A 123,066-nucleotide genomic window follows, 5' to 3' on the forward strand; every position below is an offset into this window, starting at 1 on the left:
AAAAAAATGGATAATATATTCAAAAAGTATAGTGATTTTCTTATTGTTTATATTGATGATATACTAATATGTTCTAATAATAAAAAAGAACATAGGGATCATTTATTACAATTCATAAATGAATGCAAAAAGGAAGGAATAGTACTCTCTAAAAAGAAATCTATAATAAAGAAACAAGAAATAGATTTTTTTAGGATTATCAATAGATAGAAAAGGAATAAAATTACAAAGTCACATTTCTAAAAAGATAGAAAGCTTTCCAGATGAATTAAAATCCAAAGAACAAATACAAAAATTTTTAGGATGTTAAAACTATGCCGAAGGTTTTATTGAAAATCTCTCGAAGAAGAGACATAAGATACAAATCCTACTTAGAAAAACAAATACTAAAGGTTGGAATAAAGAACATACTGAAATTGTTAAATCATTAAAAGAAGAATGTAAAAATTTACCAAAATTAAGATTACCAGATGAAAAGGATAATCTAATTGTCAATACTGATGCCTCGGATAAATATTGGGCAGCTATATTAAAAACAGATTTAAATGAAATATGCAGATATTCAAGTGGAACTTTTAACCAAGCAGAAATAAATTATACTACCCATGAGAAAGAATTGTTAGCAATTATTAGAGGAATAAAAAAGTTTTCATTATTTCTTTTATCTAAAAAATTCATTGTTGAAACTGATAATTCTCAAGTTGCAGGTCTTATTAGAAATAAGTTACCTATGGAACCTCAATATAGAAGGTTACACAGATGGCAAGCATATTTATCATTCTACAATTTTGATATTGTTCATATTAAAGGAATAAATAATTATCTTGCAGATTTTTTGAGCAGGAACATCGAATTTGGAGATGGATAATATCAAAAATTTATTAATAGACGTCAACAGACGAATGAAGTTCCTCATGGAAGAATCTGAAGATATGAAAATTGGAATTGAGCAATCAGAAGAAATGGCAGAATCTATCCAACAAAATGTCAAATTGTTGGTGGAAATCTCTAATTCTCATTCCAAATATACCAAAGAATTGAATGACAGAATTGTTGATATTACTTCACAATTCGAGTCATTAGATACCAAACAGGAAATGCCAATTGATACAATCTCAAAAATACAAACAGGTACACAGCCAGGAAGCAGCAGTGGACCCAGCAATATCAAAAGAGACATATCAAGTCCCCGGAAGGTGACTATAAAAAATAGTGATGAGCATACAAGAGTTATAAGAATCAAAACTGATGAAGATGATGATACCCCTTTGTCATCAAAAGAAGAAGAATATAGATCATTGCCAAAATTGTTTATGAATTGGAAGAAAATGAATCTTATTTTATTTCATCAGGGGATCATGTTTATCCAAGATTAATAATTACCAAAGATGCAGACCCTTTCATGGTCAAAATGGCAGCAGATTATGGATTACTGGATTTGATCTATCCAGGAAAAGATTTAAAAGAAATTGAAAAATTTGATGATATATTCAGAGCAGAAGTTTCAAAATTTGCCCAAGGGAGATCGATATATATCAAATTTTATTCAATTAGTCCCGAAGTTGATGGAAGGATATATTATCCTGCTGAACATATCATTACAATTGGATATGTTGGCCGAGATTTCCAGATTGAAGTTGGCCGAAATAATAAACCATTGCCAAAAATCAATAGATCATGGATAAAATCCCGGAGAGTTTTGGGGATGAAAGTTCTTTACAACATTGCATAGAACTTATATGATAAAAAATTCAGATGCTTGTGCCAATATGAAGGATGAACCCTCCTTACAAATAATGGAAAAGAAAAATCTACAATTTTGAAGGAATATATCTTAAAATTTGATATTCATCAAATTAGTGGAAGTCCAACAACAATCCAAGAATCATGCAGATTGAGGGAGTGCCCCACATGTAGACAAAATTGAAGGATTGATAAATGGAAAAGGACCTACCACTACCAAAGCATCTAGCCAGCTGCAAATAAAGCCAAAGATGGAGAAGCAATAATAAAAAAGCATCTAGCCAGCTGCATATGGAGCCAAAGATGATAAGGCAATAATAGAAGAAAGGAGGTCCCTTTGATGAAAATTCAAAGAATGCATGTGAAAATGTAGACCCCAGGAGGAAAAGAATAGAGAGGCATGTGAGCCTTTTTTCCAAAATCTGATGTATGCAATGATATAATAGATCAATAATAGTGAGTTTGAATCATGTATAAATAGAGGTATTTGGGAAAGAATGGATCATCTCGAGTTAGAAACCATTCTCTTTCCTTAAGCTTTTTTCAAAACCAGTTTTTCTGGAAACCCCTTGTATACAATAAAAATCTTGTATAAATCATTATAAAAATAAAATCTCAATCTTTTGATATCAGAAAGATATAAGTTTCTAAACTTTCTATCCTATAGATTCTTGATAGATTGAAGAAGATAATCTCTTTCTTACTTTAACAAAGAGAGAATTTTCTTTACTTAAGATCTTTATTCTTAATTCTAAGAAAAGATACAGTGAGGGCAAGAAGCTGAAATAGCAGAATTCCCATTGAGGCAAGAGGCCGTTTAAGGGAGCAGTTTGCAGATTCAGAGCCTGAAGGTCACTCGGTTCTAAGAATACAGATTTAAGATCAAAAGTAAGGTAAAATTATTGTCTTTGTTAAATTTAGAAAGAATTCTTCTAATATCTTGAAAGAATCGTAGGAATTATTACTGTTCATGTTTGCAAAAAACTTATCTAAATATGTTATTATTTATAAAGTTTGCAAGGAATTATTTGAATAATGCCAGGTTATACAATTAAAGGATTAGATAATCTGTTAGATAGATTAATGGACAAAATAGAAAATATTTATTCTCAATTAGAGATTATGGATATATTATCGAAGGAATTTGATAATCTTAGTAAATTACATGACAATTATATTACAGATTATGCTAATTTATTAGATCAAAGGATGAAATTATATATTAAAACTCAAAATGAGAGAAATAGAGAAATTTAAAACTATCCCAATAAATTAAGGATATCTTGTACAATATATGATAAATTATTTCATTAAGGATATAATAGACATTTTATCAAAAATGAATAGTAACAAGTCATTTATAATAATGCCCCCTTAATATAAGATGAGTATCAACACTCTTTATTAACTCAAGTTTTTACATCTGTAAAAGATTATTGCCCCATTTGATACCTATTTTTTTCAAAATATATTTTTATCTCTCTCTTTTTCAATCACACATTTTTTATTAAAATAATATTACACGTAAATAAATTTTTTTTACTTATTTTTCAACTACACATTTTCTATCAATTTACCTTTCTAAAATACATTTTTACAATAAAATGGATATCAAACACTCCGTCTATATATTACAAGATCGTTGATGTAATAACCACCGGATAATAGTGATATGTTGCAACCAAGCGCATTTCTCTCACTGCTATTTCTATTGGCGGCGTCGGCGGCGGCGCACGGCGGAGACTACAACAGAGCAGACTTTCCGGCTGATTTTGTTTTCGGTTCTGGAACCTCCGCTTATCAAGTCGGTTTCACTGTTTTGGTTCGGATGATCCGAACTCTTCAATCTTCATCATTAGTTGGCTAATTAATAACGAAAGTGAATAAAAAATAGCATGATATTCGTCAACCTTTCTCCAAAATAACTTGAAGTTCGATAATTGTGATCCTAGCACGATTTAATATAAATGATAATTTTATTGAAAATTTTTGTTTCATTTTTAGAAAATCCTGTTTATTATTCAGGTATTTGTCTGGCTCTAAATGTTAATTCGATTCAAAGAATATGTTTGATTAAATTGTTTTTATGGTGTAGGAGAGACGAGAGAACAAGGCAATCAATTTTCGTTTCCTTTTTTTTTGTTCCTAAACTCGCAAAATTCTAAATCCTAACTCCACTCTTGAAACTTTGCACGAATGAACACAATCGATGAATACTAGTACGAGGGAGCAGCATTTGAGGATGGAAGGACTCCCAGCATTTGGGATACTTATGCTTATTCTGGTCTGTGCTTAAACTTATGCTCTTTATCTTTTAATCACATCTCATTTGTAGTGTTTTTTTCCTACTTTGCTCAAAATGAAGTATGACAATGTACTAAAACCTGTCTTTTAATTCAATCTAGTGATTAGACTTACACCATGATATTAATCATTTCTCCGTAATTCGCATAATGTCTTGCTATACTACAAAAACTTCAGGTCATAGCGGTGGAGCCACCGGAGATGTAGCATGTGACGGATATCACAAATACAAGGTGCATAAACAGTTGAGAAGTCTAATTTTGAGCTTAGTTTTTGTACCCCTTCACATTTTTTCGTTTCTCTTCTTTGACGTAAAAATTAGGTTCTGCAGTAATATGGAATTGTTCCTTTGGATATGGATTTGGGGATTGCAATATCTTTCTTACTTAATCAGATCAATGGATGTAGTTTAGTGACGCAAAATCTAGCATTCTTTAAGGGAATGCTCTGATCACTGGTTGTAGTTTAATGATGCAAAATCTAGTATTCTTCGAGGAAATGCACCCTTCCTATATATTTAGATTAATTTTGAGGCTTATAGTTAACTCTTCACTCTTTTTATTTTATTGTTTGGACATTGTTATGAACTAAAGGTTTCAATATTTTGCCTTTAATCACACAAACTCCAATCTTGTAGTCGTGGAAGAGTCTGAGAAAACTATGCGTGCTATATCTTTCAGGAAGATATCGGGCTAATGTTGGACATGCATTTGGAGGCCTTCAGATTGTCGATATCATGGTCAAGGCTTATTCCTAGTATGATCACCTGCATCATGCTATACAAGAAACCTGCATATTTTTCGTACTTTTAACTCACATCAATGATGTCTACTGTCTTTTCAGACGGAAGAGGACCTATCAACCCCAAGGGGCTAGAATACTACAATAATCTCATTGATGAACTTATAAGCCATGGTGACAACTGCACTTCCTATGAAATATATATTTTCACTTGTAAATAGCAAGTGAAGAAATTACTAGAACAAAAATGATATTCAATAGTCCATTAGAGATCTATCCATAGAGCTTCCATCAATATAATTTTGTAATCGTACAGGAATCCAACCGCATGTTACATTACATCATATGGATTTACCGCAGGCACTCGACGACGAGTATGGGGGATGGCTTAGTCTAAAAATTGTGTAAGTGTTTTATAACGTTATCATAATATATAAACATCTTGAACTAGTTTAGCTTAACCTATAGAACTTAGTGTGAAGAAACTTGTCTGCTTGTGACTGCAGGAAGGACTTTGTGGTGTACGCAGACACATGCTTTAGGGAATTCGGTGACAGAGTTTTGTACTGGACAACCATTAACGAGGCCAATATATTTTCTGTGGGAGGTTACGATGAAGGAAGCTCTCCCCCAGGACACTGTTCACTACCTGTCCAAAATAATTGTTCCAAGGGTAACTCCTCAATTGAGCCGTACATCGTGGGACATAATATCTTACTTGCACATTCAGCTGCTGTGAAACTGTACAAGAAGAAATACAAGGTATTTTTTTCTCTGTTCTTTTCTCTGTTGAAGATTTTTTATTAAAACCTACTTCTTCAAGGTTATGATATGTTTTAAATTTAATGCAGTCCACTCAAAATGGTTTCGTGGGATTTAACATCTATAGTTTTTGGTTTGTTCCTTATACAAATTCAACAGAAGATGTGATTGCAACTCAAAGAGCTAAAGATTTTTACATTGGTTGGTAAGTTGCAGAACTTGGTTAGATAAGTTTACTTTCTATTCATATTCAAGATAATTGCACCTGTCCACAATCTATTGCTCGGGTAGTAAGTTGGTCACCACTCACAACCTTTCTTTGTAGCTGTGTACTCCAAGTTCATGTTAAATAATCACTTACCCCCCTTACTTTTCCAACTTTATGGAGGTAGGTTTTGTTTACTTGTTCTAGTGCCAGATATTTAAAATGATGAAAATCAAACTGTTTCAATCATTCTGGATTATTTGTGCACCAAATCTATAAGGTTGGAGATCAAAATTCTCAATCTTAAAGGTTAAGGACCAAGTTTTTACAAGTTCTATAGACCAATCAAAATTCTCAATCTTAAAGGTCAAGGACCAAGTTTTTACAAGTTCTATAGACCAATAGTGCAATGTTCCTTCTTCTATGAATCCCCAGTGGTCTGACAATTAGCAAATTTAACATATGAAAACATTTTTCATTTGTAGTCTTGAAGTTAATTGTTCTAATAGCCACTGTACTTAGATTTATGTCTTTAATTGGTCACCGAAGTTTAAAATGTCGAGTTTTAATCTGAACTTAGGTTAATGTCTTTGATTGTTCACTAAAGTTTAAAATGTCAAGTTTTGGCCACCGAACTTTGAAAAATGTTGTACATTACTTACTATAAATTTGATATTTTCAAAGTTCAACATTTATACTAGTAAGTAATGTATTTATTCAAAGTTCAGTGGCCCAAACTTGATATTTTAAATTTTTGTGAGCAATTGAAGACGTGTATCGAAATTTAATACTCAAAACTCGACATTTCAAACTGCAGTGACCAATCAAAGACATGGACTCAAGTTCAGTGACCATTGGACAATTAATTCGTAGTCTTGCAAGGCATACCTATGTCTAATATTTGCTGCAGGTTAGTTGATCCCCTTATCTATGGAGACTATCCTGAGAGTGTAAAGAAAAATGTCGGGAAGAGACTTCCAGCCTTCACCAAATATGAGTCTGAGCAAATCAAGGGATCAATCGACTTTATAGGAGTGAACCACTATACAACATTATACATCAAGGACAATCCCGGCAACCTCCAAATCGATAACAGGGATTTTGATACTGACATAGCAATAGAGATTAAATGTGTGGCAACTATTTTTCACTACTCATTATTCTATTCCTCCCGTTCTTACAGTTCATTTGCTAAGTATTTTAGTTTTGCTTCAGTGATCAATCAGCATTCTTTCATTGAGATAACACTGTTCCATGGATAAAAGTACACTAACTTATCCTTTACTTGGGTCTGCAGATAGTCAGGGCAAAGAAATACCGGATCAGGTGAAATCTGAAATATAATTTCATGGTTTTGGTTTAATTTACTGGATATTCAAACACTTCTATTTGGTACAGTATCCAATTATGCCTCAGGGTCTTTATGGAGTGCTCGAGTATCTAAAACAAGCTTATGGCGATATACCAGTTTATGTCCATGAAAATGGTCTCTCTCTCTCTCTCTCTCTACATGTGTACACAAGAGCACACATTGTTTGCAGAGATAATATGCTCATTTCTATGTGGCGTTAATTTCTTTCTGTTTAAGATTGCTTCGGTGGTTATTCAGATTATGCTATTCCTTCATTTCTATGCGCTCATTTCTGTTCTTCCCTTGAGTGAGGGGTACAGTATCAAATCCGTAGAACTGCTAGAAAAATACAAAAGAAGGTAACCTCATAATTACCATAATAAAGCAGTCAACTCGAAGGACGCAGAGTAATGAGTGCTTTAACATTAGGGCACTTTTAATGCTTTACTTACTTTAGTATAATCCAACATACAAAACAAGCTATATTTAAAGTGTTCATTGATACAAAGGGGTTTCTTGTAGTTCTTTTATAAACCCTAATGAATGCTAAGGGGTCGAGGATCAACAACAACTACAATCGAAATCAAAACTATATACTTTTTTGGCAAGGAAATCTGCACAGGTTGTGATTTTTGCATTCTATCTTGCTTAAGTTTATATACTAGAGTTATGCTACTTTTTATCAGGGGCGGAGCTAGGATTAAACTTTAGGATGAGCTACTAGTATGAATTTTATAAGCATCGATAGTTAGAGAAAATTATATTTATTTAAAAGTAAACACATATCTAGTTATGTGAACATAGTGAATCTTAACCCTTAATATGTGTAAACTAATATAATACATTAACTTGAGGACGAAAATGTATATAAAAAACACATCCAGGTACTCAGATTTGATCTTAATGAGAACAAAATTGACCGAGTTGGTTGTAATTGAACTAATTCTTCTGACTCCGGCTTAATTCAATTGGTTTTTGAAGGGAAAAAAACCCACCTTTATACAACTCATTATAGATATTCTTCGAGGCTTAAAACTCAAAATTTTTAGTATAAATATCCTCCATAATTTAAATTCTAAAAGGTGGAAAAAAAAAATCAATAATCCAACAATTCAAAAATAATTGACAATCCAACTACAAATTCAACAATTCAACCTAATTAAACTAATACAACAATAAACAATGAGCTGACTCAGATTATGGAAAAGACCCAATGAGTACAATACATTGATATTATTTGAAACAGATCCCTTGAATTCCCACTAAAGAGCCAGCAACGTTAAAGCCATTCCCAGGCATTTCTTTTGGGCTGGGACAAGACTGGGCCTGCTTTTTGTTCAATGTAGTTTTTGTTATTTTAAATTGAGATGACAATTTTCTCAGAAAATTCATGTCTTGGATTGGTTTGACAGGCCAGGTGGCACGACGCAATGGAACACTTTATGACAAATCGCGGGTGGAATACATGCATGCTTACATCGGGAGCATGCTTGATGCTATAAGGTAAGCTTTTTTAGTTTCAACTCAGGTTCCTAAGGTACAGTAATTAAGAATTCATCTGAAATTTTTCCTAAATTTTTTATTTTCTAAACTTAAGGTTGAATGTCAAGACTTTAGCTTGGTTTTCAAAAGGATATTCTAAACATTGTTGTAAAATCAACACGCTCTTGTTTGCAAACAACTGCTCTGATCATTAGAGTGCTTGAAATTTTTATCATTGCTTTCAATTGGTACACGATAAAATGGGAAGTTGCCATAACAAGATGTAAACATGGTTGTTTGAAATCTTCTTTGTTTAATCCTTTAGTTACTGTGTCTTGCACGAGTAAAATATTAAAAACTTAAAGACAGTAGAGTAGGTAGTGAATTATCCACTACAGTTGCAATTTTCTAAGTTCAATTCCACCGTGATTTCTCTAAATTTATTGATATCACCATCATGGTATTCTTTTTATTTCTTTCTTTCTTTTATTTTCTGAATAAGATAATCTCCTTTTTTAGTTTCTTATTCTATTCTTATATTTCTTATGTTTTGATTTGCATATTGGATGGCTGAAGGAATGGATCAAACACGAGGGGATATTTCCAATGGACCTTCTTAGATTGTTTTGAGTTGTTGGGTGGCTATTGGCCATCGTTCGGTCTTTACTACGTTGATTTGGATGACAAAAATCTAACGAGATATCCCAAACTTTCTGCACATTGGTACTCAAATTTCTTGAAACGGAAAATCGCAAGCTCAAATGCAATTACTGAAGTTGGGTATAATACTATTGTTCCACGAACAAGTTAAGTTCTCATTTTTATTTCATCTACTAGAGGTCAAGCTTGATATCTCGCTCCTGCATTTGTACTTGTATCGTATCCTCTTTATTATGTAAAATGAAGACAATAAACACATCAAATGGAAGACGTATCATAGGTATGCACGTATGTCCATATATTGTATTTATAATCATACATTCGTACTAGGTGAGTACATGTTGGGCAATGCTATTCTCTTAAATCTCATAGTTTTTTCTCTAGTGACAAGGGTATAAATCTTCTTTCATCGAGCTCCAAATGTTATTCTCTTGCTTTTTTCTAATTCACCCATGATTTTAAAAGCATTTCAAAATTTAGTATTTAGAGACCTTTTGGCAAGCTCCTGCTTTTAAAACCTCCTCTACCTTGACAAAGCACTTCCAAAAAAAATAAAAATAAAAATAAAAATTAATAATAAAATAAATAAATTATCCAACTATGTTCAAAAGTAACTTCTTAAATCTAGAGGTATATTTGGACTTTTTAAAAGCCCGGTCAAATTGATCCTTAATAATATTGGTAACAGCGGGTGTCTGTATAGTTTCTATTAGACTAATTCACATAAAAGTAAGTCATTGCCGAAGGTCTAAAACATGATTTGTAGTCAACCCGATGATCCACACAAGTTGACTAGCACATTAAGGCAGTTATAAATTATCTTATGCATGAAGATTAATAAATGTAAGAACATATGCCAACTAGTTTATTAAATTCTACATCCAGTACGAGGAGGATAAAGAGACAATAATACTAGTATTTGAGTAAAAGGCAATTAGAATTTCAAACATCGACGAAAGGGGCAAAATTACAGGAGCTTGAACATGGATACAATTGAACTACAGTGTAGCTTTAATGCACCTACATTATTTATTCACTGAACGATAAGTAGATTAGTTCTTGATCTTCGGCTTCTTCACTATCATCACCGTGCAGTGAGCATGATGTGCACAATAGTCGCTTACACTGCCCAAGACAGCCCTGCAAGAACAATCACAGCAGCTTATCAACTGATTTTTTTAAAAAAAATTCTTATAGATGTTTTAAGAGTTGCTTTCTTTTCCGCTCTTCAAAGATGCATAAGTCCATGTAACGGACATTTTGTTGGGATACTTCGAGAAAAAGATTCATCATTTCCACGAAACGTGGAAAATACGAATATTTGTAAAATCTGACCATTTTACCGAACGCAACTGGATCAAATGACAGAGATATTGTATCAAAGTGGAGATTTGTTTTTTGCCAAGGAGAGGCACTTTTAAAGGTGCGCAACGTATTATAATTTCTTGGTTTTTTTTAACCGATTTATAAATAATTGATGGCGTGATTTCTTACCTCTTTATAGATGGATCCATGACTACCAACAACCAAAATAGAGGCGTGGTGCTTTTCCACGGCTTCACAGAGAACATTCCTTGCATCTCCTTCCATAACCTCCAATGTTACATCATTCACCTGTACAAACTCGGATGCTTAAAATGGATATGCAGGAATGCTGGCACCTGATTCTCCTTCTTCTAGAATAGCTTTCTAATAAAGCTATTTTAAGCCAGCTTCTTCTAAAAATTCTTCTAAACAGGTGAAACACTTCCAGAAAATTATACATACACGTTCAAAACCAACTTCTTACTCTAAAAAACAGTTTTCGACTTTTAAACTACCTTGCCAAATGGGCCACTAGAAGGAAAATTAAAAGCATGATAACTAACACTTTCCAACTTCTGAAAATTGCGGGAAAATGTTCATTTAGATGGCCTTCAACCCACTAAAATGGCCTAAAATTTAACAACTTGTACTTTACAAAAAGAGGGAAAGAGAAAGACAAAGGTGGTTTTGTGTCATGCCCCGAAATTGAGAGGGCAAAATGTATTTTTCGCTGTAAATTTAGATAGAGAAACTTTCAGTCTGACTGATTGATAATGGATGTGCAATGTTCTAACCAGAAAACAATATAATGTGTGTATATTTCAAAGTTCATACAGTAACAAATATATTGGAAAAACCTCTGCTTTTCTCATACTACACTGAACTCAAGTACGTGGTTCCACTCAAGAGTCGATCGATCAATCTCCAGTACCAAGATTTTGCTTAACTATATAAAACTATAAAGTTTTCTACTAGAATTGTAGATCAATAATGCCATGAATTAAATAAACCAAATCATATCATGGGGTTAATCGAACAATTGAACTGCATGTTCATCAAGATTTGTTTCAATCTCGCAAGATTAAATAGCATAATTGATGTTCAATTGTAAACGTATAAATAAATAATTCGTAATTCGATTACCGATTTGGCAGTGCAAATTTCCTTAGCGCGTTCCAAGACCCTAGCCGCAATCTTCTTCAAATCTATATCCACGTGCAGCAGCGCATCGGCGGCACCTAAAATTACAACCACCAAAAACACCTAGGCAACTCCATCCTGAATTACCTTATATAATCACCAACAATTCAAACTGAAATAATTATAATTAAGAATACCAGGGCCAGCTAGACCGATGGCGTATGACGCAGAAGGTTTAGCGTGCACGATCACTAGCTTGAACGGTGATTTCTCCGGTGATTTGGAAAAGAATTGTTCCAAAGTCCACTCCAAAGCATAGTAGCTGTGTTCACTGTCGTCTAGCCCCACCACCATCACCGATTTCTCCATTTATGCAATCAAACTGAGTATTATTTAGACAACAAATCAGATTCTACTGATTGTCAGATTTTCCAGTTGCTTTGATTTATAAATGTTGATGAGATTGCAACTGCTTTAATTGGAAACGCAAAACCATGTGCTGGAAGGATTTGGAAAACTCGGTCCTGTGAAAAGATTTCTAGAATTCGCACGAACTCCCGAAGAACGTGCAACGATTGGGCAAGTAAATGCGTATTAACTAAAATCGCAAAACTTCCTTTACGGAACAAATTCGATCCAGACACTTCTAAAGAAATAATTAATAACGCTACGTTACATTACTTAGCAGCATTCAACTCAAAAGAGATTTAAGTACTTGTTTGATCCCATTATTTTTAAAATGTATTTTTTTTTTCAACCACATATTTTTCAATAAAATAATATTATTAATAAATTCAAAAATTTTCTTTATTTTTAATTATACATTTTTTTATCAATATACTAATTTAAAATGTATTATTACAATAAAATTGGGGTCAGACATGCCCAAATTAGTGGGCATAAGTTCAGGGCGGAGCTCTAGTGAAGGTTGAACTTTTGGGCCAATTCGATTCACTTTTATATATGTGGAAGTTACACCCCCCACTTTAAAAATGTAGTATTCTAAAATCAGGTTGGATGTTTTATTATTCAAAAATCAGAAATTTTATTTTAATCAATATTTTTATAGAATAAATATTTTTACTAAATAGTTATACTACAATACACACACATCACAAACCCTAATTAATTCCCACTCTTCTATCTCTCTCTAAATTTATCCATTCTCTCTCTATACCAACTCATTGCCTCCCTCCATTCTCTCTCTGCACAACCCATTGCCTCCGACAATCTCGAATTCCTCAGCTTTCCATCGTCGTCCAACCCCATCACCCACCCTCTATTTATTTCACTCCGAAAGGAGCGAATCATTGGTGACTATATTTGCAAAGCAGGTCTACTACCAGAGCGTGCAAAGTGGTGTTTTATGTGGTGGTGGTGATGGTGTTTGTGTGGTTGCAGTATTGTGGAGGTGGCAAATTGCGAAGTAGATCTACGACCAGAGCGCACAAAGCGGTATTTTGTGGGGTGAGGGTGACGGTATTTGTAGTAAGAAAAAGTTTAAGTCTTATGTTATTAAAGTCTGAGTCGTATTACATTTATATTTATAGTAAAGTTTTCTATGTCGAAAGTGATGGAAAAGTCTATATGCAAGTTTGAAAATATTTTCAAGTGAAATGAAAAAGTTTACCTACTAATTAAGAAAAAATGATAAATCTTCTTACCAATTAATTAAGTGAGAGTGAAAAAAGTCTTTTAATCAATTACAAAATCTTCAAATTACGTGATCAAAATAGAAGTCTTCTAATCAGTTTCAAAAAGTCTATTAAGATAAGAAACTTTTTCCTCTTAGAAAGGAAATCTTGCTATTTTTATCTTTATTTTCTCTTATAATTTTTTTTTTTGCCTTTTCTTACAATTTTCAGGATTTTTTATCAAGAAACTCTGACACTAAGAGTGTGTTTGATTACATTTATTTTTTTATGGAAAATATCAATTTTCCACCCAAATTCCTACTTGAAGTGCTTGATTGCTATTTTTTTCCATGGAAAATATTTTCCAACTTTTAAAAATGTGCTTAATTTTTCTTGTTTTTAAGGAAAACATTTTCCTTGGATAGAGGTGGTTTTCATTTTCCACAAAACATGGAAAACATTTTCTTTTCTACGTGATATTTTCCATATCAATCAAACACACTCTAAGAGATAGAAAACTCAATGATTTGCTTCTTGATCTGTTAAGATGAGTCATCTGTATTTCTATCTAGAGCGAATAATATGTGGCTTTCTATAACAATTATTCTACCAATTTCTCTATTTTCTAAACAAAGATTAATAAACTCTTTAAAACTTTCTAATGAACAACAAAGCAAAGTAGATGATGTATAATTGTCTAATAGTATAAAATATTAGAACTAAAAAACAATATGTTTGTAATGGACTTATATTACTTTACCGTTCAACAAATCAATTTTTTCAGTTTAATTTTTTTATTATTTTTTTAAAACTCTCTCTTAACATTTTTCTTAACTTTCTAAGAAAAGCTTGAGACTATAATTAAAAAAAATTTCATCATGTTTAAAAGGATTATTTTTTTCTAGTGCCTCAAAATCAATGAAGACAAGATAGAGAGTCATTTGCATTTGGATAAAAGGATTTCATTTTTGTTAAAGAGAATTAAATTTCCATGAAGATGGCAGAAAGTGCAGAAGTTTGCTATATACACTAATGTCTCTATTGTTTTTGTCAATTTCACAGAGTACTTTTTGAATCCACGCAAATCCTTGGACATTTCAGCCCATTCCGTTGAAAGCTTAAGAAAATATATCCGGACTTTGGCCAGGAAATTGAGGCAACTATAGGGGTAAGACAATGCTATTACCCATATTTTTATTTATAAGTCCATCGGACGGTCATAATTCATAATGTCTCCACTTGAGTGTGATCGAGTGGCTTAAATTTTTAAATAAAATAACTCGAGACTTTCAATAGTAATTGGTGGAAAGAATGACAAACAAGAGATTACTAAATATTTGAGACATTAGTTAGAGATAAGGTATAAAATGGGTCGAACTAGACCAAATATGGGAGTGAGCTATTTGACCTAACAATTCTTTTAGTTGTTTATTAGATTTTTCTAAACCAAAAATCAAAATAAATTCGTGCACGCCACATCCTTCAAATAAGTTGACTCACTACACTTGAACCACTCATAACCTGAATCGTGTCTAACTTCTAGATTGCTCTATCTCAAACTACAACTCTATACTGAGATAAAATATATTTTTTCTTGTATCCAAACAATGCTATAAAGTATAAAAGAAGAGCCAAAAATAGTATAGAAAGGAGGCTGGGATTGCAGCTAGTAAGTAAAAATCAAAGAGTTATGGCCATCCATTGGAGATGAGGAATAAGAGGGAGTAAATAATCACACGTATTTACAAACAATAACTCATTGAAATCCCAATCCAAACACTATCGTCTGCACACAACCAAACAAAAATTCCACATCTCTTAAAAATGACAGAATCAATGGAAAATCAAAGCACGATTTTGCAGTCCAAGCTTGTGAAATTTGCGCTTTGGCATTTATATCCTATCCTATCCTATCCTATCCCTCAATTGATTCGAAAATTAAATTACAAATTTATAAGAAATTACCTTTTTCTTCAAGTCGTGACGTGCCGTGTAATTTGTCATACTTCCGTATTTCCAATTTTCTCAAAATTCAAGAAGTAGTGTTGTACGAAACCTTTACATTTTGCAAAAAACTTTTAAAATTTATATTGTTTACACTCAACAAGCAGATGGGGTGATTGCTCAAGTTTTTTTTGCCCCTTAACTCTAGTAAATTTCTTAACAAAGTAGGATAATCCTATTGTATTTCCTTGATAAAAAATAAAAAAGCTATACCTACGACATATTGACAAATTAAAAATCATTACCAAAACAATTGAAGTTTGCTAAATGAATAACCCAATAAAACTACATTCTTTATTAACACTTCCTGTAACATACAAAGTATCCATGAGAGCCATACATTCCTTTTTCTGCTTTCTTTATAATTATTTTTCTAGCAGAAAGTCAAATAAAAAACCTCAAAAAATCCAGGACTCTTGCTTCACTTACAGGGGGCATTTCACAGGGCTCGGTCAAGACACACACAAGGGAGGGGTCCGCACAATTTTTTTTTTATTAATGCAGGTCGGTCCCACCGACCTACCAGCTACAGTGAGAGGGCTATAAGCCCCCTGTAGAACAGTGCATTGTACACAGGGCATTGTTCAAAAATTAAGTCCACAAGTAAAACCATTCATGTCAATTAGTTAAAACATATTATTAATAAATTTGACGGACAAACCAAAACATTTTTCGTTGCTAAACCTTTACCAACTCACATGTCAAAAGAAAAAAACATTTTTAAAAATGAAAAATCTCTAATTAATTTATTTTTCCGACAAAAACATGAATTAATTTATTTTTCTACAAAAACATTAGGCCCTGTTCTCTTTACCGTTTTCGGGCCGTTTTCTGTTTTCGATTTTTCAAAACGGTGAAAACGTATTCTCTTTCCCGTTTTTGAAAACGAATTTTCGAAAACGAAAAAAAATTTGTGAAGAAAACACAAAACGACTTTTTTGTCATTTTGGGCGTTTTCAGTGTAAAACTTGAAAAAATTTAATTTTTCCCTAAAAAATGTCAAAGAAAAAAATGCCTTGAAAAGCCCAAACCTAAGCAACAGATCTCTTCTTCAGTCATCCCTCTCCTCTCTAAACCCAACCCCAAAGCCTTATCACAATCTCTCTTCCTATTTTTTTCCTTCTCAAACCTCTCTCCTTCTTCCCTTATCCGTAAACCCTCAAAACCGTTTATCTCAAATTATTCTTGGCCTTCAATTGCTCGTTTACTCCGTCAATGGATTCTAATGAGGCGACGGCTTTTCCCGTTTCAGCGACTTCCTCAGGTTCTTCTTCTTCTTCTTCTTCTTCTTCTTCTTCTTCTTCTTATATGCCTGATGATGAAAATTTACTGAAAACAAGTGTTGTGGATAGTGATGTTAAGGATGATAGTGAGAATAGGATTAAGGATAGTGTTTCTGATGAAGAGGACGAGGGGGGTTATGTTAGTGGGCAAGAGGAGTTTGAACCGGCGTCGGAGAAGGTGGTTTTGAGGGTGTTGGATGGGGAAACTGTAGGGAAGGGTGCAGAGGATAGGGGTTTTGATGATGCCACAGGAACTTCGATGGTAATGGTTGATGCTTTACCGATTTCTGGAGTTTCTGAGAATGATAATGGTTCAGTTGCTGTTGGTGATAGAGATACTGACGAGTTGAAGGTGATTGGGATTGAGGGTTTTGAGGAGAAGGGTGAAGTGCACGATTCTGAGTTAGATGAGGGAGCAAAAGAAAGTGGTGGTGAGTTTCCAGATAGTTACGAGAATAAGGAGTTCGAAAATGCTGAATTTAATGCAGAGAAGGTGGTGGAGGAGGAGGTTCAGATGGATAAAGATAAGGCTGAGGAGAATCGGAAGATTGAGTCTTTAACCATTGAAGCTCCAGCTACTGAACCAGTTGCAAAAGGGAATTCTTTAGAACGGGCAGAATCAGGTTTGGATGAAGCAGGTAGGGTGAAATTCACATCTGAAGGGGATTCTGTTGTTGATACCATTCATGTTGGTATCCCTGGGCTGGTGGTGTCTGCTTTTAGGGAGGTAGAACTTGACGTTGAAAAAGTGGAGGTTCCAGTTGATGAGAATGTGGAACCAGATTGTGCTTCTTTTCAGACTAGCCACGGAGTTGAAGAACCAAGTAATGTGGATTTCACATCTGAAGGAGATTCCATTGTTGATACCATTAAGGCTGACACCCCCATCTCCACTGTGCCCGGGGTGGTGGCGGTTGGGGAGATGGATGAAGAAATTGAAAGATTGAAAGTTCCAGTTGATGAAAATGCTGAAACAGTTTATAAAAGCTCCGAGTTCATGCCATTGGGAACTGGCAATAATGCTGCTGATGAAAAAGATGAAAAGATTGATGCAGGAGCTGTTGATTATGTGGCAAATGAAGTTCACATGGGTGTAACAGCGACTGATTCCCTTGCTAGTGACGGAGCTCACGATGTCGAGAATATTGTAAAGAAGTCAGAGAACGGGTTTAACATAGTAGATACTAATGGTGAATATGCCCATGTTAATGTTGCTGATCAATTAGAGGACGAGGTCCACGAGGAATCAGAATCGAAGCCATTCCTTGAGCCACGTGAAATTACCGAAGCTGAAGATGAAGGCCAATATCAAATGACTGAAGAAGTTGACCCTGAAGACTTGATCTCAGATGAGGCAACTGATGGTATGATATTTGGAAGTTCTAAGGCCGCCAAGCAGTTCATTGAGGAGCTGGAACGGGGATCAGGCGCTGACAGTTCGCTTGAGCACTCTCAAGGGATCGATGGTCAAATTGTCACAGACTCAGAAGAAGAAGCTGACACTGATGAAGAAGAAGGGGACGGTAAAGAGTTGTTTGATTCTGCTGCATTGGCAGCTCTTTTGAAAGCTGCAACAGGTGCTGATTCAGATGGTGGTAGTATCACCACAACCTCTCAAGATGGATCTAGGCTTTTCTCTGTTGAGCTTCCTGCTGGCTTGGGATCTTCACTCCGGTCTTTGCGGCCTTCCCCACAACCAAATCGCCCCAACCTTTTTACTCCTTCCACTTTTGCTGGGAGGGGAGAATCTGAGAACAACTTGAGTGAAGAAGAGAAAATGAAACTGGAGAAGTTACAGCAGATCATAGTGAAATTTTTGAGGCTTGTTCATAGATTAGGCCTTTCTCCAGAAGAACCTGTGGCAGCACAGGTTCTGTATCGGTTCACACTTCTTGCAGGAAGGCAGAATGGCCAAATTTTTGGTGTGGATGCTGCAAAGAGAATGGCAGTGCAGCTTGAAGCAGAAGGAAAAGATGATTTGGACTTCACTGTGAACATCTTGGTTCTTGGAAAATCAGGAGTGGGTAAAAGTGCTACCATAAATTCGATATTTGGAGAGGAGAAAGCACCAATTGATGCGTTCGAAACTGGGACGACTTCTGTGAAAGAGATTAGTGGATTTATTGATGGAGTTAAAATTGTGGTTTCTGACACACCTGGTCTAAATTCTTCTGTAATGGAGCAGGCTTACAACCGTAATATATTGTCTTCTGTAAAGAAGTTCACAAAGAAAAGCTCCCCAGATGTCGTCCTCTATGTGGATAGATTGGATGCTCAAACCAGAGATCTTAACGATCTACCACTACTGAGGACTGTTACTAGTTCTCTTGGACCCTCTACCTGGAGAAGTGCAATAGTCACCCTTACACATGGTGCCTCTGCACCTCCAGACGGTCCTTCTGGTACTCCTTTGAGTTACGAGGCTTTTGTTGCTCAAAGATCTCATATTGTCCAGCAGTCTATTGGGAATGCTGTTGGTGATCTACGTATGATGAGTCCAAGTCTCATGAATCCCGTTTCTCTTGTTGAAAACCACCCCTCTTGTCGGAAGAATAGGGATGGTCAGAAAATACTTCCCAATGGCCAGATTTGGAGATCTCAGTTATTGTTGTTATGCTACTCGATGAAGATATTATCAGAAGCAAATTCTCTCTCAAAACCTCAAGATCCATTTGACCACCGCAAGCTCTTTGGTTTTCGAGTTCGCTCACCGCCTCTTCCGTACATGTTGTCGTCGATGTTACAGTCTCGTGTACATCCAAAGCTTCCATCCGAGCAGGGTGGTGACAATGCTGATTCTGATATAGACTTGGATGATTTTTCGGATTCTGATCAAGAAGGAGAAGATGAATATGACCAGCTCCCTCCCTTTAAGCCTCTGAGGAAAGCTCAGATAGCTAAGCTCAGCAAAGAACAGAGGAAGGCATATTTTGAAGAGTATGACTATCGGGTGAAGCTACTTCAGAAGAAACAGTTTAAAGACGAAATCAGAAGAATGAAAGAATTTAGAAAACAAGGGAAGGTTCCCGCAACTGATTATGGTAATCCGGAGGAAGAGGCTGACGCTGGAGCTGCAGCTCCCGTGGCAGTTCCTCTACCAGACATGACCCTGCCGCCCTCATTTGATGGCGATAATCCTGCGTACAGATACAGATTCTTGGAGCCAACTTCTCAGTTTCTTGCAAGACCGGTTCTTGATTCCCATGGTTGGGACCATGATTGTGGCTATGATGGAGTTAACCTCGAACATGGCCTTGCTGTTGCAAACCGGTTCCCAGCTGTGTTTACAGTTCAAATCACGAAAGATAAGAAAGACTTTACCCTCAGTTTGGATTCCTCAGTTTCAGTTAAGCACGGAGAGTATATCTCGAGCATGGCAGGGTTTGATATTCAAAGTATAGGAAAGCAACTTGCATACATTGTCCGAGGTGAAACCAAATTCAAAAATTTGAAGAAGAACAAGGCAGCTGGTGGAATGTCTGTAACTTTTCTAGGTGAAAATGTGGTGCCTGGTGTGAAAATTGAGGATCAGATTACATTGGGAAAACAGTATATTTTGGTTGGTAGCTTTGGTGCTGTTCGTTCACCGAGCGATACTGCATATGGAGCCAACTTTGAATTGCAGCGAAAGGAGCTTGACTCTCCAATGGGCCAGGTTCAATCGACCCTCAGCATGTCTGTGATTAAATGGCGCGGGGAGTTGGCTCTCGGGTTCAACAGCCTGGCTCAGTTCTCAGTTGGGCGTAATTCTAAGGTTGCTGTCCGAGCTGGGATTAATAACAAGCTCAGTGGTCAGATCACGGTAAGGACAAGTAATTCGGAGAATCTCTCTCTTGCACTTGCTGCTATTATTCCGACGGCTATTTCCATTTACAGGAAGCTCTGGCCTGGTGTTGCCGACAAGTATTCAATCTACTAGTCCTCATTTCTTGCAGTATGGTTTTATATTACTCATGTTACATGACTATGCTTTTATTATTTTTTCTGCATTTCGAATAATTATTGTAGAATATCATTTATAATTGCTGCTCAAAACCTTTTATTTTTTTGGGGCGTGATAATGTACTTACAATGAGAAGTTAAAGAATTTTGTTGTCATTATTGTCATTTGGAATTTTATTGTATTAAAATGTAACAAAATTTGTGGTGCAGATATGGTTATTCAAGGTATTATCGTTATTTAGGTTCTTTGATAGAAATTGGAGAAGTTTACCAAGTTGTAACGGTGCAACATATAAACATATTGCCAAATATCACACAATTTCCATTGTAGTGTGAGGTGACGATCATTCGTCTCATCTTCCGTAAGTCCGTTTAGGACTTTTATTTTTGTTTTTACTTTTTATAGAAAAGTTTTTTTTGATAAAATTAATTTGATTTTTGTTTGAAATTTAATTTCTAAAAGAGCTTCGTATTCTGTAAATATATTTAGGGAAAATTGTTACAGAAGTTTCAAACCTTTGAAACATTAGTTGATTTTTTTCAAATATTTGATTTGTTGTAGTCGTCGCCTATAATATTTTCAAACGTTGCAGGTGAAGTTTTTTTGGATGGTTTTCATCGATAGATCCTTTAGTTGACCAAAAATTTAATTTTAACTACATTTTTAATATTTTAAAAAAGAGTAAATGAGTAAATTTTTATTTATCACATCAAATAATAATTAAATTAAAAAATAAGAAATAAAAAAAACACAACCTCCTGTCTTCTTCCTCTCACCTCACTCCCAAGTCAAACCCAAAGTCCACACCAATCACTGCCATCGCCATCACCTCCTTCACTTCCAAAACCCAAAATCTTCTCATTCTCTTCACTCTCATTCTCATGGCTACTTCAATCTCAGGACCCTATTCCTTGAGGTTGAATGCCGAAATTCTCACTCACAAAACCCTTCAAACAACCTCTTTTAGGACTCGATTTCAAAAGTTTACCAGAATCTGCCCTTTGCGAGTAGCGCGTGAGGTTCCCCCGAATACCATCTCAAGCACTAATCCCATCACCGATGTTGTACCGAAGTCAATCAAGAAGCCCAAGCTCGAAAAGGATCATCAGGAGCTATGGAAGAGATATGTCGACCGACTGTACCAGCACAAGGAGCTGGGCCTCTATTTGGATGTGAGCTGTGTGGAGTTCACGGACAAGTTCTTCCATAAAATGGAGCCTAGACTCCAGAAGGCGTTCAAGGACATGGAGGAATTGGGAGGGGGGAAGGGGGGGGGGGGGATAGCAAACCCGGACGAGGGCAAAATGGTGGGTCACTATTGGTTAAGGAACCTTAAGCTTGCTCCGAAAGCTTTCTTGAAGTTACAAATCGAGAATACGTTAGAGTAATTTGCCAATTCGTTGACCAAGTCATTAGAGGAAATGTTAGTTTTCCTTCTGAATCTATTGCCTTTTTCATTTCCGTTGATTCTATCTTTCTTCTAGTTGTTCACTTAGATTTGGACGGATCCCCACTCTTTTGTATAATTGAATTTAGGTGGCGGTGGTCGATGGTAGTGGTTGGTGTGGATTTTGGGTATGGGTTTCGGGGTGGGGGAAGAAGACTGGGGGTTGTTTTTTTTATTTTAATTATTTTTTAATGTGATAAATGGAAATGTACTTTCCCCTATTTTTTAAATATTAAAAATGTGGTTAAAATTAAATTTTTAATCAATTAATGGATTTGTGGATGAAAACCGTCCAAAAGCATTTCACTTGCAACGTTTAGAAAAGTTAGGAGTGATGTTTGCAATAAATCAAATGTTTGAAGAAAATTAGCTAATGTTTTAAATGTTTTGAGCTTCTGGTGCAATTTTCCCATATTTTTAGGGAAAGTCGTTCGGATAAGCATTTTCTAAAAACTCTTTTACCTATAAAAAAAATCCTTTTATAAAATTAGCCAAATAAATTCAAAAGCAACTTTTAAGTTTCAACAGTAGTTTTTAAATTTGAAAAGTATTTGTTTTTTCCTTTCTCTTTTTGAAAAAGGGCCCAAAGTAACATGGAACAACTTCAACATTACCGTAAGAAATATGCATTTTCAGTTTGAAACATGGCATATATTTCAAGAACAATGGGCAATAACAAACAGAAATCTAAGGTTTTGCTATTTATATGGTTGAGACCGATTCCTTTAGAGCCGTGCAATCTCTTGCTTCTACATTTTTTATTTTTATTTTTTCACTCAAACACATCTATATCATATGATAATGTTGCTTTACTCAGATAAATGAATTGTAGTCCATGTTGTCATGTACCCTTATGGGAATATGACCGCTCATGTTGTTGTGTTCCTAGCGCTTGACATGCCATTTAGAAGGATTGTATGTCCTACTTTTTTTATGACGTGATTTGTGATGATTTGAATTAGTGAATGTTGAAATTTTTTACTTGAGAAAAAAAATTCATCCTCCTTTTTGTTGTAACATAATTTCTATAATCATCTTAGCTAACTAGGTTACAACCCGATGCCATGTTGCTTGAAACAAATAGTACAATCGGACAAATCAGTCAGAGATTGGACGGGATCCTGCTCCATTTGACCGCTTTGGACAATAATTCATGCAAAAATTAATTCGATTTTACCTAAATATGCGTCAAGCCGCTTTGGACAATAATTCATGCAAAAATTAATTCGATTTTACCTAAATATGCGTCAAGCTATGAAGATTTTACCTAAACGTAACTCGATTTTACCTAAATCTGTTCCTGTACTTAAAATTCTCCGCCTAAGATTCGGAGGAAGGTGAAGTGAAATCATTTTTCTTTGAGAAAATTGAGAAACAGGGGAATCGAAATGGATGAGGATGGATTGAAAGCGGTTCTGAGGGAAGCATTTGGGGATTCATCCGATAGCGATTGCGAATTGGGTGGTTCAAGTGATGGATTCGAAAAGTCTCAACCGATTTTTGTGGAAAGCTATACATGGGAACCGATTACTGAAATCAGCGGCCTGTGGATTTGCAGAGACTTTTTATCGCCAGATCAACAATCCTCCTTGCTCTCTTCTATCGAAAAAGGTACTCCACTATTCGCTCACTTTTGTACTGGTAAGTTGAATTGGATAGTATTGGAGTAAATAGCGGATAGAGAGAGTTAAAATCTTGTTTATATTTAAGGGCATATCAACTAGATTTTAGCTTCTTTTTATTCTTTAATAATTAGGGTGTTATCTATCCTACGTTATCAGACATAGAATGATAGTTCAGTAAAATGGGAAAAAAAACCCAACAATTCTAACATGTTGATCGTTTTTTTGTAATATTTGTGGTTGCAGAAGGATGTTTTGCAGACGCCTCCCATAACCAGGTTTTTGCACCCAATCTCAATTCTTTTAGTTCTAAATGGTAGGTCTAAATTATGAATATAGGTTAAGTCTGGTATTGTTTATGTGCTGTAAATATCTCTCATAACTGTATGGATAATGTAATGGTAGAATTGGAACTGAGAAACGGATGCAAATCTTGATTCAAGATTGGAATTTGGAAAAACAAGTATTCTCAAAATAAGTTAATTTGTGGGTGAAATATAAGCTGTATCTGTGTTGGACCCTTAAATGATATCTCAAAATAATAAGCATTTCTCCTTCCAGGTGGAATACATTGATGATGTGTGGAGAAGATTGACCAGACATAGGACAGGACCACGAGCTGATAACGTTATTGTTAATAATAGTACTATATCATGTCGTGAGGTGACAAAGAACCTCCCTGAAAGTAATTTTCTCGTTTTGGTTTCAGGGTTCACCAGTTCTGTTACTGGAGGGTGGGGTGGGGTGGATTGGAATATCTTCAAATTAAGGGGTTAGTTTTAATCCCGTTAAACATAACGCTTGAGATGCTATACCTTTTTACCATATCCCGAGGCATTCAATCTGTTCATGAACTAATTGCCCTTCCATTTTAGAAACCAGGCTCATACAGTTAATGTTATCCCACTTCAGCAGTGGTATGGCCTGTAAATATCTCTGTTTGCATTTTCTTATTTGGTTTGAAATCAGCATTTGAAGATGTTTGCAAACACATTAATGGTAATGTAGGCATTTTGTTATCTTGTTCTTTTGCAGGCAATGAGGTTTGGAGATCTTCCTTCTTGGGCTGTCGAACTTTCCTACAACGTCCGTGAAAGTGTACTATCAAGTGGTTATGTTTCTGAATTGACATATGAAGAAGAAACAATCGATAAGGGTAAAGAAGCTTGTCTCTTTCCACCCAAGTTACTACAGAGGGAACCGCTTTTCAATCAACTTATAGTAAACGTTTATCAACCAGGTGAGGTGAGATATGATTCTTGAGCTATTTATGAGGTTTTATAACATACCAATGTTGAACATGTTTACACCCAGACACTTGCCCATAGCGTGTCCTGGAAGTGTTAAGTGAGTTTTGAAATATAAAAAACAGGGCACGCTACGTGACTGTGTCCGACACTTGTTCTGGACTATTCGAGGACTGGTGATGTCTAATACATGTCGGACACAAACATGTCACCCTGATAGAAATGTCGGTGCTTCATAGGCACAGTTCGATATTGGTTGGCTGCAATTTCTTGAAAATACATCATTTTCACGCTGGTTCTCATCTGGAAGAACTTATCCCCGTGAACTTATTATTACGTGCAGGGAATTGGTGCACATGTTGATCTTATGCGCTTTGAAGATGGAATTGCAGTAATCTCCCTGGAGTCATCCTGCGTGATGCATTTTAGTCGAGTTGAAAATGAAGTCGACTGTTTTGAAGAGACGGGCAAAGAACCAAAGATTCCTGTACTTCTAATCCCAGGATCCTTGGTCTTAATGTGGGGAGAGGCACGTTATATGTGGAAACACGAAATAAATCGAAAGCCTGGATTTCAAAATTGGCAGGGCCTCGAGATTGACCAGAAAAGGAGGACCTCTGTAACTTTGAGGAAGCTGGGTCAAATGTGATCCCACCCAATAGATTTTTTGTATTGCTAAGCAGAATTTTGAGGCATTACATTTTCGGCACATGAACATGTTTGGATAAGCTATAAGCTATTAAGTTTAAGTTTACTCATATGACCAGAAAAGGACCTCTCTGTGAGTTTTTAAAAGTATGATTTTTGAAGAAAAACAAAATATAGAAGTTTGTTGTCAATCAAATAGGATGTTTAGTTTGCCGAGTTTGAGTAATTTTAATCAATTGTTTTTTATTGTCAGTTACCAAAAAATGTCATCACCTTAATTAAGTTTTTTTTTTTTGAAATATTTAATTATAATATGAAATTAATTTGAGAATAAAGAAGATGTAGGAGTAATTCTGGATTTATTTATTTATTTTTTGTTATATACGAAAATTATGTTTCAACAAAACGTGCTAACAAAGGCTCATTTTTGAGAGACAATGGATTAGACCTCCTAGCATAAGATCCATCTCCAAATTCTTCGTACTTGGTCCATGTAATTGGGCTTCAAAAACAGCCCTTTCTTTCTATGTACTAATGGATGAAAATGACATTGCTAAATGGTATTTAGAGATCTATATTATATTGCTCGTGAAATATGTATTATGGGTGTATAAGCATGTTGAACATCGTATCCTAAAAGGTGAAGTACGATCATCCCTTCTTGAAGCAACATCACAAGAAATAAACAACTTGCGGAGGTGACTTTCAATAAAAGAATAATTTTTTCGAGTAATCTAATTGAAAAAATAGCTATCATAGACCAATTCTGAAATCACCAAAGTATAATGAGTACTTTTTGAGCCTTTTATTGCTAGTGAACATGAATTCTAGCTAGATATACTTGCTGCAAAAGTTGGTTACGAGAGTGAAGAAGGAGAGTACTTTTGCCCACGTTGTTGTTTGTGTTGAATTAGAGACATGAATATATTCTTGACTTCATTAAGAAAAGCAATCCACTTTCCTCTATAAAGTAATTCATACATTTCATATGCCATTGTTTTCCTTAGCTTACTATTCAAAAGGCTGCTTCCATTATGTGCATTGCACAAAGAAATATCCTTTAGCTTTTATCCATTTTTATTGTCTTGCGTAACGTGAACTTCACACTGTCTTTGAATTTAGATAGCTGAGAAAATTAGTTGTCAGTGAGGTTGTGTGATACCTATTTTTACTTTGTGTAATTAACTAGTTATGCCAATTATAACATGTGATGCAATTCACAACTTCGAAAGAATAATATTATTCATAGTCAACAATTATCGATAGTCATCTTATGTGACAAATTGTTATTTGAAGCATTATTGGATATAAAGCTAATGCCTCAAATAACAAGCGGTCATATGGAATGACTAAGAGCAATCGCTAAATATAAATAACATTACTCATTTCAAAAAGTGCTCTCTGCACTTGTCATATACTTCAAAAGGTCTTAAATTTGCATTGATATATATATATATATATATATATATGCGTTCACTCTTGACAAAGTGACTCAATAAGTTCAATTTAAATCCGTTGAATCTTTAGTTGCTCTCCTTTATTAGGGAAGCGATAAGTGACCATACGAATTCAACGTTAACGAGTGACATCTTTTGTTACTTAAGAGATACTCACCGGGTGGACTATACCTAACATGTCTCTTTAGTTTACTATGCTAATTAACTAGAACTCAACTTGATGAAGACTGTGGCTTATAAGCGAATCTAACATTGCTCGACATATAAAGTGACAATATATATTATTTATCAAAGTACAACCTTGTAATCATAGTGTGCTTTATCTGTTACGGATAATACGTACATATAGATACATACAAGTGCAAGGAGGTAATGGAGGACAAAATGATTTGAGGAAGGGCACGCGATTCCAATTAAGTGCATGGAAAAACAAGGGCACTGAAAAAAGGCATTTTTCTCTAATGCATTGTATATCAGAAATATCCATGGAAGGGAAAAAGATATTCCACTAGCAAAAATGTGTGTCGAAAATTGACAAAAATGGAGAATAGGTACCCTAGAGGAATACTATGTGTCTGTCACTATATCGACGCGGCAAGCACAAACCGATCATGCGAGTAAAAGGAGATGTTTTGATGATGAAAATTGAAGCTTGTTTCCCTTTCCTAGTTGGATGAGGTATAATTTGTTCCCTTGTCTCGAATTTCTTGGGTGGTAGAGCTTGTTTCTCATAATTTGCACAAACGTGGAAAAAGATTAGGTTAGTTGGTTCATATTTGTTAATATTGTATGAGACTTTAACGGTTTAAACATTTAGATGATGTAGTTAACATGACATTGGGTTCAGATGTTGCACCATTGTGCACTTACGAGAAGTTCACACTTGTAAGCAAAATTTTGAGTCCAAGTAATTTTTGATTCCTAATAGGATTCTCAATTCCAAAACAATCTATATAATTGAACAACTTAAGCTAGATAAAAGTTATGAATTTAAAACTTCAAGTTCCGACAATCACTAAAGTCAAGGGCGAACATGCTATGGGACATAGTGGGGCACTTGACCCACCAAAATTTCAAAATTTGTTTTTTTTTTAAGCTCCAAATTCAATTGGGTTGAGTTGTTTATGTGATTTGTTTCATAATCGTGTGAAGGATAATAGATGCAAAAAGTATTTGTTTAAATGAGAAAAAAATAATAGGAACCATTGAAGCACAATTAACCATTACATAGTAAATTATCTAGTACACGAGTTTTGAACTCAAAATTAGGAGCATCGAAATATTGCTTTTGTGAATTATATATTTTGCTTACCAAACTTTGATTATTAATAAGCAAGAGACTAACTTCTCCGTTCCTAAGCTAAGTCATCAACGTGGACTGAAGCTAAATTTCTTCTCATTATGCTCATTCAATGGAAACAACGTGAGGAAGAGCTTGAAGATCAGAAGGAGAAAGTGGCCAATAAAAATGTATTTATTGATTAGTTCTTAACTGATATCAACAAATTTAAAGTTCCAACCATTTAATTTAAAGTTCGAACACGAGTATGTTGCACAAGTATAGTTGAGAAAGGGCGACTCAGTGTGCTTTTCTAATGTGAACTTGACCGGGTTTATGTCGCACATGGATTACGTTTATTTATTTGTTTCATAGATGTCGAATGTTTCAATTTTTTCTCAACTTTTTTGCAAGTTTGATTGTGTCACCCAACTCAAAATATCTGCTTCTGCTACTAACTAAAGTTTCATATAAAACAAGTTTCAAAACAAAATTTAGATAGATCTAAATATGAGAGGGCAATGTCCCACATAGATTAAAGATAAAATAAATAACTAATACATGAGAGCTCGGTGCTACTATTTTTAATAAAGTTAACATTTGAAGTTAAAACTCCAAATCATAATATGATAATAGAGCCAAATGAGCTCAAATGACAAATATGGTTCGTCTCAAACTCAAATGACCATTTGGATTTCAAGATTATTATGCTCAAACGAGCCACCATCTTATGGAGCATGTTAAAGATGAAACAAGTATCCAAAGTATAAAGGCTCGATACTTTTATAAGATTTTTTAAGATTGAACTCCAAGTAACAAGTATAAATATAATATTAATAAATTGCTTTGCTCGTAATAGCTGAAATGAAGTATTTATCATAATGTTTTCGATGGGGAAAATATTTATGTGATAAATATCTTTCATTTCATGTAATTGGAAGCATTGGACACGCGATTACTTTAACAAATAGGAAAAAAAGGTACTATTCTGTGTAATCCAATACAATTTAATTAACATGCTTGTAAAGAATAATTAACTTTAGGCAATCCAATTCATTCTAATCCTATAATTTGGTGCAAGTTGTCGGCCAAAACCTATGGGGTTGTCATCAGAGAAAAGAAGTGCATTAAGTTTCTCTTTATGTATTACACGTCAGTCACATTGTTTTATCTCCAAGAAATAAATCTGGAACTGAGCCATAAAGAAGGATTTTATTCACTTTGTCTTTGTCTTTCTTCCTCTTTCATGTACTTGTTGAGATAAATTAATTACCAAATAAAAAATAAAATGATTCAATTGTCTTTTCTCACATTGTCCCAGTGTGGGAAGATTTTTTATTTTTTGTTAAAATAAAGAAATTGTGACTTTGGCTATGAGAGACAAAATCTGCTAATATAATATGTAGATTGTAATTTGAAGGTTTTTTCAAATCATAACTTATGCAATAATTGAAAATGAAAACTCGTTGGTAGAAACGTTTTTTAAGTGCAATGAAACTTGTAAAACATGCTATACAAACTACGAATAATTAGTCAAGATAAATGGTGGTATCGGATTCACTTGGTTTGTGAATCTCTTCTTCTTTTTCGATTTGCATCAAGAGCTACAATTTTTAGTATGTACTAAGTAGGAACATGTTCCTACAACGTGATTTTTACTAATAGGCATTATTTTTTGGAATAATAAAACTTTTTATTATAAATATTCTCGGCCTCAATACCAAGAAAGTTAATTTGTATCATTACCATCCATTGATGCAAATATACAACGATTTCGAAAATAAGTTGAAATTTGCTCACATGACACTTTTAGAGCAAGAGAATTTTGTCCACTATTTTTTGATTGGTAAATAATATTCATTTTTTTTTTTCAATTTTTTTGACAAACATACTCTTCTCACTTCGAGGGTATTACCAAATTCCCCTTCTTTCTTTTCGTGCGAATTTCAGATTATTTAAATATCTTCATCAAACTAAGAAAAGTAGGCATTTTCTTCAAACTGGGAAAGTAAATAGAGTTTTTTTTTGTCCATTTAAACACTTTAGCCTCCCTTTTATAAATGGTTTATAAATAAATTTATTAACAAAAATAATAATGAATCTCACGAAATTTGTGAATACTGATGAGTAGTATTTATGAAGATATAATTGAGATTGTTTGGATGATGGTGTAAAAGCCAAAAAAAAAAAAAAAAATTCTAATTAGAAAATTTTTCTATACCAAACACAATTAATAATACAACTTCAAATGTTTTGTATGGATTTTTGTAATTATCAATTTGAATCGGAAAAATATCGCTATGCGTCATAATCTAGATAGATATGAGACAAAAATGTGGAAAATAATAATATTTTATTGATAAAGAAAGAACAAAACAGGAAATAAACTTGCAGAAATATATTAATTACTAAAATGAGAAAGGATTTGCAAACCAAAGCCTGTGTAGATACATTTTCTTAAAATAGATTCTTCGCTTCGGTGTTTGAGGTCTCATTAAGCGTCTGTCTCACAAGATACAATGAAAAAATCAATAGTTATCGATGTTACACAATTGACATTACCACTAACACTGCTAAATAATTTACCATAAAATGAAGGAGTTTTAGAAGTTCGAAACCCACTTGGAAGAAAAAAATAAAGGTAAAATGTGGGCCTCCTAAGTGATCAATTTTTGTTCCGTTTGGTTTAACATTTGTGTGTGTGAGAACCTGAAGAGGGCTTTTATATTACGTATGATTGCACCCATCAACAGTGTATCTATATTTAAATTAGTCATTGCCTTGTTCATTTTTCAATGTGGGTCAAACTTCCCTTCAATACAAACATATTTCAATGGTCCATTTTGAACTCTAATTTTTCATTCACCCGATTATTATTTTTGTCAAATAAATATATGATTTCGATATTCTCATAAAAGAGAACATGAATCAACTTTGATCTTCTAAAATGAATGAACGGATCCCACTTAAAATTATGCCAAAAGAAGCAGCCCAACAAAGTCATTTTTTCCAACGGTAGATACGGGTAAAAATTAAACCAGAATGATGAAAAAAATTTGTATAAGTGATCTCAAAATTTTCGAAAACCATTATTTAGTTTTTTATTTTTTTTATTTTCTCTGTTTCTAAACTGTGAAGTGTGAGGCTGGAATCGATAATAAAAATTCTGTCACCAATCATATACAAATAGAGGCAACTATATGTATAGCTAGATTACATTCGCATGCCATGGCTCTTTATATATAGCCCTATTTGGTTCATAAACTATTCATACAGTTTCACCACGGGGGCACCCCAAGTTCAGAGGAGACTTTTTCCTTCAAGTTCAGTCAATTCCATTGGTTAAGTTATCTTTTATTGATCGGAGGTTAGATTATATGTCCCTTTGAGTCTTGTATTTCTTCTCTCATATTGATTAATAGTAAAATAAAAAAAAATAAAATGGAAAACTATTCGGACAACAAGTATCTTGTGTAAAAGAATAATTGTTTCTTTAACGTTACAGATCATATATGGACGGGAAGAAGTTGGAGTACAAAGGCGTGGAGGCATTGAAGGAGCTCGAGAAATTGACTACACAAGCCGAGGAAGTTCAAGAGGACATTTTGAAGAAAATCTTGGCACAAAATGAGGAGACAGATTATTTGAATAAATACATAGTTGGATCGAAAAATGTATCCCAATTCAAACGTTGTGTGCCTGTTATTACGTACAAGGATATTCGTCCTTACATAGTAAGAATTGCTAATGGCGAAGACTCCAGTTTAATTACTGGCCATCCCCTCACTGAGATGCTATGCAGGTCTCTCTCTATATCTATATTTATCTCTCGTGTGTATATAAGCTTGCATGTGTTTCTCTCTCTATATCTATGTTGTCACTGAGAGAGAGAGAGAATGCATGTGCTTTTTTTTTTTTTGGTTTTAAATATTTGTTTCTGTTCCCATATGCAGCTCAGGTACATCTGCAGGAGAGCCCAAATTGATGCCATCAATTGCCGAAGATCTTGATCGTCGTACCTTTCTTTATAATCTAATTATGCCAATAATTAACCAGTTAAGACAACATAGAAGACATTTTAACTAATTTTTCTTCTTTAATATCGTCAACTGGTATCTAATTCGATGTATCGAACATGCTATATGATTAGGTATGTACCAGGACTCGAGGAGGGCAAAGCCATGTTCCTCTACTTTGTCAAGGCCGAGATGTCGACTCCTTGTGGCTTACCAGCTCGTACCGTGCTTACTAGCTACTACAAGAGTCCACATTTTAAATGTCGTGCACACGATCCATTCAATGATTTCACTAGCCCGGATCAAGCCATTTTGTGTTATGATAGCAACCAAAGCATGTATTGCCAATTATTGGCTGGCCTAATCCATCGACAAAAGGTGTTAAGTCTAGGTGCAGTATTTGCCTCAGCTCTTCTTCGTGCCATCTCCTTCCTTGAACGCAATTGGCCTAATCTATGCCACGACATTAGGACGGGCAACCTTAATGCCACAATCAACGATCCCGGATGCAGATCCGCCATGTCTATCATGCTTTCATCTCCTGATCCGAATTTAGCTGATGAAATCGAGGAAATTTGCAGGTGCTCTTCATGGAAAGGGATAATTTGTCATCTCTGGCCTAATGCTAAGTACATTGAAGCAGTTGTCACGGGCTCCATGTCCCAATATATACCATCTCTAAAGTACTATAGTGATGAGAAATTGCCACTGGTTTGTACAATGTATGCCTCTTCCGAATGTTATTTTGGTGTCAATTTGAAACCCTTGTGCGATCCGTCCGAGGTTTCTTACACCATGCTGCCAAACATGGGATTCTTCGAATTCATACCTCTGGGGGACAATCGGACATTTGTAATGGACCTCAATGAAGATGAAGATGAAGATGTGCCTCAAAGTCAACTAGTTGACCTGGCACACGTCGAAGTCGGTCGCTATTACGAACTTGTCGTTACGACATTTTCTGGTGAGAATATTCTATATGATATCTATCATTTTCACAAATTACATTTCCAACAAAGAATGGACTAGAGATTATCTTCAACACTCCACTTTAATATATATACTTGGCATTCTTTTGATTTGAGTGATTCAGGTTTGTATAGATATCGCATTGGTGACGTGCTCCAAGTGACAGGATTTCACAATCGGACCCCACAATTTCGATTCATTTGTAGGAGAAACGTCCTTCTTAGCATCGACAATGACAAAACCAACGAAGAAGACCTACACAAGAGCATAAATGTTGCCAAGAAACTCCTTGACCCCTATAATGCACTGCTTTTTGAGTACACGAGTTATGCTGACACCTCGTCCGTGCCTGGACATTATGTGATTTATTGGGAAATAATTCACAGCACCTCCGTTGTGGACGAAGCAATTTCCATTGATGCCAAGGTTTTGCAAGAATGCTGCATTGCAATGGAAGAAGAACTCGACTACATCTACCGTCGATGCCGAACCAACGATAAGTCCATCGGCCCCCTCGAGATTCGGGTCGTGAAGCTGGGAACTTTTGATTCGTTGATGGATTTGTTCATCGCACAAGGGGCATCAATTAATCAATATAAAACTCCTAGGTGCATCAAATCTAAAGCTGCACTCAAGCTCTTGAATAATAATGTGAGTGCATGCTATTTTAGTCCTAGGGATCCTGCATGGATTGCTTGAATGTGGAACCTAAAACACAATCAATCCTCTTTAAAGTTTTTAATTTTCGATTTCTAACTCTCATTAGGAATCAAGACCTTTTGCCATGAAGGAAATAACAATTTTGAATTATCATTTATTTTCTGCAATATGACGGAGAAATGCACCAATTATATTCTTATTTAAAGAACCCTACGTAAAAATACTCAAAAAATAGGTGTAAATTTCAAGAGAAATTGACTGTCATTGAAAATATTAACCCTGTCAAACACTCTCCCCTTCCCCGGCCGACCCCCCTCAATGGGCTCTAATTGCGTTTTCTTATTTTAAATTTTTAATCAATTTAAAAATCATTTAATAATATATACAAATTATAGTACCAAATGCAATTTTAAGAGCTTAATAAAATAAATATATTTTCGAATAATAAACAAGATATATTATAATAGTGCTAAATGAAATATATTGAGAGTTTTAAATTTTTATTAATTAGTAAAAGATAGGAAAATGTTTAATTTACTTTTTAAAATATAAATAACTATTTATTCAATAGCATAATATATTATAGCCAAACCAAAGGTACAATACACTGTAGCCAAACAAAATGTATAATATATTATAGCCAACCAAAGTTACAATTTACAACAGCCAAACCAAATGGATTCTTATCTCACGTCGAAAGTTTACGACAAAGTCCTTTAAAATGTTCTCTATAAATTAATGGACCAATAATTGTGTAAGTAATTTTTTGGGTCTTCCAATCTATTGCCCTAAAAGTTGAAAAATTTATAATTATTAATTTTTGAGCTTTTCCATCCAATTGACCTAAAAGTCAAAAACTTTATATACAAAAATTAAAAAAAATAAATAAATATTAGTGATGTGCGTCAAGGAGAGCCTAGGCATGCCTTAAAATAGTCGATGCTTTTACTAATTGCTAAATTAGCACATAAATCCTAGCGACAACCAAGTGTTGCCAAGACGTAGCATTTAGAACACAGAATAATATTGATCAATCCTTATAAAATAATAATCTTTTTAAACGTGCTCTAATGGTTATATGAAAAAAATGATATCAATTTTCCTTGTTCAAGTTTGTACGTCATTGAATCTATTATCTACTGCGAGACAAGTCATCTCAATATTTTTTGGTGAATAAAATTAAATGCAACATGATATAGAACTTACAATTGATCTAGATAATCTTTTTAACAAAGCACATATTTTACTAAAACAAAATAGAAAGATTTTATTGATATTGATAATTGATACACCATCTAGCAAGGCATTCCCTTATTCCAGAGCAAGTTCTGACGTAAATTCAGCGCCAATGCTATATTAAAACGGAGGAGAGAAGCAGTTAAATGTAATATAACATCGGCCAGTGTTCTGGCCAAGCGCGCACTCTCTAATTCCATCTTATTAAACTACAATGCAGTTCTACCGTGTTTTAAGAATCAAAATCTAATTAAACGGCAGAGAAAAGATTTTATTAACAGGGAGGAAGAACAATCAGCGCTCTATTGCTCGCTTGGCTCCATCCAAGGTATTCTTAAGTAGCATTGCAACAGTCATTGGTCCAACACCTCCAGGAACTGGAGTTATCCATCCAGCTACTTTACACGCTTCATGATAATCACAATCCCCGACCAGTCTATAACCAGACTTCTTACTTGGATCATCTATAGCATTTGTCCCCACATCAATCAATGCAGCGCCAGGTTTGATCCAGTTGCCCTTGATCTGAAAATTAGATTGATCAATCAAAATTTCTCCTTAAAAAGGAAATTACAATCACGAAAGATCAATTGCGTTCATCATGTAGACGATAAGGGCAAGGTGAAGCTATTGTTACCATCATCGCTTGTCCTGCGGCAGCAATAATAATGTCAGCTTCTCGAATGATGCTCTCTGGTTCCTTGGTTCGTGAATGGACTACAGTAACAGTAGCATCTTCCTTCAGAAGGAGAAGAGTAACTGGTAATCCAACTATGTTACTTCGACCCACCACAACTGCCTTCTTTCCCTTTATAGTAATGCCACTTCGCTTTAGAAGCTCAAGACAACCCTGTTTACATCACCCAGGCTGTAAGACCGGATATTTATTAAGTGGCCACAAAATTACCGACTAAACTTTTTCTTGATTAATAACTGTCCATACAGTCTTTTAAATGGAACACAAAAGAGTATTCCAGGAATGATATACCTTGGGGGTGCAAGGAACAAACAGAGGTTCTCTGCCTTTCATAGCAAGCTTGCCAATGTTCATAGGATGAAAGCCATCTACATCCTTCTCCAGGGCAATTTCGGTTAGAACTTTCTCTTCGTTTATATGTTTAGGCAATGGAAGCTGCACCAATATACCTGCACAGACAATGAAGAAAATTTATTTTAGCACTTTTCCCCACAAATAGAGCACAATAACAGACAAGAATAAAAATTTATTATGAATAAGAAAATGCAATTGTACGGGCATGTCAGCTTAATTGTTGAATCAAACTCGAAGTGGATAAGATGGGTTGAAGCCAAAATTATATGGTCACCTGCCCCCATCAAAATTGAATCTACACAAAGTTTTTGGGCATAGACTGCAGGTCAAAATCAGATTCCAGTTCAAATCAGTGAAAAAAGATTTTTAGCTAAGCAAAATAATTTTGTAGTTTTTAACGAATGGTACACATAACTCATGGATGATAGAACACATGATGATGCAAGCAAATTCTTTGCATTCTCCCATCACTAGTTCTTTTCGATATTTAAGTAATGTTATTTGAACCTGATTCTTGAGCCCATTATACAATACCCCTCAACCTCCGGATTTATCAGATAAATGAAATAAGGTTTATTGCCAGTACTATAGTTAGATTACACAGATCCGATAGTCTTTATCTAAATGAACAGAATATCACTTCACAACCAGTTTTTCCACTGCAAATTATATAATTTAAAATTAGTTAACGATGTCATACTAGTTGACATAATCAGACTAATATAGGAACAAATTTATTACGAATAAGAATTTCCAATCAGCTAATGATGTCATACCAGTTGACCCAATCAGATAAATATAGGAATAAACTGCATTATGAATAAGAATTTCTATGCCATCTTATATTTATTTAAGGTCGTGGACATGAGAAATTACTGGCGACGAAATTAAAATATATCCAATCAAGTTCTAGGAATTGAGTAATTGTCAGTAAGTTCATAACCAACCATGTACATCAGGATTTGCATTTAAATAATGGACCCGGCAAATCAATTCGGTTTCCGAAACATCTTCTGGAAGGTTTGTATCAACAGACTTTATCCCAACTTCAGCGCATGCTTTTCTTTTCATATTCACATAGCTTTCAGAATCCTTCCTATTCCCCACAATCACCACTGCAAGCCCTGGCACCTGAAATTAGCTTTAGTACTTCAAAATATGTCCATGCTATTGATTAAACACCTAAACACATATTATACAAAAATAAAAAGCAAGTAAAGAACATATGATTTATAATAGTTCCCTCCTAGGGAGAGAGCTTCATCCAATTGCCGCTACAATGTTTTAGCATAATGAAGAGATTACAATATATTTTTAGCTCAGTCTCTTCGTTGTCCTTATATCCTTCATAATATTAAGATCTAATGCAAGATTAGACTCTAAAAATTCAACATTTACATACACACCCACCCACCCACACACATATATATACACGCACACACACATTGCTACTGCAATTAAACAAAAGTTTCGACAGATAAAAAATGCACACACACACACACACACACCCACCTTGCCATAGGTTTCAGAGAGGCGGCGAACTTCAGTGGCAATTTCAGATCGGATTGTTTGAGCAATTGCTTTACCATCAATTACGGTAGCCTTATGATCCGACATCGTTTCTCTATGGAAAACAAATACAGTAAAGTGGTGACTAAAATGATTTGTAGCACTCGTATGCCAAGGCTGACAAGAAGGATCCAGGATTAATCAGCCGAAGGCATGTATAAATTTTTTTAAGAAAACTTCGATCTTCTGAGAAAAATTCAAAAAGACAAAAAGGGAGACATAATGAGCCTTACCCTCCATTTGCATATTTAACGCAATACATTAATGTGAAAGATGAAAACAAAAAGATAAGAAAAAGTTCAGACACGTAACTTGCAATTCTTTAAGAGATTAAACTTGTCAACGATGAATTGTGTATCAACTCTGATGGTTATATAGAACTTGAAGTAGGAATGTAACAGCAGCTGAAACTACAAAACCATAAGAAAAAAAGGTCATTATGAATTCACTTCCTTTTTCATTCTGCAAGCACAAAGAAGCATTAAAATGTCAACTATCAAACTTAATGTAAACCAACTGGACCAGGCGCTTTTTTTATTTTAATACTGGGCTGGTACATAGATTTTTTTTTTTAATAATTTTATTTTTTTACCTAAAAATACAAATGGGCTTGGTACAGGCCTGGGCTAAGTAAACAATCCATAGGAAGACAAATAAACTATGACAGCTAGGTAACATGAACAAAGAAGGACAAAGAATACTAAGGACCACAAGTCGTATGACAAACAATAAGCATCACCGAAATTACAAATACTGATATGCTCATACATTCAATCATCTTTAATAATTTTGTTTTGTCTTCTGTAAACTTGTTACTTTGAGCTTAGATATTTTAAGTAATTACTCAAGCAAAGTTCAGAAGTGCATATGAAAAAAGAACAAGAAAAAAGGGCAGTTTTCACCAAGAAACTACTTAAAAACAAAAAGGAAGGTAAAAGAAATCCCACACAATGTAAGAAAGCAGAACCAATTCACAAATTCAAGCCATGAGGAAGAGAAAAAATACAGGGAAAGTGAAAACTTTGCAAAAGAAAATAAAATAAAAACTGTTATAATATAGATACATACACAAAAGTTAAAATTATTAAAGCCATTACTGTACCACAGGTGATTATAGTAAAGTCACTTTTAGTCGGCTACAGCAACTTTAATTAAATTAAATTAAATTTTCAGAAACCAAAAGTTACTTATGTTGTCGTGCTTATTAATTTTTGGACCAGCTTTACAAGTTTATTTTGCAAATTTACATAAAAGAATCTTAATAACTGGATCACCAGTTTCTCGCATGACTTGCTGGAAATTTAGCAAATAAACACTTGTAGATGAAATGCGATATTAAAAACTAGCTAAAACAAAACTAATGATGATCTTTAAATGCTGAAAATGTTGACTCATACATGAAAATGGGCATGACTCTCGATCCCTCATAAACGACTCAAGCATTAAACTCTTAATATTTCTAGCATCTATTGCATTCCACATAGTTTTAACCTGAAATAAAAAATAATAAGAGATCTTTAAACCAACTACAGGGAAACACATAACTACAACCGATGAGTAAAATTATTCAGATTAACAAAAAGTACAAATTTTTATTTCAATGGGAATAGAACCAGTAATAATAAACCATAAACTGCAATCGAAACCCAAACCTAAAAATACAATTTCAGAAAACCAGATCCCAATTCATTTCAAAGAATACCCAATTCAAAACCCTCAATTATTAACAAAGTCATCAAACCTTGCAGCTAGAAATCTTGAATTAGAGCTCAATGTCCTTCTGACCCACAAGCTTATCGTCCAAAGTAACCTGCAGTGGAGCTGTTGGTGGGGAATAAGCGATTTTGATTTTCAGGCTGAGAAAGAGTCGAAATCGTCTGGTGGACCGTCCCTGGGAGTGAGCACTGGGATATTTTTCTTAATTTTTAGTGGGCTTGGTTTCTTTGGGCTATATCTATTCTAATTGTTCTGGGCCAAATTGGGATTATCCCTTTTGGACAGATTTCACAAATGCACTACCAACAAACCATTTTTTTAAATTTTCATTCTCGATTCTACAAAAATTTTTACGAAACTTTTCATTTGCTTCTCTTCGATGGAAGTTTGATTTTTCCTGAATGAAGAGATCATTTTTTATTTTGTGCTGAATCAATTTATAAATCACAAAATGAGACAAATAAAACCAAAGGGCATTAAAAGTGTTGGTAATTATTTTTTATTGCAAAAATATCATTTTATTTTTTATTGCAAAAATAACCACATGTTTATTTATTTTTAATTTTACACATTTTTGGTTAAACTAGATCTCAAGAATATAAAAAGGGGTGAAGGGTTTCTTCTCAAACATTTAATTATATGTTGTAACAAACAGTATTCAATAACACAATTCAAATATTTTCTTCTTTTCATTTCTTCCTCATAACATTCTTTTGGATATTGATACATAGTATGGTTTCGTAACATGCACAGGATTTTTCTTGTTTACGTTTAGTTCTTGATCATTCTGTTGTTCAAGAACATTAAACTAAACCATTAACAAGCCTAAGAATGGCTCCAAGATCCCAAAAACATTATAGTCCTCATGGGATCTTCTGTACCAGATCTCTTGTTTCTTCTTTCCATTTCTTGGGAAACCGAAACCCTCCCTAATCTATTATAACTTTTAGGCTTTGCAGTCATGGCTACAATAGTGTTCTCACGTACTTCCTTTAGCATTTCTCCCAGACGACGTTTAGACTCGTGGAAAAAAGAGCCGTCTTCGGGTAGATTTTGAGGCTTCATCTTCGAAAAATTTGATGGATAGAGTAAGATGTTGAAGCTTGAAAGTTATCCTCCTTGAAATTTATAGGATTTTGGGAGTGGACAGATGAGAATAAATTATGAGGCACAACAAAGTGCTAGGTTATATTCTTGCCACTTGTGGATCATTAATATTTGCTTGATAGTATGGTTGATTTGATGGCAATATTCTTCCTCTTTTTTTTTTTTTTTAATGGCAATATTCTTATTCCACTTATAAGTGGATGAAGTTTGCTTAGTACAGCTGATTGATGTCAATATTCTTGCAATTTTCTCATATAAATTCATTTTTTGGGGAATAAGTAAAAAGGACGACCCAAGGGATAAGAACATATATGTGTCATGTATAGATTTAAAGACTCTTACTTGTAGACATGACATGATGTTAAGAGTATAATTATTTTGAATCTTTTATACTTTGGTAAATGTATTATTGAATGGTACGAAGTAATAAAATGAATTCAAACAATCGAGTAAATTTATCATGAACAAGACTTTTATTTTATTTTTTTAATGTGATTGATGTAATTGTTCAATCTAATATTCTAACATATTGATTGTATGTGCAAACATCTTGTGTTTATTCTTGTTCGCCATCACTTCATATTTTTATTCTTTGATACAAATTAATTTGTGTGTTCCTTTTTAATTTTCAAAAGGCGTTTATACATTTGTTTAATTAGAATAAATTATTGACTTGTATTAATTCTTATTTAGGTGATCATGGTATCTTATAAATACATATGGGAACTTGGATAAGACCTTGGATGCTCCCAACAGAATAGTTTGGAGCACAAAGGAATCAATCCTACCAAAGAATATTATCTGTGTACTGAAAAACGAATATTATAAGATTTGGCAATTTTGCCTGGGAATAATATGAAAGATTTTAATCCAATTTTGAATGGAACTAATAATCCAAAATACAATACTTTCACATAATTGATCCATGTTGAAATCAAAGAGAACATAATGAAAGCGGAAGCGTACCTTGATCCATAAATTGTAGATTTTGTTCGGGTTATGATCTTTCAACTGCTACGTGATTTCCTTTGAAAATCTTGAAAAACTCTCTGTTGATGGGGATACAGAAAATCTGGAAAAAATTTTCCGTACAGTTGGGGACTATGACCCCATGATAAACAACTGTAGGCAGTTATCATCTTCTATTTGTTTTAAATTGGCCCCTCGTTAATCTAAAACAACCACCCCGTCTTTACACTTTAATCCCATAACACTTAATACCCATAAGTACAAAATTAAATCCGATAGATCACTTTAATGGATTAAAACTTTAAGATAGCAACATACATTTTAATTTATATACATGTGTGGCCCTATATATGTTGGAATTTTCCAACATAATATTTACTCAATTAATATTTGAACTAACTATTTTCGTGATCAAATAATCTACAATAAATAACATGTGTGGCTAAAGAAAAAAATCGGTGCATGCATTTTTGGAGGCATTTCCTTATATCAATACATTTTTGACGAATTTTATCATAAATAGCCAACGGTTTTAATCCAATCACACATGGCAAACTAAAATAGTAAATTAATACTCAATAAAACTTATACCAATAAGGTGGCCAAATATACTTTCTTTGTTAGAAAATTTCATTGAGAAAAATCATACTTCAACATATATATACAAATTAATTAAAGTGTAAGTACCATAAAAACGCTTTGATCATAAAAAAAGTATACAAATTGAGAAAATACTATAAATAAGGTGGGTAAACGTTTAAAAAAAAAATTAATTAAAAGAATACAAATTGATTGAAGTATAAATACCATAAATACTTTTTAATCATCAAAAAATACTTACTGAGAAACATAATGCTTCAGTTCCCAAAAATACAAAAGAAATTTAAAAATAAAATGACCTCTCGAATATATGATGATTAAAATTCTATTTGCAATAAAATTTCTTATAATATTAAATCATTTTCAAGTACGATATTTAATAACTCGACAATATAGGTACGTCTAGTGCACGATATAGAATTAAAGGGCAATGGCGACATACGGTTTACACTTTGCAAAAATCTGTCAAAATATTCTTACGAGTGTTCATATAATGTTGTTGGCACTTTTGTGCTTGTTGATGCGTAGAACAATTCCATATTGGATTAACCTTAATCTCGTCCACGTGTCAATGTTTTTGTAGTGCTTAATTGTTTGTAGGACCTATAAATTTCTTCTCTTCTCTAACTTATATGTGTAATGGAGATTTTTGTTTATGAAAATTCAATTACAAGAAAAAGTAAATGCAATAGAAATGATTTTCTTTATGGAATTAAAGCAAACATTTTTGTTCATTCAAAACTCCGTTTGTTGCATTTCTTGTTTCATTCATGAGCTCATACATGGACCCATATGGATTAAGAAATTTTAATTTATGAAACATTAATTAGTTTGAGGAAGAACTTGATGAATTAATTCTTATTTAGGTATCTTATAAATACATATGGGAACTTGGATATGACCTTGGATGCTCCCAACAGAATAGTTTGGAGCACAAAGGAATCAATCCTACCAAAGAATATTATCTGTGTACTGAAAAACGAATATTATAAGATTTGGCAATTTTGCCTGGGAATAATATGAAAGATTTTAATCCAATTTTGAATGGAACTAATAATCCAAAATACAATACTTTCACATAATTGATCCATGTTGAAATCAAAGAGAACATAATGAAAGCGGAAGCGTACCTTGATCCATAAATTGTAATTGATTTTGTTCGGGTTATGATCTTTCAACTGCTACGTGATTTCCTTTGAAAATCTTGAAAAACTCTCTGTTGATGGGGATACAGAAAATCTGGAAAAAATTTTCCGTACAGTTGGGGACTATGACCCCATGATAAACAACTGTAGGCAGTTATCATCTTCTATTTGTTTTAAATTGGCCCCTCGTTAATCTAAAACAACCACCCCGTCTTTACACTTTAATCCCATAACACTTAATACCCATAAGTACAAAATTAAATCCGATAGATCACTTTAATGGATTAAAACTTTAAGATAGCAACATACATTTTAATTTATATACATGTGTGGCCCTATATATGTTGGAATTTTCCAACATAATATTTACTCAATTAATATTTGAACTAAATATTTTCGTGATCAAATAATCTACAATAAATAACATGTGTGGCTAAAGAAAAAAATCGGTGCATGCATTTTTGGAGGCATTTCCTTATATCAATACATTTTTGACGAATTTTATCATAATTAGCCAACGTTTTAATCCAATCACCCATGGCAAACCAAAAGAGCAAATTAATACTCAATAAAACGTATACCAATAAGGTGGCCAAATATACTACAAATTGATTATAGTTTCTTTGTTAGAAATTTTCATTGAGAAAAATCATACTTCAACATATATATACAAATTGATTAAAGTGTAAGTACCATAAAAAAGCTTTGATCATTAAAAAAAAGTATACAAATTGAGAAAATACTATAAATAAGGTGGGGAAACGTTTAAAAACGAAAAGAAAATTAATGAAAAGAATAAAAATTGATTGAAGTATAAATACCATAAATACTCTTTAAGCATAAAAAAATACTTACTGAGAAACATAATGCTTCAGTTCCCAAAAATACAAAAGAAATTTAAAAATAAAATGACCACTCGAATATATGATGATTAAAATTCTATTTGCAATAAAATTTCTTATAATATTAAATCATTTTCAAGTACGATATTTAATAACTTGACAATATAGGTAAGTCTAGTGCACGATATAGAATTAAAGGGCAATGGCGACATAAGGTTTACACTTTGCAAAAATCTGTCAAAATATTCTTACGAGTGTTCATTATAATGTTGCTGGCACTTTTGTGCTTGTTGATGCGCAGAACAATTCCATATTGGATTAACCTTAACCTCGTCCACGTGTCAATGTTTTTGTAGTGCTTAATTGTTTGTAGGACCTATAAATTTCTTCTCTTCTCTAACTTATATGTGTAATGGAGATTTTTGTTTATGAAAATTCAATTACAAGAAAAAGTAAATGCAATAGAAATGATTTTCTTTAGGGAATTAAAGCAAACATTTTTGTTCATTCAAAACTCCGTTTGTTGCATTTCTTGTTTCATTCATGAGCTCATACATGGACCCATATGGATTAAGAAATTTTAATTTATGAAACATTAATTAGTTTGAGGAAGAACTTGATAATCTTTCTTGATTTTGGAGTGATGGTGGAATTATATTTAAGATTTGCTTAATCATGACAACCCTCATCATGATTTTCTCATCTTTGAGTTTACCTTTTTAAGAAAAAATTCAACACAACTTAAGTTCTTCGAATTTTGACTTGATAATTTTCCATTAATAAACAAGTATGCTAATAACTTCGAGCAATGTCACTGAGTAGATTGGAGAACTAGTTTCTATACATTTTGCTTTAAGTGGCGACTCGATCGGAATAATACAAATGTACTCTACGAAAAGCATAAAAAAAAAAAAAATGAAAATAAGCCATTGATGTTCTCGTTAAGGGTAGCTCTCATATTGTTTAAATATAAAAATAATAATTTATATGGTCACTTTACTTCTAATAAGATTGATCTAACAAGATGGAGCCTTAAGAGTCAATATAGCAACTGTTTGACACTCTTTGAAAAAAACAATTTATTTCTCATACTCATTTTCAATCACACATTCATATGATAAAATATTTTGTACGTAAATCCACATTTTTCTTTCAATTTTTTAACCATATATTCAAAAAATCAAAAACACTATTTCTACACAGTGCATATAACCTAAAGCACTACCAGTACTAGGTGGAGGTGCTGTACTGTAACTCAGCCCATATTCTGGAAAAGCATAGTAAGCCTGTGAATATGTAAGAATACCATGATGTGGAGGACTATTATTCGCTTTATAAACAGGTGGACTCATGATTTTGGCGGGTGGAAAAGATTAACTGCTTGCAGGTGCAGGTGCACCATTTGCACCGTCAGCATTGAAGAACATACACATACAAGTTATTGATTGTGTCAAAATTTAATGTGATTGTACTGCTGAATAATATTAACTCGAATTCTACATAAAATTTTGTTAAATCTGATGACCCCGATGTAAGTGAAGATAAAAATAGATTGGATAAAGTAGAAAAGTGTTATAAGAATTTTTATGACAATAAGATGTCTATTTACATGATGGAGATTAGACTTGTTATGTTGTAGATATCTGCTTTGTGCTAATAATGAACTCGTGTAAGATAAACACAACGAAAATGAGAATGTAAGTTAAGATGGATGTGTGATCATGTCAAAATAGATGTATAAGAAATAAGTCGGCAAGTGGAGGTGATGTTAATTGATGATAAATTGAAAGAATGCCAAGTTAAATATTATAGGCATTTTAGACCTAAAGAAACAATACAAATTCATAAGAACGATGCAAACAAAAGAATGAATAACAATATTCTACATTAGAGATTATTTTCAATCTAAATGACACTGAGTCTCTTGATTTTATTGTTCAAGGGAACTATTTCACTTTAAAGTCACGTGGCATATACGTTCTCCCTACTTTTGCTGATTTAAGCATTGAAGGGAGGCAAGGTCATACTTCAACACCTTTATTTTCAAGTACAAAAAAACCTTATTCGGGATTATCCCCCATCTTATTTTAGAAATCTGTCTAGTGTCGTCTTAGTTACAATTTTTGGTATCACAATGAATGAAACAAACTACTGGAATTTCTGGACAAATGTCACAAATTGCGGAATGCACGAGCCTGCAACTGCAGTACTCACTCCTGTGCCCCTATTTGGTGGGGATGAAAATAAGATGTTTAGAATATTTTGATAAAAGTTCACGAAATATATGATTGAAAAGTTGTGGACCCTATAAAATATGTGGTTAAAACTAATTATTTGAAATTTAGATTTTATTCCCTACTAAACGGGGCTATATATATAATATAAGACGTACAATTCTAAAATGGAAACATAAACTTCAGAAGGAGTTTATTTTATACAACTTGCAAGACATGTCAAAATACATAAAAAGAAGACTTTTGCTTTAGAATTATTAAAAGGATATCCAGTCCTCTAAAGGAACCTTTACATTATCCCAACTTTCCCTAAGCTTGTATGAAATAACTATGAAGGTGAGAATGAGGTAAGATAACATTTTGAAATTTCAATTTCCTCATTCTTATCTCCACTGATGAATAAAAGCATCGAAGAAGAAGGAAGCAAAATTTGTCTAAAGAAAATATGTTACAAGCATATCTCAATTCGATATATTTGTAAATTATTTTTCCTACCCTAACCAAAAGTTATACTGCTAAACCACAAAGAAACCACAAGTGATGGATGATTGATTGCAAAGTGGGGTTGTGTGAATTTCATCCTTACATGGAAAATATTGAAGTAGAGAAGGGAAAATTGATTTTCCTCTAATATCCTTCCATTTTCCCACTCGATTCAACTTCGAAAGTCGTCTTGAAAAAATTAGAGTCAACCATGATGTTAACGCGGATTAATATTATTTCATAGGCATAGGCCGATGAATGAAATAAGTCTAACAACTAAGTCCATGAGTTACACTCGGCCCAATTATATTCCCTTTTGGATGACTTGAATCTTGGCTTGTTTACCCATTCAATGATCAACTAAAGCCTAACCCTAGAGTATACATATGGATATAACCCTAACCACTTTCTTGTAATGTTTTGAGAGAAAAATAGAGGAATCTCGACTGCCCTCTTTGGTGTGTGAAAAATAGCCTCTAGAATATTCAAAACACTTCTTTATCGTGTGTAATTGATGGTTCCTTCATATTATATCTTTGTGGTGTCTTCTCCTAACCTTTGTGACCACAAATCATCATCTTTTCCTGTCCTATGTGAGTAAGATTAAATAACAACCGAGGCGAATTAGATTTTTTGTGGTTTGAAGCCGATTGAATTGACCGTTGGTTGAGAAATATACGTTGAACTGAGCCCGAAAATCACTGATTTGAAGATATTTCAAGAGAGTTTTCGCAACATTTGGTATCATGGCTTCAAGGTGGTGGTTTTGGCTCTTGCACTATAGCAAAAAGCCATCTAGAAATATTGGGCCTCTTTCACCCTAAAAGCTAACTCAAGAGGTGAGGTTATCCCTCACACTCATAAATTGAATACCAACCCCATTTACAACCGATATGAGACAACCTCAACATGAAGATTGAATAATTTTTGGGCACAGACTTGAAATTTTCTATTGTTTTCTGCATGTAATTGACTTAAGGAAAATAGAGCCTAGGTCATCAATCCTGTGACAAACCTGTGTGATAGTTGTGACAGAATAACGTATTTCTATGTAAGAAAAAGTCGACTTGAGCAATCGTGACATATCTCAGTAGAAATAAATAGAGATGATAAACCAAAGTTAATGTAGTCTATTATTTTGAGTTCTAGAATAATTGTAATTTCTTATAGATATAATAATGAATTGATACATATATGATCAAGCAATCTTCTTTATAACAATAAAAATTGATTGACGCCTTCTACACGACAGGGCCTCCTGATTATAATTGTTCAAATTGATTGGTCATTTTCAATAATGCTCCTCAAATAGAGCAAACCGGGCGGGGGGGAGTTGACATGGCAGGATTGGTTGTTGTACTTCTTTCTTTTTCCTTTTTATTTTTAAATTGTCGAATTATGTATTGACATGTGTTCTTCGTGTCATTAACTCCGTTGTTGAGTCTGTCACTGTAGCAAGATTGAATTTTACATCCGATCCATCCAATCTTATTTATATTAGAAATGCACAACCAAAGGAGTTGACCATCACTGTAAAATACGAACCATTTCCACTTCTTATCAGACACACACACAAACAGACACGGACAGACGCTCGAAATCCCATAAACCAAAGAACATTGAAGAGAAACAGGTTAATTTCACGAACATAATCAATGGCTTGCAATGCAAATTCCATCAAAACTTCATTGCTGCAACAATCTTTTTCCAAGCGGGCCTGGCCAGAATATCGGCGCACCATGCACTAACATGCGGACGCGAATCGAAAAGGGCTTTAAGTTTTGTGTCCATCAGGAAGTTGATAACTGCCGAGTGATGCAAATCAGCTAATGTGAAGGAATCCCCGCCCAAATACTTGGATTGCGCGAGGTGCAATTCGTAAATGTCGAGAACTTCTGTCAATTTGGCTTCAAGCTGCAAGACAACGGATTCTTCCTCCTTAGTCTCGCCACTTATCGGCTTGATCACGAGCTCATAGGCTAGTTTGTAGGCTGGAGGATAAAAACAATGGGCTTCAACTTCTATCCACTGTGAAATGATTGCCATTTTCTTCGGATCATTGGTTATCAGTGGGGTTCCCTTGTCCGCATACGTGTGTGCAAGGTATTGAGTGATTGCCCTTGATTCTGCAATTTAAGCTTTCATCTGTTAAAGGAAAACTTCTGAACAAAAGCATGTCTAAAGATTACACCCCGATTATAAACGGGGTGGCAAAAACCATTTAAACTTTACGACTTCTCATGTGTAACAAATCAAACTATCGAGAGAAAAATGAAAATTGATGTACCAAAGAGGTTTAAATCTCCATCTTCAAAGAACGGCACTTGACCAAAGGGCTACAAAAATCAGAAAATAACAGCTCAGTAAATAGAGAATTCAAGGAAAGTGGAAGAAAAATGTTTGAGAGTTCATAGTTATGACACAATATGCTTACATTGAGTGAAAGAAAAGCCTTTGACTTTTGCTGATCAGTTGCTAAATCAATAAGAATAAACTCATAATCAAGTTCTTTCTCTGCTAGGGTTGCAAGAACTCTGTGTGTTGATGTAGATAGAGGGTGCCCATGGACCTTGATTGCCATCACTACAGATGCTCAAGGGAACAAGAAGGATAAGGTACTCTACTGCAATTATTTGATGAATATGAATGAAGATATATGAGAGTATTTATAGTAATAAAGTACCCCCTCGCCCGCCCGGCCGGGGGAACCCGGGCCGCGAATGATCTACTAATTCAACAGATTTTGTTGGCATCTCGAGGTAATCTTGATTAATATTGAATAAAGAAGTAGCACTTTGTGTTGGAAAAAATGAATAAATGACTTACTTTTGGCAAGATTTTTAACGGGATCCGTTGGTCAAATTTGGAAGATCAAAGTTGATCCTTGTTCTCCTTCGCGAGAGCATCGAAACCATTTATTTATTTACCAAAGAAATAAATCTAGTCCCACATAGGAAAATGAAGAAAGTATTGACCACTTTATATAGGAGTACACATTGGAATGGTGTAATCATGTGTAACATAAAGGCTTTCTCCACGTACACTCACAGGAGGGTACAAATTATGAATCGAAATTGCCTTCGGACTATGAACTTGTATGCGAGCGCGACTTGTGTATACGGATGTCGGACCGAACGGAGCAAAAATTGACCCGTTTAGAGTGTCCACATTTTGCTAGTTTTTGCTTTCTTCCACTGACTTTTGAGTTTTCAAAAAACTGCCAAAACTCCCTAGAAATTGAAGTAACACTAGCGTTTATTGCTATGAAGTTAACAAACATATTTAATCTTATATATATAAGTCTCATTTTTCAGCAATTCTATCCACGAGAATACTGCATACACACGAAATATGTTAAATTAGTGTTGTTTGCATATATAATCTGTTGCATTTTCAGCATCGTCTTGGTGGTGATATTGTTCGATACAAACTCAGTTCGTTGGAGTAGTTTCTGCAACTCTTGGATTCTACTGTTACCGTTGTATCCTGAGAAACAGACACTTAGATTAATTCTCAAGCACTTACGGTGAGGGAGCGAATCTATTTTAATGAAAATGTGCTTGCACAGTCCTCGAGTTGAAATTCTATTTATCTTCTGCAATTTACATATTTGTAATTTATTCTTACAATTATTTATTTATTTAGAGATTTATACTTTGTAATTTACTAGATTCATATATTTTACAGTTTACCTATTTTATATTAACGTTAAAGATAAAAGTAGAAAAAAAATATATCTGAATTTTCTTGCTAACAGTTGGTAAATGCAATTCGGTAAATGTATATTACATATACGATATTTCTATGTGTAAGTGAAAATGCGGTATGTGAAAATACGGTATATTATATACGAAAAGGGTAAAGAAAATATGTGCAAATATGGTTAAAAACATATATAATAGGCTGTATATACAGTAAGCTGTCTGCAAATACGGTAAGCTGCATATACAATATACTTAAAATCGATATCTAAACTACATATATGATATGTGATAATCTGGTTTCATTAACACCACTATATTTCAATACTTTGTACTAAAGGTGTCTTAAAATTTTTAATGTGAAGGTGCCTAGTTTGGTTGATGGAGTCTTTATATTTAGAGTACTGAGCTGTCCTTTTTTCCTTGTTCTAGGAGTCCACTAAATTAACAATGTTTTTTCATCTCTAAAGGGCGTGTTTTATGTGGTTGTCAAAATAATTACCTCAACAAATTTTGTATATAGAAGTTCATGCATTACATAAATGATTATGTAGAGACTTGAGGGACTATTATTACACCTCGCATCGAAGCTCCAATTGAAGATCACATCATAGTCCAAGTGAAGCGTGGAGAGGAGAGTCAAAATTTGACTAAGTCAACAATCAGTTAAAACAGAAGTGAAGTCAGAGAAGAAGCCGATCCTCTCTCCATCCGAAGCTCCTTTTGGTTGAAGCCCTTTCTCTATCCGAAGCTTTCTTTGGCTGAAACCCTTGCTCTTTCTTAAAGGATCTATAAGGAATCTTTAAAAAATGATTGATATAATGTTTGTAATAATGAATTTCTGAAATGTCAGCTTAGAATATGGGGTGACTGACCCGTTGTCAATGTATTAAATGCGTAGCAAATTGAGTGATGTTAGACCTCGGCTTGGGAGATGAGTCCACATGGTTTCTATCCAGTGATAATCACCTCGCCTAGAATCTATAAATAAGCAACTTTTGTTTTTCACGCAACTACATACACTCAAAACCTCGCTCAACCTCCTCTCTTGTTTATTTTCATATTCATTTGTTTAATGCTTAGTTTGTTTTCATTTTGGTCGACTTGTTTATGATGGTTTGTTTGTATGCAATCATCTCTGATCATATCATTGGTGTTAGAACATTTTTGTCTAGTGTCGTAAAGCATCTCTCATGTTCATAAACGTCGTCCATTTTTGCCCAGATCCCTAATCAAAACATGTTGAAATTTGTACGTGTGGATGTGAGTCGACCCGATATCTGTTGTCCACATAATCATTACAAAAGACGGGGCCAACACATGACATTGGACAAGATTGGACAATAATATTACTGACGAATAAGAAGTTTAAACTTTGTTTATTTATATTATCCAATCGGATTTAAAATGGTAAAAAATGTGCCTACTCAAGGATCCTGAGCCTTTCAAGATTTATATTTAAAGAAGCATGATCCGACCATGGACCGTCGTAGGAGCAAATTCTCGGATATTATTTGGAATATTACACATGCTAGGATTAATGGATTTTCTAGATGGGGTTTTAGTCAACTCTATTATATTTAGACTAAGCCAATTTTTGTTAAAGATTTTAAGAGAACATTGCCCATCCATATTAATGATCAGGCATAATTTATTTGTTAAAATTATGTTGTTGTTGTTATTATTATTATTTTTTTTGTCTCAATTATATCGATTTTTTTGAGCATTCAATTGTTTGTGATCATTCAATAGAAGAGTATTATTTTTTTATTTCAATACTTGTTAACTATTATGATGTAAATGGTTGAATAAAATGTTGTACATTGGGGAAAAAACAGAGCATTGTTCTCTCTAAAGGTTTATTTGGCTCATTTTTTATGAAAATCATTTTTCATACTCATATTTAACTATACAATTTTTTTCATAAAATAATTTTATATGTGCCATAACTTTTTCTTCACTTCAAATAATCCCTTCCAAACATACACTAAATCCCTCCACTGTGCCAATTCAACTTTGGAAGACATTCCAATAAAGTTAGAATCGATGTGAATTTTGCTCCTCGCTCTTGATGTTCCATCACTACATTGGTAAAATAAGCAAAGATATAATGAGAGCAGGACAAAGGAGAGGAAGAGGATAAGATTTGAGGAATTAATATTTACTAACTCATAGCAGCTTAGACAACATCAATTTTTATTTTATTTTATTTATTTATTTATTATTATTTTTTTATTTTTAAATGAAAAGGTTGCTGAGTTTCTAAAGTTGACATTTTAACCTTTCCATTCAGATTAGGTACTGGATGACTTCAGCACTTGTTTAATTTTCTACCTGTTATTGACTTGGAAAAATACGACCAAGTCGTCGAGCCTAAGCCATAATTTTTTATGGTAGGACCAACCTTCACGAGGCACCTTAATAAATACATATATAGTATATAATCATGCATTGATGCATATATAAATAAAATTTTCAAGAAAATGATGGCTCAAGTTATTCGGGTGTATTTTGCATAAAACTAGATATCAGATTCATGCGAACTAAAATTAATTTAATTTGTTGTGATTTCTTATCAACTTAACAATTAATGAATAGAATATTATGGTGAAAACGGATTCATGTAATGAACTCATCTTTCGAGTTAGGGAATCAAAATTAGTTTGTGATTGCAGTAAACTTTTGGAAATCTTGATATCATTTGGACCCAAGATTGGTGCTTCTTCCCTTCCACTTTGTGCCCTATACCTCGGATCGGGGAAGTTCCAGGAAAGTCACCAGACGAAGTTGTTTCAATTTACATACTATCAAAGCTTTCTTCTATCGAAATTATTACCATCATATAGAATTTCTCTCAACAAAACTCGTCTAAATATTGTAGAAAAAATAATATCGTAAACTTTTTTCACATTACCAATTTCTACTCTTTGCACAGCCCACATTAAAAACAAGAAAAAATTTAATGGTTAATAATTTTTTTCTTCAAAAAAACTCCCTTAAATCACATACATAGAAGAGAAAGGCTACGTGAATTTATAATCAACATAAACAAACATATTACTATTTTGCTCCAAGGAAAACCGTAATTGGAATCTTTTCAATTTTTGTGATCAATATAATAACATATACATTGAAATCTTTTGCACCAAATTTTGTAATAAGACATGAGAGAAATTCTTTCTCACTTAATTTCCTTCCAAATTTGCAATTTGAGAAATTATTTTATTTTTGGCACTTTCGAAGCAAAATCCCAACATATTATTGCTGGAATTAAAGTTAAAGGGCGCTATAAAAACTGTTGAGCCCTGAAAAAAAAAAAAACTAAAGTGGAATAGTTTAACTTTAGTTTTATATTTATTATTTTTGTCAAATAATTATATTTTGATAGATAGAGATTTAGTATATCAATATTGGACTCATTTTGTAGGTCGTAATTAATTAGAAGTTTTTGACTCGAGAAAAAATATTTTGGATAAGAACACATTAAGCTAAACCCAATTGAAAGAAAATAGGATAGATAAAATTTTATATAAGTTATAAATCAATTCATTTTCTCTCTCTCCGTGTGAGATGTATTGAATTTTAATTTTATTTTTAAGTTTAATATTAATCCTAATTTCATTTTAAACTAGTGCATATCTAAATTATTTGTGGAGCATGGCTTTTCAATTTTAGCAGTATCAAAACTCTATTTACGATTAATCAAGATAATTAGCAAATAATTATAATATTTTATAATCACACTTATCTTTATAACAGTTAGAAGACCCAAACCAATATGATTCCTTGGTTACTTTAATTTAAGGTGCAAACTAAAGTCTTAGAATAATTAGGCGCAAATTTTAATGGATAAAGTCTACCCAGCAGCTTTTTGGTTTAATAATAGATAATAAATGATTTCTTTGCTAAAATCTTATGAGAAGTTTGAAAAGTCTTGGTGTCCCATTCATATGTAGTGATGGCAATTTATCCTGCCCCACCCCGAATGGGGCAAAAAAACCCACCCTGTTGCGGGACGTGGGGCGGGGCCCCGCCCCGTGAATTTTTTTTTTTTTTAGAGTTCATCATCCTCGCCTCGCCTCGCCTCGCCCCGAACCCGCCCCGTGATTTTTTTTTTTGTTAGAATTCATCTATGCAATATATTTTAAAATCGCTTTTTATTTAAACTTATTTTCTATCCCAATTTTTTTAATAATATAATTTACATGTAGACCTATCATTTTTTCATACTTTTTATTCACACATTCTCTAAAAATCATTTTACACTATAAGTAATTTTATCCCAAAACAAAAACTTAAATTTACATAAAGTAAGGGCATTCTTTATTAAAAGTTCAACTTAAATGTTATCCGTATTTTATTAAACTCGGAATTAAAAAAAAAATTAAACGGGGCAAGAAACGAGGCAAGAAAATTGCCCCGCCCCGCCCTGTCGAAGGCGGGGCGGGGTGTGGGGTGGGAGAGGTGGGGAACGCCCTGCCCCGAACCCGCCCCGTTGCCATCACTACTCACATGAACACTCCTAGTATTTTATATATATCTCCCGTGTGCATGCATGAAATAACAAATCAATTATGATTAAGTCAAATCTTGGTGCATATACCCCCTTTCTCTCTCATGTTATTTGTTTGAGATAAAAACAAAAAGGGTAGTGTAAATCAAATAAATCTTTTGATTGAGATAGTACTTATCTTTTACTCGAACCACCTCTATATAAGGCTCACGTATTCTAAGCAAAATACCCATAGAAGATTCAGAAAGCTTTTACCTAAAGAAAATAAATAGTCAAGTCAGAGAGAAGAAAACATTAAAAGGGGTTTTAATGTGCATTTTTTTGGTCCATTACAACTTTTCAGGTCAACGAAGTAAGATACTTTAAGTGTAAGTGTTTTTATTTCTTTATGCGTTTATATTCAATTAAAAATGCATGGATTGTCAGTAGACATTCATTTTTTTTAAGGAGATATGAAATTCTACGAGATTATAAGAGGACCTAAGATGGGTGAGTCACTTGGTCACCGATATACTCTATAAGATCAGATGGTATGAAGTATAATTTTTATTGTTATATATCTGTATATGAAAACTGTACGTATCTTACTGGGTGTTTTCGAATACTCACTCTTACAAATTTTTACAGGGTGGTTTGGGTCGATTGGAATTGTGGAAGGGCGGTGATGTGGACTACCAAGTGGATCGTAGTAACAAAGAATAAATTTTTCATTAAATTTTTCTACCTTTATAATTATTTGTTAATTTTAAGACATGTTTAGTGTTATTTACTAGATACAATTGCAGTTATTATGTATTAAAGACTTTTATTTTGATCTTTTTGCATGTAAGGTAAAGAAAAATGAATTTTTGATAACGTTTCGGTGTTATGAAAATTTGGAGCGTTACAAAAACAATGTGCGAGAGAGCAAGTACAACAATTAGTTTGAAAGCTCGAATAAATTACCAAGAGGGCTCACCGGTGCAAAGCAATTGTCTCATTTCAATAACTAAATACTAATCAATAATCGTTTTGTACTTTGACGTGGACATATGAACGTTTTAGTTTAAATGTCCAAGGGCAATGGAATTGAACAAGCCGCCCCAGGTCGTTGGAAAGTCTTGCCATTTCCCATAAAGAATTGACAATTTGTCATTCAATCCCTGTGCTTCAACCAATGATTCAATGGATATATTGAACTTAAAAACTATATAAGAATGTTTCATTTGATCATGTTCTCTAATCCACTCGATATAGATATGGGTAAAAAACTAAGAATCACATTTGTTGTCACTAATAATTTACTACGCACTACATCAACATGGCACATAAATAATTAAAGCTAGTTGGTTTATATCCAAAAATCAGCCAATTTTACAACTATGCACTACATGGAATATGCATATGTTCACGAAATAATTCTTTCGATTTAAAACTACCGCAAGTGTACGGATCGTAACAAGTAATAAAGTGAATTTTTAAAAGTCCGAATATCGTCCCACATAGATTGAGTAGTTCAATTCTATATAATCTAGCTTTCACCGAATCTAATTGAGTGAAAATATGGTTCAAATGCAAAAAGCCATAATTTCAATTAAAAAGCCCAATTTCTCAATTAGAAACCCTAATCTCGAAATTTCTCTATTTAAACGACTCAAACACTCAAGTAAATGAAATTATGTAAATTCAAAAGCTAATTTATGGAAATGAATCAAAATAAAGTCACTAGGATCACGAATTCTCAATTGAAGTTATAAAAACCCTAATTTCATAAAATCAATGACCAGATGGAAATTTGCCAATTCAATGTTCCTAAATCTATCCAACATATTCTCTCGATATATATTAGACTTATTCTTGCACACCACCAGCCTATATCTCTATGGATGATGCAAATATACAAGAATGCACGTGATTTTGTAAACAATTAGAGAATTGCATAAAGTATAGGGGTATATCTCTATCCTCTATCAGACCCTATGTTGATTTACACCTTATCGAACCTATTCCACTTCTCTCGAATATAAAAAATAAGTCATCAATACTCACACAATCATTGGCCGCTAATTGTGGAAGAAAATCAATGCATATAAACCAATCAAATTATCCAAACGAGTCTTTATATTAAATTCATGAAATATGGAATTAAAATAACAAACAATAGTTCATCGACCACCTAGTGAATTGAAAACCTAGCCTAGAATATTCATAATTACAGAATAAAAAAAACGAAATTAATAAATTGAAAGAATAGCACCCGTATGAAAATTTCTTGAAATCTCGAATAAAGCCTTGAAAACTCGCTTGAATTCTTGTGGAATCGGCTTCAAGATCGCGTTTCTTGCCTCCAAAAGTTGTAATTTTCTTCTCCCTGGACGTTCTACCCCATTTCTGATGAATTTTGGCTTTTATATCATGTTCTCACCGAATCCCGAAAGAGTTTCAATTTAAAACACAAGTTCAGAATTTTTGTTGGTCTTTATAGCCATGTGGCCGCATGGTTCAAGTGAACTGCCTCAATGAAATCCCTGCAACCTTATGTGCGGCCGCATGACACAGTTTTGTGCGGCCGCATTGTTGTAACTTTCAACCTTGCTGTTTTGGTCCCTGAACTTCGTTTTCTCTTTTCTTGATCTCTTTTCTTTCTTTCCTTTATTCCATCATCAAATATTGACTCCTAATTGACGTTTGAGTCAATCAATTCCTTGATCGCTTGCTCGGCTCATCTTTTGATTAATTGCAATTTAGTCCTTCATCTTTCACTTTTCTTCAATTCAGTCCAATATTACTTCTTTCTTCCTCCGATTGTCTTGTATCGTCCTCAATCTCATACTTGGCATATTTTCATTCTCGTTCTGCACTTTAGCTCAACTTTCCAATATTTGCACCTTTGGTCCCAGAACTATCGCTTTATTTCGTTTTGGTCCTTTTTCGGCTCTTTTCTTCTGAATTTCATCTTTTCCATAGAAACACCTACATTTCATGAATTTAACAAGATTAAGTCACAATTCAACTACTTTTTCCGTGTTTAAGTCATGTTTGTGAGCTAAATAAGTGTGTAAAAATACATTTATCAAATCTCCAAAACTTAAACTATTGTTTGTCTTCAAACAATGTAGTGACTTAATACTAAACAAACATGGCTTAATAGCTTGTCGTGTCTCAGGATTGGACTTAGTAATAATAATAGAAACAATATCAAAAGTGTGAGAATTGAATCAACCTTTACTCATCAAATGCAATACTCAACGTGTGTGTGTGAACTCATGCCAACATATCAAGCTTATGATTAGTTTATTCCCGACCCATAGTGGTCAAATTTATCCTTACGTCACTTGAGAGATACACAACCCCCAAATGTATTCTTTTCACACAATTACTCCGGGGTGTATTCTAAGCTTAGGAGTTTAAACAATTTTAATCCTTACCCTCTCTTAGTTTGGATAGATTTTACCATTACAAATTCACATATCAACAAGTAGAGACTCTCCTTATTTTGATTGCTTCAACCTTTAGGATTAAACTAAGCTACTTGCCTCGCATCAAGGCTATAGTTCTATCACCCAAATGTCCAACAAGGGGGTTTTTTTTTGTCATCTTCTCATTTACTTTCTATATAACCCATGTAACGAGCTTTAGGCAATGACTCCCAAACCAAGTTGGCTTTAGGGCACCAGGTTTTAAATCCTTGCAGTCTTATTCACTCGAGTTATAAAGGCTCGATAAGATGACTTTTTATCAATTTCTCCATTTTCTTACTTTCTATATAACCCTTGTAGCGAGCTTTAGGCCGATGACTCCCAAACCAGTTGGCATTAGGGCATTAGGTTTTAAACCCTTACAGACTTACTTGCTCGAATCATAAAGGCTTTTGAGAGAAGTGATGATTTTCAAATTTTTACTTTATGCCCCTTCTTTGTTTTTCTAGACATTTGACTTCCAAAATCATCCTCAACTTAAAGTTTTCACCTATTTCTCACCTTTCGAGTTTAAACAATCCACACAGTATAATTTCATGCACGGAGCCCCCACTTATCTCCATGTTTTCCAACAATGGCTCAACCATCTCCAAACTATCTTAAAGTGATATTACGGGTTAATGTTATAGAGGGTTATTCTAGGTTTCTCCTAATTTATTCTAAAATTTCAATCAATAACTTAACACGTGAAGCATGAGTGACGTGCAAAAGAATGTCAAGCAATGCATCAACAAGTATTAGTAAATTAAATCCTGCACTAAATCCACAGTTTCTAATTTATACATGTCCAATAATCACATCATAGCCGGCAATGCTACCAAACCCACACAAGCATGCAAAAGTTCATCAAGACTCACTCATCAAGCATGCATCATGCAAAAACTTGTCAAAATTAACGATGGATTGTGATTATGCAAAATAATTACATGTCGAATATTTGTTTGAAATTATGCTACTATCCCCCAAACTTATACAATATATTGTCCTCAATGTAAAATGTAAAGTTAAAATGGCAGAATTTAAAATATGGACACAACTTGACAATAAGAGATTAACAAAACTCCCCCGATCAATTCGGTGGCTGTGGTGTGAAGCTGGGACCCGCAGCATCATCTTCAGGAGGAGATGGGAGGCGAGTTAAGAGTTGTCTCAGCAACTCGGACTACTGTGCTTGCTCGGTCTGAATGGCTCGAAGACTACTTTCCATACTTCCCAAACGATCCCAAGTTTCGTTCACACGCCACTGTATGCCATCCATTCTCCTAGCGTACATGTTGAACCTACCATTCATAGTCTCTACTTCCCTTCTTGCAGTTGTGGCTTCATTCATAGCGCCTTTTGTGTAGTCTCGGGAGGAGTAGATGTCTCTCTACACTTTTTCAACAGTCGTGGTCATCGTCTCAAACCTCTGCTGGAGATTTTGTATATCCCTGCTAGTTCCAGTGACGGTGGCAAATATCTGTCGAAGTAGCTGCGAATCCATTTCAGCTGGTTGTGGCGGGGCTTGTGGCAGGTGTATATCTTCAGCTGCTTGTCCTTCTTCCTACGCATTATGTCTTTGCTGCTCAAGTCAATCTTGTTCTCTCTTCCTCACCCTAGCTCGTTCCTGAGCTTCAAATGTTGTGAGCTTTATCAGTGGGTTTAATTTCTCAGACATCTCCCCTGCCTCAACTATAACACCAGCGGCGAGACATATCCCGCTAATCAGACTAGGGAAGATCATTGAATACGCCTATCTCCCCAGTCCCCAAATTCTGTATCTGGTCATAGATAAGAGTAACTAAATCAACTTTGCATCCCCAGACTAAATGATATATGAACCCAGCAGTTTGATCTGTGAAAGTTGTTCGATGCGATGTGGGTTCGATATTAAGGCACATGAAGACCCATAGGATGGCTATGGAGGGAGTAAGCTCAATTTGATGCCACTCTGCAGTGGGTAGGGGCCAAGCATTTTCTCTTCCCAAGAGAACCTCCGCCACTTCATTCCAATTGAATTGAGTGGAAATCGGGACCACATTGTCCAAATTAAGATTGTAGAAGTCATGAATGACGGCTGGGGAGAACATTATCCACTTACCTCGCACCCACGTCTGGTATAAGTGTTCAGAATCCGAAGTCTCAATTTCACTATTGAAGTTTGCATAAAATTCGCACACTATACTTTCATAAATCGGGTATGGCTTTTCTACAATCTTATCCCATCCACAGATTTGTATCAGATTCGTCAACTCAAAACCACGGAAGTCCTCTAACCGGACCTGTCTCTCTGGTATCATGCCCCAATGGCGTATTATGTTCTTGTATCGAGCTAATGTTTCTGCATCTTGGAATCTTCGTACACCTCCTATTAGCTCTCTGGTGCGGGCTGTACCGGAGGAGAAACCAACTTTTTCTTTTCCCTTTGATGCTCTCTTCGGCGGCATCCTACAAAAGTAAGGAACAAAGTGTATCAAGTTCTTGAAATAAGAAAACTTTAAAGAATATCATTGACATGCAAGAATCCCCCAAACTTTCTTCAAAATGTGTGCAATATTCAACGAATGAAAGTCAATGTAACATCAATATTGCATTAATGAGAAAAACTCAAAACTATGGCTCTAACATGCACTTTTTGAAAATTCGACCCATGACTAAGTGACCATCTTCAGCCCCGAGCATCACCGAGAAATATTAAAATTTCCATGGACAAGGTTTGGACATATGAAAGTACTCATTGTGGTCTAGCATATATCCAAATTTCACCACAATCGGAGGTCGTTAGGAAAATACATGGACGAAGTTAGTGACGTGAGTTGACATGGTTTAGCAATTATGTGTTTATGTGCACAAATATGTGAGGCGAATGTGTTCTAATGAAATTCCATGAGATTTTTCGTCTATTACGCCTCACAATAACAATGTAAATCATCACACAAATGAAAAGTCCAAAATTTCAAATCTTATGTCTCATTGACATTTAATCAAACACGTTGTGTGCATTGAGAATTCCTAACACTTTGTTATTGATTTACACTTAGAGTAAACCACAAATCACAACTCAATCACATTTCAATACTCAACCAATTCGAAAAATTCATAAAATCAAAGAAATACTTCAATCTTTGCATAGAAAGTTAAATTTCTTACCTTGAGAGTTTTTGTGAGATGAAAGTGGAGAGTTATGCTTCAACATTCTTGATATCAATGCCAATGAAGTGAATAATGTGGTGCTAGGGTGAAGATTTGATGTGTGGGTGATTGATTGTGTGTGAAGGTGGATTAGGGGGGGAGGGGGGGAGGGGGAATGAGAGTGTTCGTGTGCAAGTGGGTTTGGGGAAAATGGGGTGGGATTTGCAAGTGACGGGTTTTATACACCATGCGGCCACATGGTGTAGTTGAGGTCCCCTAATTTTGTTTCAGTAAAGGTCCATGTGATCATGCGGCCACATGGACAAAGCCAATTTTTTATTTTTTATTTATATATAACTAAAGCCCTTACAATTATAACCCCAAACACACCTTGAAATTTAAAAATCCCCCGAAATTGGTTTTCAATTTCAAAATTGACTCGACTCGCCATATTCCGAAAAATAAAATTATTAATTTTTTTTTTACTTGAAAGGGAATATGCTTATCGCAAACTTGGCACCAAAATCAATTCTTTACAAAAGTTTTTGAAAAGCATCTCGAAAAATAAAACGAACGACTTTGAACTACGAAATTTATTACTTCACACTCAAACACCCAAAACACTTTATTTAACCCCGACTCATACAACTATAAGCGTGTAGTGCCTAGACTATCATGTGTGAATGATCGATGACCTAGTAAAACACACGAAATTTAAACAAATTCCTAAACTAATGCAATAAAATAATTTGAAGGATACTGTGGGTTGCCTCCCACCCAACGCTAGTTTATAGTCGATAGCTCGACTTTCCTGTGTCTTCTTCACGTTGGGTTGTTGAGTTGCACAGTGGACTTCTGTTTAGGGAAATTACAGCCCCAATAATGTTTTAGTCTTTGCCCATTGACGATGAAAGTTCCTTTGGTCTTGTGACTCACTTCAATAGCCCTATATTGCATCACCTTAGTTATGGTATAGGGACCCAACCACCTTATTCTTAGCTTTCCTGGGAAGAGTTTAAGTCTAGAATTGTACAATAACACTTTCTGGCCAACTTCAAACTCTCGCCTCTGAATGTGTAAATCATGCCATATCTTGGTGCGCTCCTTGATCAACTTTGAGTTCTCGTAAGCTTCCATTCTCATCTCATCCAATTCATTAAGTTACAGCAGTCATTTTCACCAACAGCCTTGAGATCCATATTCAACTGTTTCATTGCCCAAAATGCTCGGTGCTCCAACTCCAATTGTAGATGACACGCTTTCCCAAAAACCATGCGGTATGGAGACATTCCTATTGGTGTCTTAAACGCTGTTCTGTAAGCCCACAGTGCATCGTCCAACTTCTTAGACCAATTTTTTCGGGATGAGTTCACTATAACTTCTAGTATTCTCTTTAACTGCCTGTTCGAAACTTCAACTTGCCAATTGGTTTGTGGATGATATGGAGTTACTACTTTATGTTTCACCCCATATTTGTTCAACAGCTGCTCTAATTGACGATTTATGAAGTGTTTGCCTTCATCACTTATTATTCAAGAACTCTATTACCACTTTTGCGTCGTTGGTAGGCAATGCAACGACTTCCACCCACTTAGAGACGTAGTCAACGGCCACCAAGATATATTGATTTAAGTACGATAGAGGAAAAAGTCCCATAAAGTCTATTCCCCATACATCAAATATTTCAACCTCCAAGATGTAGTTTAGTGGCATCTCATTTCTTCTTGAGATATTTTCGGTTCGTTGGCATCTATCGCATCTCTTCACATACTCGAATGTGTCTCTGAATAAAGTAGGCCAATAGAAACCCGACTGTAGGATTTTTGCAGCAGTCTTTGAAGCTCCAAAATGCCCAGCATATGCAGAAGAGTGACAATGCTCTAGAATTTTCGGTACTTCATCTTCAGGAATGCATCTTCTAATTATCTGATCTGCGCCTCTTCTGTAGAGAATGAGATCCTCCCAAAAGTAATACTTCAGCTCTGCGAAGAACTTCTTTCTTTGATGGCTAGAATACTCTGGTGGAGGAATGGACTTAGCAAGGTAGTTAACAATATCAGCATACCATGGGACTATTTCTACTCCAAAAATTTGCTCATCTGGAAAGATTTCATTGATGTCAACTGACATCTCAGGTTCATCCCGTTCCAATCTTGATAGGTGGTCGGCTACCACATTTTCACTGCCCTTCTTATCCTTGATCTCAATATCAAACTCTTGCAACAACAATATCCAGTGGATCAATCTCGACTAGCATCTTTCTTTGTCATACGGTACTTCAGAGTGACATGATCTGTGTAGACGATGACCTTAGACCCAACAAGATACGATCTGAACTTGTCGAATGCATAAACCACAACTAGCAATTCCTTCTCGATTGTCGCATAGTTGATTTGGGCGTCGTTCAAAGTTCTACTTGCATAGTATATCACATGAAAGATTTTATTCTTTCTTTGTCCCAATACTGCACCAACTGCATGATCACTTGCATCGCACATTAGCTCAAAGGGAAAATCCCAATCAGGTGACACAATCACAGGCCCTGTTGTTAATTTTTGCTTCAAAGTATTAAACGCTATCAAACATTCCTCATTAAATTCAAAAGATACCTCTTTCATTAGCAAGTTGCACAGAGGCTTGGTGATTTTGGAGAAGTCCTTTATAAACCTCCTGTAAAATCCTGCATGCCCAAGGAAGCTTCGAACTCCTTTTACTGATGTAGGTGGTGGTAGTTTCTCAATAACCTGAATTTTCACCTTATCCACCTCTATTCCCTTTGCCGATACTCTATGTCCCAAGACTATTCCCTCTTGAACCATGAAATGACATTTCTCCCAGTTCAATACTAAGTTCGTTTCTCTGCATCTTTGCAAAACCAAGTTCAAGTGATCCAAACACTCATCAAATGAGGTCCCAAAGATCAAGAAGTCATCCATAAAGATTTCAATGAATTTCTCCACCATTTCTGAGAAAATTGCCATCATGCATCGCTGAAATGTGGTAGGAGCGTTGGAAAGTCCAAATGACATTCTTCGGTATGCAAAGGTACCATAGGGGCATGTGAAGGTGGTCTTCTCCTGATCATCCGGTGTCACTGGTATCTGATTATAACCCGAATACCGATCCAGAAAATAGTAGTGAGAATGGCCTGCCAATCTCTCCAACATCTGATCTATAAACGAAAGAGAGAAGTGATCTTTCCTTGTAGCGGTATTTAGTTTGCGGTAATCAATGCAAACTCTCCACCCTGTTACCGTCCTTGTCGGAATCAACTCATTCTTTTCATTCTGAACCATTGTAATTTCTCCTTTCTTGGGCACAACTTGCACTGAACTAGTCCATTTACTATCTGATATCGCGTAGATTATTCCAGCATCCAGAAGTTTGATCACCTCAGCTCTTACCACCTCCTTCATGTTTGGGTTTAGCCTCCTCTGACTTTCAACTGTTGGTAGAAAATTCTCCTCCATGAGAATTTTATGCATATATAAGGAAGGGCTGATCCCTTTAATATTTGCTATGGTCCACCCAATTGCTTGTTATCTCTAAGCACCCTAAGCAGTTTTTCCTCCTCCACTTCACTAACCATGTTTGAAATTATCACTGGAAGTGTATTAGACTTCCCCAAATATGCATATCTTAAGTGTGGGGACAGCTGCTTAAGTTCCAACTTTGGTGACTTCAAAATAGATGGCTGTGATTTCTCAGGCCATGTCCCAAGCTCCTCAAAGTATCATTTCTGCGTGTAAGGTGGGTTGGACTCCAAAAATCTTGCACACATTTCTATGTCCACAGAATCAGATTTTGTGGATTGAGAATGTGCAATGCAGGCTTCCAATGCATCTGATGGATTTTACAGTGTAAACGACTCTTCAATCATTTTATCAATCATGTCAACCCTGAAACATCTGTCAGTCTCTATTCGCAGTTTCATAGCCTTGAAGACATTGAATGAAACCTGTTCTTCTCCCAATCTCAGTATCAACTACCCATTCTGAACGTCGATCAAAGCTTTGCCCATGGCCAAGAATGCTCTGCCCAGTATTAAAGGAACATCTTTATCTTCTTCCATATCCAGAATCAGAAAATCTATTGGGAATATGAACTTCTCCACTTAACCAATACGTCTTGAATTATTCCTCGTGGATGTGTCAATGATCTGTCAGCCAGCTGTAAGGTCATCGTGGTAGCTTTAGCTTCTCCCAATCCTAATTTCCTGAAAACAGACAATGGCATTAAGTTAATACTTGCACTAAGATCACATAAAACTTTATCAAAATAAACTTCACCAATGGTACAAGGGACAGTGAAACTCCCTAGATCTTTCAATTTTGGCGGGAGCTTTCTCTGAATCCTGGCACTGCACTCCTCTGTTAGCATAACTATCTCGTGATCTCCTAGCTTCCTTTTGTTTGATAGGATATCTTTCAGGAATTTTGCATAGCTAGGCATATGAACCAGTACTTCAGCGAATGAGATGTTGATATGGAGCTTCTTGAAGACTTCGAGAAACTTCTTGTATTGCTACTCCATCTTTTGCTTCTTCAGCCTCTGTGGAAACGGTATGGGTGGCTCATATGGGTTCACAGTTACAGTCTCTTTATCCCTTGAGTTTCCTTTATTTGCTCTCGGTGTTGGCTCTTTTGTTTGCTCTTCTTGCTCCAAAATCTCTTCTACTTCAGGAGACATCTCTTCTCTGTTTGCCACGAGATTATTCACTTATCTCTCAGGTAATTCCACTCCACTTCTCGTTGTTATAGCCTTTGCATGCTCTTTCAGATTGACTTCTGTGTTACTTGGCAAGCTGCCTGGTGCTCTACCTGTTAATGCAACTACCATCTGTCCCATCTAAGTTTCCAAATTCTTGATGGCTGCATTCTGGTCCTGAAGAGTGGCTTCTGTCTTCTTCATGAATTGGTTGTTCGCCTCCATATATTGGTTGGTCTGTTCCATGAATTTGTCGAACATTTCTTCCAATTGAGGCTTCTTCTCTTGCTGTTGATATTGTCCCTGTGGCCTATTCTGATTTTGGTTGCTCCAAGAAAAGTTGGGGTGCTTTTTCCAGCTTGGGTTGAAGGTCTCTCCATATGTGTTATTCTGCTGGCGTTGTCCCCATTGAGCAAAATCTGCTTGCTCTTTTCCTTGTGCCAAAATTGGACATTTTGCTGTCACATGCTCAGCTCCACATTTCTCACAATTTGCCTTCTTTGTCTGCGCTGCGTTAGCTGACTGGGTAATGTTTTCCACCTTGTGAAATAAGGAATCAATTTTAGCGGATAACGCTGAATATACATCCACTTCATAAACTCCTGGTGTCTTCTTTGGTACTGCTCGTTTCATGGTCCACATTGCTGAAGTCGTAGCCATTGTCTCATATAACTTCAACGCTTCATCAATTGTTTTCGTGGACAATGACCCATTAGCTGAAGAGTCGACCATGCTTTTGAAAGCTGGAAGTAGCACTACATAGAAATATTGGACCTGAAGTCCCTTGCTAATCCCGTGGTGTGGACACTTCCTTAGTAGATTTTTGAATCTGTTCCAAGCCTCATCAAAATTCTCAGATTCACCTTGCCTGAAGATAGATATGTCGTGCTTTAGCTTTGCTATCTTGGCCGGTGGGAAGAACTTAGTACAGAACTTCTGAGCTAGGTCATTCCAGGTAGTAATGCTGGCTATCGACTGAGAATCGAGCCATTCAATCGCCTTGTCCCACAAAGTATGTGGAAACAGTCTTAATCTTATGGCGTCGTCAGAGATTCCTTGATATCTGAAGTGCTGGCTATCTCTGAGAAATGCTAGACATGCATGTGCGGATTCTCTTCAATTCTTCCATAAAACTGATGTCCGTTCTGGAACAGTTGTATCACATTTGTCTTCAATTGGAAATTTGGTTACCCGAACGGTGGATATACAATGCTGGACTGGCTTTGAATGATTTGAGGGGTCATGAACTCTCCAACGAGCATGTTTCCTTCATCTTCTTCCCCTCTTTCATTGACTTGTACAACAGGATTGTGTTGTACATTCTCCATCTGATTTCTTGCTGCTCTGTTTTCTCTCGCCTTCTTCTTAAGCTTCGTTCGATCTCTGGATCGACTAGGAGTAGATCTCCTTCAGCAGATCTTGGCATGCACTTCTGCAAGAGAATTCAATTTAAACACTTAAATAACTAAAATATGCACTTATGTAATAAAACTAAATAAGCAATAAAATAAAATGAACTAAAATAAAATTAAAAATAAAAAGTTCGAATTAGTGCTAAATTGAATAAAATTAAACGAATACTCACTCCCCGGCAACGGCGCCAAAAACTTGTTCACGAAATAATTCTTTCGATTTAAAACTACCGCAAGTGTACGGATCGTAACAAGTAATAAAGTAGATTTTTAAAAGTCTGAATATCGTCCCACAGATATTGAGTAGTTCAATTCTATATAATCTGGCCTTAACTTAATCTAATTGAGTGAAAATATGGTCCAAATGCAAAAAGGCCTAATTTCAATTAAAAACCCTAATTTCTCAATTAGAAACCATAATCTTGAAATTTCTCTAATTAAACGATTTAAACACTCAAGTAAATGAAATTATGCAAATTCAAAAGCTAATTTATGAAAATGAATCAAAATAAAGTCACTAGGATCACGAATCCCCAATTGAAGTTATAAAAACCCTAATTTCATAAAATCAATGACCTGATGGAAATTTGTCAATTCAATGTTTCTAAATCTATTCAACATATTCTCTCGATATATATTAGACCTATTCTTGCACACCACCAGCCTATATCTCTATGGATGATGCAAATATACAAGAATGCATGTGGTTTTGTGAACAATTAGAGAATTGCATAAAGCATAGGGGTATATCTCTATCCTCTATCGGACCCTATGTTGATTTACACCTTATCGAACCTATTTTACTTCTCTCGAATATAAGAAATAAGTCATCAACACTCACACAATCATTGGCCACTAATTGCGGAAGAAAATCAATGCATATAAACCAATTAAATTATCCAAACGAGTTTTTATATTGAATTCATGAAATATGGAATTAAAATAACAAACAATGGTCCATCGATCACCTAGTGAATTGAAAACCTAGCCTAGAATATTCATTATTATAGAATAAAAAAATAAAATTAATAAATTGAAAGAATATCACCCGTATGAAAATTTCTTGAAATCTTGAATAAAGCCTTGAAAACCCACTTGAATTCTTGTGGAATTGGCTTCAAGATCGTATTTCTTGCCTCCAAAAGTTGTAATTTTCTTCTTCCCTGGACGTTCTACCCTATTTCTGATGAATTTTGGCTTTTATATCATGTCCTCATGGAGGCTCGAAAGAGTTTCAATTAAAAACGCAAGTTCAGAATTTTTGTTGGTCTTTATAGCCATGCGACCGCATGGTTCAAGTGAACTGCCTCAATGAAATCCCTGCAACCATATGTGCGGCCGCATGGCACAGTTCTGTGCGCCCGCATGGTTGTAACTTTCAACCTTGCTGTTTTAGTCCCTGAGTTTTGTTTTCTCTTTTCTTGATCTTTTTTCTTTCTTTCCTTTATTCCATCATCAAATATTGACTCCTAATTGACGTTTGAGTCAATCAATTCCTTGATCGTTTGCTCGGCTCATCTTTTGATTAATTACAATTTAGTCCTTCATCTTTCACTTTTCTTCAATTCAGTCCAATATTACTTCTTTCTTCCTCCGATCGTCTTGTATCGCCCTCAATCTCATACTTGGCATATTTTCATTCTTGTTCTGCACTTTAGCTCAACTTTTCAATATTTGCACATTTGGTCCCCGAACTATCGCTTTGTTCCGTTTTGGTCCTTTTTCGACTCTTTTCTTCTGAATTTCATCTTTTCCATAATGAATTTAACGAGATTAAGTCACAGCTCAACTACTTTGTCCATGTTTAAGTCATGTTTGTGAGCTTCATATCCAACAATCAGTCACTTGTACCAATTCAATTTTTAAAAAGGGAAAACAAAATAATTTGTTCAAATTTTATTTAACCACCAATTTTACTTTTGCACTTTACGTTTTCAGTCAATATCCAAAGTGATTTTTGAAATGTTGAATAAATTATCATAAAAATGCAGAGGGGCCCAATAGAAATAGTGTGGATTCTACAACCACATCTAGAGATGGCAATCGGGTTTGTCGACTCGGCCCCTTTGACTTAACCCGAAAAAACCCAAGCCAACTTGACTAGAGGCTCAAAGGCTCGAGCTGCCTGTTGAGACAGCTGTCAAATAGGCAACGAAAAAAAATTACAGAAAATTGAGCCGGCTCGACTCAACTCGACTCGTTGACACCTCTATCCACATCCAAATTAAGGGTTTGTGTTTCCTTATATGGTTTTTGTTATCACGTGGTTTTAAATTTTCAATCATTTGGTAAAGTAGTCTTTGCAGAGGTTATTATCGTTCGACTTATTTTTTAATAGATTCTTCACTAATTAATACGGTCACGCTAATTTTCACGGGAGCCTGTCTATTAAATGAAGTAAGAAAAAGATATGTACTATTCGTATAGGGATCTTAACTAAAAAAAGTAAAGAGGAAAAAGACTATAAATGAAGGATTTAAACTATAATATTGATGTTGCCTTTTTCTTTCTTTTGCTAAATAATAACATTAATATCCACATTTCAAACTTTTCACTTTTGATAAGTTACTTAAGTGTAAATGTATCAAAGTGTGTGTGACAAGCAGTACTCAACACTACATAAAATGGCGCTGCCTAGACCACTCACCAAGCATGGATCTAATTGGTTGTTTTCTTATAAGGATCTAACAAAAATTGGAAGTATAAAAAAATTGAAAAAAACCCTAGAATTCGTAATGAAGGCCAACGTCCAGGATCCGTCAGCCATAGATCAATCCACCTCATTAGCCAGTCCGAACTTTTCAGGACAAACTCTCATTTTAACATCCCTAATCGAATACAAAATGATAAATCTCTAAAATAATTCACGTATATGAATGAACGTAGAAATTCCAATTCAATCTTTATTCATTTAAGAATGGACAAGAAAAAAAGAGTTGGCCATCACAGTACACAAAGTGTTCCCTTTTTTTCTCATCAAACATTCAAACATCCAAAACCAAGAGACACGAAACGCAAACAAATTCCAGCATCATCATGAGTGGCTAGCAATCAGAATCCTTCAATGCTTCATCAATGCAATAATCTTCTGCCAAGCGGGCCTGGCCAGAATATCAGCACACCAAGCACTCACATGAGGGCGTGCATCGAAAAGTGCTTTAATTTTAGAGCCCATCAGGTAGTTAATAACTGGCAAGTGATGCAAATCAGCCAATGTGAATGAATCTCCTCCCAAATACTTGGATTGCGTGAGGTGCGCTTCGTAGACGTCGAGAACTTCGGCAAGTTTGCCTTCGTGCTCCGTGACAATGGCTTCGTCGGTTGTACGGCCGAGTATGGGCTTTATTACTAGCTCGTAGGCAAGTTTGTAGGCTTGAGGATCAAATCTCTGAGCTTCAACCTCTGTCCATACTGAAAGGATTGCCATTTTCTTTGGATTGGAGGTTATCAGCGGGTTTCCCTTATCAGCATATGTGTGAGCAATGTATTGAGCTATTGCCCTTGATTCTGCACCATAATGTTTCATATTTTAACAAAAAACTTTTGAACATAAACATATCTATAGATCACGTTGTCAGGATCTGGTTGAATAAAATGGCCCAAAAGTTTAAGCTATAAAAGAGACACGTCTTGTTTAGCCTCAGTTTGGTGCGGATTAAAATCTAAATTTTAATTTAAGTCAGCGATTAATTTCAAACACAAATTTTATGGGAACCACATCTTTTCAACTTCGGCAAATCCTACCAAACAAAGGCTAAGTAAATTTAATCTTCCATATGTAGGCCTTTATCAGAGGTTCAAAGCAATTTATTGACAAGTAATAGAAAAACTAAAAGCATGTTTGGATTAGCTTAAATGTTAGAAAAGAAGTTCTTTGGACAGTAAACTAGCATTTACGCTAAGCCTAAAACACTCTAAATCTAACACCATTTTTTGCACTAATCTATGTTGAACTTGCAGGTCTAAAAGCATCACTTGTTAGACAGTTAGGAAACATTTATTTATTTAGTTTATATCTTTAACACAATCCTCACTTGCATCTCCAGTTCATTGTCTTTTGTCAACACAACCTTCATATCAGATTCATTTTTTACGTCAAGGATTAACATATATACAATTTTTATAAATGGGTAATGGCCAGAGTCAGTATTTTTTACTTTTCTAACTTTGATGTAATATTGTATCAATTCATCTAAAGTTTAAGCTCATAATAAGAAAATACATTTACCATATAATTTAGTGTTCAAAAAGTCAATGAAAATGAAAAAAATTCTATATGTGGAGAGCGAGATTTACCAAAGAGTGTCAAGTCTCCATCTTCAAGGACTGGTACTTGACCGAATGGCTAAACAAATCAGAAAACAATCATTTCAGTGGAATCAGAAAATTGAAAAAGTAGTTAAAGAAAAATACTGGATGTGTTAACAATGTTATGCTTACATGGAGTTTAACAAAATCCTCTGTCTTCTGCTGGCCAGTTGCTAAATCAATATACACAAACTCATAATCAAGTTCTTTCTCTGCTAAAGTTACAAGAACTCTTTGTGTGGCTATCGAAAAAGGGAGTCCATGAACCTTGATTGCCATTACTGCAAGATGCTCAATACAAGAATAACAAGAGAAAGGTTTACTTTTAGAATAATGATTTGATGAACATGGATGATGATATGCAGGGGGTATTTATAAATAATAAAGTGCTGAGTGTTTTTTTCCCCGCTCAGGAATGATTTACTGTTTTTAACAGTTTTTCTTTTTTTACATGTTGAGTACGTATTTGGTGCACGATATTATTTCGTTTATAATATTTCCCAATCGGGTCAAATTCACATGTGAAAGCTCCCAGTTTGGTTTGGTTAATGGAATCTTTCTGTTCATTCATACTAGTTCACAAGTTGACTTAGACAGGGAAAAGATAAAATAGGTTGCCAGCCAAATAGTTTTTTGAGCCTTTCAAGATTTATATTTGATTCAGCATGATCTGTATATGGAGAAACTTCTTGGAATATTACACGTTTTAAGACTGGATTTTTTAAACGAATTTTTGGTCAACTTTATAAGAATAAGTAGGGTGGATCCTTCATTATTTAACATGATAATGAGAATTATTAATCATCTAAGTCATGAGATAAATAATGTGGTAAAATTTATTTAGCTAAAATTCTACATTGTTTTCAATTATGCTTGTTTTTTATTATGTATTCGAGGAGTACGGTTAATTCTTGTTTATCAATTAAAATTAGCATTGTGATGTATTAATTTTGTATGAAGTATCGTATCTTGAGGATATTTGTTAACGCGAATAGCTCAATTCGATATATTCATAAATTACTTGTTATTAATTTTCTCTGTATTCAATAGTGCAATCAACATCCCAGTGGCTGGGCATCATCCTAATATTTTAAGCTTCACCTACCTACAAATTGTCAGACTGCTAAATTCAAGGAAAACCACATGTTGGGGATGGACGGAGTGGAAAGTTGGGCAGATGGGAAAAGGATGTATAAATTCAACTTTGCGAGTTGTTTCATAATAAATTGAGACTCCACAATACATAAATTTTGCTAGTTACCGAAAACAGTCCATCACTACATGGATAAAATAGCAAAGATGAAATGCAATAAGAATAAGGAGAGGAAGAAGGTAAGATTTGGGGAATCAATATTTTAATAAAATTGTACACTAAAATTTATTTACACATGAATATTGCAATTAGGTATAAAATTACTTCGAAATTCGTATTCTTTTCTACTATAATTGGCCTTAGGAAAACGGGGCACAAACCTATTCAATAAATGTGATAGACGAGCCCGCCTTCCTGCAGTTCCTAACATAATAATACTAACGTACATAGGATAACATCTAGAAAAGATAACTTAAGCAGTTGTGACATTTTGCATATACTCAATGACTTGTGAAGGTAAAACATATTTTGTGCAGACTTAACGATTTAAGTATTTGCGACATACTTTATGTAGATGAAAAGAAATATGATTAGACTAAAATTAATAAGGTTTGTTGTGAGTATCAATAATTTAAACATGACTTTTAGAGAGTTAATAATAAATAGGGTGGAAGAACAAACATAACCAATTTTTATCTTGAATAAATATTGACTGGTCATTGTATATACTTAGATCCAACCTTGGATCCACAACTTAATAGGATCTCACATAGAAATCTTTATACATGTGAGTTCATCGAACTCCAAATATTTAATAATTGTTATAATATTCTCCACAATTTTCATGAGAAACTCTCTCCATTTTTTTTTTTTTTAACTAAAGGCCGAGCAAATTAATCCATGACCTCCATGGTTACTTCAGTAAATTTTGCTATTCTTTCAAAAATTTCGATATTATTGAAATATTTTAATTGTGCCATATTATAATTACACTTAAAGTTCTCGATTTTTTCTCATTTTAGCTTGTATGTTCCTAGCTTTTTTTATGCAACATTCCACTAATTAGCACATCTTCTCTTATAACAACTTTGTCCAAAAGGCTCATCTAAAGGCTTAAAATGACATATAATTTGTCCGTCATATTTAAAAATAAATAAATGTAAAAATAGGACAATATTTTTCCTCATTTCTAAGCACACAAATAGAATATTTTGATAAAATTATTCTAAAGACAAAATGTGCTAATTAATGTAGTGCTACAAGTAAAAATTATAGAGTGAATATAATAATCCTTTATTTTATTCAAGGTTGGAGCTTTACTTTTTTTCCTGATGCTATGAGCGCAAGTAATTTGCTAATTAAGTTATTTAGTTTACTTGTAAGTAATATATATATATATATATATAGAGAAGAAAACAACAAGAAAGAGGGGGGAAACCAAAGAGAAGGGGAGAGAAATCGGAGAAAAAACAGAAATTTAGAAGGAAAGAGGAAGGGAGAGGAAGGAAACTCCACAACCAATCTCAATTCATCGTAATCATTAAACCGTCTTAATTAAATTGCACACTAGGTTTAAATAACAAAGCACAACTCTAAAGAGAAAGGGCCAAGTCCACTAACTAATAGTTCAACTAAAATAAACAAAATAAATAAGAGTCCAAATAAAATTAAAATAAAATAGGTGGATGTCCTCATCAACTCTTTCAGGGTGGGAGAAAATTCAATCCCGTCAAGTGAATATGATGCGAAACTCGTAGCAGCGTTGACTAAAAAACTCACAACTTGATTGTTAGAATCCCAAAAGAGCCAATTAAAAAATTTGGGAGTTTGAACCTGATTCAATGAAGCAAAAAACCCAACAAAATCAAAGCTTGAAGGACCCTTTGATTACACGATTAAGCCCCGCACCCGAATTGTAGAACGCCACAAGATTGTAATTCTTGATAAGTTTCAATTGTTCAATGAAGAACAATATGAAGAAAATAAATTGTCTCTCTATTAGAAATTCTAAAAATAATATAAGGTAATGTTTTACAATGAAAATAAATCTATTTATATGTAGAAAATTTAGAAAGTAGTTTTAATAGGAATAAAACTCTAATCCTAGATTAAAAACGAAATTAAAGATTACAAAAATATTGTTTATAATAAAATTTCAAAAGAGGGTTTAAATATGAATTGGGATATTGAAAACACTTATTTCCACTATAAACAAATTTGACAAAGAAATGTAAAAATGGCTCAGAACTATTTGGTATAACAATTTTTTTCATCTTTTTCCTGGGCCGGCTGCATAATACAAATAGAAGGGAAATTGACGCATTTAATTCTTAACTAGGTTCCGCATTCAAATTTTGGTCCAAAACTCCCTAACTTACCAATGGACTGTGCAAATAGTCAATTTAGACAGTTCTGTTTGTTTGACCATTAGAAAGTCAGCATTTTTATTATAAAAACTAAAAAGCCCTTAAATTTAGTTTAATAAATAAAGTAAATAGAAAATTTTGAAAATGAAAATGAAATGTATCCACCTAAGAAAAAAAAATAAAAAAGAAGGCCTAAAAATTGAAGTACAGGTTAGAAAAAACAATTTAAGATTATTCATCTTTACTTCCACCACTTCCAAATACTAGACACTAATTAATTTTTATATGAGATGATTAGAGCGATAAATAAAGCGACCCATGAACTAATATGAACAGATGGACAAGTAAAATTTATTAGATGAAAAAAAAAGCTGTTAAAAGTCAATGAACCCTAATATTTTAAGTAATCCCTGACAGAATAATCATCATCCGTATTCAACAGATCATTATTCTAAAAGTATATATTTTCTTCTCGTGCTGTTCAGCATTCTGCAGTAGTGATGGCAATCAAGGTCCATGGACACCCTATTTCTGGATCAACACAGAGAGTTCTTGCAACCCTAGCAGAGAAAGGACTTGACTACGAGTTTGTCTTTGTTGATTTAGCAACTGGACAGCACAAGACAGAGCCTTTTGTTTCACTAAATGTAAGAATATATATATGAATTCATCTGCCGTACGTTCTTCTTCTTATTTTTCTTCAATTTTCTGTTTACTCAAATATTCTTTCTGATTCATGTAGCCCTTTGCTCAAGTACCATTCTTTGAAGATGGAGATTTGAAGCTTTTTGGTAAATCAATTTCCTCAAAAGTAAATCAATTACTTATCTTTTACTTTTAAGTAAACAAATCTACTCATTTAGAAAGTAATTATTATTATACAGTCAAACTTAGGGTTTTAGTCTTGTTCCGCACATCTTTGGACATCCTTACGTTCAGAAGTTTCCCCTTAACAGATGAAATCTTGAATTGCAGAATCAAGGGCAATCACTCAGTACCTTGCACATAAATATGCTGACAAAGGAACCCCACTGATTACCCATGATTCAAACAAGATGGCAATTATTTCGGTATGGACACAAGTTGAAGCCCAAAGATGTGAGCCTCAAGCATCCAAGCTTTGCTACGAGCTCGTAATAAAGCCTATGCTCAGCTTGCCTACGGATGAAGCTATCGTGGCACATCAGGAAGAGAAATTGTCTGAGGTTCTTGACGTCTATGAAGCCCGGCTGGCACAATCCAAGTACTTGGGAGGAGATTTCTTCACTTTGGCTGATTTGCATCATTTACCTATTGTCAACTACATGATGGGCACAAAAATTAAAGCCCTGTTCGATGAACGCCCTCATGTCAACACCTGGTGTGCTGATATTCTTGCCAGGCCAGCCTGGCAGAAGGTTGTTGCCATGATGAAGCATCGATGAAACTTGTATCTACCTTTCCGGTTTTTCGTTCTTTAATGTTTAGTGAGAAAAAATAGAAACAATTTGTGACTTTCCGACTGGCCAATACACCAATACGACAGATACGATTTAACCTTTTTATTTTTAATGTTGTTCTACACTGTCTAGTGTACATTTCTAGTAAATATGGCATTTGTGTACTGTGTGGATCCATAAATTATCAACCTTGCTTGGTGCACACCATATTGTATAACAAATTTTACATTCTGTTATGTGTCAACACACAATTGAACAGTTTAAGAAATAATTTTTACACCACTCAGAGTTTGACACCAAGGACGATGTCAAACATAATGTACAATGATTGATGGCATTATTTATAAATTATGGGGAAATTATTCCCAGTGCACCCTATAGCAATAAAATTGAATAATACACTTAATTCATATTTTTTTTAATTAAAACTTTTAATTTAATTTATAATTAATATGCTAAAAAAATGCCCTAACTTGATGAAAAGAAGTCATTTTCTGAAATAACAAAACACTAACCCTCATTGTTGAAGAAGAAGGTCATTTTGTCAAAAATCCCTCAATTATAAAAAGCACCACCACCATTAGAGACTCAAACCATAGGTGAAAAAACGTCACCACCATTAGAGACTCGACCGTGGATGAAGAAAACGCCAACACTATTAGGTTTTTATGGTTTTTGGAGTTTTATGTCTAATTCCTTTTTTCACCCTATATTTAAAATCTTGTTGTGCGGCCATTACTGGATTTTATGCATCAATTTTGCTACCAATTTCAGTTTACTCCATTTTTATACCCTTTTTAAACTAAATTGTAAGTTCTTGAATTTTATATTTTTAAATTGGTTGATGTAGCCCATTTAATAAACGAACTATGGAGACTCGGCCCCTTTAAGGTTATGAAAGCCCACGCCATAAGTTATTTAAAACCTAAAAGTTTAAGATAAAAAGTTTAAGTAAATTTGATTACAAAAATTCAATGAATAATTGGGTTGCTGTAATGGTCATTTGCATTGTATTTTACATAGACAACCTAGGTTTGAATCATCATGTAGATAATTTTATAAAATATTTTTTGTAAAATTATTTTTGAGTTAAAAACTCTCATTCTACATATCAAGAACAATTATATCAAGTTAACTTGATGGAATAATTGTTTTAGTAGTGGGCATCATAGAGATAGGTTACAAATCATATGAATAGTTTATTTTCTTCTATTTTTCATTATGTAAATGTTTTTATAAGAATTAATTTTTATGAGCTTTAAACTCTTTAAATTCCTAGTTAAAGATTCAATTTAACAAGGTTAATGATAATACAACTCTCCCATTTAATGTTACACTAAAAAAGGAGGTTATAAGAAAAGGAAAGTCACTTTTCACTACAACTCTCTTCAAATTCGAATCTGTAATTTTCTCTCAAAAATATACTTTATGTTAAACTAAACTTAAAGAAATAGCAAGGGTGTGAAAGAGAAAGGCTTTTTACATATTTTTTTCTTTTATATTTCAAGAAAATCAAGATAGATGGCGCTAAATATTTACCCTTTTTGTTCATTATATATATATATATGATGTGTTTTAGAATTTTTGAAGTTGTGAACAAAGAAGTATATGTATGGTCATAACCGGTTTCTACTACCCCAAGGGATTCTTTGGAATCATGAATTTATCTATATTCATCTACGTGAAGTATCAAATTCTTTTCTATCACTTTGTATGTGTTAATATTTATGACCAAAAGTGTGCACCATGTGAAATGTTAAATTCTACGTGAAATATTAAATTCTTTCCTATCACTTCGTATATATGTATATATGTTTATATCAAAAGTGTGCACCATGTGATATTAGTCCTATTGAGCGTAAAGTTCACTCCTTCTATGTTAACAAATTTTTTAGATTAGAGGATGGTCGAGTAAGTGGGATTTACATGGATTGCGGAGGATTCGAAGGGAGAAAGGTATTTCATTTGTATAATTAGTCATATCTGAAGAGTTTCTAGTTCTGACTAGTTATGCAACTTATGTTTAATTTTTAAAATATGTTAGTTTATCTTTCTTTAAGATTTTTTAGCTCTTTTTCTTGATGTGAACTTTTAAATTGTTAATTGTTTTAAGTATGCATACAATTAAAAAAGTTAAGATGAACGTTAGACTTGTAAACAAAATTTTTTAGCTTACTACTGGAAATTTGTAACATCATCCTGGACAGAATTCTTTGAAGTTTTGGATAAAATTAGTAAGGTTTGATAGCTCTATGAGTCATGTGTCTGTTGGCTTTGGAATCAAGTCAATTGAAGGTCGATAAGATAAGTTATGCCATTTTTTGTGTACTGTGTTCAGTGTACCCAAGAACATTTTTTTCCACATGTTTGAGTGGATAAATGGTATTAGAAAATTATGAGATTTTACTATGTTGTGCTTGAATGAGTTCAAAAGATATTGTAAAAATTTCATAAAATTATGAATCCAATAAATGGTCCAACTAAGCTTAATCGTTAGATAGCACGTTGCTGAATTTAACTCCGTTAATGCACAGTAACATTCATTTTAACCCTTTGTTTTAGTTTCATTATTTAACAAATCTAAGTTATTTACATTAAATCATTTGTTTCCAATAAATTTTAGAACTTGCGATAAAACACAAAGATAACTACAAAGTTAAAAAAAAAAAAAAATTGAGAAAATTTTAATCTAATCTGAATATTTAAAAGAAAAAAAGGGTTGTTATTTTTATACTAATTTCAGATTCCAAGATTTAAAAAGTGTTAGGAAAATGTTGTAATTGGAAATCTGTGACCAAAAGGACTAATTTGTCGAGTTTATAAAGTCAAGGACCAATTTATCAATGTCTAAAAGTTCAGGGACTTGTGTTGCAATTTTGCAATAATTAATGTATAGGTTTAGGGTAAAGTTGGATGCTTTGAAGATGAAAACGGCGCAAGATTGGTGCTAGAGTTTCGCCCTGACCTTGTTCGAGCCTAAATAACAGAACCTGCGTCGCTGGAGTTTCGCCACCACTTCGCTCGAGCGAGAGTGCGTCGCTAGAGTTTCGTTGGCACTTCGCTCGAGCGACAGTGTCATCTGGCGTTTGGTAATTTTCCTTCTTCGTGAATTTTAAACGCTCCATACTACCAAAAACGACCTACTATATAAACAAAAATTTCGCTTTTCATTAATAACCTTTGGCAAAACACATAGCACAATATTTTCCTCTCTACCAAAGGATCAATTGCAAAACTCTTCACCATATGATTCATTGAAGAAGAAAGAGCATCAAACACCTTTTCAAACAAAACACCTATAAAAAATCCTCATTACTTCCAGAAGATCAGTTGATTGAAGATCTGGGAAGGAGGTTGATTGAAGAACTGGAGTTCTTGTTGATTCACGGGAAATAGAAGAAATACAAGGCTAGGATTTTAGCACAGATCTGCAGAATCCAGGAGAGCTTTGGTTGATACAGTAAGGAGGTCAGAGTGTTGTTAGATACAGTCATGTCTGGCATACTGTAAGTTGGAGTCTTCTATAGTGAATCCCTACTGGCTTGTGCCCGGAGTTTTTACCTAGTTGGGTTTTCTCCGTCAACAATTTTTGTGTTATTTATTGCTTTCTGTCAATTTCAATTCAACCGACAATTCAACATAGGTAGTTAAATCATGTGAATGAATCTGGATAAAGTTTAATTTATGTGACTTGTTGCATAACTTAATTAAATTGTTAAATTCTGCATAGACACCTATTCACCCCCCCTCTAGGTGTTGGTTGGGTCGAACTATAGTCTTTTCAAGTGGTATTAGAGCCAAATCTCGAGTCCTGACCCATAGTTGTCTAGATGAGTCAATCACTTTCTGTACCTCCGTACTTTGACGGAAGTACTTATGCTTACTGGAAGGTTAGAATGCGTGCGTTTCTTAAGTCCTTAGATCAGCATGTTTGGTTGAGTGTGCAAAATGGCTGGAAACCTCCCTCCACTATCGTATCAGGAACCGTTAACCTTACTGATATATCACTGTGGACTAAGGATGAGATAGCTGAGTGTAATTGGAATAGCAAGGGACTTCATGCCTTATTTATGTCCATGTCTCCCGAAGAGTTTAGGAGAGTGTCAATGTGCGAAACTGCTAAAGAGGTGTGGGATATTCTTGAAACTACACATGAGGGAACTAAAACGGTAAAGAACTCGAAATTACAAATGCTAGCTTCTAGGTTTGAAGAAGTGAGGATGAAAGATGACGAAACTTTTGATGAATTTTATGCAAAATTGAATGATATTGTTAATTCTAGTTTCAATTTAGGCGAGAAAATTCCCGAGTCTAAAATTGTTAGAAAAGTACTTAGGTCCTTGCCCGAGAGATTTAGGCATAAAGTTACTGCCATTGAAGAAAGTAAGGATCTAGATGAAGTTAAAATTGAAGAACTTGTAGGATCCTTGCAAACTTATGAACTCACTATCACACAACCTAAGAAAGGAAAGTCCATTGCTTTAAAATCCATCAAAGAGGATGAATCTTCAATACTGAGTCTCTGAGGGACGATGAAATTGCTTACTTTGTGAAGAAATTTCAAAAGGCTCTCAAGAATAGGAGAAAGCCTCAGGATAGAAAAAGTAGAGTCCCTAGCAGATTCTCAAAAGAAAAAATTGAAAGGTTTAACAATAAAAGTTCTAGTGATAAACCACGTTGGGTTAGGTGCCATGAATGTCAAGGTATAGGTCACTATAGGAATGAGTTGCCTAGTTATAAGAAGAATCAAAGAAAAGGGCAGGGTAAGGCCTTAGTTGTTTCACTTACTGATAACGAGTTTGAGACCAGTGATAGGCAGGAGTCATCTAGTAGTGAAGATGAAGGAAACTATATGACATTTGTGTCGACTATTAAGAGTGAATTTGATAAGGAGAGTGACAAGGTTGAGGAAGAACTTCACAACAATAATTCTAGTAATGAGGATGAGGATGACATAGACATACATGAGGCCTATCAACTCTTGTTCAAGGAGAGTCTTAAAATCAAAAAGATCAATAAAGCCCTACTCAAAAAGGTTGATGAACTTGAAAGAGAAAAAGAGAGATATGCTAGTAATCTCCAGAATTCACTTAAGAGTGTTAGTGAGTTAAAATGTGTCAATGAGAAGTTGGAAGACAAGGTTAAGACATTAAACAGTGAATTGGAGAAATCTAATGCTCATCTTCAAACTTTCATAAGTGGAACTAAGAAATTGGATGATATTTTGGGAATGAATAAGCCTACGGGAGATAGGAAAGGTCTAGGATATGTTGAGGGTAATACACATGGTGCTGGTCCATCTAAAACTGTATTCATTTCTGTCTCTAGGAAGTCTAACGCTGTCAACAGTCCAAATAAGGGTAAGAATGTTTCGAGGGAACAAAGTCATCAATCACTTAGAAATTTTATGCCCAAACACCCACAGACACGTACCTTTGAGCCTAGGTTCATTCCCTCCTGTCACCACTATGGAACTCTAGGACACACTAGGCCTAGATGTTATAAGTTAGGCAATGAGCGTAGAAATCAGAATATTCCAAGTCAGGTCAGTTTTCTGACTAATCAGGTAAGTCATTTGACTAAGATGCTTACTAGGCTGACTAGGAGCACCACGTCATCTAAGAAAGTTTAGGTTAAAAAGGAGGATCTAGCTGGACTTTCAGGTCAGGTAAATTGCTATGTTGCTCATGTTGCATTAAAAGCCCAAGATTTCAATATGTGGTACCTTGATAGTGCTTGTTCTAGGCATATGTGTGGTAACAAGGCTTTATTCACTACTCTTGATGAATGCAATGGGGGTATGGTTACCTTTGGAGATGGGGGCTCTGCACCTATTCTTGGCAAATGTACTGTACAAATATATGGATTACCTGTGATCTCAAATGTGCTTTATGTGGAAGGTTTAAAGTCGAACTTGTTAAGTATTAGTCAGATTTGTAATGCTGATTTTGAGGTTAGCTTTGTGGAAAAGAGATGTACCGTATATGATTCATTCGGTGGGGTGGTCCTTGAAAGGGTTAGAACGTCTGATAACTGTTATGGAGTCCTACCTAATTCTAACTATGTGTGTAGGAGTGCAAGAATTGATGTGAGTGAACTCTGGCATAAAAGATTGGGTCATTTAAACTATAAGAGTCTAGTACAACTGGTTAAAAAGGAGTTGGTAGATGGTTTGCCTAAAAGAGGTCCTAGTGAAAATGTTGTATGTGGACCATGTCAACTGGGTAAACAAATTAAAGGAATCCATAAAAAGACTTCTAAAATTTTGACCAAAAGACCCCTAGAATTGATACACATGGATTTAATGGGACCATCTAGGACTGAGAGTCTAGGATGTAAGCAGTATATTTTGGTTGTGGTAGATGATTTCTCGAGGTTCACATGGGTAGAATTGCTTAGGGAAAAATCTGATGCATGTGACCTTATAAAATCTTTGTGTAAACGGCTTAGTAATGAACTCAATCACAAAGTGTCCAGAATGCGAAGTGATCATGGAAAAGAGTTTGAAAATTTCAATCTTGAGAGCTTCTGCATGGATGAAGAGATACTACATGAGTTATCTTCCCCTATCACTCCTCAACAAAATGGGGTGCTTGAAAGGAAGAATCGTATTCTCCAGGACATGGCTAAAGCCATGCTTCATGACAAGGGGCTAGCCTTACATTTTTGGGGAGAAGCTGTTAATACTGCATGCCACATAATCAATAGAGTCTACCTTAGACCCAAAACCGATCAGACTCCATATGAGATTCTAAAGGGTAAAAAGCCTACTGTTAAATACTTTCGTGTGTTTGGGAGTAAGTGCTACATTTTGCGTGATAGAGAGAACTTGAGTAAGTTTGAATCTAAGAGTGACGAAGGAATCTTCTTAGGGTATTCTAGAAATAGTCAAGCATTTTGAGTATATAACTCACGTACTCATACTGTGATGGAGTCAGTCAATGTTGTGATAGATGATGGTGTGAGTGAGGGGGAGAATGTTGAAAATTATGATAGAAATGGTAATCTTATAAGGTCTAGTGATCCTACTGAACCGGTTGTGCCTGAATCATCTCTTAAAATTCCTGAAACTCCTGACAAGGAAACACATCCACAAGATCAAGACACAATCCCTAAGGAACCATCAACTAGGGTCAAGTCTAATCATCCTAAGAATAATATCATTGGGGATCTGGATGAAGGTATGAGGCTTCGTCAGAGAGTACTGAACAATCTAGCACATACTAGTTATGTTTCACAGGTAGAGCCTAAGAAAGTCGAAGAGACCCTTAGTGATGAGTGTTGGGTGAATGCAATGCATGAGGAACTCAATCAATTTGCTAGAAACAATGTGTGGATCTTAGTACCCAGACCTGAGAATTGTAACGTTATTGGTACTAAGTGGATCTTTAAGAACAAGACAGATGACCAAGGTACTATAACTAGGAATAAGGCCAGATTAGTTGCTCAGAGTTATATTCAAGTTGAGGGAATTGATTTTGATGATACTTTTGCCCCTGTTGCACGACTTGAGTCTATTCGGATTCTGCTTGCTATTGCCTGTACCTTAGGATTCAAGCTACATCAAATGGACGTTAAGAGTACCTTCTTGAATGGACTTCTTCAAGAAGAAGTCTATGTGGAACAACTAAAATGATTTGTTGATCCAAAGTTTCCCCACTATGTCAACAAACTCCACAAAGCACTCTATGGTCTGAAACAAGCTCCTAGAGTTTGGTATGAGAGACTTACGTCATATCTTAAGGAACATGGTTTCTCTCGAGGTGGTGCTGATAGGACCTTATTTATTAGACACATTGAAGAAACTATCACTATCGCTCAAATTTATGTCGATGACATCATTTTTGGTTCTCCTATTGAGTCTCTAGCATATGAGTTTGCCGAGTGTTTGAAGCAAGAATTTGAGATGAGTATGGTTGGTGAGTTCCTTGGACTTCAGGTGAAACAGACTGAGGATGACTTGTTTATTTCACAGTCTAAGTATGCAAAGGATCTAGTTAAGGGTTTGGGTTAGATAGTAAGAAGCATACTAGGACATCTATGAGTACTAGCTTGAAGTTAGGTCGTGATCCTTCAGGTAAGAGTGTAGATCCTTCCCTATATCCAAGCATGATAGGTAGTCTTCTCTATCTCACAGCTACTAGACCTGACATTGCTTTTAGTGTTGGAGTGTGTCCTCGATTTCAGGCAGATCCCAAAGAATCACACTTAAGCTCTGTTAGACGCATCATTAGATATGTGAGTGGTACTGTTGATCTAGGGATTTTCTATTCTAGAAATTCTAATCTTGATTTGGCTGGCTACTCCGACGCCGATTGGACGGGGAATGCAGATGATAGAAAAAGTACTTCTGGGGGCTGTTTCTACATGGGTAGCAATCTAGTAGCCTGGTTAAGTAAGAAACAAAATTCCATATCCCTATCCACGACAGAGGCCGAATACATAGCAGCTGGAAGTTGCTGCACTCAGCTTCTCTGGATGAAGTAGATGCTGAGTGATTATGGGATTAATCAAGAGACCATGACTATTTTCTGTGATAATACCAGTGCTATAAATATTTCTAAGAATCCCATTCAACATTCTCAAACAAAACATATTGACATACGACATCATTTTATTCGTGAACTTGTTGAAACACATGTTGTCTCCTTAGATCACGTTTCTACTGACAACCAATTAACCGATCTACTTACGAAACCACTAGATGGGATGAGGTTTGAGTCGCTTCAGACGTCTGTTGGTATTTGTTTGCCTATCTGATCATGAATTCATGCATATTCATGCATTTATCATATCTGCACTTATTCATTTCATATCTTGTATGTGATAAATGTGTGTTTGGTGCATTTTGTTTGTTAGTTATTTTTTTTAGTTTTTATTTTGAGTATTAAGTTTGCATTTGAAATTTAAAATAAAAAAAATTAAAAATAAATAAAAATAAATAAATAAATAAATAAATAATTTTTTGTGCATCGTGTATGACGTTATGATGTTTGCATTCAGGATCAAACTCTATTTTTCATCATGTGTACGAGTCTGAGGTTCCATCGTAGTTCTCACTTTCTGTGGAGTTCTTGGTATACGGCTCGTCATGCATTTTCGCACAGCACACACTGTAATCCTGTAGGTGGGTCTTGACCGCATGGGTGAGACTTGGGATGGTATTCTTCTGTGATTGGGGTTGTTTGTCCATTTGACTTGATCTGTGACGAGTGTAACCTAATCAATATTGTCTTTCCCCATTTTCTACATTATTCTTTGAACTTATTTATGTTTTCGGGGCCTATTTGACTCGAACAATTAAGCCTTAGGGGTTTCTAATCTGGTGCCCTATGGTCGTCTGGCTTGAGAGTCACCGGTCCAAAGTTTGTTACATGGGTCATTTCTGTCGCCTAATGAAGATAGGATTGCACCTAAGTTCTTATATTATTAATATATATATATATATATATATATATATACACACACACATGTACACACACACATATATATAAAATAAAAAAATGACATACCGTTAGGGGGAGTAAAATTGTGACAATTATACTGTTTGATATAGGTCCTCGTGGAATTGGATTTAACTGGCACTTGCTCAATATACACTCTTTTACAGTTGTTTTCACGTATCATTTCTCACTAATTTTAGGTTTTGAGTCTAACTTGCATGGACTACGTGGCACATTTCACGTTGATGTTCTGTATAAAATTTACTTCATGGGATTTTGAACTATGTGTGGACTTAAGATTTGTCTACATGCTCTGAATGTCGGGTCTGTGATTTTGTGCATATTATTTGTATCGTCTACATATTTGGGTACGTGCTTTGTCATCGATTTTTTAGTTTGTCTTTACAAAAAAAATAAAAAAAATACATACAACTGAAAATAAAAATAAAAGTTTTTGGACCTATTTTCGTTATTTTCCAAAATTGTGCTACTTTTCATAAATTTCAAATGTTTGGTGCTATTTTCGACATTTCATTTTCGCTCGAGTCTTGCCTGGACTTCGCTCGAGCGACAAAAGCAGAAAGGATGTCGCTCGAGTTTCGCCCTGGTCTCGCTCGAGCGACATATATATTTAAAATGCAGCTGTTTCAATTTTTCGCGCATTTCATCATTTTTTTTCCTCCTCCTTCAATTCTTTTCTTCTTCCATTGAAATTATTCACTCCCAATTCATTTTTGGCCTCAATTCGACATCTTTAACACAATCTTGGGTCTGAAACACTGACTTCTTGGCAAAATCTTTAGGTAATTCCCAACTTTTTTTGCTTTCAATTTTTTTTGGTTTGTTTGATTTCTTTTCTTGATTACTATGTTGGTTTGTGTTATTTTGGCATTACATCTTGCTTGTACACATGTTTTGCATCAAGTATTGCTTTCCATTTCCCAAATTATAGTGCATTCCTATGGTTTACTTCACATTGTTTTTAAGTTTTTGGTCCATGTTCATCAATGTAGTTCTTGCACCTCGTTGATTCGTTTGATGTGTGTTTTGTTTGATTGTGAAGTCCATAGCATGTAGTTTTTAGGGATGTGTTTGGATTTGTGATTGGGTCTCGTATGTGCTTGGAATTTGGTGCCGAAGTCACGCACGCCACGTGTTCGATGAAAGTTCACTTTTATGCTAATTTGGTTTCTTTTATTTTTTTTGATTTCCTTCTTTTCCTTTGTTTCTTTCCTACTTATTTGAGTGTCATTGCATGCCGTATGTATTTTCATTCATGTTTATGTGATTGGATCATATGTGTTTCCGTGTGTGCATCTTCTCATATCATGTTGCATCGTGATGCGTGCATTTCACATTATGCTTATTCTTTTCATCTCTGCATGTGCCAGATGGCTCGTAAGCGCTCTCGTACCTCTGCACAGCCCGCTAATGGATCGCCATCTTATAGTAGATCCCGGTTTTTTCTGCTACAGCTCAGGAGGTCTTCACGTCTCAGTTCTCCTTACGCCCCGATCTCATGGAGCGTGAGGTAATTTTATCTGACCTTCCTGTTGATGTCATCGCTATTTTTGTTTCCCGGGGTTGGGAGCCCCTTCTTGTTGGTCTTACACCGCCGCCTCCACTCCTCGTTCAAAAGTTTTATGCTAATATTCATGAGGTGGATGGGTCGTCGTTTAGGAGTTTTCTTAGAGGTCATTCTTTTCGAGTTACTCAGTCTGCAGTAGCTCTTGCGTTAGGTATACCTCAGATTCCTCATCCGACGTATCCCTATCTTCTCCCTGCTTCTCTTCCGGTCGATGCCCTTGTTCGGTCGAGTCTTTTGAACACCCCGTCTACTGGGGGGCCTACGGCTATGGCCACGGGTTCATTACCCACTGATCGACAGGTTTTGTTGCGCATCGTGTGCACAAACCTATGGCCTGTTGCTCATACTTCTTCTTTACCTATGGTATGGGCTCGTTTTCTATATGCCCTACTTCATGGGGACTCTATCGACCTTCCTACTTTTGTGTGCCAGCAGATTCTAGCTTCTTTTCGTACTCCTGGGGGTCGTTTAGGGTTACCTTATGCCTGTTTGATTCATCGGGTTATCCTTTCTCTTGGTGCATCTTTCCTTGAGGGGTCTTCTACTCGTATAGGTTGCCCAATAGGACAGCAGACCATTCACCAGAGTCGATCCCATGTCCCGTCCTCTTCGGCTCATGCTGCCGCTCAGGCTGAGCCCGTTGATGTTTTTGATTTTTCGGAGCCCTTCGATCCTATTACTGATATTCTTACTGGGGGTTCCCGTATCTTTCTTCCGTCTCGTTCGAATTTTCCTTCAGCTATTCTGCTTCGAGCTGTCTTTCCTTCGACATCCACTTCTGCTCCAGGGGTGGCTTCCTTGCCTGTTGACCCCATGGTGACGCTTATGGGTCAGATGTCTACTTTAGTCGCGCAGCAGGCTTGTATGATGGCAGAGATCACGCAGTTACGTGCTGCTTCGGAGCATCAGTCTGCTAAGCTTTCTTCATTTCGGCATGCTCTATCAATGTGTCAGCGTCAATTACGTTGGATTAGTGATCTATTGGATGAGAGTTCGAGTGACGAGACTAGTGATGAGTCACCGAGTGCGGGTGGTGCCGCTTCTTAGTTTTAGTTTTTGATCCTTTGTCATTTGTGATAAAAAGGGGGAGTAGATAGTTTAATCTCAATTTAACTGTGATATATTGGATTAACTGTGATATAACTGTGGTTTGATATCTATTTAATGACTAGATTAAGTTTTGATGTTTTAGCAATATTGATGTATGTTTTTGGTGTTTTTTGACTTACATTACTATTGCTTCTTAATCTGGTTAATTACATATGCACTATTCCTTATTTTATCTACTATTTTCATTTCACGTGCTTTTACACTTGGTATTAAGTTTCTGTATTTCAGGAAATAGGTTTGACAGGAGATAGTTGCTTTGGTTGAATGAATAGGTCGTTAGGAGTTACACTTTTTTGTGTCCTTGACTGTCTTGTGTAATTTTATCACAGAATACCAAAGGGGGAGTTTGTTAGGAAAATGTTGTAATTGGCAATCTGTGACCAAAAGGACTAATTTGTTGAGTTTGTAAAGTCAAGGACCAATTTGTCAATGTCTAAAAGTTCAGGGACTTGTGTTGCAATTTTGTAATAATTAATGTATAGGTATAGGGTAAAGTTGGATGCTTTGAAGATGAAAACGGTGCAAGATTGGTGCTAGAGTTTCGCCCTAACCTCGCTCAAGCCTAAATAACAGAACCTGCGTCGCTATAGTTTCGCCACCACTTCGTTCGAGCGAGAGTGCGTCGCTAGAGTTTCACCGGCACTTCGCTCGAGCGACAGTGTCATCAGGCGTTTGGTAATTTTCCTTCCTCACGAATTTTAAATGCTCCATACTACCAAAAACGACCTACTATATAAACAAAAATTTCGCTTTTCATTAACAACCTTTGGCAAAACACATAGCACAATATTTTCCTCTCTATCAAAGGATCAATTGCAAAACTCTTCACCATATGATTCATTGAAGAAAAAAAAACATCAAACACCTTTTCAAACAAAACACCTATCAAAAATCCTCATTACCTCCAGAAGATCAGTTGATTGAAGATCCGGGAAGGAGGTTGATTGAAGAACTGGAGTTCTTGTTGATTCACGGGAAATAGAAGAAATACAAGGCTGGGATTTTGGCACAGATCTGCAGAATTCAGGAGAGCTTTGGTTGATATAGTAAGGAGGTCAGAGTGTTGTTAGATACAGTCATGTCTGGCGTATTGTAAGTTGGAGTCTTCTATAGTGAATCCCTACTGACTTGTGCCCGGAGTTTTTACCCAGTTGGGTTTTCTCCGTCAACAATTTTTGTGTTATTTATTGCTTTCTATCAATTTCAATTCAACCGACAATTCAACATAGATAGTTAAATCATGTGAATGAATCTGGACAAAGTTTAATTTATGTGACTTGTTGCATAACTTAATTAAATTGTTAAATTCCGCATAGACACCTATTCACCCCCCTCTAGGTGTTGGTTGGGTCGAACTATAGCCTTTTCAAAAAGGTATAGAAATACTACCTCCAATTGACGAGATTAACAAAGTTGGTGTCATTCCTTAATTTGCAAAGTTTCTTGGAATGCTACTTGTGCTTCAGCTACAAGTTAGTTCTACACGTGGATTTTTCTTTTTGTACTTTCTATGGTATCTCTTGTATAGACAATCATAAAATCGAATCCTGATATCGAAAAGATGGGAATTTGTAGTGTTCTTTGCTTCTGTTTTATTGATTATAGTCATTGGAATTGCAGAGGGCATGGAGTTCACAGAGAAGGATTTGACTTCAAATGTAAAGCTTGTTGGATTTGTAAGATAGATGGAGAAGCCACCACACCAAAAAAAGGTGTTTCAACGTGTTAAAGATAAAAACGTGATGCACATTTACAAGGTGAACTAAATGAATGGGCTTGCAAGTTGAAACTCGACAAGTTTGCTTATATGACCTGTCACGAATTCAAAAACTTTTGCAGTTATAAGATCAAACATCATAGGTTTTACATGTTGTTGATCCCAAAAAGTGTTGCCAACAGATGCTGGAATCACCCGCGCACACGTGAGCGAAGGTCCTACACGCTAAGACACATGGACAGTCTAGAACAAAAGAAATAGGGGCGTGGAAATAGCTCAACGACGCGGGACAAGAATGCTCAGAATCCGACGGGATGTTCGTAATCCGATTATACGATAATTACCAATTGGTGCTCATAAATGTGAATGTATATATGTATGAACTCGTATTATATTGTAAGATAATATGAAAAAGAGAGTAAAGTGTGGTTTCTTGTATTGATTCTTGCATTAGCTCTTCAATGTTATACAAGGGAAGTATTTATAGTGTTACATATGAAATGACAACCCTTAGATGAGGTGGCACGTGGCCTCATCTCTTGTAATACCCCGAACTTCACGTTCTACATTTGGCCAATATGATTCATGCATTCCATGCTAATTAAATTGTCATTTGCATTAACTTCCTAATTACTTTCTCTTAAAAATGTGTGTTTGATCATCGAGGCTTTAAAATCTTTATATAGTGATGATCTCGACCTAAGTAGTGAATTTCACATTGAGCTATGATAGAAAATTAGGTTAACTAGATGTTGAAGATTAGCTTGGTAAGTAATGGAAATCGAAAAGGTCGGAAATTAGTATCGACACAAGTTCAAGCTTTCTATTCGGTTGTTCGAGGTCACGTTAAACCCTAGATAGGTAATTGACATATTTGGGACATGAGACAAAGGGACATGATCATGACGCAATAATATATGTCTCATATGACGTTATAAATATTGAGGTGCGAATTGTGGAAATTAATCGAGAATCGGGTATCAATCGGGTAAGTAATTAAATGAACGGTTGAGGAATTAGTTCTATGAAATACTTTGGGATCTTAGGACAAGTGAAATGGATTGTAAACACGTCAAAATAAGCTAAGGATACTTGGTTTATGCCTGCAAAGATAGATATAAAATCAGATTTTTGCTACAAGTGACCACCTCATGCTTGAACACCTTGCGCTTGGGATGTTTGTCATTTTAGCACTCAATTCCTTCAACCTTAATGGAATCACCCGCGCACACGTGAGCGAAGGTCCTACACGCTAAGACACATGGACAGTCTAGAACAAAAGAAATAGGGGCGTGGAAATAGCTCAACGACGCGGGACAAGAATGCTCAAAATCCGGCGGGATGTTCGTAATCCGATTATACGATAATTACCAATTGGTGCTCATAAATGTGAATGTATATATGTATGAACTCGTATTATATTGTAAGATAATATGAAAAAGAGAGTAAAGTGTGGTTTCTTGTATTGATTCTTGCATTAGCTCTTCAATGTTATACAAGGGAAGTATTTATAGTGTTACATATGAAATGACAACCCTTAGATGAGGTGGCACGTGGCCTCATCTCTTGTAATACCCCGAACTTCACGTTCTACATTTGGCCAATATGATTCATGCATTCCATGCTAATTAAATTGTCATTTGCATTAACTTCCTAATTACTTTCTCTTAAAAATGTGTGTTTGATCATCGAGGCTTTAAAATCTTTATATAGTGATGATCTCGACCTAAGTAGTGAATTTCACATTGAGCTATGATAGAAAATTAGGTTAACTAGATGTTGAAGATTAGCTTGGTAAGTAATGGAAATCGAAAAGGTCGGAAATTAGTATCGACACAAGTTCAAGCTTTCTATTCGGTTGTTCGAGGTCACGTTAAACCCTAGATAGGTAATTGACATATTTGGGACATGAGACAAAGGGACATGATCATGACGCAATAATATATGTCTCATATGACGTTATAAATATTGAGGTGCGAATTGTGGAAATTAATCGAGAATCGGGTATCAATCGGGTAAGTAATTAAATGAACGGTTGAGGAATTAGTTCTATGAAATACTTTGGGATCTTAGGACAAGTGAAATGGATTGTAAACACGTCAAAATAAGCTAAGGATACTTGGTTTATGCCTGCAAAGATAGATATAAAATCAGATTTTTGCTACAAGTGACCACCTCATGCTTGAACACCTTGCGCTTGGGATGTTTGTCATTTTAGCACTCAATTCCTTCAACCTTAAGGCATCAATCTCGTGTATACTCCCTAAAAACTTAATATAGGATAGATATATATCTTTAAAGTCACAAATGAATCCAAATATAATGGTTGAAAGTCAAGTATTACTGCCATGAAGACACCTCATGCTAAGACACCTCATGCTTGGGGTATTTTAACATTTTAACACTCAATTTCTTTAACCTTAAGGCATGATCTCGTGTAGGAGGGATATATATATATATCTTATAAGGCTTAAAAAAAATCCAAATATAGTGGTAGAAAGGTCAAATATTGCAGCAATAAGCCACCACCTGCTTAGTGACTCACCTTGATGGCTTGATGTGGCTTCAGCCCATAAATTCCTTAATCCTTAAGCAATAAGCACGACCTTAACTATTTAAAGACCACTTACCTACCTCCTAGATAATATTTTAACTCCATTATCTTGTATCTAAGTGATTCCAAGTGAAAAAGAGAGTGAAAGAGCCAAAGAGAAATAGAAACAGCAAGCTCGAATTTCTGGACAGCCAAGTTACTTCACAGTTTTGAGGTTTGTATCCATTTCTTGAGGGGTTTATAATTTCTTGAACATATGAACTTGCTCTTGATTAGGTTAGAGTGTTTTTAATGATTTCATGATGCCGAAAATTGGGGTAATTAGTTACAAGAATTTGAAAGAAAGCAATCTGTACAGTGATGTGGAATTGCTAGAGTTAAGTGGTTTAAACTTTGATTTTGGATAATACTTAAGATATAAATTGTATCTATGTAAATGAATGTTTTTACATGATAGTTATAAGGACATATATGGCCTTCTAATAGCCTGAAATCCGATTGGTAACACGCTAATAAAATAGAAACCGAAAAATGTCACAATGGAAAATTGTCTGATTTTAGTGTTGTGGAAATGGACTATTTTGGAGGCTGAGAACACTTTACTTGTCACTACTTTAGAGAATTATTACCTTCATATACGTGTTATAGAAATGTGGTAAAAATTTTAGAATCATTGGATATAGATAAGGGGGTGAAAAGGGATTGGAAAAATAATTGGACGGTAAGGGAAATCTGAAAACAGATTCTGTCCAATTTTGTGTTTAATATGATTTCAGCCTTTACATGTACATTAATAATCTCTTGGGCCTAGAAAATAGATTCTGAGGATACTAGGTTGTCAACAACAATTGGATGATGTTGACGTTCATAATTTGACTCGAGAAATAGCGAGATTTATGGGATAAGTTTGTAATGCGATCGGTAACTTGAAATGATGATTCCGTCTAAATTATTTTGGTGAGAATGGATGTATTTTGGGATTTGGTGCGTTAAGGTTATTAAATTGAGGATTCTCTTTAATATTAAATGGTAATACAGGTGATTTTCCGACTTCGAGTCAAAAAGGACATTGATCTAATCTCCATAGGAGCTTGCACACACAAAGGTGAAAGGTAAGTGAAAATCCATTTGCAACTACGATGCAAGAACCTAGTATATGTGGCATAATAATGTTGAAATATCTACATAACTTTGATAAGAGGCTTATAGCACATCATATGGTGGTTACGATCATTGAGTATGAGGTTGCGTAACCTATTAACATCGATTTTCATTAAATACGTCATTTATGAACATTTTTATATGTATGCATGACATGTAACATGGTTGAAAATCCTGCATGCAAAACATGATTTCAAAGTTAGTTTTATTATAAATGTTTTATGGACCACTACTAGGGCACCGAGGCATGTGAGACATGCTTATGTGATATGTTTGGCATTGCGGGTATTATTTCCTGGGTGATTGCAAAGGTAGATAGGGGATGGGCCTTTGGTGATCACGGGAGGGCGGGCCACTCGACTGTGCTCTTGTGATACTATGATTATTGGCGCTACCGGGTGGGAGACTTCTTGGGTGATCATAGGGGTAGTCATGAGATGGGCCTCTAGTGGTCACGAGAGGATGGTCCACTCGTCGATGTTGATTTCATATTGGCCATTTGATTATTGATATTAATATTATGTAGAGCTCTATCCGGTGCATAGTAGGTGGGTCAAAGGCCCAATGAAATGAAAGATTTCAAGTGAAATGATTTCTAGTCGACTTTGACGAATATTGAAATATGATACTTTTTATCGTAATATTTAAAGTAAATGGCATGGTGTCATATGTCATTATTACTCATATTTAGGACATGCATGATTTTGCTTACTAAGCACTGGTTTATGTAGTTCTTGCATTGTAGGTGGGCATGAAACTACATAGAGAACATGGCTAGCTGTGGAGCTCCTACAGGATTCCAGAGTTCGATATACATGGATGACGACCTGTAGGGTTATTTTGTAGGCTGCCATCCGTAGGGTTATATTTTGGAATCATATATAGTGTACTTTTAAAATGGCCCGTAGACATGTTTATAAGCTCAGAATATATATGTTGGATTATGGCGATATGATTTTGGGTTTCGATATGTTATATGATCGTGTCACAGGTGATTAGAAGTTAACAAACTCGAAAAAAATATATATATGTAAAATTCTATATCTAGGTTGTATATAGATATCAATGTTAATTTGGGGGCGTGACATCTCTTTAATTCAAACATTTAATCCTAGGCATCATCCTTGACTTGCTAGCTTGCTGCACATTTATCGCTTATACAGAACCCCCATGCTAATGACAAGACTTGACATGTATACTTATGACAAACGTTCCATCAATCATTCTAACAAGATCTTTATGTAGAAGATCTCTTGGGAGAAGTGATCATGGAAGACGTTCCTTCATGGTTCGGGGGCTTCTACTTCAGCTTCGGATTCAGGGCATCTGCCACTCATGTATACTTTCGCTTTAGGGCTTCGACTATCTTCACAGGCCTCAACATGAAGGGCCTCGGATATACAAACCACCTCGGCTAGAGCGTTATGTGGTTCAGATTGAGTGGGCCATAGGCCTACGTAGGTTAGCCAAGTATGACAACACGTAACAATAGTCCCCCAAGTCCAAGTATAGTCATTTATGTAATGCATGGACTTCAATGAAGTAAAGCCAGTGGGTTAGGTAAAAATTGAAAGAATTTTTGAACCATAAATAATAGTCCCCCAAGTCCAAGTATAGTTATTTATATCATGGTTGGAGTTTGAAATGTTTTGTTGCGGGTAAATGATGAAGGAGCCGAGGTGGTGGCACGAACTGAATGTGCAAGGCTCGCGAGACCAAGTAGATGGAGATGAGCCGAAGTGGTTGGGAAATCGAACCTGCAAGGCTCGATGGCTGAATGTTGAAGATGAAGCCGAGGTGGTTGGGAAACCGAACCTGAGAGGCTTGATGGCTGAATGTTGAAGATGAAGCCGAGGTGGTTGTGAAATCGAACCTACGAGGCTTGATGACTGAATGTTGAAGATGAAGCTGAGGTGGTTGGAAAACCGAACATGAGAGGCTTGATGGCTGAATGTTGAAGATGAAGCCGAGGTGCTTGGGAAATTGAACCTGTGAGGTTTGATGGCTGAATGTTGAAGATGAAGCCGAGGTGGTTGGGAAACCAAACCTGCGAGGCTTGATGACTGAACGTTGAAGATGAGGCCGAGGTTCAATGATAATAATTGTTCCTTGGCAGTTGTGCCAATGATTTGATGTTTTGCGCATGTTTTCGAGGAAAGCTGGCTGAACCGTTACAATCTCCAAGGCGCCTGCTGCTGTCGAATTAAAATCATAATTATTAGAACAGCTGGAGCTTCTAGAAGCAGACGCGTTGGCTGAGGTGCGTGGGAGACACGCTTAAATCTGAGGCGTAGGTTTGAAAAATCGTTTGAATTCTACGCCTCGAATTTGATTTAAAATGAAGGGTTCAGATTGAATGAGCTTAGATCTGACGGTGGGGGTTTGTCCTGGCCCTTTATAAAAGGCGAAAGAACTCCCTTTTTTCGGATTTTCCAGCACTTGCAATCTGATTTCTTCTCTTAGAACTTAAACATTTCGGCGTTGAGACAAGTCCGTTCGCTGCTTTTTCGGCACTGTTTGTGTAGTTTTTCAGTAGGTATTTTTATAAAAAATCCTCCTTTTACTGCGTTCTTAGTTATTTTCTGAGATGGAGTCGACTTCGGGTAGGGAGTTGGTCACTGTCGCGTCGTTTAGTCGAGGGTCTAGTTATAGGGGGGACTCCGAGGTTGAGCAAATTGCTATGATCGAGGAGGAAGTAGATTACAATGTAGAATGGGGGACGTCTAGAGTCCCTTCGAATATGACGTCGAAGAGGTTGGGGGAGATAAGAGAGAGGTATTGTATACCTCATTATGTGGAGATGCTAGTGCCCAAGGCCCACGAACGAGCCTGTTATCCGAGGCCTGGGTGCGTGGCAGTGAGTGAATACTTGTTTAAGGCAGGTATGCGTCTTCTTCTGCTCCCCTTCTTTAGGGCTGTGCTGAGGAATTTCATGTTGTAGCCGACCCAGGTCTTGCCAAATGGGTGGAGCCAGTTGGTCGGCTTGTACTTCCTGTGGAAGGAAGTGTCGCTTGGGGAGGACATGCCTCTCCACGTCTTCATGACCCTATTCCAGCCTAGGGTAATAGGTAAGGAGTCGAAGGGGTGGTATTATTTGACTCTCTGGGGGGCCATGCACCTTATGTGGTGGGGCTGCCTTCTTCCATAAAGGGGTGGAAGGAGTCGTGGTTCTAGGTGAGGGGCAGGTGGCAGGCGGTGGAGGGAGACAAAGCCCTGTCTTGCACAGTACCGACCTAATACTACAAAGCTCGTGAGTCTCCCAGCCTAAGTAGTTTGCATTTCGTTTTCAACTTTAATTTTTCTCTAACTGTTGAGGCCTCATTTGCAGATAGCAATACGAGATTCGAGCTGAGCAGGGAGGAGTTTGAAGTGATAGAGGACATTTACAAGAGACCTCTGAAGCTTCGCCACTTCGATCACCTCATCGACAGAAGTCGCTATTTCCTTGACTTCGAACTGATGGCCTCCAGGGCTATGAAGCTCCCACACTTGTATATTTTTGTGTTTTCGTTTTGGTACTGATGTGCTGTGTTCTACAAATAAGTTTAAGAGGAAGGAGTACCCAGCTCCTAACATGGCGTCTATACTGAGGGCAACTTCTACTATGAAGGCGAGGCCCCTAAAGCCAGGGTCAAGTGGTGCCAAGGAGGTTCGAGGTAGAGTTGAACGTCTCTCCAAGGACAGCACCTCGCGGCCTTCCGAAGAGGGGACCCCCTAGAGGCCAGAAAAGCCTAAGGAGCCTCGGGGGAACGAGAAAGTCCCTGAGGAGCCAAAAAAGAGGAAGCTGGTGCATGTCTCCAGCTCGTCAGGCAAGTTTGGGACTTCTATGTCCTACTAAGGCAAAGAAGCCGGATAGCCAAAGCTACTGAAAGCCGCCTCGAAAGCAGTTAAGATTGAAATGGTAAGGCGCGCCGAGGCTGAAGAGGCGAGGGAGGAGGTTGCAAGGAAAGAAGCTGCGGTGTCCGAGGAGGAGGCTGCCAGACAAAGATCTGCTCGAGTGCAAGCAAAGTCTCCGAGCTTCCTTACCGGAAGGGAGGAGCCTTTGGCCCCAGCTTTGGTAGAGGCCCTGCCACCTGAGATCCAAGGCGCTACTGAGAGTTTTTATAAATTCTGGACGGATAGGTGGCAACTACACGCCTCCTCCTGTGATGCCATAGACCTGATAAGGGCTCTTGTGAGCCAAAGTGTTAGGACTTTTGGCCTTACATTAGAATTCAGGGAGGCCCTCACTGACTTCCAGACGAGGACCACTGCCTCAGAGAGGAAGACAGCCTTCCTTGCAGAGGAGCTGAAGGCAGCTAGGGCCGAGGTTGAGGTATCTAGGGCCGAAAAACTTGAAGAATTGACCAAGTTGGAGTCTGCCTTGGCCCAGATAGAGGCATTGAAGAGGGAGGTACATAAGTCCCAGTGTGAGGTTGCCTCCTTGACTAAGAAGGTGGAGGTTTTCAATGATCACCAGAAGGTGACAGCCGAAGCCTTGGAGAAGGCTAATAGGGAGCTGGCAAGGGCCCAAGATTCATACAAGTATATCGAGGGCCAAATTAAGTGGTACGTTGATGACGCAAACCATGCTAGGGAGGAAGCCCAAAATGCAAGGGAGGAGGTAGTGAAAGACTACATCGCCAACTTCCACAATACTGAGGAGTACCAGAGCTTCAGTACTTACTGGAGGAACTTTGCTTATGCTGAAGTGATGGAGCGGGCTGAGGAGTTGTATCCCAATCAGGATCTGTCGCAACTCAGGTCGGAGTTTGTGGATGAAGTGCCTCAAACCCCAGCTGATGAAGTGGTGGGAGATGAGGTAGCAGAGGCAGAAGAAGCAATGTCTGATGCTCAAGCTGTGGAAGTCCTAGCTGCTGAAGCACCTCCATCATTTCAGGCTTAGGATAGTTTTCTTTTCAGTTATTCAAGATATACTGGCCTCAGGTCCCCCTTTTGTAATCTTAGTTGAAAATCAATATAATCTCCTTTTTATTCAAGTGTGTTGGCCTCGTTAAATAATTGAACATAATGTTGATTGAAGAACTAAATAACTTTAACTGGGTATCCTATCTCCAATGACTTAAGCAAATGAATTGTACTTGAGCTTAATAATTGTAACCTGAAGGGATCCTGAGAGTAGACCGTGTTGCAGTTGAACTGGGAGTTTTACTCTGATACAAGTGCATAAGCATCGGAGTTCAGGCGAGGTGGCCCAGAGATTGGACCCTGGCCTCTACTCCGAGGTCATAACACTTCCCAACATGGTGGATGGTGCAGCCATGTTGAAACTTCTCCCCTTGGTGTTCAGCCTCACCAAAGGTAGGCATGTGTATGGTCCTCGGAGTTCGAACGAGGTGACCCAAAGATGGGATGCTGGCCTCTCCTCCGAGGTGACGACGCTTCCCAACATGGTGGATAGTGCAGCCATGTTGAGGCTTCTCCCCTTGGCGCTCAGCCTCGCCAAAGGAAGGCATGTGCATTCACCTCGGAGTTCAACGAGGTGGCCCAAAAAGGGACCCCGACCTCTCCTACGAGGTGACGATGCTTCCCAAAATGGTGGATGGTACAGCCATGTTGAGGCTTCTCCCCTTGGCGTTCAGCCTCACCAAAGGGAGGCATGTGCATGCGCCTCGGAGTTCGAACGAGGTGACCCAAAGATGGGACCCCAGCCTCTCCTCCGAGATGACGACACTTCCCAACATGGTGGATGGTGCAGCCATGTTGAGACTTCTCCCCTTGGCATTCAACCTCGTCAAAGGGAGGTATGTTCATGCGCCTCGGAGTTCGCATGAGGTGGTTCAAAGATGGGACACTTGCTTCTTCTCCAAGGCGAGGAAGTAATGCGACACGTTAATTTAATCATAGAATTTTATTGAACCATAGAAATGTTACAAGAGCTGGGAAAGATCGTCCAGCGATGTAGTATATTCATTGGTAATAGATTCTGAGGTGCTCGATGTTCCATAGACGGGGTTGGGCCTTGCCATCCATGTCTTCAATCCAGTAAGTCCCAGGGCAAATTTCTTCTCTGATTTTATATGGCCCTTCCCAGTTGAGACCTAGGGAACTAGAACCAGGTTCCTTTGAGGAGAGGAAAACCTTCCTAAGGACCAAATCGTTGACTCGGAATGACCTCTTCTTTACCTTTGAGTTGAAGTACTTCGTCATCTTTCTTTGGTATGTGGCGAGCTTCAACTAGGAGTCATCTCTTCTCTCTTTGATGAAGTCGAGGTTCCACCTACGAAGCTCATCATTTGTGATTTCACTAAAATGCAGATGTCTTGGAGACGAAAGTCCGACCTCAACGGGGCTCATCCCCTCAGTACCATATGCCATGAGGAAAGGTGTTTCCCCGGTTGGTGTCCTCGTGGTGGTTCGGAGCGCCCAAAGAACTTGTGGTAGCTTTTCCACCTAGGCCCCTTTTGACATATCAAGCTTCATTTTCATGACGTGTTTGATTGTTTTGTTGACAGTCTCAACTTGGCCATTTGCTTGTGGGTGGTGAGGTGTGGAGAAATGCTTCTTGATGTCGAGTTCTTCGCATAGTGCTCTGACCTTCTTGTTATCGAATTGTCTATCATTGTCTGAGACAATTGAGTAGGGAATTCCGAACCGGCATATAATATTCTTCCACAAGAACTTGGAAGTGTTGGCTTCTGTGATTTTTGTCAGTGGTTCAGCCTCAACCCATTTCGTAAAGTAATCAATGGCCACAATTGCAAAGCTTGTACCTCCTCTACCTTTTGGTAGAGGACCTATGAGGTCCATACCCCATTTCGAGAAAGGCCAAGGGCTGGAGATCGTGGTTAAATCCTACGACAGTTGCCTTTGTACCGAAGAGAATCGTTGACATTTGTCACACTTTCGTACAAATTCGAGGGCGTCCCTTTTCAGGGTAGGCCAATAGTACCCTTGCCTCAATATCTTTTGTGCCGCACATGCCCTCATGGACTCTCACTTAATATGTAAGTAGCCTTTTTTTCCTCGACACATCGTAAGAGTGGGGAGGAAAAGCTCCTCTTATAGAGAACATCATCAATGAAGAGGAAGTGGGCCGACCTCCTCCTTAGCTTGTAGGCCTCATGCTTGTCAGTGGGAAGTACCTGGTCTTTAAGGTATGCTACGATTGGCTGCATCCAGGTAGGAGTTTCAGCGACCCACATTACATTAGGGGCCTCGGTGGATGGTAGGAGGAGATGCTCTATAGGTATTACTGTGAGTAGTTCTGAATCCCTACTACTAGCAAGCTTGGAGAGTACATCCGCATGAGAATTTTCCATGCGAGGGATCTGGGTTAGTTCAAACTTTTCAAAGGATGGGATGAGGTTCATCACCATTTTCAAGTAGGAGGCTATCGTTTTGTCCTTGGCTGAGAATTTACCATTTACTTGGCTAACAACCAGCTAGGAATCACTGCTGATGAGGAGCCTCTTTACTTGCATCTCCTTGGCCAGCCTGAGGCCTGCAAGTAGTGCCTCGTATTCTGCTACATTGTTGGTGTCCTTGAACCCGAACCTCACCGCTGAGTTTAACTTGTGACCTTCAGCGCTAATGAGGACAACTCCAGCACCTGAGCCGACGTCCCCAGTCGGCCCATCAATGAATAAGTTCTACGTAGGGGGCTCGACGGATTCCATGATTTCATCTACCTCGGGTAAGTTGGCAAATTCTGCCACAAAGTCAACTAAGGCCTGACCCTTGATGGCTGCCCTAGCCTTGAACACAAGGTCAAATTCACTTAGCTCCACTGCCCACTTCAATAATTTTCCTGAGGCATCAGGCTTTTGGAGCACTTGCCTTAGGGGAAAGTTTGTCAGCACATGGATAGTGTGAGCTTGGAAGTAGGGTCTCAATTTCCTGGAGGTCATGATCAAGGCCAAAGCGAGCTTCTCCATATCGGGGTAACGGGTTTCCCGTGATAGGAGTGCTTTACTTGTATAGTAAACTGGAAGTCGGGTGGTTCCCTCTTCTCGAGTCAGAACCGAATTGATAGCCTCATTGGAGACGGCCAGATGTAGCTGTAGGATCTCACCGGGCTTCGGTTTGGAGAGAAGGGGGGCACAAAGGAGTTGTGGTGGGTGTCAACTGATGATCCAATATCATCTTGTCAAAGGCGAATCCAAATAGAATGTTAACAGAGCTACCGTTGTCAACTAACATTCGCTTGAGCCCATTTCGGGCTATGACGGTTCTCACAACAAGTGCATCGCAGTGGGAGTAGTGAACTCCTTCGTATTCTCCTAGGTGAAGACAATGGGTGGAACTTGGTTCCTCTGGGAGCTGCTGTCCAGAATGTAGCTTGCCAAAGGGGGGTGTTTAGCTTCCCGGGCGTAATTCCTTTTAGCGTTTCGTGTCTTACCGTCGACATATGGGCCTCCAAATATGGTGTCTATCTCGTAGATAGGGGCCTCATCCTGGGCTTGTCGGTTTCTTCGGTACCTGCGTCCTTCCCTAGGCCTCTCCGTATCACACTCCCTTCGTCGTTGAAACATCCTTTTGACGGGGAGCAGCCTCCTCATGCCCACGTCGGTTGTCATGCCTGGGCGGGGCCTGTTCGCCTGGGGCGATTCATTTCTGTCTCTAGGGGGTTCTAGCCGGGAGCGGTGCACATAGTATCGGCAATCCACTGTGTCATGTCCATAGGACTGATGGTGTACACAGTATCCCGGTGGGTTTTAATTTGACCTATTTCTAGGTCCCGAACCCCGGCCTCTCCCCCTACGAGATCCTTGTGGGGTTTCCGTCTGCTCGGTGTCAGTAATTGGGTTGATATCTTCATATGCCACGGTAAGAACCGCATTCAAAGTGGTGGTGGCAAGTGCTTGACCAGAACTCTCATTTCTAGCCTGGTTCATTTGGAAGTCTATCAGGTGGGAGGTCGGCCCTCTAGCACGTTGCCTTTAAGAAGGTGGGAGGCCTCTACTTACCCTGTTCCTATGCTCAATCAGTTCTTCATTGATGATTTTCCGCCTAATCATCTCGATTAGGGCATCATAGGTGGTGGGATTTTGATTTTACACGTCCCTCCAGAATAGGGTATTCATGTTCAAACCTCCTCTTAATGCGGATAGTGCCTCACTATCGGTGACTTGCACACAATACGTCATCTCATTGATGAAGCGTGATAGGAAGCTCTTTAGGGACTCTCCATGTGCTTGTCTCATGTCTTGGAGACGTTGGATGGGGGCCTTTCCCTCTTTGCTTACCGTGAACCTCTTCAAGAATGTTATCTTAAACTCGGGCCAACTTCTTATGCTCCCAGGTGGTAACCTGCTATACCAAATTTCAGCTGCTCCACTAAGTGTCAAATGGAAAGCTCTGCACTTCACAGCGGGGGTGGCGCCCCTTAGGCTCATGTGAGTTTTATAAGCATTCAGGTGCTTCTTTGGGTCGCCTCTCCCATCATACTTTGGTATCTTTGGCATTACATAGTGGTTTGGAACCTGGGCATTCCTTAGGTCCCTCGAGAATGGAAAATTCTCATCGTCGTCGTCCAAGTCATAGGACCTCTGCTGTTCATCTGAATCATATTCCTTGGCCTCTTGCCGTGGTTGTTGGTGAGAGGTTTTGGGGCGGTTCCTAGCCTCTTCCTCCCTCCTCTGGCGCCTATTTCTAGGTGGTGCAACATGGGAGGAGGGAGGAGGGGCAGTTTCATGCCTTTCTTCCGGCTGCTGGGGCATTGGAGGTGGAGGAGGTGGCCTTGTCCAAGGTTGGTGAGTCTGCTGTTGCCTAAACATCAGTTCATCGGGGCTGATTCTGTCAAATACACTGTCTGCCCTCCTATTCTTGACTCCTGCTCATAAGGAGGTGGAAAGTTATTATGGTTAATGGGACCTGGGCGGGTCGGCCAGAAGCGTAGTTGGAGGAAACATCAACTTCAACTTCCCTTTCAAATGGGCTTCCACCTCGGCTATAGTCCGGCGAAGCAGCTCTATGACTTTAAATTTCATCTTCTTGCTGGTAGTGCCCTTGAGGGGCGTATGGAGGAATGGAGAAGCCTCCTTGGCCCTGCATTTGGGCCATGAGCTCCCTCATAGCCAAGTTTTGGCTAGCAATATTTCTCATGTTGGCCGCCATGGCAGCCATTTCTCTTGACAGCCGTGCCATCGTCCGCACTCCACCTCTTCTTTGGTGGTGGTGGTGGAGTCTTTGCCGAGCTGCTGGGGCCCTGGGTGGAAGAGGTACATTTGCATTTTCTGTTACCTTTCTGGGGGTTGTGTCTTCGTTTGAACTCATTTTGTTTTTGTCTGACTCTTCAAATTTTGCTAAGTTGTGGGGCTTCCTCTTATTCTTTTTCAAGAACAAATCCTTTTTCAAGGGAGATGCCCAAATGCTCTTCAATAAGCTTTCACCACAAGGTTGTTCGTGGTTATGGTATGGCTTCCCACAGACGGTACCAATTTGTTGACCCCAAAAAGTGTTGCCAACAGATGCCGGACACACCCGCGCACACATGAGCGAAGGTCCTGCAAGCTAAGACACGTGGACGATCTAGAACGAAAGAAACAGGGGCGTGGGAGTAGCTCAACAATGCGGGACGAGAACGTTCGGAATTCGACGGGATGTTCGTAATCCGATTGTACAATAATTACCAATCGGTGCTCATGAATGTGAATGTAAATATGTATGAACTCGTATTGTATTGTAAGATAATATGAAAGAGAGAGTAAAGTGTGGTTTCTTGTATTGATTCTTGCATTAGCCCTTCAATGTTATACAATGGAAGTATTTATAGTGTTACATGTGAAATGGCAGCCCTTAGATGAGGTGGCACGTGGCCTCATCTCTTTAATTCAAACATCCAATCCTAGGCATCATCCTTGACTTGCTAGCTTGCTGCACATTTATTGCTTATGCAGAACCCCCATGCTAATGATAAGACTTGACATGTATACTTATGTCAAACGTTCCATCAATCATTCTAACAAGATATTTACGTAGAAGATCTCTTAGGAAAAGTGATCATGGAAGACGTTCCTTCATGGTTCAGGGGCTTCTGCTTCAGCTTCGGATTTGGGGCTTCTGCCACTCATGTAATACTTCCGCTTTAGGGCTTCGGCTATCTTCACAGGCCTTGGTATATGGGCCTCGCATGAAGGGCCTCAGATATAAAAACCACCTCGGCTAGAGCGTCACGTGGTTCAGATTGAGTGGGCCATAGGCCCACGTAGGTTGGCCAAGTATGACAACACGTAACACATGTAATTCCAAAAGCTTTCCTATTCTTATGTAGTTTTCCTTTAACCTTAATTAATACGATTTTACTTGTAATTAAAGCAGGATTAATAGAGTAAATTTAATCAACACTCACTCATTTTCAACATTGTTACTACTTGCTCATTCATCTTTAATGCGTTACCTAGTACTCACTCATCTTCTAATATAATAACTCATCCACCACTCACTTAACTTCCATCTCTTCAAATGGATGGAAAAGTACCAATGGAAAACATAAATCCAACTTGGCAAATTTATTTTATTAAAATCTTGACAATTGGAAATTAAAACCACAAACCCCAAATCAAAATCTAAATATTAGAACCCACAAAAAAACATCACTGGTATGATTCACATTGTTGCTCAAGCTCACCCCATTTTCACCCCCCGACCAGTCCATCTGAACTCGTCGGTGCATTAAAGACATTAGCAGAAGAAATTTTCCTGGGCTTGGCATCCAAAAGGTCAGGCTTTCCTGCTTCCTCATTTATATTTAAATTGCATTCGATATAATTTTAAAAATTATTTTCAGAATAGACAAAAAATTATATGTCAGATGATGGAAATTCAAAATCTAACTAATCAAATCAAATTAAATTACTGCTCACATTCCCATATAGAAAAAGAAAACCCATAAACTACTCAAATGCAAATTTTTCATGTCCAGTCGCAAAGATTTGTGGTTTGGGATTTGACGAAACTCCATCATCTGAGCAATCCATTGCATCCTATGTTGGCTTCAGAACATCATGCTTCAGGCCCATACTTTCGGCAATACAATTGGATGCAAAATTCCCCATGCTGTGGCTAGCTGGAGCCACTACAAAATGAACATTTTTAGTTTACACTATAGAGAACACCAGTACCAATTGATCGGGGCCAGATCGGAGGATGCCAGAGAGAGAAGGGAGGGGGAAGATACGAAAGGATGAAAATGGCCCTGCGATTTTTTTTTCAATCTCTCCAGTCTGCCAGAAGGGGGGTGACTTCGATTTGAAGTTGTGGGTGTCATTTCCAGGTGGTCAAGATTTAATAGAATAAAATTGCTAGGTTGGATTTATATTTTTCCACTTTTACTTTTCCATCCATTTGAAGAGATGGAAGTTAAGTGAGTGGTGGATGTATTATTATATGAGAAGATGAGTGAGTATTGGGTAACGCATTAAAGATGGATGAGTAAGTAGTAACAATGTTGAAGTTGAGTGAGTGTTGATTAAATTTACTCGGGATTAATTATAGTGCAAATTACACCCTACCCTAGTTTTAAACTATACAATATAAAATTAAGATTTCAAGGTTTTCTTTTCAAAAATCGGATATAAATCAAATTTTAAATAACAATAATAATAATCTAAAAATTAAATTATTCTTCATGTTCAACCCACTATTATCTATCCTACCCAAAACCCAATTTTTTCCATCCTTCTTTTTTCTCTCTATACTAAATGGATCTCTTCCCCTAGCCTCTCACTTTCACTTGGAGCCGGATCTCTCTCTCTCTCTCTCTCCCCCCCCTTCCCAGCCTCTTTCTTCTCTTCCCACCTTCTCTCTATCGAAGCTAGGCTTTTGAGAGACAGAGATCGTGGTGAGTAAAGCTAGGGGTGGGCGCGGGTCGGTTCGGTTCGGTTCTAAAGAGAATCGAACCGAACCGAACTTTTCGGGTATCTAGTAAATGGAACCGTCGGGTCCAAATATAATTATGGAACCGTTCGAGGTCGGTTCGGTTCGGTTCGGTTCTGTACTATAATTAAATTTTTTAACATTTATAACAACATTATATAAATACTAATGACACATTCAATGGTTTTGGAATGTCAGAGACTAGTAAACTACCTTGTTCAAATGATCGCTACGATCAAAGTTTTGGTTGGCGAATGTCACAGCTTCGATCGAAGGTATAGTGTCGGCCGATGATTGTATAGGTTTTGGAATATTAGCGAGGCTGCAAGAGTCGAGACAACGTTATGCACTTTAGTGTTGGTGTTTAGGGTTATTTAGTGGATTTGATCTTGCTTGGCTAAGAAATGAAACAATAAAATGGGTAATTGGGCCAAAAATTAAAAAATTAGAAATGAAACAAATTATTGGGCCAAAAATTTGGATTTAGAAATCGTTAATTTGTTAATTTGTTTAGAAAAAATTAAAATTAAAATAATTTGATTTACTCAATATAAAAAAAATTTAGAAAGATTCGGTTTTTCGGTTCTTGGTCTAGAACAGAGAACCGAATCATACCCGTCGGTTCTTAATTCAGATACCCGTTTGGGTACTTAATTTGACAAGAACCGTCGGGTTCGATTCGGTCGGTTCGGTTCAAAAAATTTGCCCAGCCCTAAGTAAAGCCATTTGACACAGATTGTGGCTACAATGGAGTAGATCGAGATCATGATGGCTTTTCCTTGATTACAAATTGTGCCAAAGGTGGCCCAAATCGTGGCAGATCGCGACAGTGATGATTTTTTTTTTTTTGTTGGATGGGTGGTAGTGATTTCCATGTTTTGGTGGTGTTGGAATTCTGGGGGTGGTGGTGGCGGTTGTGGTGAGGTGTGGTGGTAGTGGTAGTGGTAGTGCTACCGACGATTGTGGTGAGGTATTGACGTTGATAGTGGCACTGGAGACGAAAGTTCATATGGTGGAGACAGTAGGATTTTGTTGGTTTGGGGGGCTTTTTTGTTAGTGGTGGTGCAGGTGGATCTGATGATATTGGTCGTGGACTTTGGCTCTGGTAAGGTGGCGTGATGGTGGATCTGGCGCTACTAGGTTGCGATGGTAGTGTTACAGGTGGTGATGGTGATAGAACAGGCATTGGTTCGATTTTGGTATGTTGGAGTGGTAATGGTGGGGGTGGTTTGTTGGTGGTTTGTTGGGTGACGTTGCGAGGGTTTTGTTGGTGTTTGGATGGTTATTGTGGTTTTATGAGGTCTGGTAGTGGTAATGTTGATAGTGATGGACGTTGTCGTAGCGATGGTAGTGGGTGGAATGAGATGGGATTGGATGCTTGTGACCAATTATTTGGTTGATTTTGACCAATAATTGGTTAATTTGTAACATGTGACCTAAAAATTGTAACCATGACTCACAATTGATTAAGTTGTGATCGAAAAATTAATTGTGACCAATTAATCTGATAATTTTGCAATGAATAAATGAGTTGTGACCAATAAAACTTTTGATTTTGTGACCGATAAATAATTTGTGATCCATAAAATTTTTTATTTGTGATCGATAATAATCCGTGACTTATAAAATTTTTTATTTGTGATCGAAAAATAAGTTGTGACCAATAATTTGATAAGTTATGATCGAAAATTAATTTGTAATCAATTAATTTATAAATTGTGACCAAATTACATAGAATTGTGACCTTAATATATCTAATTAATGAAATATATATTTAATAAATTAATTTATATCTATAATTTTAAAAAAAATAAAAAAATCTAATTTTTGAAATTTGAAACATTTACCCTTAATTTGAAATGGGTGATACTTAACTTAATAATAATGAAATTTGCCCTCAGATAATCTCAGTTGATACTTTGCTGTACTTTTTATTATGATATTTCAATGGTCCAAATTTTAAGGGTATATATGTAAACTGGGCTAAACCAAGGCAGCTTCGTGGCCCATTAATGATGAAGGCCCACATTTATCTATTGAGCCTGTAGAACAGGCCAATAATTTGCCCATTCGACCCACCGTGGAAAGCAAGGTCTAGTACTTGGTCAAACTTTTACTAATGCTATACATTGGATGCTGTGAGAATTCTCTAGAGTACGGGATTCTCACTTAAAATTTATAGAAAGGGCCTGTAATACATACATTTTAATTTTCGTATTGTTATCTTTTTTACATTTAAACAGAAAGCAACATAAAGAACCTAAAGTTATCCATCTGCAATTATAGTTCCAAGTCAAATCTCCCGTTTCCATCTCTCTCAAATTCTCCAAATCTTTACGTTTTCAATTTTCAAGTCAACCCCTTTATTATCCATTTGTAACCTAATTAGCGCACTTTATGATACCATGTTCGTTGGCATTAGTTTCATGTCTTGCTTTCCTGGAGGCAACAACATCATAGCGGATGTTGTTAACTTGTTATAATAATAATAATAATAATAATAATAATAATAATAATAATAATAGGGGCCTTAACAATTCTATCACTAAATCAAGTGGCCTTTTTGAGAGAGAGTTCTTAAATATTTGTTTTCTCAACCGTTGATGGCACTGAAGACGCCTAAAGATTTCTTTTTTTCCCCTATTGTTGCTTTATTGAAACGAGCAGCATAATCTTGCAACCATCCATCCTTTCTTTGTTGTGAATTTGGTGTCAAAGTCAACTAACGACGTGATGGACCTAGGTGTAATACATCATGAATAAAGCTTGGTGCACATAATTTTATGTACATAAGGATGTTCATACACGAGTGGACCCTAAACTCATGTGAGTGTATAGACACCCTAATATACATAAAATTCTGTACACTAAGTACAACTCATATATCATACCATTCTTTCGCATCATCAGTAGTGTCAAGGGGAAAGCTCGATATGCAACAGCTTTGTGCATATAATAGAATCTGATAAAATCTTGGAACATGCATAGAGGGTCTATTGAATTGATCGTGCCATCAAATTTTTCGATCTCCAATTTCCTGAATTTCAGTGTCAAAAAAATGGCCATGATTTCCTTGCTAAATTTACCCTCATTCATCATAATTGCTTTGTTTTAGAATTGTATTAGCTTGTGATAACGTAAATCGCCCTTGAACAATTTTCTTGAACATTGTAAATGGAATAAATAAATAAACGTATAACATGCATTTAATTCTTAGGGTAAGTAAAAATGTATCAATCACATGCTCAACATACTATGGCCCTCATGTTTTCCCAAATAAAGAGAAAATCAATTTAAAGATTTATGAAAGCGTCACATTCCATAAGTGAAAAAGCAACTAATCGATCATCAATCTTCTTGTACTAACTAGGAGTTTCATGGAGAAGGTGCAATAGTTCTTATTAACTAGTGAAATTATCTATTATTTACAACAATGAACCGGTGTGATAAAACTTTTCATAAAAGTTTTAGTAGATTTTGATAAAATGTGATGAACTATATGCTTGAAAAATTGATAAAAATCTTAGATTCTATTAAATGTGTAGTTAAAATAAGTTTGATCAATTGAAAAGTTAACTTTTAACAAAGTTTTATCAAACAAGCACAATATGTTTTTTATGTAACATTATGCTTCTAATTCATATAACATCTTTGATGTTGTCAAAGAATAAACTGTAGTTATATTGAATCCTTTGGTTCATCAAATTTGATAAAAAAAAATCGATTATTTTGTTTCTTTAATTTTGGGATTTATAATGAAGGAACTAATTTTATGCATTTGAAAACATAGGCTCAACATTTATACAAGAGAAGTAAAGAAGTCAATAACTTTAATGTAAATGACTATACAGTATTAGTTGATTTCTCGTGTCGATGTAAATGAATAATCACTTCCTCTAAAGTAATTTTTTGACTTTTCGAGACACAAATTTGATGTAAATCACACCAAGGATTGTGATCTATATTATGCTAAATAATACGATCCTGAAATTCTTTTGACATTTAAACACTATAATCACTTTTTAGATTTTACACTAACGCACCGTTTGATAGGCACCAATTTTTTAGGGAAAATGGAATTAGAATGTCAATTTCCAACTTTTGTGTGTTTGATAGTGTTATATTTTCCATGGAAATTAAGTTCTTGGATTTTTTGGGAGTTGTAGTTTTCTAGCTATTGGTGGGAATTGATTTTTCAGGTAGTTGATTTTTTATTTTTTATTTTTTATTTTTATTTTTTTGTAATGGAAACAAATTCTAAAAATTATTGAAAAAAATATTTTCCTTTAATTGACAATTTTCATGTAAAACAAAGTCAAACGAACATCAAAAGATAGATGACTTTCTTGAATTTTTGTTTTGTTTTGTTTTGTATTTTTTTTTGGGCAATGGAAACAAATTCATCTCCAATATCAGTAAATTCCATCGCTTAAATTGACAATTTTCATGTAAAACAAAGCCAAACGGACACAAAATTACACTTTTATTTCAATATTTTTCACGTGAAAAATTATACCAATCAAACACAATAATTTACAATTCCCAAGAAAATAATTTATAGGCAATTCAATTCCTTGAAATTCGTTTTCTTTCCACCCAAATTCCATCTCTACAATCAAACGAACCCTTAGGGTGTGTTTGATTACATTTATTTTATAGAAAATATCAAATTTCCACCCAAATTTCTACTTGAAGTGTTTGATTGCTATTTTTTTCCATGGAAAATATTTTTCAACTTTTGAAAATATGCCTAATTTTTCTTGTTTTTAAGGAAAATATTTTCCTTGGGTAGAGGTGGTTTTTATTTTCGATAAAAGATGGAAAACATTTTTTTTTCTAGGTGAAAATTTTCATGCTAATCAAACACACTTTAAATTCTCTGAGTTAAAAATTTCAAAGCTACAGTTAATAATATGTGTCAAAGGATTCAAATCTTGATTAATACGAGATCATAGGGGGGCAATTTTTCTATTTTTCATAAACATAAAACCATTCCATTGATTATGTACATCATTAATTGGTCAAATTCCTAGGCAACAAGAAAAGGCATGATTTTACTAACCTTATGTTGGATATATTGAATTGAACAATTATCTGACAAAGAAGGAAAAAAAAATTCAATTTCGTAACATGCCGTAGAAATTGGCTATGACATCATATAATCAACATGATATATAGTTCCAAATTTATTTCCACAACCAATAAAATACAAACATTATTACTTTAAGAAGAACATTAACTATGGTTTAAATTGATTATCTTAGTTTAAAAAAGTAATTATTTGGAAGCATGTTTATGTATAATTTTTTTTTATAAGTGACTTTACAAATGTGCAGAAAATTCAAGAAAATATTAATAGCAAGGTTAATGAAAAAGACCAATATTGTGAAATAATACAATAATGTCATGTAATAGAGTGATATTAACAAGATAAATTGTTCGAGTTACTCAAAAATAGTAAAGCGTCTTAACTGGTTTTTGACATAAATGACATGGTTCGCACACAAAATTGTCGAAGATATCAATTTAATATGCCAAACATACAAGTAACGTTGAAAAGGAGAATCAAATGGACAGGTTTTGTTTTGAGGAATAAGAGAAATGAATGTATTTAGACAACATTATTGGACCTCTCTTGGGAGACACGCATTAATTAACATTAAAAAAAAAAAAAAAAAAAATATATATATATATATATATATATATAAAAATAAAAAGTCAACAATTATACATAGGAAAAATTCACATTTCAAGTAAACTTGGCCCTCGTTTGGCCCCCATGGATTGTGATTGATGGTCTTCTTGGAAATTTTTCCTTTTAATTTTATTTATTTAATAATTTTATGACTTTGGCCAATGGTTTATGATCCCAAAATTTCAATCAAAATTTAATTAATTTGAGATCAATACAGGTCAAATTTACCACTTCTCAACTTGATATGCATCACTGTTTATGTGGTAATGCATCCAGTGCTTGTTGTCGAATAAAATTAATTGCACTACAACTTGACTAGTCAACGAATTAGAGGATCTATTGACACCTAATCAATGATGCATATCTACTAATGCTATCTATCATTATATGCATATTTGGTTTGGCAAAAATGGGCCCCCCTGCTTTATTATTTTTCTATTAGCGAGTGTGGCTTCAACAACGGAAATTCATAGATTGTCAAGCAATTAAATCAAGTTTCACGAAATTTCATCTTGCTTGGTGTACATTTGAAATTTTTACATTATAATATTCTTAATTTACAAGAATAATTAATTGATATCATAACAAAATTTATATTTTTTTTATAAATGTAAATTTTGTCGAACTTATTTTTGTAGGAAACTTCCATTGAAAATCAAGAAAGAAAAATAAAAATGAAATTGATTTTTCAGGAAATAATGTAGAAATTTACCAACAAAAATAGCAATGACAATTTCGTTGGTAATTTCCAGGAAACAAAATCGTCACTAAAATTGTCGTTGATAGTTGCCATAAAATTTTATTGATATTTTCGGCATATTCGTATGTGCAGGTAAATTCAGTGGTAATCACCAACAATTATGTTGCCATCGAAAAATGATTGTGGGACTTTCACCTTTTGGTACATCTCGAAAATATATTTTCGTTAAGTAGGATTATCGACAAACTATCAATAAAATCCATCCCTAAAGCTGTAGTTTCTAGTAGCGTTTAATGCGTTCAACATAATCACAACTCTGTTCGACAATGAATTACCACCTAATTGGTGAAGATTTGATGAATTGAATTTAAAGGACTTGAAATTTTGTTTGATATTGATTGTAACTTGATTTCAAGCCTATTCCAATTGAGATGAAAAAAACTTAGAATCCTACTTGTGGTCTAACCTAGTTTTATTGTGCAGTTCATACATACACATGCTTAGAGCTCTAATTTAACAAAATCTGTTTGTAGAAAGCGTTAGTTCTAGTAAGGCTCAACTAACTTTAAAAAATAATAATAATAAAATAAAATTCAAAAGACTAAACAAACTTGAAAAAAGAAAAACCAAAAGACTCAACTAAGTACCATAGATGCAAGGATAATAATCCATTTTGTCATTAACTTTATTTTTTATGCATTTCTATTTCCAACATTTTATTAATTAGAATGTTTCATATCTTATAATAATTTCAGTCAAACAAACCAGTTCAGAAGCATAAAATAACTAATTTTTAAATCATATTTTTAAAAAATGATAAATAAATAATTGCAAAAAAATATTTCCCTCATTTTAAAGCACCAAAAAAAAAAAAAATTATATGAAACTATCATCAAAAACAAAATTTGCTAACTGATAGAATGTTGAAGATAAAAATTTGACCCAAAAAAGAAGTATGGACAAAAGTTTTACAATGGACAAAAATTGATGACCGTAAGTGAAATTAAAATGTTATGCGACTAATAAAATTGTGATGGGACTATAATTATAAAATTGCCCATGTCAAGAAAAAATTAGAGTTTTATATATATTCTTATCAGTTATCACTAACAAAATCGAACAGAATTACTTAGCTCCCGTTTGTCCCCAATTTTTTGGTAATGAAAATAGGTGGAATAGTATTTTTTTTTTTTTTTTTGAAAGTGAGTGATTGAAAATGAAGGAAAAATTATTATTTTATGGAAGATTATGTGATTGAAAATAAGAAAGAGAAAAATGTAATGTAACTGGGACTTAATCCTCTCAAGTCATCCATTCACTCGGTTTCTCCTCTATATACACTCGGTTATCACTAACAAAATCAAACTGATTTCCTTAATCCTCTATCTACTCATCCATTCACACGGTTTCTCTTCTCTATATATGTAGTCTTGCAGAAGATGGATTAACGCCTCAAGAAAAAAGGGAAATCATTGAAAAGACAAATTAAATTTTTAAAACATGTCTAGCCCTAAACATGATACCGGAGAAGAAATTCCTCAACTCCAAGATAGAAAACCTAAACTCAGACGGAAAGACTCCCTTGACGTGGAATCCGGCAAGCTTGATGGCTGCGCCGGCCGCCACAACTACCGCTCCAAAGTATATCCTTTATTTTCTTGGCATAACTTAGTGTTCCGAACTAAGCCGTAATAACAATCTGTCTGCGCAGGGTGGAGATTGGAGTATGATATTGCATCTTGCATTTCAGAGCATTGGAGTTGCGTTTGGAGACCTTGGGACATCACCTTTGTATGTATATCCAAGCGCATTTGCAGATGGTATAAAACACAACGATGATATAATTGGAGTTCTCTCGTTGATCTATTATACCCTCACCATAATCCCTCTCGTCAAGTACGCCTTCATCGTGTTACGTGCCAATGATAATGGGGACGGTAAGTTCCTTTTCTTATCATTCCATGTACATGTACATGTTTGTGTGTGTATTTGAAGTTTTAGTAGATTTAGGAATACTTATTAATTAATATATTATTCACTAATTAATACGGTAATTATTATAATTAGTGAGCCATGGCACTATTTGTCACACAAATTTACAAGAGATTATATATTTAGTAGAGGGACACCTATTTATCAAATAAAATAAGAAAAATATGTATTATCACAATAGGGATCTTAAACAAACATCAAAAAGAGAAAGACTATGAAATGAAGGTTTTGAACTTGAAAAATATTTTGTGTTTCTTTCTTGTAGTTCTTGTTAATATCATCTTCACTACAAGACCAACCTAGATCAATGCTACTGTTGACACATAAAAATTCAGCCCAAATCGAACAGCCCAAGGAGTGAAGCCCAATTGGAGGATCCCCAAATCAGATAACCCAAAGAACGAAGCCCAATCGAACAAATCAAGATGAAGGCCCAAATAAGGAGGCCCAAGAACGCGGTAATGCCATCGCCTAAGTTTGCAAGTCGCCTAAAATCTGAGCGAATAGAGTGCCATACAGTCGCCCAAAGCTGTTACTCTATTCTCGCCCAAACCTTCAAGTCGCCCAAGGTCTTAACAAAAATAAAGCGTCGTGGTTATCAAGAAGTGCAGTTATCAAAACTGTTATTAAAGCAGCCCTATCACGTTCCACGATTCAAAGAATTAAATCGAAAGCGATTGAACGACGAAGAGTAATGGCAGCAGTTAAAAAAGGCAGTTTTCATGGCAAGTTGGCCATTATGAGGAAAGTGGGCAGTTATAGGACGATCAAGCGGTTTTAGGGCGGTTGATCACAAAGAGATCGTCTGTGAAGTATAAAAGGGAGAAGAAAACATAGAGCAAAGGACCGAATCCAAAACTCTCGAACAGAGAACATGAAATTTTTATTTCCTTAGTTTTTAGATTTAAACACTTTTCTTTCAGTAACTCATGTGCTTGCGCCCCTTGGAGGCATGTTGTTTTTCATTTCCAATTGTAAAGTCATCGCCAATAAAAGAACACCCCTTTTTGGGACTTTGTCTCAAGAGGTTTTGTCCCTTACACAATCGTCTGATCCTTTTTAATTGTTAGCGACTAACCCGCACGAAACAATTAGGCACGCCCAGTGGGACAGTGGTGTTAGGTGTTGAAAGTACAAAAGGTGAAACAATATGCCTCAGAGATCCGATAAGGAAGCAGCAAGTCAGGGAGGAATTCAGTCTGTGATCGAGCGATATGAGGAGCAGCATGCCTCTCCATGAACAGATGGACAGAACCAGAGCAGTAACAGTCGTTACGAAACAATGACGGAGTTGAGTCCTCGAACCATGCGTACATTACTTGGGGAACTCACGCAAGACGTCGTTGAACAGGTAAATTTTCGAAGTATTCATAATATGGAAAGATTTACACAAAATGGGAATGCGCACTATGACAACATGGCCAAACAACTAAAGACGTTGAACGAAACAATGAATAAGTTAGTAGGCCAAATATATCAACCGGCTATACCTCTTACAAACCATTTTCAAACTAGGACAATTGTGGGACATAATCCCTCTGTCCTAAATCCGAATCAAGGGGTAGAACCACTTTCTAGTCCCTCTACTTCAAACCAAGGGGGTACTACAGTGCCAAATCAGAACAATGGTAGTAGTATGCCTAACTTGGGGGGTAATCCAAATATAAGAGATAATGTCCTAAACAATGGACAGCAGACCCCACGTGTTAATGAGGGAACAGATGTTCAGGCTAATGGTAATGGCCCTAATTATGGTAATTTTGTTGCCAATCAAGGACCAAATATCAGGCCTCATACAAATCAACCGGTTAATCAGCCTGTAGGAATTCCATATGATCCCAATGTCATGTTGAGGAACCAGATTATGGAAATCGTAAATTGTACAGGATCAAATGGCTTTTGGGGTGCGCCCCGTCATTAGGCCGACGTACACAAAGTCATATCCTGATTGGGTAGACCAAGCATATCCGTGGCCTAGAGGGTACAAAGTGCCAAAATTCTCACTGTTTACCGGTTTAGGAGAGGTGTCTACTTTAGAACACATAGGGCGACTCACATTGCAAAGTGGTGATGTAACCGATTACCATAAAATGAGACTTTTCCCTAATTCGTTAACAGGAGTAGCTTTCTCCTGGTTCATCAACTTGCCAGCGAACTCTGTTCAAACATGGCAACAATTGGAACAGTTGTTTCACGCTCAGTTTTATAAAACTGAGTCTGAAGTCACTTTGGCTGATTTGGCGAACCTACGTCAAATGCCAAACGAATTGGCAGAAAGTTTTCTCCAAAGGTTCAAGACAGCAAGAAGCAAATGTTTTGTACCTCTGCCCGAAAAAGAATTTATCAAAATCGCTCAGGGCTGTTTGAGCTTTGATTTAAAAAAGAAGTTCCAGGACAAGGAATTTCCTGACCTTTTCCAGTTGAGTGCGAATGTGATTAGGTATGAGCAACTGATAAGAGAGGAAGAACAAATGAAAAATTCTAGTAAAGGGATTTATTACAAAGACCCAAATTTTGACGTCCATACCATCGACGACGAGTCATACGATCAGGCCGAAATGTGTTTGGCCGAATTGGTCAAAGGGGATACTTATATTTGTCCTATAATGGCCAAGCCTAGACCATCGGGCAAAGATGAGCCTATAAAAGATGGAAACATAAAGGCTAGAACGTTCTTGTCGACATAACCAAAGTTGACCTTATATTCGATAAATTATATAGGGATAAGCAGATAAAATTGAGCAATAAGCACAAATTGCCAAACCCTGAACAAATTAAGGGTAAAAAATATTGTAAGTGGCATAATGCATGGTCACATTTGACTAACAATTGCTTGGTTTTCCGTCATGTATTGTAGGATGTCATTGAATCAGGACGAATTACGTTCGATGATAAGAAGAAGATGGCAGTGGACGAAAATCCTTTCCCACGGCCACTTGGAATAAACATGGTGACATCTGGATTTAAGAACAAGTTGTCAAAATTCAAGTTGGTCATCGATGAAGGAGAAGAAGATCCTAGACCACATCCCAGCGTCTTTGAACGAATCAAGGGGAAAGAACCAAAAAAGGACGAAGACGTCCTGTGTGCAAAGTGTAACAAAGAAGTGAATGAAAATACGGAGAAACCAGGGACATGGCAGCATCCTTATCGCCCTACCTTCTTTCCAAACACTCAGCCTGGTAGAGGGCTAGGTACATCATTCTATAGAGGATCGCCTTTTGAGAGGCAGTTCAGGCCAGCAAAGAATGGAAGAACATTCAGGCCGCAACCTCGCCGGCCAAATATATGGCATTCATTCCAGTACAATGCAGGAAGGGCAATACCCTTCGATGAGATGACTAGGACACAACAAAGGCATTTCCAACGAAACTACGGACGGATGATGAGGCAGCAACAGGGAGTGCCACATCCTAAAGCGCCTAAACTACTCAAGGTAGCCAATCAAAACGTTCTCAAAGGTAGTAAAGAGATCGGTACAGATGAATCAATGAAGGAACTGCCAGAAACCTCTTCTGGGAGATCAAGGTTTGAGAGAGACAAAAGGGATGAAGAAGATCCAGATCAGCCCCTTGCTATCCAATTCGGTACGTTGCCTCCTATCGTGGCCAATAATTACCTACTGGCCAATGAATTCAAGAATAAAGAAAAGGAAGAAGAGAGGGAGGACAACGAAGGAGAAGCTTGCGTGTTGGTATGTGAAGAAAGCCAGACTTCTAGAGAGGCCTACAACGACGAGGAAGACGATGGGATGATAGACATTGAAGAAGAAATCGATCTAGAAGCAAAAAGAAAAAGAGAGGAGTATCGCGCAATACTCTGTTTAAGCAACTATATCAAGAGGGAGTTCGCGAAGTAGACTTGTTGGGGGAACCATTTGGGCGTTCTTTCGATTTCTACGTACTGTACGGGACACCCAAAAGGAAGAAAAGAGTGCCTCGCTCTGAAAAGTATGGGTCACCTCCAAGAATAATGCCCCCTCCCACAGGTTGGATAACTGATGAGGAAGCATTAGAAAGAAGTAGGAAGGAAGTTCAGGAGACAGAGGATCAGCGTGATATACTGCACGTCGACTTGTCACAGGGGGATAATTCGACAGAAAACAAGCAGGAAGTAGAAATAGAGGCTGCCGAAAAGGTTATTTTTAAACGGCCAGTCATGAAATTGACCAAGCACTTGAGGCCATTATACGTTAAAGCTCTAGTTAACGGTGTCCCAGTGGCAAAGGTGCTTGTCGACAATGGAGCAGCTATAAACACCATTCCATCTAGGATGATGAGGAAGTTTGCAAAGACAGAGGGTGACATGATTCCTACAGAAGTCATCCTCACTAGCTTCAATGGAGGAGCAACTTCAGCTAAGGGAGTTATGCCATTGGACATAACTATAGGGACGACTACTAGGACCACTGTCTTCTTTGTAATAGATGGTCCTACTAGTTACAACGTGCTACTAATAAGATATTGGATACACGGAAGTCGCTGTATTCCCTCATCGCTCTATCAATGCCTGATCTTTTGGAATGACAAAGGTGAAGCTGAGGTGGTACAGGCCGATCATAGGTCCTTTGTCGCAGAAGCAAACTCGGTGGAAAAGTTCTTGTACGAAGGAAACTATGGACCTGTCAGGGTAGTACAAGACGGGGAAGAAACTCAAGTTGTCGCACAAAGTGAAGAACCGTTCTCAATGAATGCACTCACTGAGATGTTCAAACAGATGAGGCCAAATATAGTGGCCCTGGAAGAGCCAGTGATTGGCTAAAGAATAATCAAGGAATCTTGAATGGATTCTGAGTTACGAAAGCAAATGGCCGACATTCAGGCCTTCAAAGCCAGACTGATGGCTTTCAATAAGGAATGCAATGACAAGGCGAAGGAAGAGACTGCCCTAAAAGCGCTGAAGGACAAGTTGGCAGTATTCGAGTTAGAGCAGAGCATTGGCCGAGAAGTCAATAAGGTAGACTGTTTAGAAGAGGAAGTACTTACAAGGGAGTTGGACGACGAAGTGATGCGGATCGCCAAACCTGGATACGCTCAAGCACAAGACCCTGTGATCAAAGTAAATATTGACAGTGAAGGAGAAGATCGTCCAACATTCATCAGCCAGATGCTCGATCAAAAGGTTAGTAATAAATTAATCGCTTTGCTAAAAGAGTATAAAGATTGCTTTGCTTGGGAATATGAACAAATTCCTGGTTTAGATAAAGACTTGGTGGAACATAGGTTACCAACTAAGCCTAACTTTAAACCTCATAGGCAGCCTCCTAGACGTTTTGCTCCCAATGTACTCCCCGAAATCAAGAAAGAGATAGAGCGATTATTGAAAGCAGGTTTCATAAGAACAGCCAGATATGTTGAATGGTTGTCGAATATCGTGCCAGTACTAAAAAAGAATGGTAAATTAAGGGTGTGTATAGACTTTAGGAATTTAAACTTAGTTACACCCAAAGATGAGTATCCAATGCCCACGGTGGATTCTTTAGTAGATTCGACCGCCGGACATGTCATGTATTCTTTCATGGATGGGTATTCAGGATACAATCAAATTTATATAGCTGAAGAAGACATACACAAAACTGCCTTTAGATGCCCTGGGTCTCTAGGATGTTTCGAATGGGTGGTTATGCCTTTCGGCCTAAAAAATGCAGGGGCAACCTATCAAAGGGCAATGAATTTAATCTTTCATGATATGATAGGCAAGTTTGTTGAAGTGTATGTAGATGACATAGTAGTCAAGTCCATTAAAGAAGAGGACCACTTCGAACAGTTAAGATGTTCGTTTGAGCGAATGAGGCAATATAAGTTAAAATTGAATCCCTTGAAGTGTGCATTCGGTGTTAATGCAGGGAATTTTCTTAGTTTCTTAGTACACAAGAGATGGATTGAACTTGATAAAAATAAAGCGAAGGCCATTTTAGAGGCCAAACCACCTAACAACAAAAAAGAATTGCAAAGGTTTCTAGGCCAAGTAAATTTTTTAAGACGCTTTATTTCTAACTGTGCAGGGCGAACTAAAGTTTTTTCGCCACTATTAAAGCTGAAAAATCAGGACGAATTCGTCTGGAAAGAAGAACATCAAAAGGCTTTTGAAAGCCTGAAGACATATCTATCAAGTCCACCACTGTTGGTGTCACCAATCCAAGGACGGCCAATGAAAGTGTATGTATCGGCTGAAAAAGAGTCAATAGCTGGAATGGTCGCACAGGAAGACCAATTTGGTGAAAAAAGGGCAATTTATTATTTAAGTAGACGGTTAACGAAATGTGAATGTAATTACTCTGCTATCGAAAAATTATGTCTTGCATTGTATTTCACATGTACAAAATTAAGGGCATATTTACGGCCCGTAACCGTTTATTTAATTTCTAAAGTAAATTTAGTTAAGTATATGTTCTCGCGCCCTATTTTACACCAAAGGGTAGGTCTTTGGACACTAGCTTTATCAGAATTCGAAATACAATATATACCTCAAAAGGCGGTCAAAAATCAGGTTTTGGCTAACTTTCTAGCCGACCATCCATGCCTTGATATGCCTGAAGAAATCGAACTAGAAATCAGTTCGTTCGAGTTAAAACCTTGGGTGTTGTATTTCGATAGATCAAAAACTTCTAAAGGTGCAGGAGTAGGAGTAGCATTGATTAATCCTTTAGGGATTCGCTATAAGTTCGCATTCACTTTAGACAGAATGTGCACCAACAATCAAGCCGAATATGAAGCCTTAATTGTAGGCCTAGAACTAATGATAGATATGGGAGTAAGAAATGTGATTGTTAGGGGCGATTCTCAATTGGTGATCCATCAATTGATCGGTGATTTTAAATGCCAAAGTGATTCCATTATAAGTCAATACGAGATCGCCCAAGAATTATTAGAAGAATTCGATCAAGTAGAACTCCAATGCGTTAATAGGATATATAACGACGTGGCAAATGAGTTAGCCTAAATGGCCTCAGGGTACTCAAAGGTCTTGAATTGGAAGTCTACTTGTGAGTATGGAATCATATTGCCAGTGACTCAAAGAAGGGCGAGAAAAATTGAACTTCACTGCATACAAGATGGAGATGCAGTGGATTGGAGAACAGAGATTAAAGGGTTCCTTAAAGAACTTAATGGAGGGATTAGTAGGAAAATGAAGCTATGTTTGCTGAATTACACACTAATAGATGAAGAGTTGTTTAAGAAACGCTCTGATGGTGTATTACTAAAGTGTGTAAGTTTGCAAGAAGCCAAGACGATCATGGCTGAAGTGCACGAAGGGATATGTGGAGCTCATCAAGCTGGCCAAAGGATGAGATGGTTAATTATTAGGAGTGGATATTTTTGGCC

At 36.1% G+C, this 123,066-nt stretch overlaps 9 protein-coding genes, 1 long non-coding RNA gene and 2 pseudogenes across 18 annotated transcripts; 8 read left to right on the forward strand and 4 right to left on the reverse strand.

The window, feature by feature from the left end:
• The first annotated feature begins 3,380 nt into the window (after positions 1 to 3,380).
• On the forward strand, positions 3,381 to 9,631 carry LOC111412393 (beta-glucosidase 11-like). 4 transcript variants are annotated; one of them, XM_023043307.1, is made up of 13 exons: positions 3,381 to 3,565; positions 3,964 to 4,027; positions 4,225 to 4,280; positions 4,728 to 4,803; positions 4,891 to 4,962; positions 5,105 to 5,192; positions 5,295 to 5,550; positions 5,640 to 5,755; positions 6,666 to 6,886; positions 7,053 to 7,081; positions 7,154 to 7,241; positions 8,519 to 8,609; positions 9,165 to 9,631. In XM_023043307.1, exons 1-13 carry the CDS (start codon positions 3,416 to 3,418, stop codon positions 9,397 to 9,399), a joined length of 1,542 nt encoding a protein of 513 aa, XP_022899075.1. In that variant the 5' UTR covers positions 3,381 to 3,415; the 3' UTR covers positions 9,400 to 9,631. The 4 variants fall into 4 exon arrangements, with proteins under 4 accessions (XP_022899075.1, XP_022899076.1, XP_022899078.1 ...); XM_023043308.1 differs by having other exon boundaries at positions 3,381 to 3,547; XM_023043310.1 differs by lacking the exon at positions 7,053 to 7,081 and having other exon boundaries at positions 3,381 to 3,547; positions 6,666 to 6,945.
• Positions 9,632 to 10,090: 459 nt separating this feature from the next.
• On the reverse strand, positions 10,091 to 12,391 carry LOC111412394 (annotated as a pseudogene).
• Positions 12,392 to 16,354: 3,963 nt separating this feature from the next.
• LOC111412395 (translocase of chloroplast 159, chloroplastic-like) lies at positions 16,355 to 20,765 on the forward strand. The gene has a single exon (XM_023043311.1). The coding sequence runs from the start codon at positions 16,547 to 16,549 to the stop codon at positions 20,531 to 20,533; it is 3,987 nt and encodes a 1,328-aa protein (XP_022899079.1). The 5' UTR covers positions 16,355 to 16,546; the 3' UTR covers positions 20,534 to 20,765.
• Positions 20,766 to 22,510: 1,745 nt separating this feature from the next.
• On the forward strand, positions 22,511 to 25,647 carry LOC111412396 (uncharacterized protein P8A3.02c). Of its 2 annotated transcripts, XM_023043312.1 has the most exons (5): positions 22,511 to 23,615; positions 23,873 to 23,904; positions 24,188 to 24,289; positions 24,662 to 24,871; positions 25,217 to 25,647. In XM_023043312.1, the coding sequence occupies exons 1-5, from the start codon at positions 23,393 to 23,395 to the stop codon at positions 25,520 to 25,522; spliced, it is 873 nt and encodes a 290-aa protein (XP_022899080.1). In that variant the 5' UTR covers positions 22,511 to 23,392; the 3' UTR covers positions 25,523 to 25,647. The 2 variants fall into 2 exon arrangements, with proteins under 2 accessions (XP_022899080.1, XP_022899082.1); XM_023043314.1 differs by lacking the exon at positions 24,188 to 24,289 and having other exon boundaries at positions 22,521 to 23,615.
• A 5,779-nt stretch (positions 25,648 to 31,426) lies between these two features.
• On the forward strand, positions 31,427 to 34,059 carry LOC111412397 (putative indole-3-acetic acid-amido synthetase GH3.9). The gene is made up of 5 exons (XM_023043315.1): positions 31,427 to 31,624; positions 31,763 to 32,059; positions 32,211 to 32,312; positions 32,408 to 33,237; positions 33,367 to 34,059. Exons 2-5 carry the CDS (start codon positions 31,770 to 31,772, stop codon positions 33,939 to 33,941), a joined length of 1,797 nt encoding a protein of 598 aa, XP_022899083.1. The 5' UTR covers positions 31,427 to 31,624; positions 31,763 to 31,769; the 3' UTR covers positions 33,942 to 34,059.
• A 1,157-nt stretch (positions 34,060 to 35,216) lies between these two features.
• On the reverse strand, positions 35,217 to 39,867 carry LOC111412398 (bifunctional protein FolD 2). Of its 5 annotated transcripts, none has more exons than XM_023043317.1 (7): positions 39,500 to 39,867; positions 38,071 to 38,168; positions 37,702 to 37,944; positions 37,137 to 37,320; positions 36,127 to 36,284; positions 35,776 to 35,988; positions 35,217 to 35,663 (listed from the first exon to the last, which is right to left on the reverse strand). In XM_023043317.1, exons 3-7 carry the CDS (start codon positions 37,804 to 37,806, stop codon positions 35,433 to 35,435), a joined length of 891 nt encoding a protein of 296 aa, XP_022899085.1. In that variant the 5' UTR covers positions 37,807 to 37,944; positions 38,071 to 38,168; positions 39,500 to 39,867; the 3' UTR covers positions 35,217 to 35,432. The 5 variants fall into 5 exon arrangements, with proteins under 5 accessions (XP_022899085.1, XP_022899084.1, XP_022899087.1 ...); XM_023043316.1 differs by having other exon boundaries at positions 37,702 to 37,813; positions 39,500 to 39,864; XM_023043319.1 differs by having other exon boundaries at positions 37,137 to 37,313; positions 37,702 to 37,813; positions 39,500 to 39,859.
• Positions 39,868 to 48,314: 8,447 nt separating this feature from the next.
• LOC111412399 (glutathione S-transferase PARB-like) lies at positions 48,315 to 49,496 on the reverse strand. Its single transcript, XM_023043321.1, has 3 exons — positions 49,289 to 49,496; positions 49,142 to 49,190; positions 48,315 to 48,980 (listed from the first exon to the last, which is right to left on the reverse strand). The coding sequence occupies exons 1-3, from the start codon at positions 49,433 to 49,435 to the stop codon at positions 48,532 to 48,534; spliced, it is 645 nt and encodes a 214-aa protein (XP_022899089.1). The 5' UTR covers positions 49,436 to 49,496; the 3' UTR covers positions 48,315 to 48,531.
• A 5,816-nt stretch (positions 49,497 to 55,312) lies between these two features.
• Positions 55,313 to 55,923, forward strand: LOC111412873. The gene is made up of 2 exons (XR_002706133.1): positions 55,313 to 55,598; positions 55,696 to 55,923. It is a non-coding gene; the product is annotated as an uncharacterized LOC111412873 (long non-coding RNA).
• Positions 55,924 to 70,629: 14,706 nt separating this feature from the next.
• LOC111412400 (glutathione S-transferase-like) lies at positions 70,630 to 72,417 on the reverse strand. The gene is made up of 3 exons (XM_023043323.1): positions 72,197 to 72,417; positions 72,053 to 72,101; positions 70,630 to 71,263 (listed from the first exon to the last, which is right to left on the reverse strand). The coding sequence occupies exons 1-3, from the start codon at positions 72,341 to 72,343 to the stop codon at positions 70,818 to 70,820; spliced, it is 642 nt and encodes a 213-aa protein (XP_022899091.1). The 5' UTR covers positions 72,344 to 72,417; the 3' UTR covers positions 70,630 to 70,817.
• Positions 72,418 to 75,980: 3,563 nt separating this feature from the next.
• LOC111412874 (glutathione S-transferase-like) lies at positions 75,981 to 77,087 on the forward strand. Its single transcript, XM_023043745.1, has 3 exons — positions 75,981 to 76,170; positions 76,266 to 76,314; positions 76,499 to 77,087. The coding sequence occupies exons 1-3, from the start codon at positions 76,024 to 76,026 to the stop codon at positions 76,945 to 76,947; spliced, it is 645 nt and encodes a 214-aa protein (XP_022899513.1). The 5' UTR covers positions 75,981 to 76,023; the 3' UTR covers positions 76,948 to 77,087.
• A 21,346-nt stretch (positions 77,088 to 98,433) lies between these two features.
• Positions 98,434 to 99,420, forward strand: LOC111412733. The gene has a single exon (XM_023043651.1). The coding sequence runs from the start codon at positions 98,434 to 98,436 to the stop codon at positions 99,418 to 99,420; it is 987 nt and encodes a 328-aa protein (XP_022899419.1).
• A 15,824-nt stretch (positions 99,421 to 115,244) lies between these two features.
• The window catches only part of LOC111412734, a 17,716-nt pseudogene continuing 9,894 nt past the window's right edge, over positions 115,245 to 123,066 (forward strand).

The sequence above is a fragment of the Olea europaea genome, chromosome 16 (assembly GCF_002742605.1).
Source record: "Olea europaea var. sylvestris chromosome 16, O_europaea_v1, whole genome shotgun sequence".
In the NCBI taxonomy this organism is placed as follows: Eukaryota; Viridiplantae; Streptophyta; class Magnoliopsida; order Lamiales; family Oleaceae; genus Olea; species Olea europaea.

What these genes read in the sequence shown, in the direction of transcription:
- LOC111412393 (XM_023043310.1), top strand. Translation starts at nt 3,416, where the DNA reads ATGTTGCAACCAAGCGCATTTCTCTCACTGCTATTTCTATTGGCGGCG. An exon ending in ACGGATATCACAAATACAAG is followed by an intron (nt 4,281 to 4,727) that starts GTGCATAAACAG and finishes TATATCTTTCAG; the next exon opens with GAAGATATCGGGCTAATGTT. An exon ending in TGATGAACTTATAAGCCATG is followed by an intron (nt 4,963 to 5,104) that starts GTGACAACTGCA and finishes GTAATCGTACAG; the next exon opens with GAATCCAACCGCATGTTACA.
- LOC111412395 (XM_023043311.1), top strand. Translation starts at nt 16,547, where the DNA reads ATGGATTCTAATGAGGCGACGGCTTTTCCCGTTTCAGCGACTTCCTCA.
- LOC111412396 (XM_023043312.1), top strand. Translation starts at nt 23,393, where the DNA reads ATGGATGAGGATGGATTGAAAGCGGTTCTGAGGGAAGCATTTGGGGAT. An exon ending in GCTCTCTTCTATCGAAAAAG is followed by an intron (nt 23,616 to 23,872) that starts GTACTCCACTAT and finishes TTGTGGTTGCAG; the next exon opens with AAGGATGTTTTGCAGACGCC. An exon ending in ACGTTTATCAACCAGGTGAG is followed by an intron (nt 24,872 to 25,216) that starts GTGAGATATGAT and finishes TATTACGTGCAG; the next exon opens with GGAATTGGTGCACATGTTGA.
- LOC111412397 (XM_023043315.1), top strand. Translation starts at nt 31,770, where the DNA reads ATGGACGGGAAGAAGTTGGAGTACAAAGGCGTGGAGGCATTGAAGGAG. An exon ending in CTCACTGAGATGCTATGCAG is followed by an intron (nt 32,060 to 32,210) that starts GTCTCTCTCTAT and finishes TCCCATATGCAG; the next exon opens with CTCAGGTACATCTGCAGGAG. An exon ending in ATTATGCCAATAATTAACCA is followed by an intron (nt 32,313 to 32,407) that starts GTTAAGACAACA and finishes CTATATGATTAG; the next exon opens with GTATGTACCAGGACTCGAGG.
- LOC111412398 (XM_023043318.1), bottom strand. Translation starts at nt 37,806, where the DNA reads ATGTCGGATCATAAGGCTACCGTAATTGATGGTAAAGCAATTGCTCAA. An exon ending in TTGTTCCTTGCACCCCCAAG is followed by an intron (nt 35,989 to 36,126) that starts GTATATCATTCC and finishes TGATGTAAACAG; the next exon opens with GGTTGTCTTGAGCTTCTAAA. An exon ending in CCGCAGGACAAGCGATGATG is followed by an intron (nt 35,664 to 35,775) that starts GTAACAATAGCT and finishes TCTAATTTTCAG; the next exon opens with ATCAAGGGCAACTGGATCAA.
- LOC111412399 (XM_023043321.1), bottom strand. Translation starts at nt 49,435, where the DNA reads ATGGCAATCAAGGTCCATGGGCACCCTCTATCTACATCAACACACAGA. An exon ending in AGGCTTTTCTTTCACTCAAT is followed by an intron (nt 49,191 to 49,288) that starts GTAAGCATATTG and finishes TGATTTTTGTAG; the next exon opens with CCCTTTGGTCAAGTGCCGTT. An exon ending in TGGAGATTTAAACCTCTTTG is followed by an intron (nt 48,981 to 49,141) that starts GTACATCAATTT and finishes CTTAAATTGCAG; the next exon opens with AATCAAGGGCAATCACTCAA.
- LOC111412400 (XM_023043323.1), bottom strand. Translation starts at nt 72,343, where the DNA reads ATGGCAATCAAGGTTCATGGACTCCCTTTTTCGATAGCCACACAAAGA. An exon ending in AGGATTTTGTTAAACTCCAT is followed by an intron (nt 72,102 to 72,196) that starts GTAAGCATAACA and finishes TGATTTGTTTAG; the next exon opens with CCATTCGGTCAAGTACCAGT. An exon ending in TGGAGACTTGACACTCTTTG is followed by an intron (nt 71,264 to 72,052) that starts GTAAATCTCGCT and finishes ATTATGGTGCAG; the next exon opens with AATCAAGGGCAATAGCTCAA.
- LOC111412874 (XM_023043745.1), top strand. Translation starts at nt 76,024, where the DNA reads ATGGCAATCAAGGTCCATGGACACCCTATTTCTGGATCAACACAGAGA. An exon ending in AGCCTTTTGTTTCACTAAAT is followed by an intron (nt 76,171 to 76,265) that starts GTAAGAATATAT and finishes TGATTCATGTAG; the next exon opens with CCCTTTGCTCAAGTACCATT. An exon ending in TGGAGATTTGAAGCTTTTTG is followed by an intron (nt 76,315 to 76,498) that starts GTAAATCAATTT and finishes CTTGAATTGCAG; the next exon opens with AATCAAGGGCAATCACTCAG.
- LOC111412733 (XM_023043651.1), top strand. Translation starts at nt 98,434, where the DNA reads ATGGTAAGGCGCGCCGAGGCTGAAGAGGCGAGGGAGGAGGTTGCAAGG.